Genomic DNA, 138,280 nt, shown 5'->3' with positions numbered 1-138,280 from the left:
AGTTTTCTTGGCAAAGCTTTGCAGAAGTGATTTGCCCTTGTTTGCTTCCTAGGGCTGAGGGAAAGTGACTGGCCCAAAGTCAGTCAGCTGCCTTCAAAGTGGAACTCAAACTCATAGTTTCCTAGTTTCTAGCCTGAAGCCTTAACCATTACACCAAACTGGCTCTGTATGGTAGTCATAGCTAGTCATAAAATATCTATTTCCTATAAGGCAAACAGGTCAGGTTGCTTCCTATTGCTTGTTTTCTGTGACCACAACATCTGTAGTTTGTCCTTTCTGTGGGTAAGCATGCATGTTGCCAATCACTGAGTTGCAGCTGTCCACCATTTTTATTTTCTTGGTATGGCTCTGGAGTCTGAATTTGGAAGCTTTCAAGAAAATAAATCAGTTCTGGGTTGGAGCTTTGCATCATGTCAACTTCTATTTAGTTAAAACAATTTAGAACACATTAAAAGAATCGGGCTTGCTACTCATTGGGATATACAGATACAGATTAACAGAGTTGGAAGGAACATTGTAGGTCATCTAGTCCAACCCCCCTCCCAAGTAGACCTTACACCATTTTTGACAGATGCAGTCCAGTCTCTTCTTAAAAGCTTCCAGGGATGAAGCTCCCACAACTTCTGAAGGCAACTTCTGTTCCACTGGTTGATTGCTCTCACTGTCAGAAAATTTCTCCTTATTTCTAGGTTGAATATCTCTCCTTGATCAGTTTCCATCCATTATCCCTTGTCTGGCCTTTAGCTGCTTTGGAATATAGCTTGATCCTCTCCTCTCTGTGGCAGCCCCTCAAATATTGGAACACTGCTATCCTATCTCCACTGGTCCTCTTCACAGACTAGCCATGCCCAGTTCCTGCAACTGTTCATCGTATGTGGATTATTTTATTTGCTCCAAGAAAGATTTTCCCAAATGTATATTCTTGCTTTGAACTTTTTTTAAAAAAGATTGTCTTATTTTTTTTAAAGAACATCTTCCATATAACTACATTCAGGCTACTCCAAGTCTGAGCATAGATTGTTTTAATTATTTTAACCTCACAGTTTAAAAGTAATTCACAATGAAATAGCCACAGTAGTTTCTTTTATAGTTTTGATTAGTATATATATATATTTATAAATATGTGTGACTTATACTTACTGAAAGCATATTTGATGTACAAGACAACAAGCAACAAAATCTAGCTTTGTTGTAGCGTAATGCCTTAAATATTGTTTATAATAAAAATAGATGGAATATTTATCCTACTAAATATCCTTAACAATTAGGAAGCATGTTCTAAATCAGGAGTCACCAACCTTTGGACCTCAGGGACCACCAAACTCATAATTTTAAATCCCGCAGACCAGAGACCCTGAGAAAATCCCAAAAAAATTCTGCAGGATAATGTCTCCAGCTCTGTTCTCAGGGGAAGAGAGAGAGAGAGACTTTTGGCTTCATGCAAGGAAAGCAGCAGAAGCAGCAGAAGTCTTTCTTTCTCTCTTCCAAACTCCACCAGTAATGAGACTTTGCCAACACAGCCTCTTGGAGCAGGATGCCTTGCAGGGTCCCAAAGACTCATTTCTGGTGGAGTTTGGGGGAGAGAAAGACTTTTGCTGCTTTCCTTGCGCGCAGCCAAAAGCAGAAGAAGAAAGAAGCTGAAAGAAGCAGCTCAGTGGCCAGGCCAGGCACGTGGGGCGAGTGGGGCAAATTCCCCTCCGCCCTTTCCCCCCTCCCCTCACTACTCGTGTTGTTCACAATGCAAGAGACGCAAACCTTGTGTTCCCACGGGCCATGTGGGCGGCGCAGCCTTATGTTCCCGTGCAGCCTGGAATAATTGCTTTGGGGGGGGGACATTTCTCTGTGGACCACCAAAATTTTCTTGTGGACCACCAGTGGTCCCAGCCCACTGGTTGGCGACCACTGTTCTAAATCATGGGTGTCCAACCTTTTGGATAGCTTGGGCTGCACTGAGTGAAGAGGAATTATCTTGGCCACATATAAAACACATCACACCATGTTAAAAGTCTTACAATCTTGTGGGGCCACATTATTAGCTGTCCAGAGCCGCATGCAGCCCATGGGCCCCAGGTTGGACACATCTGTTCTAGATTCACATTCTGTCTCTAAATTCTTTATTTCTCTTATTTCATTAATACCCTCATGAAGCTGTAAAAAATTAAAATGCCTCTAATATAGAAGACCATTGTCTTCTACTAAAACGAATCAATTTAATAATACATTGCACTTACACATTGGTCATGTAGTAACATGAAGCCATTTTTATTGAGTTGTTCGATTGGTTATGGACAACATGGCCTCTGGCACTCCTTAATGTGAACATACAAAGCTATATGAATATACTGTAGTTTATTCCCACAGTAAGACAAGATGATTTGGGCTGCAGTACCTAGGAACATTTTGGCGGTATCACTCCATGCCTGAGCATGACAATATTGCCAGGGTGAAGAAGTGATAACGCTAATTCCTTTCTCATGAAGACTTCTAACATCATTCAGATTTACAGAGAGAAGCCAGACAGAGAAGCGAATCCCTTGTTCTTGACATAATGAGCCTGGACAGATGATCCATACGTGAAAATGTACACTGGATGCAAGATGAGATTTTAGATTGTATATTTGAAACATCCAGTAGGAGGTTAAAGGGGGGTGGAAAAAGCAGCGCTCCATTTGAAATAATAAAATTCAGTATTAAAAGCTAGGAAGAAGATTCTGCTACCTCATTCTCTAAATCAAATCTAAAGTGAAAGTTATTGGGAAGATGAAGCAAGCAATTCTGGAAACAGAACTGGCCAGTGTCTTGCCAGCGCTGGGTTCAAATGAACTGCCTGACTTAGCACAGCAGATGGGTTCATTCAATATACTAAGATAATGCTTAGGTTCGTCTAGCTTGGTGAACCACAAATTAGCAAATACATTTTAGCATGTTGTGTGAACTTCGCCAGAGTTAAACATGTTTCAGTCTTATTAAATTGAATAGTTTTGCTGTGGAGTTTAATAAAATAAACTGTCCTTGCTTCTGGTTGACTGAGTCATTTTTTACTGTTTGTTTTTATATCTTCTTTCATTAGAGCAGTTTGTGTAAGTACAATCGTATAATATACTCATACAATTATAGTTGTGAACAAGAGACTTATTTTGGTTTAGTGGTTAAGACACCAGGTTAGGAACCAGGAGACTTGAGTTCTAGTCCCAGCCAACTGGATGACTTTGAGCCAATCTTCAAGAGACTGAATTCTAGTCCCACCTTACTAATGAAAGCTGGATGGGTGACTTTGGTCCAATCACCACGAGATTTTGAATTCTACTCCCCCTTAGTCATGGAAACTGGCTGGGTGACTTCGGACTGGTCACTGTTAAGGTAATTTCCCGTTAGGAGAATGAGTGCATACAGGGAGACGTAGTGAGAGTGATGTTGAATAACACACGACCAGTACACAGATACACTAAATAGTAAAATGTAGGTTTTTACTTCCAGTAAACGGTTAAGCAAAGTCCAAAACAAGCAGTCCAAGTCATACACGGTTAAAGCAGTCAGTTTTCAGTCCAGGGATAATCCAAAATCAAAGTCCAGTATCATAAACAGTTCAGTAATAGACTCACAGCAATCCAGGAACAACGACGATCTGCAAAAGTCAATAGGGAAAAATGCAGGAACCAAAAACAGCGAACAACAGAACATCTAGCAACTAGCAACTACCAACAACAGAACAGAACTAACAACCCAGGTTTCTGGCTCCGTCTTATGACCGTTTGAGGAACCACACCCAATTACAATTTTAGCATTCCCTTAAAGAGACAGTATTAAATATCTATCCTGGTTTATATATTTCCAACCCAACTGTTAGGTGACTATCAATTCCTAACAGTCACTCTCTGTCCAAGACATCAGGCTTGGATTACAAGCCAGTCGGTCAATTCCTGTAGCCACTAAATCAAGACTCAGTTGATCAAAAAACAACAGACCCTTTATTATTTGATTTTATTAACACAATGAAACAAAAAAAATAAACTTAAGGGGAAAAAGCAGTGTAAATGGTGACCTAAAGGAGTTTAGTTTTGGAAATTCCCTCTGCAAATGTCTGTATTGATAGGTAAGTCTTCAACTGCTATTTAAAATAAGGCTGTAAGACAGGAAGACAAGTTTTCTTTGGGAGAAAGTTTCTCAACCAGAGCACTGCCATGAGGGCTTTATTCCTGGTCTGTGTGATCCAGGGCAGACCAAACTTTGGGACCCTAAAGAAATCCTCTTCAGGATCCAATCTGAGTCAGTCACTGGGACGAAAGGTTTATTCCTCCAACTGTTCTTCCAACTGTTTGGAGGCCATCATCAGGGAACTTCTCTCTCTCCGGATTATGCAGTGGGTTGTTCTATGTGTTGAATATATATGGTTGCTGGTTGTGTGTAGCTTTCAGTTGTAAATTAGGCTGTTAATGGTTGACTATTTAGTTGTTAATTGTTGTTTCCTTCTGCCACTGCGCCCTTGGATCCTAAGTATCTGATAGGCTGGTGGTAAGTCAGCACTCCTATTGACTGACAAGGGGCGCGTTTCCCAGGCTTCAATCATTTCTCTGGCTATTTTTGTCCCTGCTCAACCAACAATCATAGTAGCTGCAAAATTAAATGCATGTCCTTATTCCAGTATCCCGGAACACATATATTTACATTCATGAGGTCCTCTTCAGTTGGTCTTACTGGTTGGCATTGGGAGAGGTAAACCTGGTTATAAGTACCAAGACCCTATATGCTTTAATGCAGTATGTCAGTGTTAGCATCTTAACTTGGGCTCATGAGTAACTATAGTAATGCATAACTTTTAGAACAGGTTCTGCGTGATTCTATTTCACATCCTCAATATTCAAACAGACGTGCACTTTGTTTTTCAGTTTCTGGACCATTTTTCAAAGAATTTCACATAAAGTACATTGCAGTAATCCAGTTATTAAAGTATTAAGGTATGAATTGCTGAAGCTAGCTATGCCAGTTTAAGATATCCAGTCCTCACCTGCTCAAAACCTGGTCAACATTTTCTTGTTACCAAGGCAACCTATATATCAATAATACACCTGCTCCTTAAGTGAAAATGTTATCTACAATGTGCCATCTTCCTAATTCCCAGGCCTGAGAACCACCCATCTATCTATGCCTTCACTGCTTCAGTTCTTTTGAAATTTCTAAGCAACTTTTAAGCATAATTTATCTATCGATTCAATTTTATGCCGTCCAACTCTCAACCACGATAGGTGGCTCTAGGTGGCTCATAATACACCAAAATAATATCAGAACAATAATATCATAATAACAGGGACTAACTACAGGCTTGGACAAAGAAGACAAAAAGAGCAAACTGGCAAACCCCTCCCCCCAAAACATCCCACCAGCAACTGACATCCAATCCAAGGTTCATCAATCCCTCTAACACAAGGGCTAGGAGAACAGCCAGGCCTTTAAGGCTTTCTGGAATGAAAAAAGAAGGGGATTCAGATATCGTGGAGAACTTCATTCCAGAGGACAGGTGCTGCAACAGGGAAGGGTCTTTTGTCATCTTTGACGGATAACCCAAGTGTATTCCTAGAGAATAGTTCCATTATTAAAGCAGTTCTGGTGGCAAATTCTTCTGCAACATAATAAGCCTGCCTAACAGAAAAAATAAATTTGATGCAAAAGTTCTTTAAAACAGCCTGGAAACTGCAAAAAAGGACCAAATGGGATAACTGAATTGGTGAGTAATGTGTTTATAGAGTGCCACATCAGTCCCATGTTGAAACAGCTGCAGATTGCAAGTTACTAACGGACCCAAACCAAGGTGCTCCCTAAACATATTAAAACCTTATACAGGGAGTCCTCGACTTAACGACTATATTTGGGACTAATACTTTCATAGCTCAGCAAGGAGGTTGTTCAGCGAGTCACGCCTGAATTTACATCCTTTTTTGCCATGGTTGCTAAGCAAATTGCTACAGTGGTTCAGCGAATCACAGAGTTGTGAAGCAAATCCAGCTTTCCCCATTGACTTTAGACTAGAAAAACAGAGTTGGAAGGGACCTTGGAGGTCTTCTAGTCCAACCCCCTGCTCAGGCAGGAAATCTTATACCATTTAAGACAAATGGTTGTCCAATCTCTTCTTAAAAACTTCCAGTGTTGGAGCACCCACAACTTCTGGAGGCAAGTTGTTCCACTGATTGTTTTAACTGTCAGGAAATTCCTCCTTAGTTCTAAGTTGCTTCTCTCCTTGATTAGTTTCCATCCATTGCTTCTTGTCCTGTCCTTCAGGTGCTTTGGAGAATAGCTTGACTCCCTCTTCTCTGTGGCAGCCCCTCAGATATTGGTACACTGCTATCATGTCCTTCTTTTCATTAAACAAGACATACCCAATTCCAGCAGCCGTCATGGCACTGGACCGTGACATGTCCTTGTGTCACAAAATCACAAATGATGATTCCATGACCCTGGGACACCGCAGCCATTGTAAAATACATGCCGGTTGACAAGTACCCAAATTTTTTTATCACAATACTAGGGTGGTTAATGATCATAAGTGCAAGGGCTCAGTGCCATTGTAACTTTGGACAGCTGCTAAATGAATGGATGTAAATCGAGGACTACCAAACACTATGGCTTAATGCTGAGTTGCAGGACTTCCTCCCGCCTTCCAAACTATCAGTGCTGTTACATTTTTTCACCTTTTTTCCCCCTTTTTTGGCTATTGGAACTAAACTTGGGGACCCCTCCCAATCTTTTTTCTACAATTTAAGATGACACTAAAAAATAAACCCAGGTCTTTTCCTTTGGAGTTTATTTATGCTGCTGGGTTTCAATACTTTTGATCGTTACTATTTTAAATGCCTTTTTTAAAAATTGAATTTTGGGTGTTACAAGCCATTTAGAGCTAAGCAATAAGAGAAGGAAACATAGATATTTGAAATAAACGTGAAGTGTTAATTAATAAGCACACAACACGCATACACACCCAAGAAATTTGTAGATACTAGCTGCGTGCATAAAAACAAAGCAGCTATTCTCAGATGCCTGACATCTTTCCACAGTATATTTCAAGGTATTAAACGAAATGAAGAGTGTAATCATATGTGAGCATTGAAATATAGCATGAAGGAAGGAGTAAAGTGCAATTTCTTACTAAGTTGGTATAAAGTGCTTAATGATTGGGGGTTGGAGGAATAAGGAACATTAAAATGTTTGATAAATCAATTTATAAGTTCATCATCACACAGTCCTAACTGCAGCACAAACAAGCATGGTGTTCTGACCCAACTCCCCAAACATGACAAACCCTCTGAAGTGAACTCAGAGATTCCTTTATTACAGTGGTCCCCAACCACCGGGCCCCGGACCGGTACCGATCCATGGATCATTTTGTACCGGGCCGCCTATTTTGCTTGGGCGCCGCCATCTTGTTTCGACGGCGCTTGAGAAAGTGCTTCCGGGTGAGCTTGTCGGTCGTCGGTTGAAAAGCAGCGTTTGAGTGCTGAAGGAATCCTCGCACCTTAGTTTCATCAAAGGTGGGGCGGCTTCGAACGAAGAGCTGTCCCGATGGCGGTGGAGTCTCGCATTACTCAGGAGGAGATTAAGAAAGAGCCCGAAAAGCCCATCGACCGCGAGAAGGTACAAAGGAGGAGTTGAAGGTGGCGGGGAGAAGCGGGGGACGGCTGGCTGGCCGGTCGCTCAGCTCGCCTTGCCTTGGTTGTGCGTGCTGATGCCGGTACCAGTCCGTGGATCATTTTGTACATTTTGTACCGGGCCGTGGTACAAAAAAGGTTGGGGGCCACTGCTTTATTAGGAATGCCAGCAGCCCCAGCAAAACGTTTCTCTCTCAAAGGAGGCTAACAAGTCCATCCATTCGAAAGATAGTTGTCTGCCACACCTATTCATCTCCGCCCGCTGCCTTTTATCTCCAGAGCTAGGGTGGGTGTTAGGAATGTGTACACCAATTAGTTGGGCTGACAATACATAAACCAACAATGTATGTTTGTAGCTTTAAGACAAAATCGCTGTATTGCTTTATACTATATTCTGATTGGTTGATTATATTGCAAATTACCATAAGAGGGAGCTAGGGATCATAGCTTGCTCTGACATTCTGTCTCTCTGACATTGTTACTATCTAAGGTTCTCTGTTGTATTTATGCTGTGCTTATATTTTGATATTTTCGTTTACTGTAAATGACAAAGGCAACCGGTAAGAAGACTTTGTAATTGGATATTCTTTGGACTGTTAAATGTATATGACCTGGACTGTTTATTGGACTGTGCTATTTCTTAAAGTAAACTTTAACTCCATTTAGTGTATCTGTGTGTGGCTGGATAATTATTCATAACTATTATCATAAACGTTTCCATGTGCATATCCTTGTTACTCAAGGGTTATTCTGTACATATCATAACAGTGGGGCTTCACTAGCAGTGGTGGCTCTTCCATCCCAAGGATCGACCCATAGATTTCCACTGCTCTCCTCTCCTCTGCCTTCTGCACATCCACACATCAGGCACTGGACCCAGGTGTTCCTCCTCTTCCTCATCAGCCAACTCCAGAACTGGAGGCTGTTGACTCTCCATCTGAGGGCTGATAGACAGCCCAGGCTCCGTCTCTCTCTCTCTCTCTCTCTCTCTCTCTCTCTCTCCCAGCTTCATTCCCTCTTCCCCCTCGGGAGCTCTCAGATTGCCCTGATGCTGACCCTGATTCCCATGCCTTCTCCTCCTCCTCTGATTCGGCTGCTGGAGGGGCCAGTGGCCGAATAAGCCACAACACATTGTCTCAATTCCTGTTGACTACTGCATAGGTAGTCCTCACCTTACAACCATTCACTGAATGAGTGCTTGAAGTTACAATGCACTAAAACAAAAGTGACTTACAACCAGTCTTCATGCTTACAAGTGTCGCAGCTTCCCGGTGGCCACGTGATCAAAATTCAGGTTGTGATTTGCTTAACAACTTTGGCAAAAAAAAAAAAGCGCTAAAATCAGGCGCAACTCACTTAACAAACTGCTTTACTTGGCTATGCAAATTCTGGTCCCAACTAGTGGTGGTATTCTACCAGTTTGGCACGGTTCTGGCGAGCCGGTAGCAACGATGAGCAGCGGAGACCGAACCAGTTCTCCGCCGCTCTGCTATTGGGCCCACCCGCCCTTCTGGGCTCCCATACTCACCTTTATCCTCTGAATTTGAAGCGCAGCTGCTTTGCGCGGCACAGAAGAGTGCCGTGCAGCAGCTGCTGAAGCAACCGGGATCGTGCAGGCTTGCAGGAGGTGAGTTAGAACGCCTCTGCGCCTGCAGAGCTAGATCTGTGTTTAAAAATAGGTCTATCTCTCCCTTAACAGTATCCTAATCATGTCCTTTGCATTTTAAACCATAAGTACAACTGCTAACTATCCATTGCTACTTCTGTGACTATTAAAGGTTTTCCATTGCTTTCACCACTAGGATCTCAAGTCGTTAGCTTTACTTTTTCTATTTATTACTTCGGCATTTAAGGCACACTATTTTATCTATGAGTAGTCCTTGACTTAGGACCCAGGACCATAATTGAACCCAAAATTACAGTCGTATGTCATTCCAGTCATTAAGCAGGTAACCATGTGACTGCATCCAATTTTACCATTCTTTTCGTGGTGGCTGTTAAGCAAATATTAAGCAAATATTAAGCAAATATTAAGCAAATATTAAGCAAATTGTCCCCAATGAGCTTTTTTTTTTTTTTTGCTGAAAACTGGAAGCAAACACTAGTTTCCAGCAAAAAACAAAAACAAAAAAAAACATTGTAAATTGAGGTCATGTGGCCATGCAAATAGCCATATATGTGGACTGGTTGCCAAACGCTCAAAATGCAATCACGTGACCAGGGGTTGAAGAGGGGATCAACCTATTCTCCAAACGCCTGAAGGCAGGACAAGGATGGAAACTCATCAAGGAGAGAAGCAACCTAGAACTAAGGAGAAATTTCCCGACAGTTTGAACAATTAAGCAATCGACCTGCCTCCAGAACTTGTGGGTGCTCCAACACAGGAGGTTTTAAGAAGAGATTGGACAGCCATTTGCCTGAAGTGGTATAGTTTCCTGCCTGAGCAGAGGGTTGGACTAGAACAGGGGTCGCCAACCTTTTGGACCTCAGGGGCCACCAAACTCATAATATTAAATCCCGTGGACCAGAGACCCTGGGAAAATCCCCAAAAAAGTCTGCAGGAAAATTCCCCACCCCGTTTTCCTACTGATCAATTATTCTTTATTTGGGATTGCAGGATACCTTCTCCAGCTCTGTTCTCAGAGCGGTGGGGGAGGGGAGAGAGAGAGAGACAGAGAGACAGAGAGAGACTTTTGGCTTCATGCAAGGAAAGCAGCAGAAGCAGCAGAGGTCTTTCTTTCTCTCCCCCAAATTCCGCCAGAAATGAGTCTTTGTGAGACTTGTCGCACCGGTACAGCCTCTTGGAGCAGGATGCCTTGCAGGGTCCCAAAGACTCATTTCTGGCAGAGTTTGGGGGAGAGAAAGAAAGACTTTTGCTGCTTTCCTTGCGTGCAGCCAAAAGCAGAAGAAGAAATAAGCGGAAAGAGCAGCCCGGTGGCCAGGCGAGGCATGTGGGACGAGTGGGGCAAGTTCCCCCCCTCTGCCCTTTCTCCCCTCACTACCTCATGTTGTTCGCAATACAAGCAATGCAAGCCTTGTGTTCCCGTGAGCCATGTGGGCGGCACTGGCATAGCCTTGTGCTCCCGCGCAGCCTGGATTAATTGCTTTGGGGGTGTTTTGGGGGTGACATTTCTCTGCGGACCACCAAAATTTTCTCACGGACCACCAGTGGTCCCTGGCCCACTGGTTGGCGACCACTGGATTAGAAAACCTCTAAGGTCCTTTCTAACTCCATTATTCAGTTATCCTGCCTGCTTCCCCTTAGTGAAACTTAAGAATAGAGTCAGGTTAGCATTCAAAAAGACATCTCTTGTGATATGGGTTCACCTTTCCCCTCGTTTTTCCCCAGTCCAATTCATACATCTGATCTCTGCCTTTGGGTTTGTCCTACCCCAATTTTTCATCTCCATACAAGTCAAAAATCTTTATAGATGCAAACATATTTCACGTGCTAGGAAGTGCCCACCTGTAAGGTAATAGAATTAAGGACTCTGGATTTAAGTAGGTCTGCTATAGCTTGAAAACGAGTTTGTAACTTCAAATCCAGGATCATAAATAGCCATGAAAGTGGTCTGTCATAATTTCAAATGTAACATGTAAGTCAAGGACTACCTGTATTCCATTTCTTCTCTGTGAGGCCCACAAGCTCATTTCCAGGTGCTACTAGGAGTAAAACGATTAAAAACTCTCTGCTAGTACTGCTATTCCTTGCAACTCTGCCCAAGGAACTCTTTGCTTCCTCTCACTGTTCCTCTTGTATACCTGTCACTGTCAGCATGTCTCTGGACATGGGTCAATGGGCTTTCAAAAGAGCACTAAAGCCACCTTCAGAAACAAAACACCTGATGAGTACTTGATCCATAAAATCTGTTAATCCATTAATTTGACAGGTGGCCAAGTGTGTCATTTCTTGCACAAATACACTCACCCAATTCTGCCCCACCCCTGCTAGGGAGAGTGATCAGGGGTGGTTTTCTGTTTGACAGGCAACGATTGATGGCAAAGGAAGCAAAGGGTGAGAGATCTGTTTAATCGCTTTTTAAAAAATATCTCACATTAAACAGTAAGGACCGCACCAGTTTCCATCTATTTATTGTGCTCAGCAACTGGGGGACAAATTTTCGGTTGACATTCTTTTCTGCCAGTTCAAGGTTTGGTGCAGAGGTGGTATTCAGCAGGTTCTGACCAGTTCTGGAGAACTGGTAGCGGAAATTTTGAGTAGTTCGGAGAACCGGCAAATCCCACCTCTGACTGGAGATTTTACAATATCCTTCCCCTGCCACGCCCACCAAGCCACGCCCACAGAACCGGTAGTAAAAAAAATTGAATCCCGCCACTGGTTTGGTGGATTTTAATGTATCCACCATTATCTGCCAAACTTAATTTACAGGCTAAATCCCTAAAAATATTCTGAAATGTTTTGACCTATTTTTGTAATTCCATTGTATTAAAAAAAATTGTAAAGGTAAAGGTTCCCCTCGCACATACGTGCTAGTCATTTCCGGCTCTAGGGGGCGGTGCTCATCTCCATTACAAAGCCGAAGAGCTGGCACTGTCCGAAGACGTCTTCATGGTCATGTGGCCGGCATGACTAAATGCCGAAGGCGCATGGAACACTATTACCTTCCCACCAAAGTGGCCCCTATTTTTCTACTTGCATTTTTACATGCTTTTGAATTGCTAGGTTGGCAGAAGCTGGGACAAGTAATGGGAGCTCATTCTGTTACGCGGTGCTAGGGATTCAAACTGTCGAACTGCCAACCTTTCTGATCGACAAGCTCAGCGCCTTAGCCACTGAGCCACCGCTTCCCCCTAAAAAAGTTGTATTACTGGTCAAAATCCTTACTGTAGGTTTTCTTAGCACTACAATTCATCTTCCTATTCATCAATGCTCAGCTTTGTCCTTTCTTGACAAGTCTCAGATTTGATCAGGTATTTATTTTCTTACGTTCCCTTCTGATAGAATAAAGAAATTCTCCCTAATTGAGAAGTAAACGGATCCAATGATAGACCTCTGTTTTCATGGGCAAAATCCCAGCTCAAAATCCCAGTGATTCAGAAAGACCTACAACTTAACACCCACAAGAAGATCCTAAAAAACACTTTAACCTTGTGTAGTGAAATTTCGGTTTCAGATATACCACCCATGTTTCAAATTGAAATCCATTGGTTTTTTTAAAAAATACACTTTATTGATTTTACAATTAAAATAGACCAACAACACATACATAAATGCAAGAGAGAAAAAGAAAACAAGAAAAAAAAAAGAATAGAAAGAAAAAGATAGAAAACAATTAAAAACATTTTCATCTTCAACAGTTTGTGAGACCTCCTTTTTATCCTTATTTTATGCCATATACACAATTAATCCTTACATATATCTGTATATCACTACTACAATTCTATCATATCTTCTTTTGCCTTTTAGTGTGAAATCTATCTTTGGTCTATCCATTTGTACCAGCAGTTCCAGCTGTCGTAATATATTGAAGTGTCTTTATCTTTTAATGCCAAGGTTAATTTGTCCATTTCTGCACAACTTGAAATTTTTTGAATAATCATTTCCTCTGATGGAACATGAGGCTGTTTCCAAACATTGTGCAAAATCCAATCTGGCCGCTGTCAAAATATGTATTATTATATATTTCACTTTTTTTGGTAGTCCTTTATCAAAGATCCCTAATAGAAAGGACTCTGGTTTAAATTCGATCTGTTCTCTTGTCATTTCCTCCAGCCAATTTCTAATTTTCTGCCAATATTTTTGAGCTTCTGTACAAGACCATTGTTTGTTTGGTTTTTTATTTTTTTTTGAAATCCATTGGTTTTTAGAGCAAAACTAAACATAGTTTCATTTAATTCTCTAGAAGAGTGTGTTTTATCTAAATCAGGGGTGTCAAATTCAAGGCCCACGGGATGGATACGGCCCGCAGGGTGCTTAGATCTGGCTTGCAGTGCCTCTACCAGCGAAAATGGAACTCAGGAGTGCCACCTGCAGAAGAACTCCATTTTCACTGGCAGAGGGTTGCAGGAAGCCATCGCAGCTGAAAACGGAGCTCGGGAGCCCATTTCCGTTGGCAGAACACTTGGGCCATCATTACAGGCGCCCCAGACAGCAGTGACATCGAGCTGGCCACACCCACCCTGGCCACACCCACTCTGGCCATGCTCCTCCCCTAGGTCAAACACAACCCTGATATGACCTTCAATGAAATCGAGTTTGATACCCCTGATCTAACAGCGGTCCCCAACCTTTCCAGCTTGGTGATCTGGCCTGGTGCGGTGGGGGGCTTGTGAGTAGCAGGTGCGCGGGCACATACACAGCGGGCATGCATGCCTTCCACTTGTGTGGATGGAGCTTTGCATGCACAAGGGTGCTTGTGCTCATGTGTGAAGCTCCACTTACACAAGTGGAAGGTGTTTGAACAGAGGGCAATTGTGGTTGCACACAAAGTTCCATTCGAGCGAGCGCAAGTGCGCTCTGCTCAGGTGAGTCGGAGCTTTGCACATGAACGCAAGCACCCTCCGCATGGGTTTCATATGCACACGCGCTTACCCACCGCTCACACGAGTGGAGCTTCACATGTGTGCATTTGGCTATCTCTCCCGCGGCCTGATTTTGAACAGGCCATGGCCCAGGGATTGGAGACTCCTGATCTAAAGTAATGCTTCTGTATATATTTTATCACTTGGATAAATATATATTGTGATGAGCTGTTTATGCATGTAGATGCACTTTACTGGCCTATAACGTATCATAGAAATGTGTATTAATGCAGGTAGTCCTTGACGTACGACCATTCCTTTAACAACCGACGCAGCTTGACGCAGTGATGGGATTCAAATTTTTTTACTGCTGGTTCTGTGGGCGTGGCTTGGTGGGCATGGCTTGGTGGGCGTGGCAGGGGAAGGATACTGCAAAATCCCCATTCCCTCCCCACCCCACTAACCTGCTTTCCAGCTCCGTTCTCCTGTGCAGGGCAACAAAAGGAGACCCAGCCGATCAGCTGGGACCTGGGAGGCAGAGAATAGATGGGGGCAGGCCAGTCAGAGGTGGTATTTGCCGGTTCTCCGAACTACTCAAAATTTCCACTACCGGTTCTCCAAAACTGGTCAGAACCTGCTGAATACCACCTCTGGCTAGATGTTACAGCTACATTGAGAAACTTATAGCTGGTCTAACTTAAAACCACCACAGCATTCCCACAGTCGAGTGATCATGATTCAGGTGCTTGGCAACCATCACACATTTACGATGATCACAGCATCCTGCAGTCACTTGATAGCCATTTGTGATTTTTCCAGCTAGTTTCTGACCAGCAAAGCGAATGAGGAAGCCAGCAGGGAAGGCTGCAAGTTACATCACACTTAACAACCGTGGCAAAAAAGGTAATAAAATGGGGGATAGTTTTGTGCTGCCTCACTTAATGGTGAATTTTCCAGTCCCTATTATGGTCATATGTCAACAACTACTTGTAGACAATTTTAGTCGACTAAAACGGAGAGAAGAAATATAAGCTTCTTTTTTTATGTGGCATAACAAATTCGGAGAACATTCAAAGTGTCAATATGGCTGTTCATAGTGATGATTACAGCCGGAGGCCTAGTTTTCTAATTAAGCTGTATCAGAGAACATAAAATAAAATTATTTTACTTATTCATTAAGATTTCTTTCACTCCTTTTGTTCAGTGTGTGTGTGTGTGTGTGTGTGTGTGTACATATACATGTATATTTATATAAGTATGTATGTATATGTATATATGTGTGTGTGTGTGTGTGTGTGTATTATGTATATAATTATACACCACAGTACAAGTAGCTCTAAAATCAAGTTGTCAACTTTGAATCAAACCTGGCGGAAGCCATTTTTCTATTCCTCAGGGTGAGGAGGGGGAAAAGGAGAGTGGAATGCTTTACTAGACACAACACAGATCTTTCTTGTTGGAACCAAGGTCATCTCTGCAAGTGATGGATAGAACCGTGGAGGAGTGCCTGGAAAGCCCACCCATTAACCTAATTGGCCAGCGTGACTTGAGACAGTTGGGGAGGGAGTTATTTCTTATTTTCATTATTCTGAAACCATGGGAAACATTTATAATTGGTTTGCATTTGATAGTGCCAATAAAGAAGTTCTTAGAGAAAGTCTGTAGCCTCAGAGTTCGGATTTGCTTGGTTCATTAGTCGGAACTTAGCTACCCTTCAATCAAATCCAGTGTGACTATTGTCCCCCTTCTACAATGTGATCGGGGCCTGGGTGAGACAAAGGAGCTTGTTCGGGGAATGAAATCATGAACTATGTCTTCAGACATGTATATTTGCAATAGCGGCTGCGAATATCTGTAGCTCAGGTGTAGGGTGAGGATAAAAGTTCATTCTCCAAGCTTGTGGGTTGGTTTCCAAACAAGCAATTCCATCAACAGACACATTGATCTACAACCAGCCTACAAACCCATCAGAATCCAAATCCTTTTGTTCAGAGCCAACCCAGAGACAGCATTGACCCACAACCACCCACGCAATTTCCCCACCACCACCAGTTCACCTCCCAAGGTCCCTGACCTTATGTAACCTCCCCACCACAAGGCCCATCACAAGACTCTCATTGATGACTCCCAGCTGACCCATCACAGGACCCTCGGTTGACATATCCACACCTGAAGCTCCTATAAACAGAAGAGCACTGACATTCCCTAAACTCTGCTGAATATGTTACCATACCTGTCATGTTCCCATTGGAGTATGAATCAGAGGAGAAAGACAAACAACTGACAGGGAGTGGGAGAGTGTGTGGCTGTGGAGGAAACTGGGGAAGGGCAAAGTCAAGCTGGGCAGAGCAAGGAAGAGGTAGAACAAGGGAGAGGGAGTTCAGAGGAAAACCAAGGCCCACCCCCTCTTCATCCTAGGGCACGCAGGGAAGAATGGAGAAGAGAACAATGTGGGTTGCATGGCTTAAGAGGGAGGAAAGGGCCCTGATTCCCTTCACAAGGTACACCTGGGGAGGATGTGCAAAGGAGAGGCAGGTAGGTGGGGCAGTTGTCGGGAACAAACATTGAGTTTATTTTGTGTTGGCTGCAGTTATCTGCGTTACTGGCATCCTCTCAACTGGTTTGATTTACTGCCGTGTTACTTCAATTCTGGAACTCCTTATCTTGCCCTGCCGGATTTATTATCTTATCTTGCCTTGTGGGATTTATAGTTTAAAGTTTTCAGTTTACAACGTTTGAATTGGAATATTTGCAGCCAAAGACTGTTTCAGGTTTGGGGGAGAGTTTTTCTCCAGACTGGAAGGTAACCAGAACATTGGGGGCAAAATTGGAACTAATAAAGGGACCCATTCACTGTGTTGCCTTTGTGCCATGCCCTGGGTCATCACAGTATCTAGCCTCGCAGTGAAACATTTGGAAAACCAAACCACAAGCTCAGAGAATGAACCTTTACCCTCAGATATGTCCAGAAGGGTCACCGAGGCCATGATGAATACCCCAGACTAACACCGATCACATCTGCCAACCTACAGCGTGGCAGATTATAGTCTATTCCTTCAACATGTCAAAACAACCTCAAAATTAGCCCTCATTCTGTGATGGCTCAAGTCAATGGCAACTACCCATGGCAGCAGGAACACCAGCTTGAAAGCAGAAGGTTCAAGACTTTAGTGGTTGAAAACATGTGGAAGAGACCTTCATCCTGCAGTGGTCAGACAATAGTTAAAATGGTGACCATTGACATTTTCCTTTCAAAGCATACAATATAGGACCTCTTGTTGTAACAGATTTGCTATCTGCTCAATTCTGAGTATAAAGGTAAAGGTAAAGTTTCCCCTCACACATACGTACTAGTTGTTCCCGATTCTAAGGGGCAGTGCAGTGTTCATCTGTTACAAAGCCGAAGAGAGCCAGCACTGTCCAAAGACGTCTCCGTGGTCATGTGGCCAGCATGACTAAATGCCGAAGGCACACGGAACGCTGTTACCTTCCCACCAAACTGGTCTCTATTTTTCTACTTGCATTTTTACATGCTTTCGAACTGCTAGGCTGGCAGAAGCTGGGACAAGTAACGGGAGCTCACTCCGTTACAGGGCGCTAGGGATCCGAACCGCTGAACTGCCGACCTTTCGATCGACAAGCTCAGCGTCTTAGCCATTGAGCCACCGCGTCCCAATTCTGAGTAGAGTCACTGATTTAAACCCCATGAACAAGATGGTCTGGACAGCTGGTTGACAGGGAAGAACAATTTCAAGACAGTATTTCCTCTTTACGTGTTTTACACTATTTGAGCAATTGATCCATCTTCTATTGCATGGTACATTTAACTTAGATCGGTTGAACAGCATCAGTAGCTTGAGAGGCACCCTAATTTTTTGAATACAGGTAAATCCTCGACTTATGACCAGTCATTTAGCATATGATGTCACAATAGATCCCTCAAAAGCTACTTACAACTTAGTTTCAAAGTTTCGACATCCAGCTCTTCCACTCCTTGTTGTCAGACGACTGGATTTTGGGCACTTGGCAACCAGCCCTCATTTATGGCTGTTTGCAACGCTGTATGGTCACGTGACCATTACAGGTAGTCCTCAGGTTACCACCACAACTGAGTCCAACATTTATGTTGCTAAGTGAGAAGTTTGTTAAGTATGTTTTGCCCCATTTTACAACTTTTCTTGTTTGTTAAGTGAGCCACTGCAATTGTTAAATTAGTCACATGGTTGTTAAGTGAATCGGGCTTCCGCACTGACTTTGCGTGTCAGTAGGGTTGTAAAAAGTGATCACGTGACCCTGGGGCACTGCCAACAGTCACAAATGTGAGTCAGTTGTCAAGCATTCCAATGTAAATCATGTCACCATGGCAATGCTGCAATGGTCTTAACTGTGAAAAACGATCGTAAGTCCCTTTTTCAGTGCTGTTGTAACTTCCAACAGTCACTAAGTGAACTGTTGTAAGTTGAGGACTACCTGTATTTACAATATTTGAACCAAAAACCGGTGTTTACTTCTGGTTTTCAGCAAAAGACACCCTGTAGCGAATGATGGGTTTGCTTAATAACACCGCAAAAGTAAAATAGAGTCTGGTGACATAACGACTTGCTTCACAACCATCATGACTTACAACCATATTGGCAGGGCTCCATGGCAGTTATAATTCAAGGACTAAATGTCTGTGGAGATTCTCAGTCATCCAGGTCAATGTTGTCTTGAAGGTGTTTTTTCAAAAGGCAACTGGATTGTGATAGCCCAGGGTGGGATACAAAATAAACACAGTCACAAACACCTGGGGAACCCCTTTTTATTCCTTCACTTTGCTTCCAAGCTCCAAATATCCTTGACGGAAGACAAAAAAACTCCCACATAAACAGTTACAAGAAGAAGGAAAAAAGCAACATAAACCAGGCAAGATAAGGGCTGGAGGATGTTCACAGATAACAGAACACACACTGGGAAGGACGGCCAAACTCAGAGATAATTCCACACTTTGTTTCCAGCATTCGCCCGTACACATGTCTGACCTCTTATTCAGTTGTCAGGGCTGCAGCCCATAAAGAGGATCAAGATTGAAGTCACCAAGAAAGATAAAAGTGTGTGGGCAGGATGCTGCCCATGTTAGTAGTGTATTTAGCTTGTTTGCATGTTCGATGTCATAATCAGGGGCTCTGTAACATAGTAAGAACCGAAATGTGATATTTAAGGACAGTTCACAGATGATGGTCTCAGGAATAGCAAGCTCCTGGGTAAATTGGATGTTTTTTAGATGTAGGGACTTTTTATAGAAGATAGCAACACCACCTCCTCTACGGATTTCATGATCTGATCAGTAAACATGATAGGGAGTTAGGGAGAGATGCCTTGAGCCATGTTTCACAGACAAATATGATGTCGAATTTAGCCATATTTAGTAAGAGGAGAAATTCAGGTATTTTATTTACAAAGCTTCTTGCATTGAGTAGCTTGCATTTAAGGCCAGCAGTAGTTGGAACAGAGGTAGTTAGGGGCATGCTTGCCTAGTTTTGAGTGATGTTGGATTGGATGGGGTGGGGTTGGATGCGTTTTCTTCTTTCATGACCAAAGTAATATATATGTCTACGGATTTCAATTGTGATTTTTATTTATTATTTATTTGTGGAATTTATATTGCTGCCTATTTGCACATGGCGACTCAGGGCGGCTTACAGAATATATGTGATGACCCAGGGTGGGATACAAAACAAACACAGTCACAGAAAACAGGTGAAACCCCTTTTATTCCTTTACTTTGCTGCCAAGCTCTGAATATTCTTGACGGAAGACAAAAAACTCCCACACAGCTTTTACAATAAGAAGGAAAAAAGCAACACCAAACCAGGCAAGATAAGGGCTGGAGGACGTCCACAGATAACACACACTGGGAAGGACGCCAAACTCAATGAGGAACCATAAACTAGAGATATTTCCATGCTTTGTTTCCAGCGTTCGCCCATACATAAGTCCATCCTCTTATTCAGTTGTCACAGCTGCAGCCCATAAAGAGGATCAAGGCCCTCTCCTCCTGAGTAGACCATGTCTCTCCCTGATCCTCTCCTCCCTGTGTGCCTTAGGATGGATAGGGGATGGGCCTGGGTCCTCCTTTGACTGCTCAACCGGCCTCTGCCCTTCCCCAGCCTCTTCCACAATCTCTGGAACCACACTTCCACTCCCTGTCAGCTGTTCCTCCTCTCCCTCAGAGTCAGTCTCCACCAGGGGCATGACATGGATTTGCTTAAGTTTTCCCTTGAAGACGTTTAGTTTTTCATCCAAGAAGCTTCATCAGGTCTGACCGGATGATGCGGGGAGGGGGGAGAATGGAAGAATTAGTTCTGAGAGGTTCTTCCCTCCATCCCCCTCACCATCTAGTCAGAACTGATGAAGCAAAATGTCTTCAAGGAAAAATGAAGAAAGTACAGTTGCTTTTTGAAAAAGCACCTCTGAGACAACCTAATACAACTACTGTAGCATTTGAAATGGCTATACATTCTTCCTTTCCTAAGCTGGCTGCAAATTGTTATTGTGAGCCACCCAGTCAGAAATTGTTTGGCAGCATATATGTTTAATAAATCTGAAATATCCAGCAGAAATACCTGGAATTAGCAGAAATGCCCCGTTTAAATGGCTGCTTCTAAAACATCAGTATATCTTTATAACATTAACATACCCATAAACCCTAAATACAGTCATTGCACACAAACTCACAATCCCGTCACATAATATGTTTGCAATAGTAATGAATAGCTGTAGTTCAGGTATAGGATGAGGGTGAAGGGTATCCATCTCCACTTAGAAACCTCATATATTTTTAAAAACCTCAACTAAAGCCAACATTGCACAGAAAACTTGTAAAAAAAAAAAACCTAACTGCAATAATCCTTACCACTTTGTTTTAATCAGGAAGAAAGAAAATAATGGACATATGGAATAAATTCAAGAAAATGAGCAGAATTATGTAAACATACAGGTCTCATTATACACGTTTACCATGCAATCCCATGATTAAAACCAGAGCTGTGATTCCACAACTAACCACCCAGGGTAACTAGGGTAAAAGTAGTTTGGCTTAATGGTTAAGGCACCAGACTAGAAGCACGAGACTGTGAGTTCAAATCCCACCTTAGCTATGAAAGTTACTGGATGATCTTGAGACAGTCACATACTCTCTCAGTCCAACTGCCTCACAGGATTGTTATTGTGGGGAAAGTCGGAGAGGAGTGGTGTGTTGGATATGTTAGCCATCTTATTGGTAAAATTATTATTTTTTTTTTAAAACAAGTTTTATTAAAAGTTTCAACAACAAACAAATCATTACATATTGAATCTTTCCCTGTCTTTCTACAATAATTTCCCCAATATTCTCATAAAACACAAACAAACACAAACAAACATAAAAAAATCTTTTAGTAAAGTACCTTGGCCCCAGTTACCTCTCTTTGCATGGGCTAAAATAATAGCACATATCACTCTTCACATTTCTATCTTATTTAATCCATCTTAATTAAATCATTAAATTTGTATCTTTTGCCCATTCAATTATCCCTCTATCTCTTCTTATAATAAAAAAAAATTTCTCCTGAAATCACTAATCAGAGTATGATGCCTTTCTATCCTCCCCTAAGTTAGTAAAATTAACATTCAGCATAACAAATACCCAATTTGGTTCTGCTTGGTACATTCTATCCACCAAAAATATTTAAATACATTGTATCCTCCTTTCCTTCGATATTTTATTACATTTTAAAAATCAATCATTATTAAAAACTTCAACATTTTAATTTCTTATTAAATCTTAAACCATTCTAATTTACTATTTCAAATATAAATGTTACAATACCATCTTCTGTACCTTAGCAGAATCTTTCTTACAGAAAATTATATTTCATCCTTTGTCTCTAAAAAAAATCCCTCTTCTCCCATCCAATTTTAAAGCTTTGAGGCTTTTCTCCGCCTTTCCCCTTCTCTTTTCTTCCCCCACCAAATCTTCCTACCCCCCCTTCTTCTTCTAACCTCTACCTTGCTGGGATCCCTTCTCTGTTGTGTTCCCTTTTTCTCTTGTTTGTTATCATTATATTTACTTTGCATCATATTTTTCTCTTTCTCAAATGTTTTTTTAGATCTTAAGTCCTTCATTTTCCTTGCTCTCTTCCTTCCTTCTTCCTTAGATAAGTTTTGGGATTCAATAAAGATGGCGTCTTCGTCTCTTCCTTGTTGTTCTTCTTCCGTTTCCATCTGTTCCATTGTCTGTTGGTAATTGACCAGCGCCATTTCTAGAAATAGAAAAGCTTTTTCCATGCCATCTTTGCAGGCTGCTTTTGTTTGCTCATATTCATCCCTCAGGTCTTCAAAAAGGAAAGCCATTATAAATAAATCTTTTCTTTTCTTTATTCCTCTTTCTTCTTACACCAACCAAATATTCCGAGAGAAAGGCAAAACAATCCCAAAATCCACAATCCTCAATAAATCCAAGCAAGCCAAAATTCCCCTTCCTCTTCCAGGGGTGGTATCAAACAAATAAAAAAAAGAATCCAAGTCTATATTTTAAAGCCTTATTAAGATTGTATTTCTGTCCTCAAGTCTTCAAGGCATCTCCTCCAACAAGATCCAAATTAATATATTTTCTTTATCCTCTCCCTTCCGGCTTAATTCCGTCGGGAGGGAGAGTAAACTTTCCCTTCAGCACCTCAAAATAGCCGTTTTTTTTTTTCTCTTGTGGAAGAAATCATCAGAAAACCATCTTTTCCAGGAATTAAATTAGATAAATCTCAAAGCCCTGGGTCGACCAAGAAGAACTTTTACTTTCAATAACTTTCTCTTCTTCCTCCTGCGCATACTTGCCCGGCTGTCAACTTGGCTTTGTGGTTAAGGCACCAGACTAGAAGCACGAGACTGGTGAGTTCAAATCCCACCTTAGCTGCAACACCCCAAAGTTACTGGATGATCTTGAGACAGTGCAGGGCACATACCCTCCTCAGTCCAACTGCCTCACAGGATTGTTATTGTGGGGCAAGTCGGAGAGAGTGGTGTGTTGGATATGTTAGCCATCTTATTGGTAAAATTATTATTTTTACAAATAAAGGCGGGAAATAAATAAAAACTAAATGACAGTTTATGAATTAATGCAGTTGTATGGATTTGCAAAGTATACAGGTAGCCCTCAATTTATGCCCACAACTGAGCTCAAAATTTCTGCTGTTAAGCAAAACATTTGTTAAGTGGACTTTGACCCATTTTACGACCTTTCTTGTCACAGTTGTTAAGTGAATCACTGCAATTGTTAAAATTATTAAGTAAATCTGGCTTCCACACTGCCTTTTCTTCTCAGAAGGTCGCAAAATGGGATCACACAACCCCAGGACACTGCAACTGTCATAAATATGAGTCGGTTGCCAAGTCAATTGATCATGTGAACATGGAGACCCTGCAACGGTTGTAAGTCTGAAAAACAGGCATAAGTCACTTTTTTCAGTGCCATTGTAACTTAGAACAGTCACTAAATAAACTATTGTAAGTTGAGGACTTCCTGTACTGATTATGGGCATAGAAACTAGCCAACTAGCCACTAGCATAGTGTGAATTCAGCTTATAAGAAGCTTATGTACCAGCCAATGAAAGTAAGGCAGCCAATAATCAAATTCCTTCAGTAGACAAATTATTTGTCTTGCAAAACTCCAGATGACCACTAGGAGACAGCAAAGGCCACCTTTTTCGTGTCCCCACCCAGGGGTGGGATTCTACCAGTTCACACCTATTCGCTAGAACCGGTTGTTAACATTCTAAGCAGTTCGGAGAACCGGTTGTTAGAAGAAATTACTGGCCTAATCCTGTAAGGAAGGCAGGAAGGAAACATTCTGGTGTTGCTTACAGAAACTGCCTCTCCGTTAACCCTTATTACATTCTTGGCAGGACTAGACTTCCTGTCTCAGGAACTTCTCTGGAGTTTTTTTTCCCCTCCTTTGCTGGTACTTTACTTGTGTGGAGTGACCATTCAAAGTTACAATGGCACTGAAAAAAGTGACTTATGACTGTTTTTCACACTTACGACTGTTGCAGCATCCCCACAGTCATGAGAGGCCAGGTGAGGAGATGCGTGCCTCGATGTGAGTGATATTAAGTTGGCCACGCCCAGCCAATAACATGACCACCAGGCCACACCCACCAACTAAGCCACGCCCACAGAACCGGTTGTTAAAAACATTTGAATCCCACCCCTGGTTTTGCCCCACCCCAATGGTCATCTGCCTCAGGTATTTTGAGCCTACAATAGATTCTGGCAGTACAGTAAGTAAGTCCTTGACTTACAACAGTTCATTTAGTTTTCAATTTAACATTTTTATTGAGTTATGAGGTAAAATAAGATATAAAATACGAAAGTAAATAGGAGAGGAGTGGAGAGGAAGCAAAGTGAGGAAGGGTTAGGAAAAAGGAAAAGAAGCTTTGACTTCCAACTTTCCCTGTTGCAGTAAAATAAGGCATTAACATCAAACCACAACTTTTTTTTTTCCATAATAATATAAACTAGCCATTTCTGTAAGGATCTAATTGGTAAAAACCAAAATCAAAGATTCATTTTTTTCCCCACCTCAAGCACAAAGTTCAGAAGCGGTTTCCATGTGGGAATGAAAGCACTTCTGTTCTTTTCTTGAATCAAAATATAGTCAATTTTGCCATTTCAGCCAACTCCATCAGCTTCGTCCAAGGGTAGGAATTGAAGCGTCCTTCCATTTTTGCATTTATAATCATCTTGCTGCACAATGGTTCATTTAGTGATCATCTGAAGTTATAACAGCACTGAAAAAAGTTTTTCGCCTTTATGAACGTTGCAACATCCCTGTGGTCGTATGATCAAACTTTGGATGCTTGGCGACAGACTCGTATTTATGACGGTTGCAAAGTGTTCTGAGGGGTGTCACTTTTTCACCCCTGACAAGCAAAATCAATGGGAAAGGCAGAGTCCCTTAACAACAGCGTTACCAGCAACTGCAATGATTTGCTTAATGACTGCAGCAAGAAAATGTTGTAAAATGGAGCAAAACTCAGTTAATATGTCACGCTTACCAACAGAAACGTTGGGTTCTGTTGTTGTAAATCGAGGACTACCTATATAGCATTAACAGATCTTCTTCTTTCATGACCAAAGTAATTTATATGTCTATGGATTTCAATTGTGATTTTTATTTATTATTTATCTATGGAATTTATTTTATTTATTTTATTTTTATTTTATTTATTTGTCAATTGCTTACAATATAATAAGTATAAGTAAAAACATCGTTATGAATACATGGATACATATAAGAAAAATAAAAAAAATACATATAAAAGAAACAATAGGACAGGGACGGTAGGCACGTTGGTGCGCTTATGCACGCCCCCTACAGACCTCTTAGGAAAGGGGTGAGGTCAATAGTAGACAGTCTAAGGTTAAAGTTTTTGGGGTTTGGGGAAAAAAAACCACAGAGTCAGGTAGAGTATTCCAGACATTGACTACTCTGTTGCTGAAGTCGTATTTCCTGCAATCAAGTTGGGTGTGATTAACCTTGAGTTTGTATCTATTGTTTGCTCTCGTGTTGTTATGGTTGAAGCTGAAGTATTAATTGACTGGTAGGACATTGCAATGTATGATTTTATATACTATACTTAGATCGGACCGAAAGTGGCGTAGTTCTAGGTTTTCTAGGTCTAGAATTTCGAGTCTGGTGGCATAAGGTATTCTGCAACGAGTAGAGGAGTGGAGAACTCTTCTTGTGAAATATTTCTGGACTTTCTCAACTGTGTTAATATCAGATATGTAATGTAGGTTTGAGACTGATAAGCTGTATTCAAGTATTGGTCCAGCAAATGCTTTGTATGCTTTAGTTATTAGTGTAATATTATCAGAGAAAAAGCTACGTAAGATTAGGTTAACAACTCTTAATGCCTTTTTGGCTCTGTAGTTACAGTGGGCTATAGCACTTAGATCATTTGAGATGAGTACTCCAAGATCCTTGACAAAGTTTGGATCCTCGACAAGGTCTTGACTATTCAGCCTGTATTTTATTTTCTGATTATTTTTGCCAATATGTAGGATAGAGCATTTATTTGTTGAGATTTGAAGTTGCCATTTGTTTGACCATTCTGATACATAGTCAAGGTCTTTTTGAAGGGTAGCAGTATTGTCTGTGGTGTTGAATAGCTTTACATCATCAGCTAAGAGAACGCAGTTGCTCTTGATATGATCACAAAGGTCATTTATGTAGAGTATGAAAAAGAGTTGGTCCTAGAATACTGCCTTGGGGGACACCACTGTTGACAGGTACAGAATTTGATAGGACGCTCCCAATTTTGACCATTTGTTGTCTGTTTGACAGGAATGCTTCTATCCAGTCATGCAGGTGTCCAGAGATACCATAAGATTTTAGTTTTAGGAGTAGTTTGTCGTGTATCAAAGGCTTTACAGAAGTCTATGTAGATTGCGTCTATTGCTTTGCCCTGATCAAGTTGTGTAGTCCATATGTTTTTGCAGTGTAAGAGTTGCAGATTACAGGATAGTTTTTCCTGAAACCAAATTGTTTATTGGAGAGTAGGTTGTTTGTCTCTAAGTGGAGGATAATGGATTGGTTAATAATTGATTCCATGACTTTACAGGTGAGGAAGCATAAGGAGATTGGTCTGTAATTTTCAACTAGGCTGGGGTCTCCCTTTTTGAAGATGGGGATGACCATGGCTTGTGACCATAGTTTTGGCAAGGAGCTGTTCCTGAAAGATTTTTCAAAGATTATGCTTAGAGGTTCGGCTACGGCAGTGAATAGCTTTTTTAAGAAGTAGGCACATATTCCGTCTGGTCCAATAGATAGAGATGGTTTTAGATTGCGTAGTGCTTTTTCAACATTGTCTTCTGTAAAATCAATTAGATCATTGTAGTTGTCTGTGGTTCGACTAGGAAATACTGGGCATGATCCATTGCTGTTTACAAATACTGAGCCGAAGAATGTGTTAAAGAGGTTGGCTTTAATAGTGTCGTAGTTGCAGTCTTTACCATTAGGTCCTTTCAGGGGTGGGATGGACCTTGAGTCTTTTAGTTTGTTGTTTACAAAATTGGAGAAAGCACGGGTGGAATTGGTGCGTAGAAGGTTTTCTTCTTGTTTAATGTGATAATTGGTGCATTCAGTTTTTATCTGGTGGCATAAATTTTTGTATTGGCTTTTGAAGTTGGCAACGTGACCAGATTTATTTTTCTGCCAAAGTGATTTCTTTTCGGATTGATTCCTTATTGTTTTGGGTAATTTGTTTTTTCTGGTTTTGGGAGTTGTTAATGGTACATATAGTTTGATGACTTTTTTAACTTCAAGTAAAAATATGTTGTAATGGTCTTCTACAGTATTGCATGCAGAGAATAGAAATTGCCAATCAAGGGATGAAAGATCGTTGTTTATAAGATCATAGTTGCCTTTTTTGAAGTTATAATTGGGGATTCTGTCGTTGTGATGATTTTTGTGTGGACGTATGTTGAAACAAAAGTCAATCATGTTGTGGTCACTGTTGGAAAAAGGTTCTTTAATTTGTATTGCGTTAATTGAATTCAAATTATTGCAGAAGATGAGATTGAGGCAGTTGTTAAGTCTAGTGTTGTTGGTTACTCGTTGTTCCAGTCCCAGATTTGTTACTGCATTGTAGAAGGTTGCATGTATGTGTTCAGTTTTACATTCGTTTAGGGTCCAGTTAATATGAGGTAGATTGAAGTCACCCCAAAAAAAAAAAAGTGTGTGGGCAGGATGCTGCCCATGTTAGTAGTGTATTTAGCTTGTTTGCATGTTCTGTCATAATCAAGGGCTCTGTAACATAGTAAGAACCGAAATGTGATATTTAAGGATAGTTCACAGACGATGGTCTAAGGAATAGCAAGCTCCTGAGTAACTTGGATGTTTTTTAGATGTAGGGACTTTTTATAGAAGATAGCAACACCACCTCCTCTACGAATTTCATGATCTGATCGGTAAACATGATAGTCTCTTACTGTGGTAATGGAGTCAGGGAGAGATGCCATGAGCCATGTTTCACAGACAAATATGATGTCGAATTTAACCATATTTAGTAAGAGGAGAAATTCAGGTATTTTATTTACAAGGCTTCTTGCATTGAGTAGCTTGCATTTAAGGCCAGCAGTAGTTGGAATAGAGGTAGTTAGGGGCGTGCATGCCTAGTTTTGAGTGATGTTGGATTGGATGGGGTGGGGTTGGATGCGTTTTCTTCTTTCATGACCAAAGTAATATATATGTCTATGGATTTCAATTGTGATTGTTATTTATTATTTATTTATGGAATTTATATTGCCGCCTATTTGCACATGGCGACTCAAGGCGGCTTACAGATTATATGTGATGACCCAGGGTGGGATACAAAACAAACACAGTCACAGAAAACAGGTGAAACCCCTTTTATTCCTTTACTTTGCTGCCAAGCTCTGAATATTCTTGACGGAAGACAAAAAACTCCCACACAAGCTTTTACAAGAAGAAGGAAAAAAGCAACACCAAACCAGGCAAGATAAGGGCTGGAGGACGTCCACAAATAACACACACTGGGAAGGATGCCAAACTCAGCGAGGAACCATAAACTAGAGATATTTCCATGCTTTGTTTCCAGCGTTCGCCCGTACACAAGTCTGTCCTCTTATTCAGTTATCACAGCTGCAGCCCATAAAGAGGATCAAGGCCCTCTCCTCCTGAGTAGACCATGTCTCTCCCTGATCCTCTCCTCCCTGCGTGCCTTAGGATGGATAGGGGATGGGCCTGGGTCCTCCTCTGACTGCTCAACCGGCCTCTGCCCTTCCCCAGCCTCCTCCACAACCTCCGGCACCACACTTCCACTCGCTGTTGGCTGTTCTGGAAGGCACTGAAGACCTGCTTCTTCCAGCGGGCTTGGGGAACCTAGAGCAGGATGGAGCCCATTAAATGGCTCATCTGAGATGCTGTCATTGGGGTGGAGTGGGGGGTGATTTTATTATATTAATTTATTATATGACTCTTCTTTTATTAATTTTATTGTTTTAATATGAGGTTTTATATTGCCATGCCCCTGGTGGAGACTGACTCTGAGGGACAGGAGGAACAGCTGACAGGGAGTGGAAGTGTGGCGCCGGAGGGCACCTTCCAGAAGTGTGTTAGAATGGGGGCTGTTCTAATCTCTGACGGAATGATGTTCCAGAGGGAGGGAGCCACCATGGAGAAGGCCCTTCTTCTGGGTCCCACCAGGTGTATCTCCCTCAGGGATGGGAACCACAACATTCCCAAACAAATCAGCAACCAATACAGCTCCCACAGGGGAGGTGAAACATGTGCACATCAGGGTCTGCACAAAACCATCACAGCCGCTGCATTTTGCATCAACTGGAGCTTCCGGATACTTTTCAAGGGCAGCCCCATGTAGAGTGTGTTGCATGTAGATTGTAAGTCAAGGACTACCTGCACACTAAAACATTGAGGAATAAGTCACAATTGCCTACGTTTTAAATCTGACTTTTCCTATTAAACCATTAAGTCAACCAGTAAAGTCAACAGCAAATATTTGTGCTTTCTAAGCCAGTGATTCTTTTATTTCAAGTTGAAGAACACCAAATTGTACCAAGTCTCTCCCATTTCCTTAGCCACCGATTGTTACAGCTGCAGAACACTGCTTATGCCTATAGCATCCCTTTTATTTGTGCATAATATAAATGTGTACAAAGAATCACCACATGTGTAGAAAAGGCTAATAGGATTGCGTGTTTTCACAATTACAGCAGGCAGGAGAGGAAGAAAACTGATCTTTTTCAGGCTGCTTGCTTCCAAGTTTCGAATTTACACAGCATAAATTGTCTATCAGCACCTACAGGTAGTCAACAACTAAAAAGTCACAGTTGAGACTGGAACGTCCATCACTAAGTACAGGTAGTCCTCAATTTACAATAGTTCATTTTGTGACTGTTCGAAGTTACAATAGCACTGAAAAAAGTGACTTATGACTGTTTTTCACAGGTACGACCTTTGCACTATCCCCATGATCATGTGATCAAAATCTGGGGTCATGTGATCCCCTTTTGCAACCTTCTGACAAGCAAAGTCAATGGGGAAGCCAGGTTCACTTAACAACCGGGTTACTAATTTAACAACCAATTTATCAACCACAGTGATTCACTTACCTGTGGCAAGAAAACTCGTAAAACGGAGCAAAATTCACTTAACAAATTTCTGTGGCAAGAAAACTCGTAAAACGGAGCAAAATTCACTTAACGAATTTCTCACTTAGCAACATAAATTTTGGGCACAATTGTGGTCGTAAGTCAAGGACTACATGTAATGCATTTGATAAACGATTTGTGCCCAATTTTACAACTTTTTTTGTTGAGGTCATTAAGTGAATCTTGCATTAAGCAAATCCAGCTTCCCTCATTGACTTTGCTGGTCAGAAGCTGAATGGGAAAATTGCAACTGTGATCACGTGACACCAGGATGCTGCTTGCCAAATGACCAAATTGCGATCATGTGACTTAACAGATGCTAAGACACTAATAGTTGGACAAATTGTCAAGGACCAATTATAAGTCATTATTTTCACCGCCATCCTAACTTTGAGTGGTCAGTAAAGAAATGGCCATATATTTTCCAGCAGAATAACTGTCAGAAGTCCCTAATTCCACCCTTACAGTATGAGGATTTTGGTGACTTCACTGGTCAGATGATCTGCAGTAAAGCTACTTCTCATAAAGCAAGATGACAAAAAGAAGATAACTTATACTCACATTCAGGGGTGAGATGCTGGGGTTCCCAGGGGTTTGGGAGAGCCCCTTGCTAAGATTCTGTGCACAGAACCCCAAATCCCATTCCTGGCTGGCCCCGCCTACCCCGCCCTGGCCCTCCCAGGAGTCCTCAGGCAGCCCATTTTGGAGCAGGTAAGGGCAGGATGAAAAACGGGCCTCCCAGAAGTTTGGGAAGGCCAGAAATGGGCCTGTTTCTGGCTTCCAGAGAGCCTCCAGAGCCCAGGGAGGCTGTTTTTGCCCTCCCGGAGACCCGAGGAAAGCCTCCGGAGCCCAAGGGCAAAAACGCCCCCCCCTCCCGCTGTGGTGCAGGAGGCTGACTAGGCCACGCCCACCATGGCCTCCACCCACCCAGCAACCGGGCACCCTTCGGTAAAATGTTTGAAGCCCACCCCTGCTTGCATCCCACTAAGTTTTCTGCACGAATTATGGAACAAGTCACAGCCGGTTGTCTTTATTTATTTTTTTTTTTTTATTTATTTATTTGATTTGCCAATTGTTTACAAGATGATAAGTATAAGTGTATACATAGTTGTGAATACATGAAATGGGTACATATAAGAAAAATAAAAGAATAAGAGAAACAATAGGACAGGGACGGTAGGCACGTTGGTGCACTTATGCACGCCCCCTTACAACGTCTTACAACACTTTAGGGTCATAAACCATCATTTACAAAATATAATAGAATCAGCTGACAGCGTCTGCAAAACCAACCGATGAAAGAAATATTGGTTTGGTGCGATGTGTGAACCAGGGGTGAAATTCAACCACCTCGGCCCACCTCTGGAGAATTTGAATTGGTAAAAAATTCGCCCCTGGTTGCTATTACTATTATGCCAAGTATTCCGAGCCATGCCCACAGCCACGCCCACAGAGCCAGTAGGGGAGAAATTTGAATTTCACCCCGGCTGTGAACTTATTCTGGATCCTGACTCTCTATGGAACTTCCCAGACCTTGTTTGGAGATGCTTCAACTCTGGAAAACCTACAACCAATTCTCTCAAGGTGGGGAAAATCCCAGCTTCCTATTTTCTCAAAGCAAGAACACTGAGGATGTATCTGCTCCCAGAGGTAAGCAATTTCAATCTTCCAGCTTTGCCTTTCTCCTTTAATAATCGTTTACACTGGCAATCAGACAGCAGTTTTTCAAGAATCTAGCTGTGGGGTCAAATATGACAAAAATATTCCCAAGCTGTTTTTTTATTAAAGCAAAAGAATGGAGCTTTATTCTTTGTCTCCTGACAAAAGTCGGCGGCTGTAACATCGCTTGTACAACAGGTAAGCCTATGTTTTTTTTTAAGAATGATTGGTATTTAACTTCACCTTTTATACCTTGCCTTTTTTTAAAAAAAAGGCTTGATTAATCCATGTAAATATTTAAAAGCAAGACATTAAGATCTAAATTAAATGATTACTTTCACCAATCAAGCCAACAATGGCAGAGATAGCAATAGCAATAGAAGTTAGATTTATTTATATATCGCTTTACAGTGCTTTTACAGCCCTCTCTAAGCAGTTTACAGAGTCATACAGAGTAATAGAGTCAGCCTCTTGCCCCCAACAATCTGGGTCCTCATTTTACCCACCTCAGAAGGATGGAAGGCTGAGTCAACCTTGAGCCTGGTGAGATTTGAACTGCCAAATTGCAGGCAGCCTGCAGTACGGCATTCTAACCACTGTGCGACCGTGGCTCTAGAGATGAGAAACTGATCGAACTTTTATCTCTTCGCTGACTAAAATAAACTGACATTGAAATACAAATGTATTTAATTCATGGTCCCTTGTTATACGGACTAGCACTAACAGATCTCCCTTCTAACATGGGTGGTTTGAGTTAAATTTCTTTATGTTCTTTTTTAGCGAGACAGTCAGCGTTGATGATGTTACCTGGTTTAGTATGCAAGAAAACCACCAAGCTCAGAGAGCATCATTTCAACCCTGAGCTACAAATATTCTCCTTTATTGTTCTTTTTCAGTTGTTATTTATCACAATACTTCCAATGGTCAGCAATCACAATTGAAGCTCTGCATAAGGAAGATTTTTTTTTATTAAAAAAATCATTTAATAATGGGCAGAAAGGGGGAACAATGTAGTGATATATGCTGCTATGGGTAATCTATAGCATAAATAACACGATCTGTGTTTATTGTAGTATTTGTTAATAACTGCAATATTAATAATATAAGGCCTAAAAGTCAAATGAATATGTGGGAAATTCAGCTGATGCTTAATAAATGAAAACCCTTATGAATTAAGCAGCTTGATTATTTTTAATTACTACAGATAATTTTAAAGAGAACCCTCTAAATATACTTTTTTAAAAAGTCTTAATATTTGAGGGCATGATTAATAATATTCCTAGCATTTTATTAGGAGTAGCAAAATGCATAGAGCTGTCAGTGGATATACCATTCTTTTTACTGGCACGTTCAACTCACACAGTAGTGTGGGGAAGGAAAAATCCCCTGTATGAGAAGCAGCAGGATAGATATTAAGCTGTCTCTTCAGTTCTGCTTTATTAAATTCGAAGGGAAGCTCCCTCTCTTGTTTCCACAGATCCACCAGGAGCGCCTACAAAAAGGTACCCAATAACATCCACTGGGAAATGAAGGGAAATGACCCACAATGATGACACACGGTGACACAGACCTGTGTCTCCATAACAACATTCCTACAGTTCCATCCCTCAAGGCAACCTATGAAAATTGAACGTGCCCTTCAAGAACAAATCATAAGTGGGGGGAAATGGAAGAATATGCAAAGACACACAGGTGTCTTATCCAAATATGGAAGGAGTACGCTGAAATTCATCACCCAAGATAGCTTAGAGTAGTATTTTTCAACCTCAGCAACTTTAAGATGGGTGGACTTCAACTCCCAGAATTCCACAGGCAGCCAGCATCAATATGAACCAGCTGCCATATTTTCCACGCTGGCTGCCTGGGGAATCCTGGGAGCTGAAGTCCACCCATCCTAAAGTTGCTGAGGTAAAGAAACAATGTCTGAAAGGATATTCCCAATTTCTTCCATACAAGAAGATAAAGTTAGACTTCAGTCATTGCAGGTAGACTTTGATCTACAACAATTCATTTATGACTATTGGAAGTTACAACAGCACTCAACAAAATGATTTATGACCATTTTTCACACTTACGACCATTGCAGCATACCTATGGTCACATGATCAAAAATTGGATGTTTGGCTGCTGACTTATATTTAGGAACGTTGCAGTGACCCAGGGTTTAGTGACCTTCTGACAAGCAAAGTCAATGGGGAAGCCAGATTCACTCTACAACCATATTAATAACTTAACACCTGCAGTGATTCATTTAACAGCTGTGACAAGAAAGGTTGTAAAATGGGGCAAATCTCACTTACCGATTGTGCTTAGCAACAGAAATTTTGCACTCAATCATGGTTGTAAGTTGAGGATTATCTATACCAAGTTGGAAGGCTACAAGAATCAATAGGACATTGGCAGAAATAAGCAGGTGACATAAGAACCAGCAAATCTGGAGAATAACACAATGGCCAGATGATTAAGCTACATACCAGTAACAGTCTAAACCAGGGGTCGCCAACCTTTTGGACCTCAGGAACCACCAAACTCATAATTTTAAATCCCGCGGACCACTAATATGAATTTTGACTGACGGTGGCTGGCTGACGGTGGGAAAGTCGGTCCCATATTCCAGAGCTGCAGTAGTCACAGGGCTGGCCCTTTAGTCATCCTGGAGCAGCTGTTCCTCCACCTGGGTGCACCGGCCTGCCATGGACTGGAAGAGCTGCTCCGGGATGACCAAAGGGCCAGCGCTGTGACTACTGCAGCTCTGGAATATGAGACCGACTTTCCCACCAATGTCATCAAGCCACCCCGGGGCGGATTTCCCTCCCCTGCTATGGGTCTTACCTTCCAGTTCCAGCTTGCTTGGCTCTACTCAAGGTAAGGTTTGCACTCAGCTGAAGGGTGGGGACCAGCAGGTGGGTGGGCCATGTAGGCGGTGCAGCCTTGTGTCCCCGCGCAGCCTGGATTAATTGCTTTGGGGGCAGTGTTTTGTGGGGGACCTTTCTCTGCGGACCACATTTTCTCACAGCCCACCAGAGGTCCCCGGCCCACCAGTTGGCGACCACTGGTCTAAACTATGGTAAAATCCTTAGTTTCACATGCTAGCAAAGTAAAAGTTAGACCCATCCAATGCAGATTAGAGTCCTACCTGGAAAGGGAAATGCTAAAAAAAATAATTGAGAGACAAATAAATTATTGCTAATGCACACAGGAAAATTGAGAAAGCCAAAAGATACACCCAAGAAGTCAAAATGTTTTTCATTGGTTGAATGAAAAACATATTGACTACTTTGGGGTGTCCTTTGGCATTCTCAATTATACCAATAGTTAAAAATGTAAACAATCTGGAAGCTGTAATAATAATAGAATAATAGAGTTGGAAGGGACCTTAGAGGTCTTCTACTCCAACCCCTGCTCAAGTAGGAGACGCTCTATCATTCCAGATAAAGGCTGTCTACTCTCTTCTTTAAAACTTTCCAGTGATGGAGCAGCCACAACTTTGGAAGGCAAGCCATCCAATGGTTCATTGTCAGAAATATTCTCCCTATTTCTAAGTTGGTTCTAGCCTTGGTAAGCTACCATCCCTTCTTGTCCTGCCTCCAGGTGCTTTGAAAAGGGCGTGCATAAAGCGCACCAACGTGCCTACCGTCCCTGTCCGAAATATTCTCCCTATTTCTAAGTTGGTTCTAGCCTTGGTAAGCTACCATTCCTTCTTGTCCTGCCTCCAGGTGCTTTGAAAAATAGGTTGATTCCCTCTTCTTTATGGCAACCCCTCAAATATTGGAAGACTGCTATAGGTCACCTCTAATCCTTCTTTTCATTAGACTACATATGACATGAGTGTCAAGGAACAAAAAAAAGTATGAGACTAAGACCAAGCTAATAACAAAAATTGCAACCAGCTTTAGAATTGACAATTAAGATACAGATAGTTTCTGCTATTTATGTTTAACAATCAAGATTAAAGGAACTAGCAGTCCTAAAATATATTGCAGACTAGCACTTGGTAGAACAACCATGAAGGCCTTAGATAAGATATTCAGACATGTGGTATGTTTGAACTTACACATTTATACTGATAATGGCTTTCCCTCTGCTGCCCTATTGACTTTGAGAAAGCAGGATAGAAAAAGAATTGATGTTTGGAATATTTGTATTTTTCTGAGAACACTATAGATAGTTTAGCTTACTTTATTGTCATTGCATCTCGTACAATGAAATCAAACACTATCTTCAGTGCACATCATGACCATGAAAATAAACACAAACACATATCCTTCACCCTCCACACATTGAACTGAAAACCTCCAACACCGCACCAACACTACACCAAACAGCAGAATTCAAAAGTACTACTGCCCTGGGATAGAAGCTGTTTTTCAGCCTATTTGTCCTTGTTTTTATTATTCTGTACCGTCTGCCAGATGGTAATAGTTCAAAAAAGGGTTCCCAGGATGAGATGGATCTTTGAGAATGTTTTGAACTTTCTTAAGGCAGCAGGAGCTATAAAGCTCTTCCGAAGAGGAGAGAGGGCAACCAATGATCTTCTGGGCAATGACGTTAACCCTCGGGAGTGTTGTCCTATCTGCCACTGTGCAATTGGCAAACCATACAGAGGTGCAGGAAGTTAAAATGCTCTCTGTGGTGCAGTGGTAGAAGGTCACCAGCAGTTTTTCATTCAGTTGTTGTTTTCTGAGAAGTCTCAGGTAGTATAATCTCTGCTGGGCCCTTTTGACCAGGGCTGCAATGTGAGGACCCCAGGTCAGGTCCTCTTTTATGGTAACATCCAGAAACTTAAAACTGGCTACTTGCTCCACTCAGTCTCCATTGATAAGCAATAGTCCACTATAAGCTCCTTGGTCTTATTGGTGTTGAGGACCAAGTTATTGTCTCCACACCACGAAAGCAACCAGTCCACTTTATCTCAGTAGGCAGATTCATGAGTCCCACCACTGTTGTATCATCTGCAAATTTAGTAATAGTATTACTAGTGAGAATGCAGTCATGCACATAAAGAGTCTAGTAAGGGACACAACATGCAACCCTGTGGTGTACCAGTGTTAAGAATAAGGGCTGAAGAGGTATGATTACCTAATCTGACCCTCTGTGAGTGGCCAGACAGGAAATCCATAATCCAAAGGCAGATTGAATAAGAAAGTCCAAAGTCCAAGGTCCTGAAGTTAAATGCAGAACTAAAATCTACAAAAAGCATCCTCGCATAGCCTCCCCCGCTGTTCTAGATGAGTCAAAGCAGTGTGAAGAGTGATGGCTATAGCGTCCTCTGTAGATCTATTTCTTCTGTATTGAAACTGGTGCTTATCAAATGTATGCGAAAGACCAGAAATGATGTGCCGGCAAACCAATTTTTCAAAGCACTTCATGATGATAGGAGTGAGTGCCACTGATCTGTAATCATTGAGGTTATTGATAGGGAACTTTTATTTTTTATTTGATTTGTCAATCACTTACAAAATAATAGGTATAAGTATATACATAGTTATGAATACATGAAATGGGTACATATAAGAAAAATAAAAGAAACAATAGGACAGGGACGGTAGGCACGTTGGTGCGCTTATGCATGCCCCCGACAGGCCTCTTAGGAAAGGGGTGAGGTCAATAGTAGACAGTCTAAGGTTAAAGTTTTTGGGGTTTGGGGAAGAAACTACAGAGTCGGGTAGAGTATTCCAGACATTGACCACTCTGTTGCTGAAGTCGTATTTCCTGCAATCAAGTTTGGTGCGGTTAACTTTGAGTTTGTATCTATTCTGTGCTCTTGTGTTGTTATGGTTGAAGCTGAAGTATTCATTGACAGATAGGACATTGCAATGTATGATTTTATATACCATGCTTAAATCAGACCGAAGACGGCGTAATTCAAGGTTTTCTAGTTCTAGAATTTCAAGTCTGGTGGCATAAGGTATTCTACAACGAGTAGAGCAGTGGAGAACTCTTCTTGTGAAATATTTCTGGACTTTCTCAGTTGTGCTAATATCAGATACGTAATGTGGGTTCCAGACTGATGAGCTGTATTCGAGTATTGGTCTAGCAAATGTTTTGTATGCTCTAGTTAGTAATGTGATATTACCAGAGAAAAAGCTATATGCGATTAGGTTAACAACTCTTAATGCCTTTTTGGCTATGTAGTTGCAGTGGGATCTAGCACTTAGATCATTAGAGGTGAGTATTCCAAGGTCCTTTACAGAGCTTGGATCATCAACAAGATCTTGACTATTCAGCTCGTATTTTATTTTCTGATTTTTTTTGCCAATATGTAGACAGAGCATTTATTTGTTGAGATTTGAAGTTGCCATTTGTTTGACCATTCTGATACATAGTCAAGATCTTTTTGAAGGGTAGCAGTATTGTCTGTGGTATTGAACAGCTTTACATCATCAGCGAAAAGAATGCAGTTGCTCTTAATATGATCACAGAGGTCATTTATGTAGAGTATGAAGAGAGTTGGTCCTAGAACACTGCCTTGGGGGACACCACTATTGACAGGTACAGAATTTGATAGGACACTCCCAATTTTGACCATTTGTTGTCTGTTTGACAGGAATGCTTCTATCCAGTTATGCAGTTGTCCAGAGATACCATAGGATTTTATTTTTAGGAGTAGTTTGTTGTGTACCACTGAATCAAAGGCTTTACAGAAGTCTATGTAGATTGCGTCTATTGCTTTGCCCTGATCGAGTTGTGTCGTCCATAAACATAGGTATGAATACATGAAATGGATACATATAAGAAAAATAAAAGAAAAATAAAAGAAACAATAGGACAGGGACGGTAGGCACGTTGGTGCGCTTATGCACGCCCCCTATAGACCTCTTAGGAAAGGGGTGAGGTCAATAGTAGACAGTCTAAGGTTAAAGTTTTTGGGGTTTGGGGAAGAAACCAGAGAGTCAGGTAGAGTATTCCAGACATTGACCACTCTGTTGCTCAAGTTGTATTTCCTGCAATCAAGTTTGGTGCGGTTAACCTTAAGTTTGTATCTATTGTGTGCTCTTGTGTTGTTATGGTTGAAGCTGAAATATTCATTGACAGGTAAGTCATTGCAATGTATGATTTTATATACCATACTTAGATCAGACCGAATGAAGCTCCAGGTTAGAGACAAATCGTGCTGGAGAATTTTCACCCGTTGATAAGACTTGATATCAATTTGATAACACAGAATCAACCTTATGTATCAATTATAGCAATTATAAACATAAAGGGGATAGGAGTTAGGATCTGCTAACACCTTTCTGTTTCTCCCTAGATTTTGAATATATGTTGAGAAGCAACATGTTTCCATTTCCATAAACAGGTTGAACCCAATAAAGCCTTAGATTCTAGAAAGGACTAATCAAATAATCAGATTTTAGTAATCTATTTCCAATTATACATCATCAACTTAAGCCATTGCACTATTGTTACCTGTAATTGTAAAGGATCAGGACATAGCTTATTCTATCAGTCTCCTTATTAAAGTATACTGTATTTGGAAGTGTAATTAAAGAATAAATTTGTTTGCATGGTAATTTGCTACCACATGGGAGCTGTTTTGATTTCTTGCTATCAGGCAGTAAAATCTCTTGGCTGGTCTTTTTTTCAAAATGGGAACTACTCACCCAGATACATTTAAGATAGAATAAATAGAATAGAATAGAATAGAAGAGAATAGAAGAGAAGAGAATTAGAAGAGAATTAGAAGGGACCTTGGAGGTCTTCTAGTCCAACCCCCTGCTTAGGCAGGAAACCCTATACCATTTCAGACAAATGGTTGTCCAATCTCTTCTTAAAAACTTCCAGTGTTGGAGCATTCACAACTTCTGGAGGAAAATTGTTCCACTGATAAATTGTACTGTCGGGAAATTTCTCCTTCTCTTCTTGATTAATTTCCACCCATTGCTTGTCCAACCCTCAGGTATTTTGGAGAATAGCTTGACTGTCTCTTTTTTGTGGCAGCCCGAGATATTGGAACACTGTGACTGGATCATGTCACTCCTAGTCCTTCTTTTCATCAAACTAGACATATCCAGTTCCTGTAACCATTCTTCATGTTTTAGCTTCCAGTCCCCTAATCATCTTTGTTGCTCTTCTCTGCACTCTTTCTAGAGTCTGCACATCTTTTTCACATCGTGGTGACAAAAACTTGATGCAGTATTCCAAGTGTGGCCTTATCAAAGCATTATAAAGTGGTATTAATACTTCATGTGATCTTGAAATGACAAACTTTCTACTACTATTGATAGCAGTCAAGGATTAGCAAACCAATCATCTGGGAGAAAAAGAGGATAACCACTATTCTGAGAATGCCATTGAATCACTCTGCCCTTATTACCCCACATGGCTGTTGATAAGTGGTTTTCCATGGCTGTGTTATCTGAACTTGGTGGCCTTCATTCTACTTTGAATGAAGTAGTACTGGACATCAAGAAAGCCATGGTTTCAAATTACTGTGAGTACTTACCAGCAATTACTGTCATGCTTAATCATACAATAGCTACATTATTACGGTTAAGGAATCAAATGTGTGAAGGGATAACATAGTCAACACGTTTGCATTAAATAACCAAAATAATATGTTTTGAAAATACTCTGGCTTGTGTTTGAATAACACATTAATTCATGGTTAAGAGTTCCATGGTTTATTGAATTAAGGAAATTACCCAGGTTCACACAACCTTCTAAACATAAATTAACAATAAACCGAGGCTTATACAACACACTGAAATACAAACTAGGCAACTATATTTTAACCAAACATGAACTCAAACTGCATTAACAACTTCAGTTACAATAGTTCCAGTTTCTTCCAGTTGCTTTTTTAAAATTATTTTTTTCAACTCAACAGAATTTGGGGGAGAAAATATGTAAAGGGGCTCTGAAATTTGCTTGTTAGTCTGTCCAGCTGTTCATTAGTAAGCTGGTGAACACAATGGAACTAAATTTCATGCAGAAGGATATGCTAACTAATGAAAGCTCATTTTTTTTTAAAAAAATGGGTTGGATTATTCCAAATGTACAAGTAAAATACACTGTATATTATACGTTACCCTATGGGTGGGGAAGTTGGACAAAGGATGTTGATGATTCCTCCATTCTAAGGCCCCTCCCTCTTTTTTGTTCCAGTCACATGATATGGAATACAGCTATTATTAAGGAATTGTAAAAAAAAATTCTAGAAGCCTCATTCTGCATGTTTTCAGGGTAAATTAACTGAAGCCAAATGTTAACCAGTTGTTCTGCTCTCCATAACTGTAGTGTCAAACCCTTGCTAAACCACTTTAGCACAAAGCAATATTCAGAGTTTCTTTTAACAAGGTTTATTGAAAGTGCCTAGGCAAAACCCTACATAAATTCTCAGCACCTTGATTGTTTTACTTTGGAATCCAATTTATCTGCCAGGTTGCTAACCCAGAAATTTTGTCTTAAAGCCCCAGAACTTAAGTGAGAAAGGTAAGTGAGGAATATTCAAGTCAAATCTACAATCAACATGTAGATTGCTCCCAAGGTCTCAACATTGTCATAACAAATAGATATATGAACCAACAGGAAAATACATTCAGCCTTACTTTGATATGATTGAAATCCTGATCAAGTCTTTGATACTGTAATCCATTTCTCATGGGGTTAAGCCTTGAAGATTTCTAAATTACCAGTAGTGAAAAATGCAGTGGCCAGGTTGTTAACCAGTGCAAGGTGTAATGATTTTGGGGAACTAAAAGGTTGAGTGTTGGCTGGTTGCCAGCCTGCCAGGTACAATTTAAGGAATTTGTTACTTAATGTTTATTTAAACAATAAACATTATAGAACCTATCTGGGGAATTACTTCTGCTGTGAACCTTCTTAGACAAGTATAATGGCCCCTTTGAAAATGTCCCCTGGTTGAATGAAGAGGATGGTCCCCAAAACATCAAGGACATTAACCCCCATTCTCTCTGTGTTTAGGAAATTGGCAAGGATGCATCTCTCTGACCAGCTTTTAACCGTTTTTTTACAATACTGATTTCACCATAACGTTCTAGATTTTGCTTCAATTATTGTGAGTGCTTATAGAAGCAGGGAGGGAGGTTATAAATTTATTATTAAACACCACTGCTGTGTTTTTTTCTGGAGACATCAATGGCAATGTATAACTACAGATGGAACTTATTAGGGAGAAAGAGAATCTGCTCTGCATTTAGTCTCTCACCATCTGCTTCACAGATGTTAATTGATGGGAGACAAAATTCTCTTTGCTACTATCTCTGCAACTAAATAGCCTATTTAAGAAGGGTTATGATGTAGTCGGCTACATACAGTCCAGGTGAATTGCCACTCTTGTCAATCTTAGGTTCCATTTAAACCGAATCTACGTCTGCTATGAGATGTGACTTAGTAAGTTTTCTGCTCTGCTATTGAGGGTGAATACAGCTTACTCTTTAAGGTGAAGTTTTTTTTTTTTTTTAACCGATCTCCTACTCTGTGGATTATTGGATTTCAGTTCTCAGAATTTCAAACCTAATACACCTGGAGATGCAACCAAAATAAACTGCTCAAAAAAAGTTGAAAAATGTTTCATGATTGTTCAAAAATAGACCACCAAGCTAGTATGTTCAGCCCTTCATTAAAAGAATTTGAGAAGAAAATAAGGTGGTCACTGCCATTTTGAACAAAAACATTGGTCTTGGCTAGTGGTGAAACCCATACTGTTATTATTAACCACCAAATTTTTTTTTTGGGGGGGGGGGAGAAAACCATTTTGTCTCTCTATTGCAGTTACTAAAATAGTATTGAAATTTTTCTGCAATAAGCTAAGATAGTGAGCTTGTTTGTACCCTAATGGTAAGCACCACCTCAAGATGTTGCTTACTTAAATCCCTTTAGTTTCAATATACCTTTCTAAAATGTATTAAAACTAGATCCAACCCACTTTCTGAATTTACATAGCACATGATAAAGTGAGCCCAATCCAAAGATTTGATTCTAAGAAAATTTGACTTCAAAGCAAATCCTAAAGCTGAATTGATGACAGATCAAATCAGGTGGTTCCAAATTGGTTGACAAATTTTTCTATTCTAAAGACTATTTCCATGTAGAATTCACAATCTTCACCTAAGCTGGATCTTAGGTGATTTGCAACCCCATAAAAGCTTAGTTATCAAATATAGAGATAGCCACGAGTTCCCCACAATATGTAGCTTTTTGCCCTGAGATTTGTGATAAATACTGAAAGCTTCATTTAAAGAGTTGTGAATATAGAGGGAGAAAATATACCGTGGAATCATATATGTTTATTAATCACACTTTAAAGTTAGCATGCTGGTTAAGTAAAGCCAATGTGCCTGGCTGATTATTATGCATCTACAAAAGATGTTCTTACAAATTAGTATTTAAAGTGCCACAAGATGGTTTTCTTGCAAAAGATTAATATAACTACCCTTTAGAAATTGAACATTACAGATATATTTCCAAACAAAATTTTCATTCCGGGAAGGATGGTCATGGAATATTTTTATTCCAATGGAACAGTTTATATTATCTGAGTATCAATGCAAAACAGCTTCAAAATCCAACATTAAGGAAGGGGTACGTGTTATTTGGCCATTGGTTGAAGCAAACAGAATATGGTTTTTGGTCAGTTGGGAGCCAGTTTGATGTAGTGGTGAAGATGCTGCCTTAGAAACTTAGAATCTGCAAGTTCTAGACCTCTTGGTGACTTTGGGCCAATTATTCTCTCTCAACTCACCTCAGAGGATTGTTGCTGTGTGGAAAATAGCTGCTCCTTAACTGCACTCTTTTTAACAGAGAGCTCTGATGTCGGTCCTGGGAACTGTTGCAGACACTTGTTCGGATTATGAATCACAGCCCCAAGTGCTCCTACTCTTCTGGGACCATTTTGGTCTTGATTTTTCACATCCTATCCAGTTTTTCCTTTAGGCCCTGACACTTTTCATATTCCTTCTTCCTGATGCTGCTATCACTTGGCACCATTATATCACCCATGTAATGTACACTACTCACTCACTCTTCCAAAATGCTTGATTCTACTTTTGCAACTCCCAGGACGTATCCTTCATTTCTTACCTCCCTTAAATGTTAATTATAATTTCCTCTTAATATAAATATGTTGATTAGGCAAATTAACTTGTTTAACTTGTGTTAAATAAACCACCTTTGGCTGAATTTGCCCAGAATAAGCCATAAGAATAGCCGACAGCTCCAGTATGCTGAAAGAAGCTGCCTTGTGTTTATCTTGTAAATTCAAATATTACATCACCACCTACCCAGCCCTTTTTTATTATTTTTCCAGCAGAATCTGACAAGCTCCTTTCACCTGAACACCAGTGTAGGGCCCCCACCCAGGTACAAACCGGCTGAGCATTTTAAGTTTAGCGGGTTGTGCAAACCTGACCCGCGTTTCTGCTTCATCACGCAAACCCGGGAATGAAGGGCTGTCCAAGCAACCCGTTTTTTCCCCTTGAAAGGACATTGGGCTAATCCAGTTGCTAGAGATAACCATTTAAGCCCACGGTCTCCTAACTAGCACAAATATAGCTTGTGCGCCATTCGCTGCCCATGCTAAATTTATGGAATCCACGCTTCTTCTTTTTTAGGGGTACGAGCAAAAAAAAAACAAAAAACTGGGTTCGGAGAGACTCGGTAGTTCAACAACCGGGTTCCCGCGCTCCAAACATCGCCGGGGAGATTTTTTTCCCCCTCAGTCAACCCCCCCCCTGCGCACTCCCACGTTGCAACGGCAGCGGCTGGGCCGTCACGTGAGCTCTCCGCTCCCTCCCCTCCCCAACAAGCTCGCCTACCTGCTTCTCCCCGCCCCTTTCTCCTCCCGCGCCGCTCGTCAGCCGCCCGGCGCGCGCGCGCAGAGTCCGTGGCGCCTGCGTGGCCCCGCCCTCCTCCTCCTCCTCCTGGTCCCTCCCGCCTTCTCTCCCCGCCCCCGCCGCCCCCCGCTCCGCCGCCGTCTTCTCTCGGCTCCTTTCTCTGCCTCCCGCCGGCTCTTCCATTTTACCCCCCCTCCCCGCCGCTGTCCTCTCCTCCCCAACTCTGCTCGCGGACTATAAAAGGAACAGCCGGCAGGGGCTTTCTTTCTCAGTCCGCTGCAGAGGCGCGAGCGGTGGTGGGTCGCCTTTCTCTCCCGGCAGGGCGCGCGTGCCGCCGAGACAGCCCGTCAGCTGCGGGGGGAAGGGGGTGCGACGGAGGAGGAGGAGACGACGACGACGACGACGACAGAGCCGAAGACGACGCCTTGGTCCGCAAGGGCCTTCTCTGGGTCGCCTTCTGCGGCACTCCCTCTCTCTCTCCCTCCCACCGCCGCTGCCCCTCAGCGGTCCCAGCTCGTCAGGCCCGGCCGCCGGGCTGCGTCGGGGCCGCCTTTCGAGGCCTTCCCACTCCCACCCCCACTCCCCATCCCACCTCAGCCTGCTCGGCCGACGGCCTCCCTCTCCGCCGACGCCATGAGCTCCGGCACGCCGTATATCGGGAGCAAGATAAGCCTCATCTCCAAGGCGCAGATTCGCTATGAGGGCATCCTCTACACCATCGACACCGACAACTCCACCGTCGCCCTCGCCAAGGGTAGGGCCGGAGTGGGGAACTGGAAAGAGGGAGCGGGGGGGGGTGCCGCGGCGGAGCAGCACCGGCGGGGCTCGCCTGAGGGAAATGAGGACGTTTTTTTGGGAGGGGGCAACGAATCGAGATGCCTTTTCCTCAGCCTTCTGCCGTCGCCCCCCCGGCACAAACCCACAATCCTGCGGGGAGGGCGCCGCCGCCTGGGTCCGGTTGCTCCCGAGAGGCTTGGATTGGGGGTGGGGGAGCCGATGGCGCAGGACGGCGGCGGTGCTGCGGGATTTGGCTTCGCTTCCCTCACGAGGCTCTTTCTTCTCTTCACCCCCCTTGCCCCGGAGGGGTTGGGGGGGAAGAGGGGAGGGAGGGACACGCGAGCGCGGCTTCTTCTTGTTGTTGTTGTTGGGGCTCGGAGGCGGGAGGGCCGCAGCTGGGTTGCAAAAGGTGCGGGGGGGAGAGGAGGAGGAGGAGGAGAGCGTGGAGCGCCAGCGGACTCTGGGCTCCCGCATCCCTTTAAAGGGGACGCGCGCCGCAGACCTGCAAAGGGGGGGCAGAGTTTGCAAAGGAGGTAAAGACCCCGGGGGGCGGAGAAATTAGACCCTGGGCTGGGGAGGGCAGTGTGGGTGAAGGGAGTCCCTTCCCGTGGTCCCAAAGGTGCTTTTTTTTTTTTCAGGAGGCTACTGGACTATTTTGTGTTTCTTTTGGAAGACGTTTCGCTTCTCCAAGAAGCTTCCTTAGCTCTGGCAGGGTACGGTTAGGGTCATTAACATCATTTGCATCCTTTGAAGCCACTTGGAAGGTTTATCTGTGCCCTCAAGTCACCTGAGCAATGCTCCTGGTTGCAGTAGTCTGCAGGTTTTCTCTGGGGCTCCTTCTGTTTTTTTAAGACCTTCCAGAGCTGGAGGAGCGAGTTGAGTCATAAACGAGATGTTGGTGCTGGAAAAGGAGAAGGTAGTTTAAATCTGGGGAGGGGGCATTTGTCAGGCACAAAGAGCAATTTGCATCCTTCTAAAGCTGATTATTGTTGTGAATATGGGAAACTCCATCACTGCCACCCTGCTGCATGCAACCTGCTTCTTGATTCCAGTTTCAAAAGTTTTAGATGGTCAGGAAAGAGGTTGAGGAGGTGCCTCCCCCCTTCTTTTTACTCTACTCTGGGTTCTGAGGAGTAGGGGAGGAATTGCTTCAGTCTGCTGAGTTTCCAGTTTGTGTGGCCTCTTCGTGCCCAAGGGATTCTTTTGGGATCTGTGTAAAAGCTGCTGGTGACTTCCAAGGGCCAGTCATGTTTTTTTTTTTTAGCCTTTGGTAATATATATGGATCTGGTTCTGAATAGTTTAAGGTTCTGTCTGTCATGCAAGTGTAAGCAGGTGTGTTGCTTCATTAGTAATTTTGTGGCAAGCAAGTTGTGTGAGCAGTTCTTTAACTTTGCTATTTCCAAGTCTCATAAGCATATTGGACCCTCACATTGTTTGCCTTCCGTAAAAGCAATTGTAGTGTTGGAAAAATTTCCATTCAATGTGTTTACATAGGTTTCTATTTCCAAAAGAAAAAAGTATGGATGTTCCATACTAAATGACTATAATGCTGTTTATGCATGGCAGTTTCAGAGTTGAAATAAAATTGTCCCTGGAAAGCATATGTGGCAAAATACTCACACTTATGTGGATTGGTGGTTTATAAAAACCAAATATAGTGTATCTGATACTGCCTGTTTTACGCCACTGAAAAATTAAGATATAAAATGTTTTGGGAAAAGATGTATTTTGTATGATTATACTCGAGGGGAAAAAAGTCACTCTGTACAATTCACGTGGAAATTTATTGCATGGTAATATTTTTCTAAAGCATATACTCTGTATATATGAAATGTTGGGATTAAATAGAAATAATTTCCCCCATCCTGACTCTTAAAAACGGGTGGGGGGGCACTCTGAAAGTGAACTGAAACCAAAGAGTCGAGTTGTGCTTTGTGCAAGAGTTTCATCCTTCTAAAATGTTTTAACGTATTCTAGGAAGATATTATATAACATGCATTTTTATTCTGGAAAACAAGGTAGTCTGTGTCTGTTGCCAGCCCCTGTTCCATTGTTATTAGCATAACTGCCTCTCCCAAAAGTAGTAGTTGGCCATTTATCCATTTGCTCTGTTTATGGGTCTCATGAAGTTAGCTAAACAGCAATAACTGTTCTGTTTTATTCAGCTCCCTCCCCTCCCACTTGAAAGAAAATCAGGAGAACTGAAAAAGCTTTGAATGATTTAATAGAAACATATAAATTAAAATTGAAGTTTTCCACAATATTATTGCCCAATGAAGTAAGCAAAACTAGAGTTGAAATGACACTTCTCTTAAGATTGCAGTACAAAGACACAATATAGCACTGAAGTCCCATACAAGGAGATGCAGTATAAGAGATCCAGCACTTTTGGCTTTCCATTTTGAGCCAGTTTTATTATTTTGTGGATTAGAATAAGAAGGTGACTTAAAATTTAAACTCTGCTCCTGAGTATATTTAGTAAAGTTTTGTGGAGAATATATGCAAACTAGTACTGATTAATGAATACTTGTACATGTAAGCAGAGTGGGTAGTCATGTTGAAAACACTGGATCAAACTTGTTCTGTCTTTGCTGTGCTGCTGATACATCTAGTCATTTTGGAAAAAATGGGAATCACTTTGTTAATAGTGTGGATTGCTAGAACTATAATGCTAAATTTGCTAGAATGGTTTTTAGCTCTAAAATCTATGTGAAAAATCCGAACTTTTGAGAGTATTCTTTTGTTAAATCCTCCGGAGAATGGGTGCCTTCTTTCCTGTCCTTTGATTGTTTTCAAATCAGTTTTAAACTTTACTGAGTAGCATTCATCATGGCAAAGATATGGATTATTTGCTTGATTGATGTTGGGTGTGTTTGAGTAATGTGTGGCTTTCCTCAACTTTACTCTCTGTCCCCAATTTGCTGTTCTGCCTCCCTTTGGTGGTTGAGTTTCTTAATGTCATATTCTGGAAGAATTTTTTTTTATGCCTAAGGAACAATGCTCCATTTCTCCCTTTGATTGGTTAAGGCAAAAGCTCTTTCCGAAAACTTCAGATTATACCCAGAAGTAGATTTTCTTCTAACTCTTGAGAATGTATGATTTTTAGCAGCTCTAGCTTTAACAATTAGCTACAGGGTGTAAATTGGGAGAGAGGTGGAGAAACGTTTTTTAACTGTGATGTACAGGGTGGGAATATTTATAGCATTCTAGAATGTTTGTCATTTTGCCACTAGAAAAAAAATAACCAGAGTTGTGAAGCCTTACAGTTGGTAGCTTTGCTGTTTGGGTGGAGTTACCTGGAGCTATGAAGCATTTTTTGAAGTAATACTGGTTTCCTTTTTTTACAGTGAGGAAAGGCTAAGGTGACCTGACTTGGTTCAGAAGGGAACCATAAGGCATTCCCTCATCATTTATGTTAGAGGGGGAAAAATTAAAATGGAAAAAAGGGCCTTTGAAAAAGTGTGTGTCTATAACAAATTCAGAACTAAATCACCAGGGCCTCCAACGAAAGAAAGTATTTTCGAATATTGCATTAAAATAAGGCCACACAAGCAAGAAAATCCTTTTCAAGGTGTATGGTCTTTGGTGTAAATAAATGGATGATGAATGAATAGTATAAAAGTTGGGGGAGATTTGGGGTAGGAGCAGTGTAACAGATTTAAAATGCACTTTTGAAAGATTTCCAAAATAAAGGGAGAGAAATATAGCATGGTTATAGGAAAGGCAGAAACAGATTTAGAGACTACAAAGACTAAGTTGAAGAAAGCATAGACTGAATGCTTAGAGAGCAGCAAGGATTTTGAATTAGCTTTTTCTGCAGAGACAGAGCAAGAATTGTCTGTGGATGCTGTTGTCGGAATATCTTGTTTCTTAATGTAATTCAGGACAGCGACATAATTCTCTTTTTTTCCTCACAACAATCCTGTGAGGTGGGTTGGGCTGAGAGAGTGACTAGCCTAAAGTCACCCAACTGGTTTTAATGTGAAGGCGGGAGAGAAATAGTCTACTGGTTTCTACACCAGCACCTTAACTACTACATCAAAATGCAGCCTGTTGTTCTGGTCATGGACAGGTTGGTAGAACATAATGTTAATAATGTTACATATTCAGGGAGAAAGTTGAGAAACTTAGTTGGTTACCCAATCAAGCACAAGCTATTGCAGAAGAAATGAGTCCCCTAAACCAGCGGTCCCCAACCTTTCTCTCACCAGGGACCAGTTTTGTGAAAGACATTTTTTCCATGGACTGGGAGGGGGGATGGGTTCGCATACAACCTAGAGTTATCATGTGCATGCACAGAGGAAGCTTCACTTGCTCACCTGTCATTTGTGCGGCCTGGTTCCTAACAGGCCATGGTTTGGTACCAGTCCATAGCCTCGGGATGCAGGGCCCTGTCCTAAATTGTGAAAGGCTCTCATTTTCTTAGCTTTCAAAATCGTGGCAAATTTATATAATGGCTGACAGCATTGATTTGACCCAGATTCCTGGAGTTATTAATGTCTGTGAGATGACACCATTTAAAATACCAGCAGAAAAGAATTGATGAAATTGTTGTTTAGGATTTTTAATCCTTAACTGTAATGCACTAGATTATTTATTTACAAAGTTTCATACCTAAATTCCAGAAGTCTTGTAGGAAAGAGTTGCTAGCAGTTTTGCATACTGCCTGTTGGAACTTGTGATTTCAGAATAGTGAAATAATTTAGACTATGATGTGGCCAGAAGCTGCCTGTCCATAGAAGTGAATTGAATGGTCATCTGGAGTGCCAAAGTTTTTAAATAAATCATAAATTTCTTTGGGATTGGAGGTACTAATTGCATGTTTGCCTACATCCACCAATTGCTGGCAGCTGGTTAGTATCCTGGATTGATGAACAAAGAGGGACTTACCCCATATTCGGATGAGATGGCAACTGGATTAAAATAGAGATGGGAATCATGAAGAAGTCAGCCATCCTTTGGAACCAATGTAGACAGTAACTTATGCCAGAACTCAGCCATCTGTATCATAGCAGAATAAATCAGTATTATCAATCCTATATGATCCAGTGTTTCTCAACCTTGGCAAACTTGTAAGACATGTGGATTTCTGGCTGGTGAATTCTGGGTATTGAACTCCACACATCTTAAAGCTGCCAAGGTTGAAAAGCCCTGGTATGATCACTGCTGAGTTTTTACATGGAAGGAATTACCAGCCCCTGAGGACCAAGGTCAGTTTGAAGCAAAGTTCTTTTTAAGTGAAGTTTTGGCAAGGCTAAAGCTAGCAAAGCTTTACAAGTGTTGTTTCTGTCATAGGCATTGGCTTCCAGTAATGCAGAAAGTCAAATCCTTTTAGGAAGTGGCTGAAATTTGCGAATTATTCCCAGCTTCCTGTATATCTTGCAAATGGGGAAAAGGCACTTTTTAAACTACAGAGAATGTTTGGGATCTTCAATGCAGTCTAATAATATTTGAACACTAAATAACTCCAAAATGAAATGTTAAAAAAGCAAGCTAAAAATGAAGAGGGGAAAAAAATCTGTGCCTTAGAATCCATTCCAGGTAGAGAGGCATTTTATATACTGTTAAAGAAGCTTCTCCCAATGAAGCTGATGTTGATTCTGTTACAAAATGGTGAAAATAAAAAAAAATCCTTAACCAAAGAATAAACAATTCTTCTGTTTAATTAAGAAAAGTTCTTGAGAAGTTCTTGAAAAGTTTTTCTTGGAGAAAAAAAGCCAGTTAGTCCCTTTCCATTAATATTTTCTAAAGATTTATAATGTGTGAGAAGCAAAACTTAGATATGTAAAAGAAGAAAGCAAATTCAGATAGAGGTAACCCTCAACTTACAACCACAGTTGGGACCAGAATTTATGTTGCTAAGCAAGGAGGTTGTTAAGTGAGTTACAACTGATTTTACCAAAAAAATTTGACACAGTTGTTAGGTGAATCATGTGGTGGTTAAGCTAACCTGTCTTTCCCCATTGACTTTGCTTGTCTGGGTTTCATATGACCATGACATGACCCCAGGCTGCTGCAGCTATTATAAATGCTACGTACTTGCCAAGTTCCCCAGTTTTGATTACTGTGGGGATGCTGCAATGCTTGTACATTACTTTTTTCAGTGCCTTCGTAACTCTGAACAGTGTCTAAATGAATAGTTGTAGGTCGAGGACTATGTGTACTGAGAAACGCAATGTGGTAACAGAAGAGGGCATAACGTCTTTTGAAATGGCAGGAACAGGCTCCTCAGTTATCTTTAGAAACTGACCCATTATCTCTTCTGCATGTGCTAGACTAGCACCACTTCAAAGATTCCAGAATCACATTAGCTAAACAAGAATTATGTAGGACTGTAAATCTACCTGGTTTTTTTTTTGGAAAATAGACATGGATTTGGTGCTGAATGCTGCAAAGTCCTCTAGTGGCCAAATAGTGCTGGTGCCACTGGGAGCCCCTATTCCTAACAGGACCTAAAAATTGATTTGTAACTCTTCTTCCCTCAAGGAAAGGAGTGTGAAAAAAGAAAATACTGTATAGTTGCTGAAGAATGCTGAAATCTGTTTGTAAATCCTCATTTAACTTTGATTGCTTTAACAATGTACTTTTTGATCCTGAAGGAACTTTAAAAGTAGAACCTGCAGCAGCAGGATTGGTCCATCTAAATGTTGTGTTCTTAAACAAAGTTTAAAATTAATCGTCTATGGAGATTCTCAGTCATCCAGGCTATGGCTGTCCCAAAGGTGCTTTTTGCAAGAGGCAAATGGACTTTCTTGTTTTTATTTGGAACTTTATTTGAAGTTTCTCTTCTCACCCAAGAAGCTTCTTCAGCTCTTGAAATTAATCTTTATTTCTAGAAAGGGGTGGTGGTGGTTCTGATTCTATATTTTCATCAAAACCAAAAAAGTTATGCACTTTTTAATAAAGGATATTGTAATTTAGATCTCCTGCAAAAACAAGACAGAGTGACTTTGGGTTTTGGGGCCCTCTGGACTCTGGGACTTTCCATTTTGGTTCTGAATGGTTGTTGCACTACCCCAGAACCAGTGTGTAACCTGCAGATCCTCTTGAATACTTGGCTCCTAACAAAGGAGCAAGAGACAGCCATGCTTAAGAGATCTTTGCACAGCTTTGGATTGTGTTGTAGGTTGCACCCCTTCCTGGACCAGGAAGCCTGCTCAATCAGTCATGTCCTAATGACCCTCCAATTGGAGGGTTAGAACACATTCTGTATAGGGCTTAATCTGGTGCAGAATGTGCACCAAAATCAAAAGTCCTTTTATTATTTGGCACATGTGACATCACTGCTGTGCAAAACTGCATTGGTTACCGATATGCTTCTGGATGCAATTCAAGATGGCTTGGGCTTTAAGAGCCCTGGTGGCGCAGTGGTTAGAATGCAGTATTACAGGCTAACTCTGCTGGCTGCTAGTTCAGTTCTGACTGACTAAAGGTTGACTGAGCCTTCTATCTTTCTGAGGTCAGTAAAATGAGGATCCAGATTGTTGGGGGCAATATGCTGACTCTGTAAACCACTTAGAGAGGGCTGTAGCATTATGAAGCAGTTTATAAGTCTAAGTACTGTTGCTATTGGGCTGGATTATTTATGAGATCACCTCTCCCTGTTTTTTTCTGTTGTCTGATCCTGTCCAGCAGTTGGGGCGTGCTGTGGGTCCCATCTCCTTAGTAGTGTCAGCTGGGACTCAAGAGGAGTCGTTTTTGCAGGGGTGCCTGCCCTCTAGAATATCATCCCTCAAGATATTATATTGGTCCCAGACCTGCAAGACCTTGAAGTCTTGGTTCTGTGCAGTAGCCTGGGGTTCTGAATGAGCGATGGTGCCCATTTCCTGTTGTGGTACCATATATTTTTGTAATTTTCTTTTGGCTGCTATGAATTTTATGTGGGGGTTGTTTTTTTTTGTATATGAATGTGTTTTTAGTATTAGCTGCATATCACATATTTCAGATGAGCAGCTATATAAATGAATGCTGCAGACCAATTTATTAAAGCAGATTGTCATTTTCAAGCTTCTACAGAATCCTGAAAATGAAGTTATATCTGCTTCAGGATTTCATTAACTTTAATGGCTGAATCCTTTAAAATGAAGGAAAACTACTTTTCATGTGAAATCATTGGACTGATTTAATTACTAATGGTGAAACACTGAGTTGTGCGCAGGGCCGTTAAAAATTGCCAGTTGGTAATATTTTGCCTTTTAATATCTAGATCTAACCAGATCAAAAATGCTGATTGATTATTCGGTAACTGTTTTTGGCATGCCGTGGAGCAGTGCCAATCCAGAGACCCGGGGTGGGGGTTGGGGAACCCTGATCTAGGGTCATTGGTGTGCAAGACTCTTTCTTGCCCTGATAGTCCCAAGAGGCCTGGGCCTTCTCCCTGCCCCACTTCACCTGTACCATCATTTTGATGGCCAACTTCCTATTCCTGGTCAGCCTTGAGAAAGATTTGCCTCTGAGGAAGATTGCCTTTGCTAGCTTTCTATCTGAGCCTCACATCAGCTGGGCACATCTGGCAGCAGCAGCAGGGACCCTGGCATGGTGGGGCAAGGAGAAAACCCACACACCTCTAGGGACTTGGGAATAGGAGGCCCATGTGCCAGTGGGCCTAGCTGGCTGAGGCCTCTCAAGCCATGACAGGTTTCTTTGTGCTGGGCCTTCTAAGGCCTCCCCCACACTGAGGCACCCCTGCGCAGTTGCTTAACAACCACAATAGTGAGAACTGGGGTTGTAGTTGTTAAGTGAGTCTGTCACATGAATGTCTCGCTTAATTATCACAACAATTTGACTAAATTTCTAGGCTTAATTGTCTTAAATTGAGAACTCATATGCTATGATTATGCTTAGGAAAGAAATAAAAGAGGTACCGCTTTTTAAAAAATTGGCTGCATCTGAAGAATTGTACAGTTGTTAGCTGGTACTGAGGCATATCTTGAACATATAACTAGACCTCTAGCTTTAATCTGGCAACAACAAATGTGGATGAATGAGGAAGCTTGTCAGTTGTTACAGTGAAAACAAAGGAATCTCCTGCCAGGAAAATGAAGTTCTGCTAATTTGATTCAGTTCAGCCTAATACACATGTAATTTCTGTCCTCCAAAAAGTGAAACCTATTAATAGGCGGAATGTGTGGAACAATTCCTTGATCTTTCTGTCCAAATGTCATGTTAATCCTTCCTCTCCCATTGAAAACTACACAAGTCTTTGGATTGAGAATTACTGTCTTAAAAAATACCAGCTTTTTTTTTTGCTTCATATTGAATAAACATTTTTTTATTTCTCTCGGTATCAAGCTAATTGCTCCATTCTTCTGGGGTGGATAGGCATGATTTAAAGAAAACTGAGGGATTAATTACATCAATTTTTGGTTTACTTCTTTCTTCAGCCCCAAATTATATGGTTTCATTTCTGCAAATGAGTAATGTTAGTGAAAAACAAACATTCAAGTATAATTTTGAGTAGCCTATTTATTTAAAACATAAGAGAAACTTGATATGTTTTAATTTCTGGACCATTCATACAAAACAGCATTGCTGCTTATATTAAAACAGTGTTGTTGCATCCTTATTTAATACATTTATGTAGTATTTTTAATAAGTATTTCCAGCCAGTTCATTTTTAAAAAGATGACAGTATAAAAAAAATATTTATTGTTCAGGAAGAAAACAGTAATGTAAAGCCTTTGGAAAATGTCATGTCTTTGCCTAATGCTGAAACACATTGGATAGATCCTGCCTTTAGATTGCTTAGTATAAGACCATAATTGTACAGATAGTCCTTGATTAAATGACCATTCAGAGTTACAGTGGCACTGAAAAAAGTGACTTATGACCATTTTTCACACAACCATTGTAGCATCCCTATAGTCACGTAATCAAAACTCAGATGCTTAGCAACTGGTTCATATTTATGATGCTTGCAGTGTTACTTGTTGCGAACTTCTGATAAGCAAAGTCAATGAGGAAGCTAGATTCACTTAACTGTATTGTTAACAACTGCAGTGATTCATGTAATGTGTAACAAGAAAGGTCATAAAAGGGGGCAAAATTCACTTAACAAATGTCTCACTTAGCATCAAAAACACTGGACTCATTGTGACTGTAAGTCAAGGACTATCTTTAGTCATTTAATGAATACTCTCAAAATACGGCTTAACAATAGATCATATTCTATCAGCATAAGTACTGGATAAGCTTCTTGGAGAGAACATTAAACAGGACACCCAGGATGTTCTGTCACTTGGCCACAATTTGCCCAACCTCATGGATGCGGGAGGATCCATGGAAGAGAAAAAAGTTTCTTCCATTACTCTTTGCATTAGAAAAACTTGAGAAATTATCAGTTAATAAATTTTCCTTCACATGAGTTATCTGAGTTCCAAAGCAACAATATAGTGTAATGGAAAGGGAAGTAAGAGGCAGCCTTTAATACTGGTTAACAAGTGCTAACAACTTACCACTCAGTAGCCAGATCAGTATAAGGTTTTAAAAAATACTAACTTACACTGATGACGTTACCTAGTTTGGTAATGAAACATCTGCAAGAAAACCATCAAGCTCAGAGAGCACAGAGGACCACACAGTTCAACCCTGAGCTGCAATTACTTTCTTCAATGAATACTAAGTCGCATTTTGAGAATTGATAGCATAGGTCAAAGCATATGCCAAAAAGGTGATACGCATATAAAGATGGTGTGAAACAGCTATTGAGTTCAAGTACTAACATTGAAGTCTTTCTTCAAAGTGCGCTCATTTGGAACAGAAGATCGTCCCACAGACCGCCCTGCTCCTCCAAGGGAAGAAGTTTATGAATATATCATCTTCCGAGGGAGTGACATTAAAGATATCACTGTATGTGAGCCTCCGAAAGCGCAGCATAATCTGCCCCAAGATCCCGCTATTGTCCAAGTAAGTAATTCCATCTGGAATGGAAAAATGTTTCACTTGTATCTCTTTGGGAATGTCGAACAGTTAAAAACCATCCTTAGTAGGCAATATATAAATTCAACTGGGCCTATTGATAAATTCTAATTCAGTAAAAATGACTATTATTGCTTGTTATGTTTTCTAAGATTAAATTGCTTTCTGTTAAATATAGTGCTCAAGGACAAGAACAATAGAAGTGTAAGTGACGTAGAAAATGAAAACAAACACAAACAGCTTAACCACAGTAGATTAATTATCTTATTAAGACTTGTTTATTCGCTGTAGCACAATGATAACAGAAATAGAAACAAAAATGACAAAACTTGTTATTCCAAAACACTAGAGTGTGATTGGGAAGATTATAGCAATAGCGCTTAGACTTGGATACTACTCCACAGTGCTTTACAGAATCAGCATATTGCCCCCAACAATCTGGGCCCTCATTTTATTGACCTTGGAAGGATGGAAGGTTGATTATCTCACCTATTTCCTAAGGATGTCCCCAGTTGTGAAGGCATGAATGGGGTTCTTTCCCAATGAATTTTCAACTAGGCAGATCCTGATGGGGAAATATTTTAGGTATCTTGACTATAACAGTTAGTCATTTGTTAATGGAAATTGGGTTTCTGTCTGAACTCATTTAAAAAATAGCCCTTGGTAAAGATTTTACTTGAAAAACCTGATGTAACTAGAGCATATTTCAACACAGCCATTTCTGCAAATTGGTTTAGTTAGACCCCTAGTCTTATTTAAGCAAAAACAGTACTAACCATTTAAAAAAATCTGAACATTCAAGTTTGAATACAGATGTACAGTATATTGGAGTTTCCTTTTTTAGAAGCAAATAAATGAAAACGGGAAACAAATATCTCTTGAGTTTTAAGGTTTTTCAAATGTTTTCTCTAATATTTGACTAAGTTGCTATTGTTTCTAATATGTTAATAATTTCAGATACTACTTGGTTTACACACCATGATAAACCAGCCATAGTTAATAAACTGCAGTGGCTGTTTAAATCTAAAATATAATGACTGTTAACAGACAGTGCTTATTGAGGTCAGCTTAATACCTAGTAAAATGCATTTCCATAAGAATGCTACCTTAGTTAGTATTCATCTTGGATTCTTATTTGTAGTTTAATCTGTTGTGATCCCTAATCCATTTGATTAGTTTATGGTTTAATGTATTGAAATAAACCAGAAAATGGGTACAATTGGTGCCAATATTAAGTAAGCTTTATGACCGCGGTCAATGTGAAGTGTTTCACTTTTAGTTTAACTATTGTTAGCCATGTTTTAGGATGTACTCATTTGCAAACATTGATAATTGAAATGGGAGGTAAGGTGAAATCCATGTGATCCTGTTCTAAACACAATGGCAGTACTGATCCTAGACATATTTGATTGAAATGTATTTGTATTCAATCAAGTTTGTTATTTCAAATCTTAAGACCACCTCTCTCCCTCCAACAATGGGGAAATTGTTACATTAATAATTAATAGCATGTGGGCTTTTCCTGATTTGCTGCCTGGCTAGTGTGATGGAACCACATAGTTTTATAAAGAAATTTGACCACTATCTCTGAATGCTTGGCCAGTGCACTCCTGTTCAAAAATTAGAACCTAGAACCCAAAAATGAAACATATTGAGGATTGATGATTTAGCAGACAAATAGTAATGCACACATTAGAAACTAAAATCTTATAAATCTATCAATGGGCAAAAAGTGTCCCTCCCCCCAAAAATAACATTAGCATTACATAGCACTGGAGTTTGAAGGAGATAGTGAGGCAGGAAGATCTATTCTCATGGCTATATTTGTGAAGATTATAGCAGCTGGCTTGTACTAAGACATTGGGGTGCCTTCAAATCAATCTTGACTCCTGATAGCTGCCTGGATGAGTCCCTGTAGTTTTCTTGGTTTGGGGAAGTAGTTTGCTATTGCCATCTTCCTAGAGTTGAGAGTGAAGGTCTGGCCCTAGAACCTTCCAGATGATTTCCTATCTAAAGCAAAACTAGAATTCACAGTCTCCCAGTTTCTAACCCGATGTCTTCACACTACCCCGACTGTGGCTCTTTATTAAAATGATAATAAATAATTTGGAGGAGAGTTGTTTGATTTTCATCTTCAGCTTGATGTGGAAATTTGGTTGTGTTATACAGCTGAACGAATCTTTCCTCACTTGATTTGTAAATTGATGGTTACAAGGATTTTCCTTTTTTGTGTGTGTGTGATACTGTTCCTTTCACAACATCATCAGATTTAAAATTATCGACCAGATGTTAAGCTGCCTGCCAGTGTGATATTAAACTCATTTAACAGCCAGACCACTTTGGCTTCTTCAGAAACCATGATTAAACCAACAGTGGCATAATATGTGTTAATCTTTGCATTTCTTAAAGCATATATTTAATGACAATTTTTCCATTTGTTTTCTTCTGTTTGCTAATTGTCTCACATTCACTTTTTGCAGTCGTCTCTGAGCTCTGCATCTGCATCTTCTTTTCAACCTCATGTGCCTTATAGTCCTTTCAGAGGGATGTCATCCTACGGTCAGCTTGCCGCCAATTCTTTAATTGGACAGCAATATGCAGCATCCCTTGGTTTAGGTGAGTAACAAAGACCTGCCTGTCGTTGAGATGATCAGTCTCTGGGCTGCAACATTTAATGCTGGGCTACATGTCCTCAGAATATTCTTCTGAGGGAGAAATATATATTGATGAAATTTGTATCAAAGTATTGTGGGAAAACATTTCATTATGTAACTCTCTAATCTAAAGACATCCCACCTTGGCACCGACTGATACACAGAGTGAGAATTAGACTAAAGATACGTTGAATTTGGGCTGTTTCTAAGTTGAAAGCATAACTTTGCAAAAACCAGTGTTAAGCTTATTGTTTTATTAAAAACTTAACTGGTTTTAAACAAGGTTATTAAGTGAAGGTTGTTCAACTAATCCACTTTTAGATAGGCTGCTCACTGGGTGGTATATGTGAGTAAAATGTACAAAAGAACGAATATCCGTTGAACGCTTACTAAGATTCCTTCCTCTTTTCAGTGCATCTGAGCAGTTACTCTTTGGGGGTTTTGTAGGGGGTGGATGAATGTTGGACTCGGTTTTCTACATGAGCACTAACATATCCTTTTGGAAACACACAAGGTAAAATTCTGACCAGTGAAAAAAATTAAAGCTTACTCATTCAGGAAAAATAAATTATTCCGTGTTAAATTACATACTAATTTTTTTGGTCCATTTCTTCATTTCTGTCACATATTTAAAGCATTTCCACATAAAGTTATCACATGGTGTGTAATGTATATCTGACGGTGGGCAACTTAACAGGATCTGTCTTGTCCCCTGGTCAAATTCTTTTCAGTTTCAGAACTTTTAAAAATATGTTAGCTGCTTAAACCTTCTCTCCTCAGTCATCTGGATGTCGGTACTGCCGTGTGTCTCACCAGTCTCCTCCTCTGCTTTTTCTTCTCCTCCCTTGTCTGTCTTTCTAGAGAAGCTGGTAAGCCCTCCAGCATCAGCAGCTGCTTCCAGTCCTAGCACTTCTTCATCTCCTCAGCCAGTTTCAGAGCCTGACTTGTCATCAGAGCCACATCTGCTGTCTTCTAAGGGTAACAGCAGCTTGAGGATTCCAAGTATTAGAAGAATTGCATGGTGTTTGCAAAAGCTTTGTTGTTGTTGTTTTTTTAAAAAAACCTTCTTCCTGAACAGAGTAACATGTGCTAGAATTACCGCAGTAGTCTTGTTTCTGAAAACCTTTGGTGCACCTGCTCCAGGTATCAGAATGGGTAGAGATGAACAGGTACTTGCTTCTTGGCCCCACTCATTTAACATTCTGGAGATGAAAACTAGACTGAAGGGATAGTGCAGAATGGAGCCAGGGAAATTTGGGAGCTTAAACACACGGAGAATGAGCTGTTGCAGATTTGGAAGCATTCCGCTTTGTTAAAAAATCCTACCTGCGCAACTAAGAGAAGAGGGGGGAAAATACAAATTAAAGCTGGGAGAAAATTATTCCTATAATACAGTATTTAGTATATTGCTAGAAGATAGGACATTGACAAAGCAATCCATTGTACACGGGCATGTCTTATGAATTCCTGAGTGGCGTTGGAACACAATAGTTTACATTTGGTAAAACGGTTTCCCCAGATGAATTCTGGCCTGGTGAATTCGGCATCCTGACTAGTTGATGGGCCTGCAGTTGTTCTTTGCTTGAATTCTGTCGCAAAACATGTGAGGCCAGGGTTCTGCAATGATAGCCAAAAGTTGGGAAGGAGAGGACAAGGAGCAGTCTCTTGGTTCAGTATTTTGAACGTTTCTAGAGTAAGATTTTCTTCAGGGAGTTGTGCTTCTTTGTTTTCTTCAGGTGATTACATTTTTTCTTCTATGCTTTCTAAATGCATTTTTGTGCATTTTCTTGAATAGCCTTGAACGTGGTTAATGCTTGGTGGGGGTGGCGTTTCCTTCCTCTTGAATTTTGGATTGTCTAAAACAGAGGGGGAGAAAAAAGTTGCAAATCTCCTCAGAATCATATTTGAGGGAAGCTGTGTGAGTGGCTTTTAAGTTGTAATAGAAGTTTTCTGAATTTCTTGCATTGCATATTCAGAAAGGGTAATGCTATTTTGCCAGCTTGGCATCTTAGAAGTTAATTTGCAGCTCTAGAAATTTTTTCACCTTCAGGGCCACTTAGAAAAGATTTCAAGAGGTTTTGATGTAATACAAGCATAAATATATATTTTACTGTTTCAAGCAGTAACAAAATATGTGTGCCTGTAAGCATATACCCACACAAATCGGAATTCATGGTTCAGATCTAATTTTCAATTATTTAGTTACAAAGTGATTGGACTTTATCTTACTGTGGAAATGCGTATCTCTGTTGATTGCCTACTGTGAGTTAATTTCAAATACAATTAGTGTTTTTTTAAGATATATGGGATCCAAACAAGGTTTATGGATGATTCTATTTTATATATAATATATTTTCTCATATTTGATGTTTCAATCAGCATCACAGTAATGGAATATTTGATGGGAAAGAGAAGATGAATATAATCATAAATCAAAAGGAAAGAGTTTTATATTCAGTTAATTGAATTCTGCAGTTGAAAAGCTACAGGAATCCATCTATCTGCATGCTTTATTTTCCTTCCAAAACAGAAGCTTCATGTGTCCTTAGCAGGAACCTTGATCTTGCTGTGCTTCTATTTCCTTCACAACTGCTTCATGCTGTTGTCAGTGTTAAATATCCAGAAAACAATGCTTAGATATAAAGCTTAATACTTGTCAAGAGGACTTGTCAATTCTTTGAGATAGATCAAGTCAAGAAACAATCTCTGAACTATTATAGCTGTTTTTCTAAGTCTTTACTGGTTCATTCCTCCCCCTCAAAGGCTTTTCATATCTTCCCGAGCTCAGCTCCTAATTTTTTTTACAGACATAGGCTGAAAGCTTGTTTCTTTCCTCATGGAGGCTTTGTTGAGTTTTCTTTTATAACAAATTTCTCACAGCTATTCTAAATTTGCATGTTTGAGTGGAATGGCTTCCAAATGACTTGTTATGGTATTTATATTAGAAACTATTTGCTCAAATAAACTGATATCAGGTTAAAAGATTTTCTGAAACACACCAATTCTGGTGAAAGTTTGAATGTGTGCTCTCCTAGGAAAAGCTATGTTTTTCCATTGAACCAAATTATTATGGAATATTTAGATGTGCTGCTTTTAACTTGTAGATATGCTGCTGGATGGATAGGTCCAATCTGCTAGCAAATCCCACAAGTCTGAAATTGGTATGCTTTTATACCTTTGAGCTTTGCCACTAGCTGCCTGTGTCAATATGGTGAGGAATCCATGATCATAATCACCTGACAATCGAGCAGTTAACCTTTGTAAATATGGATACATTCATATGTCATTCTGAGCAATATTACTTGTTTGGTTTTATCAAACTTATAACTTATGTGGCACTCATCAAGTCAGTTGTAACTTAGTCAAAAAAAACACACTTCAACTTCGGTGTGATGTGTGAACCAGATCTTTCAATTATGTCAGTACTCACATTTCTGTGTGAAAGAGCTTAGCTTTCAGACTTTCTTCCCAAAGATTCAGAGGGTGTGATTTTCATCTAAATCTGAGAACTGATCTGGTTTGGTGTGAAATACGTGCAGTGTGAAATTTATTTCAAGTAACCTGTTGAAATTTGCTACTATTCGGGAACTATAGGAAAATTGAATTTCTGCCTTATAGCATCTCCATCCGTGCAGTGTTTTTAATCAATCACTAATGCTTCCTAGAGTAAGCCTCTTTCAGGAGAAGATGGTTTCAAAATCTTTTGACAGGATTGAGCCAAGGTCTCTAAGCACAAATCAAGTTTGGTCCAAATAAATGCAGGGGTTACTGACGTTGCTTGGTTTCTCTCAGGTGCTGCTTTTCCATCTGTTCATTCAGTGCGCAAAAGTCCAATGGTGGAGCAGGCTGTTCAGACTGGCCCGCTGGATAACAGCTTGAATCCCAAAAAGGCAGTCAAAGCTCCTCCAGCAATTCAACGCAACACACGTCAGATTCCACAGAATCACAAGACAAATGGTACTGAAATCTTTTCCTTCAGACATTATGCCAGCATTTTAAATTAATAGTAATTGGAACTACCATCTGCTGTTGCCTTTCAGCATCTTGGCTATATGGAGTGAACAGGTTTTCCTATTTTGTCTTAGATATAGTTGACCCAACACCTGTGCAAACGCAAGGGCAGGTGAATGATGAGAATAGAAGGCCCCAGAGGAGGAGATCAGGTATGTTACCTGATTGTAAATTGTCCAAAGTAATTGAATTTAATTCTTCAAAGCAACTGAATTGCCCTCTTCTGCGTTACTTCTGTAATGCAACCTTTCATAGAAGAATCAAGGTTAATTACTCCTAATTAATTCAGTATACTCCTACTTCAATTGAAAGGCAAAAGAGTTCAACATCTCTATGCATGAAAAACTAAAAGAATTACAGTAAAAGGACATCAGTATAGTCCACAAGGACCTGAAGTCTTATGGAGTAATATGATTTTAGCATCATTAAATGAGGAGCCTGTGCTGGTCTATGAGTAATGTTTCAAATCTAAGTCAAAATGTAAAATGAATTAGAATGCAATAACTTATTTCTGTAAAGTTCAACAGAGTAGAAGTTAAGCAAAATATTTCTAAATTAAATAGAATTATTTTTCACTACATTGCAATACAGGTAGTTCTCAACTTAGGACCAGAATTGAGCCCAAAATTTCCACTGTTAAGCAAGATAGTTTTGAGTTTTGCCTCATTTTATGACCTTTCTTGCCACAATCATTAAGTGCATCACTGCAGTTGTTAAGTTAGTAACACAGTTGTTATGTGAATCTGGCTTCCCCATTGACTTTGCTTGTCTTAAGGGCACAAAAGGTGATCACGTGAGCACGGGGATGTTGCAACAGTCGTAAGCATGAAAAACAGTCATAAGTCACTTTTTTCAGTGCTGTTGTAACTTTGAATGGTCACTAAAAGTATAGTTGTAAGTTGAGGACTATCTGTATAAACAAGATTCAGAAGCAAAATTTCCTGAAGTTTTCAATTTGATGGATATCTTCTGCTGACTGTAAGACGATCTCTGTCAAATTCTAGGTATTCATGCCAGTCAAGCATTAATAGAATGAGAATACCAGATCAGCCAGCTTGCTGGCATCACTTCTGTGGAATTCAAATGATGTTGAACAACACAGCATCATGCATTGCCTTGAGCAAGGAGCATGTGGGGTCAAGCCTTGCTTTGTCTAAAATTAAATGAATTCTCACTAGAAGATTGTAACATCTTCTGTGTAGGAAATAGAAGAACTAGGAATCGTTCCAGAGGACAGAATCGACCAGCTGCCGTGAAAGAGAATACAATCAAGTTTGAAGGTGACTTTGATTTTGAAAGCGCCAATGCACAGTTCAACCGAGAAGAATTGGATAAAGAATTCAGAAAGAAACTGAATTTCAAGGGTTAGCATTTTGACTGTTTCTTGTATTCCAGTCCCCTCTCCTTTGTGTGGATGAAAGAAAACATCCAGTACAGGGGTCTCTAAACTTGGCAACTTTAAGACTTACAGACTTCAACTTCCAGAATTCCTCAGCCCGTATTTGTGGACTTCAATTCCCAGAATTCATTAGCCAGCCATGCAGGCTGAGGGATTCTTGGAGTTAAAGTCCACAAGTCTTAAAATTGCCCAAGTTTGGAGACCCTTAATCTAGTAACAGTGTAGCTTGTTATATATGCACATTTAAAAATAATTATTGCTTCTCTCTCCCACTTCCCCCATCAGATGATAAAGTTGACACCGGAGAAGAAAAGGGAGAGCCTACTGTGGCTGCTGAAAACTGTGATGGCAATCCAGATGAAGATCTACTGGGACCCAACTGCTATTATGACAAAACAAAATCTTTCTTTGATAACATCTCATCAGAACTAAAGTCTAGGTAACAGAACTCTAGCAGCTTTATTATTTTATTTCTTCCTCACTAATTCTGTCAGTTTAATATGGTTTTTGCCCGGTATTCTCTTCTATACCCTGATATTGAGCATAAATTTGTTTTTTAACACATGAATGTCCTTAAATCTGCACTCTTTGATCCTTTTTCAGTTGCAAGTGTGAATGCCTTTCTCCTTAGAGCCGTTCGGATCATCCAGAGAGTGGGAGGTGCTTCAGTCTGCGTCGTTGAAGGCTGAGCTTAATTACTGAGGAACGCTCCGTCCTCCATCACGTGGCTCCCTTGCGTTCCCCAGCTTACGCTCAGCCTTCGTGAGAACAGGCTGTGTATTTCCACTCTCTGGATAACTCCTTGGCCGATTCAAGACTTTCATTAAATTCTCAGGTTTGCCCTTTTAGTATTGTCCTTCCTTAGCCTCTGCGCATTTGGGGGTGGTTTCTTCGGTAGCAAGGGGAGCGTGTTCTTCGCCCCCGGAGGGGATTAAGAGCGGGCGGTTTTTCGCGCTCCGGCTCCAACCCCCCATTTGGTTCCTTTCCTGCTGCTTCTCCGCGCCGCCATCGCAGCGGCTTATCTGATCGCGCTGTTAAAGCGCAGCTGGTGATCCCCCCCACCGAGAACGCCGATCGCCCCAGGAAGGGGCGAATTCTTTCTTGCTGCTTCTCTCGGCCCCTAAACTGCCGGAGAAGCCTACTATCGCTCGAAGCGAGCGTTGAAAAGGAGATCGTGGGCGGCCGCCATTTTGGGCACCGCCACATGCCTGGGCGCCTTTTTTCCTGGCCTTATTGCGACTGCGAAGGGGATAGCTCTCTTCACAGGCCTTCCAGTCAGTGAGAGCATTTTATTATTCAGCAATTGTTGGCTTTCCGCAGCAGCGCTCAGGGCAAAGACTAGCAGCCTATCCCTCCCGGTTGTTGTCTGGGAGCTCCAACTGCTAAAGGCCTCATTTCAGTTTTTTTCAGGCGTTCATTTGGAAAATTTGGAAAAATTGGATTTGTATTAACTCCATTCTCTGGAGTCACTACCCCCTGGGAGCGTTGATCCAATAATAATATAAATAAAATTAAACAATAATATTAATAATAATAAATAATAGATAAATAAATAAATAAATACTATATATATTTATATATATATCTATATATTGGACAATCATACATTCCAATACCATTAGAACTATATATATTTATAATTATACGCTGAGACGTGTATATATATTAATATTCATAACATTACAATATTCTAGATTTTATACATCTAAATTCCAAAAGGGGGCGCGGGCCAGCTGAAAGGACACCCGGCCTTTGGTCGTAGGTCGAACCCTTGGCGAGCCAACCGCCTTAGAACCTTATATTCAGTCCTTACTTCTAAAATGGCAGATGACAATTCCGCTAGAGGCCCTTCCTTGAAGACCAGATCTAAGTCCTACCACTTGCGCAGGCAGGCTAAGGAAACTTCCAAAGCCTCTCAAAGAGATGCCCTAAGACGCCATAAGGCATTGGAGAAAGAATTTGACAGGCGATCTAGAGAGTCACAACCGGTGCCTCCAGCCCTCCCACCCTCCATTCCTCCTACCTCCAGACACCCCCCCCCCCTCCAGATTGCTCTTCCCTCTCCAGGCGCAGCTCATCCCAGGGGCATCAGGCCCCCGGATCAATGACCAGACGACCGCCCGAAGCTACATTCACGCCCACGGCCGCTGGTCTGCGCCAGGAGGAGCCCGCCACAGTCGAAATCCCTGCACAAATGCAGGCATGGATGGAACGGGCTATCCGCCAGGGGATAGCAGAACAGATGTCCAGGTCCGGTCCCCCCTCGATGGCGCCCGAACACGACTCGCCATCAGTCAGGTCCTCGCCTAGATCGGACCCTACTCACGGTCAGGTACCTTTACAGGGGGACAGTCCTCTCCCAGAAAGGGAACTGGAGGAGGCCATAGAGGACCTGGACCGGTTCGGGGAGGAGGAGGATTTTGAATGGGGGTCTACGCACCAAGGGGAGCCCCTATCGGAGATAGACCCTATGGAAGGGGACATGTCCGAGGACGAGGGCCTCACTCCCGATCAACCCACCTTTGTGGGTCTGTTCAAGCCACACATGTTTAAATCGCTTCTATTTAAGGCCAAGAACATTTCTGGCCTGTCTGTTCAGTCCTCCTCGGCTCTCCCTTCCCCGGCGGAGGGACAAGAGGACGCCATTTTTAGGCAGCCCGTGGTGGAGGCGGAGGTTATTCCGGCCCCACCCATATTCCACGACCAGGTCTCAAACCAGTTGGACTCTACAAGGCCCCCCCCGCCCCATCCAGCCAGGACAAGAGGTTCTTTAACCTGGAGTCGAGCTTCTGCAACCTGCTTAACACTCCCGAGGTAGATTAGCCCATCATTGGCTTAGCATCCTCGTCCTCCCCCAGTGATCCCCTGGAGGCTCTGAAACCCGAGGACAAGAGGTCCGAACTAGCTTTACGTAGGGCTCATCAAGCTGACACCTGGGCCATTAGATCGGCCACAGCCGCTTCCTTCTTCACCAGGTCTTCGATCTGGTGGCTCCGCCAACTGAAGCAGCATGTTCCCCCCTCTAACACAAGGGCACATCAGGACATCGCAAAATTGACGGCCGCGGCACCTACCACGCGGTTAAGTTCTCCGCCCGAGCAATAACCTCTCACGTTACAGCTCGCCGCCTGCTCTGGCTCAAACACTGGCAGGCGGACGTAAAAAACAAGGTTAAGTTGGCCACTGCCCCCATTAAGGGGGACAAACTATTTGGCACCGCCCTGGAACCATTGCTATCTGAAACCCGAAGCAAGAAGAAATTTCTTCCTCCCCTTTTTCGGAGGTCAGAGTCAAGAGTCCCTCAGCCATTTCGGAGAGGTTCCTCACGACCTTTCTACCAGTCACCTTTCCCGCCCAGGTATCCGAGACCCCCCTCCTTCCGGCCATTCCAGCCCCAGGATCGAGCTGATCCGGGCGACAGGAACAGGAGGGGCGGCAGCTACAGGCGGCCCTTCAGGGGTTCAGGAGGGAAGCCTTCCGGCGCACCAGATAGATCCCGTCCCTCCCTTCCCATCGGCGGACGCCTCAAGCATTTCGCCGACCGATGGGACTCCTCCACTTCCGATGCCTGGGTCCGAGACACCATCAGACTTGGTCTCGCGCTTGAATTCCAGCGAGCCCCCCCTGACTTTTTTATGGCATCCCCCCCCTCGAGGGATCCCACCAAACGCAACTTAATGGATTCAGCTATCCATCATCTCCTCAACATACAGGCCATACAACCCGTCCCACCATTGCAGCGGGGGCAGGGGTTTTACTCCCACCTCTTCGTGGTCCCCAAATCCTCAGGTGGATGGAGGGCTATTCTAGACCTGAAATGCCTTAACCGTTACCTGATCTACCATAGGTTTAAGATGCACACCCTACAGTCCATTCTACTGGGCATCAGGCAGGGGGACTGGCTATCCTCTATAGACCTTTCAGAGGCGTATCTTCACATCCCAATCCGGCCTTCCCATTCCAAATTCCTCAGGTTCTGCTACAACCATCGCCACTTCCAATATGTGGCCCTTCCCTTTGGGTTGGCCTCTGCCCCGAGAACCTTCACTAAGGTCCTCGCGGCTCTGGCGGCCCATCTCAGGAACCTCCTGGTTCGTCTCCACTGTTACCTGGATGACATCCTAATCCTGTCTCACTCCAGACTCCAAGCAGAGAAGGATATCAGAGCTACTCTCTCTGCCCTTCAAGACCATGGGTTTCCTGGCAAACTGGCAAAAGAGCCAACTGTTACCATCTACACGGATCACCCACTTGGGGTCCGTCATTGACTCAGTTCAAGGAAAGGTTTTCCTTTCCTCCGAGAGATTCCTTAGCATCCAGGAAACTGTCAAACATATCAGACGATCAAGAAAGGTAACACTTTTAGAATTGTCTAAATTACTGGGTAAAATGGTCTCATGTATCTCCATTGTTCCCTGGGCCCGTTTACACACTAGATCCCTACAGTGGTTCCTGCTCCCGTTCCAAAGGACCGGCAGAAGCAACTCAAAGGCCACGGTCAAGGTGCCTTCAAGGGTCCTCACGTCTCTCCTCTGGTGGACCAGTCCCGCCATCAACAAGGGACATTGCTTCAAGGAGCCCCAACGCCTCACCCTCACCACAGACGCCAGCCTGTCCGGATGGGGCGCTCACATCCACTCGCTCTCGGCACAGGGCAGATGGTCGCAGGCAGAACGGGCATGCAGTATAAACTGGTTGGAACTCCACGCCATCCACCTGGCCCTGCGCTACTTCCTCCCTCAGATACGCGGGCGGCATGTCCTTATACTCGCGGACAACGTCACCGCCAAGGCTCACATCAATCGACAAGGGGGCACCCAGTCCATACGCTTGATGAGAGAGGCCAAGCGCCTCTGCCATTGGGCGGAGCGCAATCTCCTCTCCCTCAAAGCCGAACACATCTCAGGGGACTCAAACACTCAGGCAGACTGGCTGAGCAGGACCTCGGTGGACCAGTCCGAGTGGCGCATCCACCCGTCACTGTTCAGGGAGGCGACCATGATGTTCGGTCTTCCGTCAGTAGACCTCTTCGCATCCCCCCTCAACACACAACTCCCAAGGTTTTTCTCAAGGTACCCCTCCCATGGGGCCGAGAATTACAACGCCCTCCGTTGCCCCTGGCCCACAGGGCTTCTATAGGCATTCCCTCCATTAGCTCTAGTCCCCAGAGTCATCCAGAAGCTCATCTCCGAGAAAGCAGATCTGCTTCTGGTGGCCCCCTACTGGCCCAGACGCCCATGGTTTGCGGACCTCCGCAACTTATCTGTGGCCCCTCCCTGGAGAATCCCCCCGAACAAGATCTCCCTTTCTCAGGGGCCCCTCCAACACCCGGATCCTCAGTGGCTCCAGTTAGCCGTTTGGAGGTTGAGCGGGAACGTCTAAGAAAGGAACAGTTTTCGGACCAGGTTATTGATACTATTTTAGCCGCCAGGCGGCCTTCAACAACCCGAATATACAATGCCACTTGGAATAGTTTCTGCAAGTGGTGCCATAGTTTCGAGGTCAACCCTCTTTCACCCTCCATCGCTCAGGTTTTGGAATTCCTCCAAGAAGGTTTGAGGAAAGGACTTTCCCCGAACACCCTAAGGCGTCAGGTAGCAGCCCTCTCAACCGTCATTGCTGGTGACAACATGGGGTCCCTTTCCCTCCACCCTCGCATTAGGGCTTTCCTCAGAGGAGCCACTAACCTGTGTCCCCCAACAGTTCATCGATACCCTACCTGGGACCTCAATAAGGTCCTTGTGTCCCTTACTAAACATCCCTTTGAGCCTCTCAGGGAATCCGCACTCCAGTTCTTAACATTCAAAGTCGTGTTCCTGGTAGCCATTACTTCGGCTCGCCGAATATTGGAGATAGCAGCCCTGTCGGTGAGGAAGGACCTTTGCATCTTCCATGCTGACCGGGTGGTTCTCCGGCCGGACCCCTCCTTTTTGCCCAAGATCAATTCAGCCTTCCACAGGGCACAGGAACTCACTCTTCCGAACTTCTGCCCCAATCCCTCGCGGGAAAGGGAGAAGCTTTGGCACACCCTGGACGTGAGACGGGCCCTCCGCATTTATATTAAGCGTACCCGGCCCTTCAGGAGGTCCGAATCCCTGTTCCTTTCCTTTCAGCCCAAATCATTAGGCCACAAAGTGTCCCCTTCAACCATCGGCCACTGGATTAGAGCTACTATTTCCAAAGCTTATTTGTCTCAGGCTCTGCCGGTACCCAGCGGCATAACAGCGCACTCCACCAGAAGTGCAGCCACCTCGGCAGCGTGGGTCACCCAAGCTCCAATTGCTGATATTTGTCGGGCGGCCACCTTGGCCTCCCCATCTCCCTTCATTAGGCATTATAAGATCGACATATTTGCCTCGGCGGAGGCTTCGTTTGGTAGACGAGTCCTCCAGCGAGTTCTCAAAGAACCGCAGAGACTCCCGAACCAGACGGAATCCCTCCCGTAGGACAGCCAAGCTTTGGTATGTCCCACTCTCTGGATGATCCGAACGGCTCTAAGGAGAATGGGCGTTGGTCCTTAGCTGACACGCCATTTCTCTTCGAGCCGTGAGGATCATCCAGCCCCACCCTTATTATTTCACCATCTGGCGGGGTTTTTTTTAGGCCAATGAACCTTCTTAGTATAGTAAGATGAGAGCACGATCTTCTCTTCGCGTAAACTGGGGAACGCAAGGGAGCCACGTGATGGAGGGCGGAGCGTTCCTCAGTAATTAAGCTCAGCCTTCAACGACGCAGACTGAAGCACCTCCCACTCTCTGGATGATCCTCACGGCTCGAAGAGAAATGGCGTGTCAGGTAAGGACCAATGCCCATTTTCAATTTTGTACTATATTGTAGATTTTACCTACAGCTCCTCCCAGATTATTGAAGCCATGCTTGAAAAGTCCTAAAAGCATTTTTTTTAGTCTCTAAAGTACCTTGCAGTTTGGTAAGCAGCCATAGATGGGGATGAGGAAGAAATTTGAGACCAAAAGAACTTGATCAACCAAAAACTTAGTAGAAATCCTTGGATTTGAGCCTTACTCTCATTTTTGTATGATGGGAGTCTAAAATGTTTGGAAACTTTATTCTTTGGGGCTCTTGATATCCTTGTTTCTTAACTTTTACCAAGTTCTATCTTCAGTTAAGATTTTGAGGGAAGAGAAAAAAGTCAAATGTATATAACATATTCTTGGCAGAAACTTAACTCATAAATACTGCTGCTTGGTTACTGAACCCGTTTACCCCTAATTCATCCTTCTGAATTGCTTAATTTATGTGTTTTGGAAATCTCAGCAACAGCAATATGATTTGGAAAATTTACAATCATAAAGCATATTTTATAGGATATTTTGTGAGTCTTTATGTGGGAAATGATGTGATGACTTTAGTCTTTGCTTGAGAGAAGAGTTTTACAGCAGGAAGTTAAAGAGAACTTGACTGTAACTGGTTACTTTTGTTCTTTAGTTCACGGCGTACAACGTGGGCTGAAGAACGGAAGCTGAACACGGAGACCTTTGGTGTTTCTGGGCGATTTCTCCGTGGCCGCAATTTTCGTGGGGGATTTCGTGGTGGAAGGGGGGGGTCTGGAGCTGTGCGGCGAAGTCAGGCTACTCCCAGAGTTGGGACTGGAAGAGTTTGAATTCAGCAGGCAAGTTACAAAACTTAAGTATTTTAGGTTCAGCTTTGTTACAGCAGCTGGGATGAATAAAGAAAATGAATAAAGAAAATTAAACAGTATGCCTATGTCCCTCAAAATTAACTAATTAGACACTTTGGGGGTATTTAAAGTAGTGAAATACTTGCTTTTATGGTGGTGTGAGCTTTTCTCAAAGGCAGAATTTTTCAAGGGTTTTATAATCCTCAATTTATGACCGTAATGGAACCACTTTAACATTTTTGGATGGTCATTAAGTGGATTATCCATGTGACTTACCCCAATTTTATGACTTGTTTTGTGATGATCATTAAGCGAATACATGGTTGTTAAGCAAATGTCACTGTCATTAAGTGAACCATTGTTTACTATGGGACGTTTTATGCCAAAAGTAAATGCCAGGTTTGAGTGGAAATGTCATAAATCACTGTTGCACTGTTGACCATAGGATGCTGCTGCAAAGGCACCCAAAATGCAATCACGGGACCAGGAGTGAGGGTAGCCATTAGATCTTTAAAACCAGATCTTACTTGCAAACACCCCCCCACCCCGCTGAAGCAAGAGACCAGACCCTATACCAAACTTAAGGCCTGCGGATCAGGCCTGCAGGGCCTGGAAAAATCAAGTCACTGGCCCACAGTGCCTCTGGCAGCTAAAATGGACCACGAGCAGCCCTCCCGCACCTTGTTTTCCCTCTCCATGGCCTCCTGCAGCATTCTGCCAGCTGAAAAATGGGCCAGGCAGCCTGTTTTTGGTCGGCAGGAGTGCTGTAGCAGCCATGGAGGGAGAAAACAAGGTGCAAGGGGGCCACACCAGACCCCCCCCCCCATGCCCCATTTTGGCTGGCAGGGTACTGCAGGAGGCATCCGTTCCGTCCCCCCCAACCCCCACCGCCAGCCCACAGGGGAGAACTACAGTGCTGGTCTGGCCCTTGAAGAAATCCAGTTTGACACCCCTGCCCTATATATACCCTTTCAGACAAGTCTGGGAATCATAAACACTCAATGCCCTCAAATTCTCCTGTTTTTACTTGTGAAAAGGTTTGCCATGTCCCTTATGCCTCCACCCCTTTTTTATTCTTTTGAAGAAAACGAGCATCTAGCAAAGCAAGGTAAATAGATAAAAAGAGTCAACTATTGTGTACTTGGGGGGGGAAAAAAACCATGTCTCTGTTTTATTTTATAGCTTTCGGCCACATCGCTATGAAGTCTTGTACATAGGAAGGAGGGAACAATACAAACTGCTGCACTTAAAAATGGGTGAATGAAACGTTTACTTTCACAAGCCTGAATTACGATGGGATTATTGCTAGTCTGTCACAGCAGATGGGAGCACTGGGATTGCTTCAACAGGAGTGCACTCTGGTTCAAGGTTTTTTTTTTCTCCCCAATTTTTCTCTTTTTGGGGGTGAGTGTCTTTTGCAAGTAGTGCTGCTGCTTAAGTTCTAGCCGCAAGGAACCTGTGCTGCTGCTTAAGTTCTAGCCGCTGTTGTAGTTGAACATAAGGGAGGAGTACTTGTTCTATTCCTAAAGAAAGCGATGCAATTCTGAACTCTTTAAGAAAAAATGAAACCAGCAATTTAAATTTGGAGAACGGACAGGTCTGCTGGTGTCCTTTTTCTTCTGACTTCTATGCTTTTCTCTTCACCTTCCTTCCTTTCCCCACCCTGCCACCCCCTTTGGAGCAGATTGTTTTGATGTCTAGAAACCAATTCTAGTGCAAACATGTTGTGCATGTGATGTAGTGATGGGATTTGTTGCTGACCATGTTATCTGTAATTCCGACTTGCCGCTTGAGAAATCTTTTCTCTGGAGAGTTTTACACACTGCAGAGTTTGCTTGGAGTGCTGGTCACCCCTCAGAAGAATTAGTATCTCAAAACTGATCTGGGATGAATGCCGTTGTCCATTTTCTAATGACGAGCCATTCTATGCCACTGCAAATTTTCTGTAGGCGGAGGCGGATTAAAACTTACACATCATGCCCTTTCAGCAAATCTTGAGAGATCTTTTTTTATCTCTTCTGATTTAAAAGGGGGGAAAAGTTCTGAGCTTCATGTTGTCTCAAAATGCGAGATGCGACTTCTAAAGGAAGCTTGGGTGCATTCGATAAAATTCAATTGCTCTTAATGTCCCCCAACTTTATAAATAGTTTGGGTTTTTTTGTGTTTTTAAAATAGTTGTGGAGGATATGAGCACACAGGGATTATACACTTGCATGGAAATGGGTAAAAGCCTTAGTAATAGGTTTGTGCCACTTTTGTTATCTTGTAGAAATATTCCGTTGAAAAGGCTTCCATAGTGGAGGCCACATCTCCCCCCCATTTCCATGGCTTCCCCTAGGTCTTGCATTAAGTTGGTGTAAAGCTTTAGTTTCTTTTGTAGACCTTCATCGCAGAGTGACACATTGTGGTGAGGTCGCATTATGGAGTCATGTAAATTGTAATTATAAATAAACATGTAAATGTTTAACTGTTTTCAGCTTTTGGTTTTTTGTTTTTTTAAAAAAAAACATTTTCAATCAAAAGGGTTAAACAACTTGCAAATCAGGAAGATGCTGATTTTAGGATGCCCTGAATAAGATACATGGTTTCTAGAGTAAAAAAACATGCATACTTGTTATTACTTCAAAATCACTCATAACAAGTAATGTTAACTTCATGTCATTTAGCTTGTTTATTGTTGAAGTTTCAACATTTTCTCCTGGGAACCTAACAACTTGCTCCTTAATCTCTTTCTGACGGGGGGCGGGCGGCCGGGGCCCCCCCGGGGGGGGGGGGCCCCCCCCCGGCCCCCCCCAAGGGGGGTTCGGGGGCGGGGGGGGGGGGGCCGGGGTTTTTTTTTTTTTTTTTGGGGGTTTTCTTTTTTTTTTTTGGGGCCACTTGTCCATTTTGAAATACAAATATTTCTGTCTGGATAAGAGATGCTGAAAGGCTTGGAAAATAAAATGTTAGCAACCATGAAAAACGGATTGGGTGTCCTTTTAGGGAAACCAATATGAAGCCTCCAGTTTGGCGTTTTTAAATATTTGTCTTGTGAAACAACCTTATGCTACACATTGCAGTTTGTAGGGACTATCTGAAAAAAAGAGTAAAATGGTTGCTTAACAGGGAAAAATATTCTTGCAAACCATACCCTGTACATGTAATTGAACCAAATAAACAAGATCCACTGAGTGTCTTTGAACAGTTTTGAAATTTTGATGGATTTGTGCCATACACTTAACTAAATATTGAAAACGGCTAAATCTGATTATGCAACTCAGTTTTTTGACCAAATTGAAATTGGGGGTTGGATGATTTACACATTCCTAGATGTTTTCTGAAGATAGTAATTCATCTTGCAAAAAAGCCAAGATTTGCTCCACGTAGACTATTCTTATTGGCACTGGTTCTGCAACATACTAGCTTTCCAGTCCTGGCTATACATGTGATACTTCCAAGGGGGATCTGTGTAGTTTGTAACAGCAATCTCTTGCTGGCACAATACTGCTAACACATGCCATTTGATCTTGTAAGCTGCCCAAATAAAGCAATACTGGGATGTTCATAATGTTAGAGGACATTTCCTTGAATTTGGTAATTGGCAGTTAAGTATTAATACTGACAAACGAAAATCCATTAGAAACATACCCTTTAAAACTACCTGCTCTGAAAGCACCACTGGTGTTAATAGAAGCATCCCGCCATCACTTCAGAAGCCAGGTTTCTTGAGTTTTTAAATCATGTGGAACACCTATACTGAACTTGAAAATTACTTGAAAATTTCTATTCATTACTATTACTATATCGGTCTTTGAACCTTTGTGAATTTTGCACTAAGTGCACTACCTGTCAACTTCGAATCGAGCCTGGCAGAAGCCATTTTGCTATTCCTCAGCTCCACATTGAAGTGGGGGAATGAAATACGTTAGACAAAATACAACTTTCTCATGGGAACCAAGGTCCTACAGGTGGTGGATAGAGACAGGAAGGAGTGCCTGGAGAGCCCACCAATAAACCTAATTGGCCAATGTGACCTGTGACTCTTGGGGAGGGAGTTGATTCCTATTTTAATTATACTGAAACTGCAGGAAACATTTAGAGTTGGTTTTCCATTTGATTGTGCCAATATGATGTACCCAATAAAGTTCTTAGAGGAAGACCTCATCCTCCGAGTTCTGATTTGCTTAGGTTCATTGGTCAGGATCTTGACATCACCTTTTAAAGGCTCACAAGTATTCTCCAGCACGTGTACACTGCCACATTTAGATCTGTGAGTCTTAACTTAGTCCTAGTTTTCTACCTTACATTATTCTATCTGGGCTGCAAAATTACAAGGGATCATTATTCAAGGAACAGATTAAATTTTTTTTTGCTGAAATGCTTACTTGTTCTAAGTAAGCTACAGAAAACTCCCTTTTTCCAATGATTCCACTTAATAGTCCCTATTTTCCTATTCTACATGCAAATACTTTTCACCATACTGCATCCTTTCCCCACAAAATACACCATTTGATATGTATGTCAACTCTCAAGTTTTGGATTGTAACTACCAAGACTTTGATGATTGTCTGGAATTGACAAAGGAACACAACCAGATTAGCTTGTAAGAAAAGGACTCAACACCAATATATTTTTCGGAGAAGCAAGACATTTTCATAATTTCAGGGTGACATTACAACCATGGTCCCATCCTGATTCTGTATGAGAATTTCTATGACTACCTGCCAAAATTATTTTATTGAAATTTACTGCCATTCAGTTAGAAATCAATTCACACAGATCTACTGTCAAACATTCAACAGAGATCAGAAGTTTACATTTTATCTTTTGTATTTAAGTACAAAACTTAAGTATGAACCATTTCCACATTATGCTGGAGTAAGGTTTCAGCAATTTTAGGCTTTGTCAATCATTACCCCAATGAATTTTAACAAACTGGAACATAAACATTAGCAATGTAGCAGTGGTCATAAACAGTAATAGAACAATTAGTAATAAAAGATATCTTCTATGTCAAATTGTGGATTCCTGAACAAGTTACGAAAGCATTTTCTATTTTTGTTTAGAAAAACTCTGGTATTATTATTGCAGCCTGGCTTTTATATATACACATATAAGAATGGAGCCTCTTTTAATAACAAGCTTAAAAAAACAGGTGGTTTATTGTAGACCTCTTAAAAGGGGCAGAGAACAAGGAAATAGAATGCTTACATATCTATACAGACTCATGATTGATTTAAAAACCCAAAACTAAAATTCTTTCATCATGTTGTAGTTTTCTTCTGTTTCTTCTTCTCATTCTCTTCTTTCTCTTTTTCAATTTCAGCAACATATTTTTCAATTTCATCAGGGCTCAGTATCTAAATGGAAGGGATGAAAATACAATCAATTGGTCAAGTTTCAAATATTATGTAACCAGAGGTTTCAGTGTGGCTTGTTCCCTGACAAATTATCTCATTCTCTGAAGGATTCTAATTGATCCAATGGTAATAAACAGAATAACAGTGCAGTTAAGCAAAATGGGTAAGGGAAAAACAGATAAATCCATTACCTATTTTATTTACCCGCATCTTTTCTAGTCCTGTTAGGTCAAGGATGCTGCTGTCAACTAAATGTGAAATCTGTGTGCAATAATTGTTTTTCATTTGAGGCAAAATTTCAAATTGCATTTATAATGTCCTATAACACGGGTCCCCAACCTCTGGGCTGCGGACCAGCACCAGTCCAAGGCCAGCCAGGAAGTGGGTCACACAACGCCCCATTTGTGCATGCACAGGATCCAGGCAGCACATGAAACCACATCCTCCATGGGATGCGGAAAAACTGCCCTCCATGGAACCAATCCCTGGCACCCAAAAGGTTGGGAATAGCTGTTCTATAGCACATTTTTCTAACTGCGGGATTTTAAGCAGGGTGAACCTGAATTCCTAGAATTCTGGGGATTTGTCTGAGGAATTCTGGGAGTTGAAATCCATACATATTTAAGTGTGAAAAACCTCTGCTTTAGTGTATATATGCATTTAGGAATAAAATGGAATGAGTGAAACAAGAGTTTGTAAGGAATTATTCCTTTAATTAGGCTTCAGAAGTACCATGTATAGATGCCATATTATTTATATTACTTATTAGGAAGCCCATCACATTTCAAGCGCAGAGCTCTTTTCCAAGCAACTAAAGACCATGATATAGCAACCCATCCTCAAAACAAAAAGTTAGTATTACTTAAGTCAGTTTACCTTGAGAGGTTGGTTTCTTCTCATTACAGCCAGCTCGATATTTTTTCCACCAGACTGTACAACCTTAAATTGTGGAAATGTACAAGTGTATTACAATTGAGGATTTTTTGCAATGAAAGATGATGACATCCTATTTGAACTGCATGACAAATCTAAGAATGCTTCAATCTAATAAATTTAGAACACCCAGAAACAAATTTATTTCTTCCAAATTAATCTTAGAACCAGGCAAAGAATTATGGCTTTTAATTTTACTGAATGAAATGAAAGTATATTAAATTATTAGGACACTATTTAGCTTGTTATTTATCAAAATAATCAAGTTAGGAACTATTCAAATGTTGACACTTACTTCAAGAAGGGCTTTGATAACAAGTTTAATTGTCAGATCATCGGTTTCAATGGCTTCATCAGTATAGTTTTTCTCCAGAAATTCCCGCACAGATTTTGCTCCTCTGCCAATTGCATTAGCCTAGGATAAGATATATATTTGGCAAAGCTTGGCAAACTGATGAAAAATGTCAATGAAATATTTACATATTTAAATGTTTCATCTGATAGCCTAAAATGCCTCCAGCTAATATTTAACAATAATCAGACACTATGAAACAAAATTGCAAGTTTATAAACAGTCCCCCAACATGCAATATTCTTAGTGAAAGATATAAGTTCTTTTTCCACAGAGCAACAAAGCCTATTGATGGTTAAATTCCAGGTCCAATTACTGCATACCTCACATTAAAATTAATCTATTCCATACTTTTAGGGGTCTAAGGAAATCAGTCAAGACAAAAGTATTGTGCACCAAATTATGGTGCCTGTCCTATGTAACAGCCTCCCTTGAAGACCTCATCTCTTCTGGCCTTCTCAAAGAGCTGGTTTTAAGGGAAAACCACTGCAAGTGTGGTTTGTGTGGTTCAGTTTGTTATATTGTGCCTTTGCTATTGTACTACAATTCTCTTAATTATTTGGAGAGGGATGGGGAGCCATGTGAATTTTCTATATCTAAACAAATATTTTTAACAAAAATGAGGTATTTCCAGTTGTTGACTGGGAAGTTCTACAGCACTATCAAATATCAAAAAGACACTCCCACAAATAAGAGGACGCAAATGGCAATAGAATTTTAACCAAATAGTTGCCATAAATTATTTTGAGAGATTTTGACTGTTGTTTCCACTATTGTTCAAACACTAATTAGCTTTTATTTTAAAATGTATTTATTTATTAATTAAATTTATTTGCCACCTATCTTGCCTTGGGACTATTTTTCTAGTAGCCTATTAAATCCTAAGAAAAGAACTAATTTGCTGAATTATGTTTCATTTTGTGGTTAGTATGATGCACGAACCTAGTCTAACTGGTTTCTCCATATAAATAAACGCAGAAAAATATGTGGATTGTGAATAATAGAGGACGTACTATTTTGAATTACAGTACGGTTAAGCAATTTTTTAAAAAAGGGAATGATATCTAACCCAGAAATGGAGACAGAGGAATAAGAAATAAAAAGTCAGGCTATACTTTAATACTTTCTGATCTATAGATTATGAGAGTGTGAACTAATCTGATGGAAGGGTTTACTTATAGGATTTAAGTGCTCTTTCATTTTCATCTTCACAAAATCTAATGGGTTAAACTTACCTTCCAAGCATGGTATGTGCCAGAAGGGTCAGTCTGATATAGCCTGGGAGTTCCATCAAAGTCAAACCCTACAATAAGGGCAGAAATACCAAAAGGTCTGCGGCCATTACTCTGGGTGTATCGCTAAAGAAAGAAAAAAAGGGGGGGAAGGTATTATGAAAATAGAACTACCATAACTCTATGCCAAACGATGTAAAAATTCATGAACAAGTACTTGTCAACTAAGAAATCAGATTATGTTCTGAAGAAAAGCTCAAAAGATTTTAAATGCAAAAGTCCCTGTTTCAGACAGCAGTTCAGAGTTCAAAATAGACTGAATTTGAAACTTGGCTCCATATTAAAGAAGCAAAACTTCTGAATGATCAAACAGCACTGAAATACTTCCAGCAAGTACAGAACAGCTGTTTCAAACTCAGAGTAACATTTTCAAATCTATGCTTTTTGAAAATTGCAAAACAGTACTCTACAGTTTTTCAAAAACAAAATTTACTTGTAACCAAAAAGATATTGAAGAATTAATATTTTAAATATCTGCTTGTTCATTAATCTATTAAAAACAGTCTGGAATTTGGATTTTTTTCAAATGCGTATTTAGGAACCGAGACATCCTCATGGGTCTTATCATACACTTTAATTAAAAGAACATCACTAAGTTGGCAAAAACACAGATAGTCCTTGATTTACGAACACAATGGAGCCCAAAATTTATGTTGCTAAGTGAGTCATTAGTTAAGTGAGCTTTGCCCCATTTTACAATCTTTCTTGCAGCAGTTGTTAAGTGAATCACTGCAGCTGTTTAGTTACTAGCAAGGTTAAGTTACTGTGAAGTGAATCTGGATTCCCCATTGACTTTGCTTGTTGGAAGGTCGCCAAAGAGGATCACATGATTCCAGGACACTGCAACGGTCATAAATATGAGTCAGTTGCCACGTGTCTGAATTTTGATCACATGACCATGGGGACACTAAGTCATGCCACAAGTGTGAAAAATGGTCATATATCTTTTTCAGTGATATTGTAATTTTGAATTGCCACTAAAGGAACTATTATAAATAGACTGACTGTATGTAATCATGGGAAAAAAATCAAACATAGTATCTAATAACTGGAATAGGAAACATTATTTCCTATTATATTTCATTACGTTTGGGGGGAAAACTAGATTTTATTTTTGGCCAGTAAAAGCAGCTATATTATATTCCATTTTTGCCCAAAGTTTGCAACAAAACCAAGCAATGAATATGGCCTGTAAAAAAATGTACATACCTGCTTCAGGCTAGCAATGTAACGTGTAATATATTCCACAGTGACAGGATCTTCCACTGTGAGTCTATGGCTTTGACATTCCACTCGGGCTCTATTTATAACTATCCGGGCATCTGCGGTAAGACCTGTAAATAATAGTTCAAAATATTAAAATTTGCCTTTAGCAGAATAGGCAGATAAAATATTTCTACTTTAGTAAGCTGGCTAAATGAATATTTATTTCATGCCCATGTTCTTCCTACGTTCCAGAAAAAGAAATTCTTTTGATGTATTATGGTATCTTATGAGCTTCCTTGTGATGATTTTGAATGAAAAAGGACAGAGGAAAGATTAACCTGACATTTTGTGACTGCCATTCCTCTGCTCAGGTTGTTAAAACATTTTTTAGTTTAGAAAAAGAAATAAAACAAGGAGTGTTGTACCCCTAAATCTGATTGTTTAAGTAAAAAGATGAATCAGAGCTGTAGAATTCTGCTTTTCAGGCTTGGCTAACCTGATTGGTAAAATCAGGAAAACTTAATTTGAATAATTTCCCAGTCTTCTAGAGCACATAGCATTCTGACAGAAGAGTTTTAATCCTATTAAATCCACCCCCACCAGGTGGGCGGAGTGGTGGGCGGAGTAAAATAGGGAATTAAACACTGCTACTGAAATATCTGATGGAAGAATGACACTGTCATATTCAAGTCAAAATAATTAAACTTCCATTAATAGAAAAATGACATTTCTGAACCATTTTTAACCCTTTTCCTCAATATTCAAAGTAGAATACCATTTTTTATGAATATTTGGATTTCAAAAACTAATTATAACAATTAATTTTAAAGTACTTTTTTTAAAAAATAAGACATTTAAAATTGACCTAAAGGATAAAGAAAACAATCCTTCATTAGGATGTTTTCAAAATACTCAGAGAAGGAATCCCCAGATTTTTTTTCCTAGCCCCAATATTTTTAATTTGTTGAGATTCTTTGCAAATTAATCCTGCTCCTCCTCTGGAAGGGTAATTCCTAGCCTTTGTAGCAAGGAATGCACCAGCTAAGAATTCTCAGATTTATAGTCTCAACACACATCTAAAAAAAGTGAAATTAGGAAAAGGCTGTACAGCATTAAGAAAAAAATCCATCCTCAGAGCACCTGCAAAAGCCATGCAGACGTTGTCATCAAGGGCACAGATCTTTCGGACAGTTCTCTCATCTTGCAGTTTCGCCACAGATTTTTTCTCCACGCCAAGAACTACAATATCTTTTCCTCGAACTCCAACCTGTAATATGAAATGGAGTAAGCACCATATCAATCACTTTTCCCCATAGTTTAGAGATTTTTAAAAAATGTTAATACAAAAAAAAACACGTGTTTCCATAATTTCAGACTAGAATCATTTCCTATTCTACAGGGGGAGAGGGATGCCTACTTAAATTGAACCTGTAACTTTATCCTAAACAAAAGTTGAATCAAATTATAGTTTTGTTGCTAAATATTATCTGATATGAAAATTTGCACTTTTAACATGTATGACAATGTTTCACAGTGGTTTTAACAGGTAACATATTCCAACAAAACCACTCCTACAATCACTGCACTATCTGCAATAACCAACCTTATGCGTGCCCCCTGATGGTGCCCCCCCTCATGGACTTCAATTCTGATCAATCCCAGCCAGCACAACCAATCAAAAAGAATTGTAGCAGCCATCTATACCAACTTTATTTATTTGTTGTATATCATACCTTTCTACTCTGGTGAATATTCAAGACAATTTTTTAAAAAAATACAAAAACAGGAAAAAACCAAAAAATGTAAGATGAAGACACCTCTCTTCAAAAGACAGATGCCTTTATAGTTTTTTTAGATGATGAAAAAATAGGGTCCTAAGGCATCTCTTACATTCTAATGTCTGGGAACAATTTCAAAAATGCCATCATACTACAGGCAAGAAATCTGATAATGGGAATATTTTCAAAGAGCCCTCTCCTTTCATTCTAACCTCACAGGAGAGGTTGCATCTTGAGATATCTTTAGCAATTAGATACTAAACTGTTTAGGACTTCAAAGATTTACACCAAATATTTAAATTGTGTCTGGTAAGCAATAAGTAACAACTTTCTGTATGATCATTCTATGACTCTTGTATCATCACTGGTTAGCAGCTTACTTGCCCCATTTTTCACCATTTTAGACATCTTTCAAAGACAATCTCTCATCAAACCTATTGCAACAACTAGAAAAATAACCAAAGCACAGTTTGCCAAATCTGATTGATTCAGGAAGGGTTGCAGCTACCAGTAATATACTACCTTTAATGAAAGACATACTCCATATTCAGATCTCCCAAGCAAATACAGTTGAGAGCTGAGGACTGGGCTTCTCCCACCCAGAGATGCTGAATGTTAATCCTAGTTTATTTTCTCAAGGAGCAGCATCTCCTTTTTCCTGAACTTCAATTTAACCTTGTTTCTCACTTCAAACCTTTAGTGATTTTTCCCTATCAGTTTTATTACTTGAGCTTGATATATATCTTCTAGCATTTCCCTCAAGAGAGACTGAGAAAAACAATGAGCATTGCATAGTTCTCTTTAATTTTAAAACTAAGTCCAGTACAACTTTTCAAGTAAAGAAAGCAACTTCGCAAGGAAAACAAACGTACTGATTTAATCTAAAATATCTTTCATTCAAAATTCCATCTTCCTATAAGGACATCCAGGCCCAACATATTGCTTTGAGGCAACTTGCCTCAATTATTTTTTTAATCCTAAAAAACCCAGGTTACAATAAAGCAATGTAGGATTTGCATATACACACTTGCTATGCCTGTTTGCTCACATCCAGCAATGCAATTGCTTACTCTAGAAACAAATATTTTATTTCACTCAGCCACGTTTACACCTTTTTATATAGCTTTATTTATTAAACAAGGTTAATACTACTAGTTAAAGCCCCTCTTTCTAGAAGTATTTAATTCTCCCAACTTTTTACCAGAACTGTTGTACATTATTCACATTCAGTCCAGTGATTGATAGGATGTCTCTAATACCTTTAACTCCTTTTTTTTTTTGGGGGGGGGGGAGGAAGCCTCCTCAATCTGAAATTCCTGTTCTTTAATTTTGTAACTGTAGCTCTTTTCTGATTTCCTTCAGTCAAGAAATTCTTTTCTATCAAACCTTCCCATGGATTATTCAGGCTTGTCCCACTACAAATGAACTATTTGCTCATTTCTGGACCTCACATCACTTCCATTATTTGATTAGGAACCTACTCCCTTCCATTTCAGGAATGCTTATAATTAAATAAAAGTAAAATGTTATACTTAAAGCCTAAAACATGAGCAAGCAGCATTTTTTAAAAAGTACAGTACCGGAAAAATAAAGTTCTTGCCAGACAGCTAAGCTTCACCAGGGTCTGTTTCACTTTCTGTTTCCCTTTAAGTTATTTAACTTTGGAGAACAATCCTAAATTCTCTGCAGGATAGAAAATGTGAGAACAACCAACCTTAACTTTATCTAACCCCTTCAATATAAAACAACCTCCTCCTTTTAGAGAATGAACCTAAAAAAACAAAAAAACAAAAGAGCTTCTCTAATATAGCCTCCCCCACTGCTTTTCTCTGAGCTGATAACATCACACCAACCCACAATGTTGGTATCACAGTTAAGTCACCCAATTAACTAAGCTTCCTACAACATTAAACCAACATTCAGACAGTTCATTAGATGCACACAACAAAGCTTACCAACCAAAACTCATATCATGGCATTGTATATACTGTGGGAGGGAACACATGTATACTTGTGCTTATTATACACGTACCCACATATATTATTAAAATCAGGGGTCTCCAACCGTGGCCACTTTAAGACTTGTGGACTTCAACTCCCAGAATTCCTCAGCCAGCAAAGCTGGCTGAGGAATTCTGGGAGTTGAAGTCCACAAGTCTTAAAGTGGCCAAGGTTGGAGACCCCTGATCAAAATCACCTCGCTCCCCCTCCCACCCATCGCCAGATGTGTACAGCCAAAACTCGAGGTCCTTCTTGCTGAGAATTCTGGGAAATCCAATCCCCAAAAGCCTGAAAAAAAAGGTCCATCTTGCCCAGCCCCAAAAGAGGCCTTTATTGGAAACAGGGCCCTCTCGTTGTTACAGTTCAAGAACGGGCTCGAAGCGCCTCTTTTCACCAAAAAAGCTTTTGGCGTTTTATTTACTAGCCATTCTATATTATTTTATTAATAATAATAAATATTTGCAGTCCAAGGAAATAAAACATGCTCTGCCCATTTCAAGGACCCTCCAGAATTGAGCTTCAAAGAAGCAATCGGACAAGCCATTTGTCCAGAATGGTCTAGGCCGGGTCTCTCTCCTGTTAAAGAGCAGGGGGTTGGACTAGAAGACCTCCAAGGTCCCTTCCAACTCGCTTATTCTTGTATCTTGTCAAGAGCCGGGCCTTCTATATCAGCGCCTTTCCTCAACAAATCGCGCTCGGACGAGACGGGCCTGGTCCACGCGGGACAAGATCGAGGGCTCCGGGGCTGGAGCCGGAGAACATTGGGCCGGTTCTGCCAGTGGGGGAAGCCTTGCCAGTGGGAGTGATGGGAGTTGGGAGTTCAACGCGTCCCTGCTCCGCGCGACCGAGCCCCCCCCCCCCCCCCCATTCCCTCAGGCGCGCCTTTTCTTTACCGCGGTGGAGCCTTTCTTCACGGCCTCCTGGGCATATTCAACCTGAAACAGATGGCCGTCCGGGGAGAAAACGGTGATGGCCCGGTCGTAACTCATGACAGCGGCGAGACGACAAAAAAAAGAGCCGACCCGGAGCCGAGAATGAAAGGAAGCAGCAGCCGCGCGAGATCTCCCCCTCAAAACAGCACCGTCACCTTCCCTCAGCGCGCATGCGTTGGAGCTTCCCCCGATGCCGCGCACAGCACGCTATTCACGCAGCACTCCTACGCTGGCGCCTCCACTTTTATCCCAGGCGCTTAACCCGTGGTGGTGGGGGCTAGGGATGGAGAGGAGGAGGAAAAACAGGAGCCTTACGTCAAGCACGTACTGGCAGCCGTAAGCGGCTCGACCTATCCCCGTCGCCGACGCTCTTGGCCCGGACGGAACGGCTGAACGGGATTGGCTAGCTGTCTGAGGCTTAACCAGCCTTGTCAGCCTAATACATAAGGAAGCGTATATTGGGCTTCCTGGTACTCTAATAGCTTAGGCGAGGTAACGGGTAACGGGTGAAGGCAGCCAGCCAGCCGGAAAGTTGACTGACGCTACGCAGATGACGTACGCGCGCGTCTTCTTCTTCTCCTCCCCCCGGTTTTCCACCTGCCGCTCCTACGCACTTGGCGTAGCGTTGCCCTTCTTTCCCCCCCTTACTACGCACTTGGCGCAGCGAGATGCTCTTATTGGCAAAAATCAGGGAAGAGATGCGATTCGCTCGCGACAGGAAAGCCGACAACAGGGATGCACCATGTGCGGGGAGGAGGGGAAGGTGGATTTCGAGAACAGAGAAGGGGTGGGTGGGGAGGAAAGAACAGGAGGAGGAGGAGGAGGAGGTGGAGGCAAAGCCGCTCAGGTGCCTCGGCCGACCTCTCTCTCTCTCCCTTCGCCTCAGCTCAGTCGCTGCCTCTCCGCCTTTTGCCTTGGCGGGTGTGCAGGAGAGTCCAGGTAAAAAAAAGGGGGGGTTGCTCGGAAGGCTCTTGGTGCAATGCCGCAGGCTGGTGGCGGCAGATTGTACCATTTCCTCCGGCTCCCCTCCTCCTCGTGCACACTGCGGCGGAGGCTGCCCCCTCCTCTCTTTTTTTTTTTTTTGCACGGCACGGCAATAGCGGCCAAATCATAACAAGATTAGGAGGACAGGCCGGCAAACCCCTGCTGCATGCCTGAGGAGGACCCGCCTGGCCGGGAAAGGCAAGCGGACGCCGCCGCCACCGCCCCCGCCCCCCATCCTTCCACCACCATGTCGGTCGCCTTTGCTTCCGCACGCCCGAGAGGCAAAGGAGAGGTCACCCAGCAGACTATCCAGAAGGTAACGAAAAATAAAGACGACCCCCTTCCCCCCCCCAAAAAAAAATAAACGTGGGGGAGGAAGGGAGGGGGGGGTCTTCAATAGAGACCGCCAGATGTGGGTATCCCAGGGAGGGAGGGCGGGCGAGGGGCGTGCATCCAGCTTCCCCGAACCCTCTTCAGCAGCCGGAGATGCATCGCTTCTTCTTCCTCCTCCTCCTCTTCCTCCGAGGCTCCGGCTCCCAACGGGCGTTTTGCAAAAGGGAAAGCTGCTGTTGCTGCAAGGACCGGGGCAAAAAGGCAGAAGAGAACAAAGCCGAAGCCTCCCGAACCTCTCGGGGACACTCGCTCCCCCTCTTTTTTGGGGGGAGCCAGCCCGGTTCTGCGTGGTTTGGCTTGGCGGGCGCATTGCAGATCCGCCGGGCGGGGGCGGTGGGCTCGGCCGGCCGAGGAGCCGGACCCGGGGCGTCGCTTTTGACAGCGCTCCAGCCTTGCGCGGCGGGGAAGGATAAAAGGGCGAGGGAGGGTTGAGAAGCAGCCCCTGCCCGACGCATCTTCTTTCTTGGAGTGGTGGGGGAGAGAGAAGGTTCGGGGGTGGGGGTGGATTTCACGCGAAGAGCGGCGGTGCGCGCCCGGTTGTCGGAATGGGAACTGGAATGGAGGGGAGGGGGCTTTATTATTGTTTGCAGGTGGGAACGCGTGCAGCGGTGGCCAGCTCCCCGCGGGGGGGGGGGGAGTGGGCGGTATTCCCTTTCGGGTTCCCTTTTTAGGGGAGAGGGTCGCCTGTCTTCTCTGTAAGGCTGCTATCTATCTATCTATCTATCTATCTATCTATCTATCTATCTATCTATCTATCTATCTATCTATCTATCTATCTATCTATCTATCTATCTATCATCTATCTATTGTTACATTCATTCATTCCTTCATTCAGTTGGAAATCAACCACTAAAGGCTGGTCGACTGGGATGGGGGTGTGTGAATTGAATCCCCTCCTCATCGGAGTGAGGAAAGAAGGAGGCAGGTGCTCCCCCCTCCCTGAGTTTGGGAGAGCAAAGCGAGGTCCCTCCAGGTGTTATCCAGCTGCGTTTCCCAGGGAAGGACCTCCTAGTCCTTATACTGGGAGCTACCAGCCAGCCTGGAACTGCTGAAGCTTAAACAATACCCGGGATTTTCAGGGCCCGCCCTCCAGCAGGCCACCCACCTTCCCAGGAGCAAGGATGATCCACTGGGCTTTCCCCCCATGTGCCGAGACTACATCTCCCAGCATCCTCAGCCACCACGACCCAAGAAGGTGTTTTTGGAATCTTGAAAGAAAAGCTTTGATGTTTTTTGTCCTTGTGTTTGACCACGAGGAAGATGAGAGGATGGAGCATCAGGTGGAGGGACATGAGGATGGAGCATCAGGTTGGAAGGGACCTTGAAAGTCTTCTAGTCCAAACCTCCTGTCATGATGGACAAATTCCTGTTTTGAAAATGTTCACGGATGGAGCACAAATGGAGCATCTAGGAAGTGGGATGTTCACTGCTGAATAGCTGGGACAATCAGGGACCAATCCTTTTTCCTGTGTTGCAAAATGTTTTAACAGTTTTATCAGAGTACCATTTCATTTACCAGAGTACCATTTACCAGAGTACCATTTCATTCCAATCCCTTCTTGAAAGCCTCCAGGGATGAAGCTCCCGCAACTTCCGAAGGCAAGGTGTTCCGCGGGTTGATTGTTCTCGCTGTCAGAAAATTTCTCCTTATTTCCAGCTTGAACCTCCCCTTGTTCAGTTTCCATCCATTCCTTATCTAGCCTACAGGTGCTTTAGAAAATAGATTGACCCCCTCCTCTCGGTGGTAGCCCCTCAGATATTGGAAGACTGCTATCCTGTCTCCTCTGGTCCTTCTCTTCCCTAGACTAGCCAGGCCCATTCCTGCAATCGTTCATCATATGTTTTAGCCTCCAGACCCCTAATCATCTTGGTTGCTCTTCTCTGCACTCTTTCTAGAGTCTCATGTACTTGTCAAACCTATCACAGCTTGTACTCCTAAATAGAAATTATGATCCTTGGCTCCATTTGTTGAGAGAGGTACAGGTTTATTAGAAGTCAAGTGTATTGCATGCATAGCCAGAACTGAGAATCGCGCACCAAAATCCCTGAGTTCAACTTTTCCCTCCCTTAACTATATCCCATTCCTGTCACCTCCCCCCCCGTCCAATCAGGTTGAAGCAAGATGTTTTCAGGTGGTCATTTCAAGTATAGGTTGGTGTGCATTCTTTTTTTCTCCCAGCCGGATGACCTTGAAGCAGAGTCTCAGGAAGATACAGCAGTTAAAACTTTCGCTTTCCCCTCTAAAGCATTCCCCCTCTCATCCACCCTACCCCATGGCAGACTGTCACTGCATGGTTATGAAGCCTAACAAGCGTGAGGTGACAGCTGACAGTACTTAAAAGAAAAATCATCCTAGACATAAATCATCCTATTATTATCGGCTGGAATCAGTCTTGTGCACAAATGAAGCCATCTTTACTGAAGATTACTGACTGTAATCTACTATGCTGGTCTAATCTAGTTGGTTTATAGATTTTGTTTTTAATTTCCTAGTTCACAGGAAAAGGAGTGACTGGCCAAAGTCATCCATCCAGTCTCTGTGCCTCTGGTTGGACTAGGAGTGTCCTAATTCACCGTTCAAATGGTATACCTCAGTGGCATTCTTATTTCCAGGTAGTCCTCAACTTACGACCACAACTGAGCCCAAATTTCTGTTGCCAAGTGAGACAATTGTTAACTGAGTTTTGACCCACGTGTCCCCAGGATAATGTTGCAGGATCCAATCTGGGTCGGTCACTATGACCTGGACGACGGGAGATCTCCACAGATGGTCCATGGAGTTATTTGTTGCAGGATCCAATCTGGGTCGGTCACCGGGACCGGAGGTTTAGTCTTCCGAGCCTTTGGACTTATGCTGGAGCCCATCGTCAGGGAATTTCTCTCTACCGGAATGTGTGCTTTGGGAAATTCCTGGGGATGGGCTCCAGCATGAGTCTAAAAGCTCAGGAGACTAAACCTCTGGCCCCGGTGACCGACCCAGATTGGATCCTGCAACAAAAAACTCCATGGACCATCTGTGGAGATCTCCCGTCGTCCAGGTCATAGTTGCCCCAAAGGTGCTTTTTTCAAAAGGCAACTGGACTTTGCTTTTCCTTGAAGATGTTTCGCTTCTCATCCAAGAAGCTTCTTCAGTTCAGCTAGTTTTGACAGAACTGAAGAAGCTTCTTGGATGAGAAGCGAAATGTCTTCAAGAAAAGAAAAAACAAAAATCTTTTTGAAAAAAGTACTTTCGGGACAACTCCATTGACTGCTAAAGAGAAGGAAATGTGGCTCTTAAGGATGACATCAAAGTGGCAGATTGCCCAATTAATACCATGCCTTGTTTGGGTTTATACACAAAAAGCCATGTTTGCACACCCTTTAGTCTGTTTGATTAATTCAGCTGTGATTTATGGAACTAACACATTTTTTTTCTTGCTCTCTGTGATTCTTACAGCCACAGCTGGAGCTTTACATGCTAGGCTAAAATGCTGGAATCTAATCCTTTAGCTTGTTATTCAGGTTGTTCTGTGAATATAGCCATTTATTAAGCTAGCATAATGGCCTTGAATGTTTACAAGAATCATGCTTGCTTTCTTCAGCAGGTTCCCCCTTGTATTTTATTCATATTTATCTCTCTCACAATTTATGGGTGTGTTTTATATGTATTTTGCTTTGAGACTGGGTTCACACATCATTATGTTGAACCTCGGCTTGCTTTAACATGCTTAACACACAATAGTCTGACTTCTTGAAATATATATCTCCCAAATCAAAGAAAGAATGTTAAGGCCCCAAGTGAATCTAATGGCTGGTTTTGATTCTGGTTTACTCCAGTGTGTGAACTCATCCATTACGAATTGTGAACTGTGGTTTGATGCAATCTGAGATGTGACCATGTTTTTAACCCTATTTTCATAAACAAGTTACAGATAGTCCTCAACTTATGACTGCTCGCTTAGCAAAGTTCAAAGTTACGGCAGATTTATCTGGGGGTACTTACAACCCATAGACCAGAGGTGACATTCAGCAGGTTCTGACCAGTTCTGGAGAACCGGTAGCGGAAATTTTGAGTAGTTCAGAGAACCGGTAGCGGAAATTTTGAGTAGTTCAGAATACCATTTCTGACTGGCCTCACCGCCATCTATTCTCTGCTTCCCAAGTCCCAGCTGATTGGCCGGGCCTTCTTTTGTTAGTGGGGTGGGGAGGGAATGGAGATTTTACAGTATCCTTCCCCTGTTACGCCCACCAAGCCACGCCACCAAGCCACACCATGTCCATCAAGCCACACCTACAGAATCCCACCACTGCCATAGACAAAGTTCCAATGGCTGGAGCCCCTCCCCCTGCGGTCATGTGACCACATTTCATGTGCTTGTCAACCAAGCCACATTTGCAGATGTTTGCAGTCTTGTGGTAATATGATTGTGTTTTATGACCATTTGGCCAGAAATTGGCATTTACTTTGAGGTTTTTTTTAGGAAAAACTGCAGCCACAGCAAACAGAATAACAGCATTGGAAAGGACCTTGGAGGTCTTCTAGCCCAACCCCTTGCTCAGGCAGGAAACCCTATGTACCATTTCAGATAGATGGCTGTCCAGTCTCTTCTTAAAAACTTCCAGTGTTCTGGAGGCAATTTGTTCCATTTGTTCGCTGACAAGGAAATTTCTCCTTAGTTCTAGGTTGCTTTTCTCCTTCATTACTTTTTTGGTTTGTTTAACGACCACAGATTTGCTTAACAACCACTGCAAAAAAAAAAAAGTCATAAAATTAGGTCTTTAATGTTGCTGACCTGATTTTCAACTGTCATGATTTAAAACTGTGATGGGCATGCTCCATTATGGTCATAACTCAAAAGACTTACCTGTACAGGATGCATCAAACCATAATCCAGAAGGTGATCTACCATGGATACATTCAAGCAAAAGCAGCAAACTATGACATGGCTGCTTTCATGGGTGAACCTATTCAATACTGTCAACCGTGTTCAAAGCAAGGGGTTCCAAAAAGCAACGTGGCAGCCGCTACCATCTGACTGAAACTCTACCTTTTTATATATATATACATCATGGTGCAAATAAAAAGAAGTGGGATTTTGATTGCATGCTGCCTTTGGCACCTACCCTGCAGACCAGTTTTACATTTTGCAAACAAATTACAGGAGCCATTTGCAAGGTGGGAAAGACATATAAAATACGATTTGCCTATACATTTGAAGCATAACGTTTTAAAATGAAGAACTCCTAAGTTCAATATTAGCATCTTCTGCTGAAACGATCTCATCCTGCAGAACCTGGAGAAGATTTTGACCTTACAGAACCTTATTGATCAATAGAAATGATAATTGCTATCCTGTCAGAGCTGGAGAAGCTTCTTGGATGAGAAGTGAAACGTCTTCCCACCCCCCAAAAAAGTCCAGTTGCCTCCAGAAAAAGCATCTTTGGGACAACCATGACCTGGATGATCTCTACAGACTTTTAGCTATACAATTTGGGATGAACACTCTTTGAATGGTGTGGGAGTATGATTGGCATTTCCAGAGGGAAAAAAATTGCAGATTTCAGGAACCAGGAATATCACCCAGGTGACCCTGAAGGCACAGATAAACCTCCAAGTGCTTCAACAAGGATCTTCAAACTTGGCAGGTTTAAGACTTGTGGACTTCAATTCCCAGAATTCCTGAGCTAACATGAAGAGGAATTCTGGGAGTTGAAGTCCACAAGTCTGAAGGCTGTCAAGTTTGAAGACCCCTGCTTTAAAAGGATGCAAATGACCAGCTGTCTGCAAGGAATATAAATCCTTCCATTCCCCACTATCCTGTCAGAGCTGAAGAAGCTTCTTGGATGAGAAGCAAAACATCTTCAAAGAAAAAACAAGAAAGTCCAGTTGCCTCCTGTAAAAGCACCCTTGGGACAACTCTGACCTGGAAGACTACAGAGCTTTAGCAATGATAATGTTTAAAGATTTTGGTCCAGCTCCTTCTTTTAGCTCAATCCAACTCACGGGGGTGGTTGTTGTAGTGAAAACAGGTGGGAATGTTTGCTACGTACGCTGTCTCCAGCCCACAAAAAAAATTAAGGCAAGATAAATTTAAAAATTAAATGTAGATGATGGTGAAACATTTCATTCCATTAATGCAAATATTATTCCACTGCTTTTGCTAAATGCTGGTTTAGATTTCATAGTACTTAATGCATAAACATGGTTTGCAAGGAGTATCAAACATTTTAGCAGGATCAAATGAGGTTTCTCAGCTACCTTTCAATCAGTAATGGCTGGATCTCTTTTGTTGCTTTTAAATCCAGATGTTGGATGAAAATCACCATCTGATACAATGCATCATGGACTATCAGAGCAAGGGCAAAACAGCAGAATGTACTCAGTGAGTATGAATTTATAGGTTGATGCTAAAATATGATGAGCTTTATCATTTCCTGATCAACTGTCAGCAGATGAAAAGAACAATTGTATTATTGCTAATGTGGAGAATATCTGCAATTACATTGTCATGAGCCAGAATCTTCTCATTGTTCTTTATAGAGGGAGTGAAGGAGTCAAAAAAAAGTCAAGATGGCTGCAATCACATTTCCCATGCCCTGTTTCTTGTATATACTATGGCAGTTATCATGATTCTACTCCATAGACTCCCCTGCCTCTAACAGAGAGGTCTCCAAGCTTGACAAATTTACGACTTGTGGACTTCAACTCCCAGAATTCCTCAGACCGCTATGGGGATTCTTGGGAATTCCTGAGCTAGCCTGCTGGCTGAGGAATTCTGGGAGTTGAAGTCCACAAGTCTTAAATTGGCCACGCCTGGAGACCCTCCTACTTTCTAAAACATTCATCTCTAGAGGTGACTGTTTTCAACCATACCTCATTTACGTTATTTGGTCTGACATTTGTTTTAGATTTGTGCTACACCTCTAAATGAAATTCTAGCTTTATCATCAAAGTTGGTAGGGGGGCTCACCAACAGGTTAAAGCAACAGTTGGTCTCTCAACTGAAGCTGAACCTCAGATTGCCAAACCCAGTTGAGCTTAGTTGTTGTGTAACCAGGGGTGCAGGGGTGGGATGCTACCAGTTCTGCCCGGCTCTATAGAACTGGTAGCTCTGAAGAGCAGCAGACACGGAACCGGTTCCGTGTCTGCTGCTGTTTTGGCCCACCTGCCCACCTGGGCTCCTACCTTTCCTTTATTTCCTGCTTTTTCAACCTCAGGTGCTTTGCGTGGCACAGCTGAGGTTGAAAAAGCAGGAAAAAAAAGACTTTCCAAATGCTGTGCAGCTGCACGCAGTGCGTTTCAGCTGACTGGACGGCACAGCTAATGGGTTTTTTTTTTTTGCTGCTCCTCAGCTGTGTTACTCCCCAAAATAACATAGTAGGTAAGGACCTTTGCATTATGTTGACGCACCTGATCACTGAACCGGTTGTTATACCGGCAGCATCCCACCCCTGTGTGTAACTTCCACTTGGGTTCAGCAGACAACCAAGTGCAGTGTAATCAAATGCACACTAATTGTTTCACCCCCATTCGAACAGGCTACCTCCCTCAAACTGCAGAATTTTCTGGTGCTTTTCCCTTCCCCGCTTTCACCCCCCTTCCCATTTCAAGCGATTTCATTCCAGGGACTGGAATCCTCCAGGAATATTTAGCATCCATTTTAAGCTCCTCCCCCCCACCAACCCCCTCTTAAAATCCAGTGTTTGGGGAAAGTACCTCTGCACTGCATGTATTAATGCTGTGTCTCTGCCCCTCTGTCTTTATTAACTGATAGATGGAGGGGAATATTAGTAGCTCAGGGTTGACATGAGGGGTCCTTGATGCTCTCTGAGCTTGGTGGTTTCCTTGCAGACATTTCATTACCCAAACTAGGTAGCCTCGTCAGTGCAGCAATGATACACTGATGATGTTACCTAGTTGGGTAATGAAATGTCTGCAAGAAAACAACAAAGCTCAAAGACTAAGGAACTCTTAGTAACTGACTCTTTACCTTTCATGTCATGTAATATAGGACAAAGATGAATGTGTCAGTTTTGATGCACAAAAATGAAGGAGTTGGCTACAAGGATCAAAAATACAATGCATCGAACATTTTTGATTCTTAGGGTGACATTTTAGCAGTTTCAGGATAAATTATTGCTACTTATTAAAGTTAAGCAGGTGAGGGTTTTTTGGCGGGGATTTGATGGTAGCAAACATGCTTGGGATTTTAAAGAAAAAGGGCCAAATTCAGATGCAGGTTTAAAAGGATAAATGTTTCCAACACAGTTTTCTTTTTCTCAGATATGCTGTTTTCTTTTGTCTATAGATACCAACAAATCTTACACAGAAATCTGGTTTACCTGGCCACCATAGCAGACTCTAATCAGAATATGCAGTCCTTGCTGCCTGCTGTAAGTATCTGCATGTGAGTCAAACCAAGTTTATTGCTGAATGAGTCAATTCAAAAGAAGTCTCATCAGTTTGAGCAGAATCCTTTGGTTGTGCTTTATGGGAGGTAGGGGAACAACCAGAAAGACACCTGATGTGTGGATTGCAGTAGAATTAAAGTTTTTGTGTTATGGACTAAAAGATGTTGGGTATGGTTTATACCTGTACATGAGGACACACAAAGGATCTGATGAAGGAAAATATTTGTAGCTCAGGGTGAAATGAGGGGTCCTTTATTTTCTCTCTGAGCTTGATTGTTTTCTTGCAGATGTTTCATTCCTTAAACTAGGTAACATCAGCAGCGCACCAATGACACACTGATGATATTACCTTGTTAGGTAATGAAACGTTTGCAAGACAACAACCAAGCTCAGAGAGTTCCAAGAATCCACGCTTCACAATGTGACCATGTAACACCTCTGTGAGTCACCCTGCCTGCCAGGAAAGAGCAATTAAAAGTGCTGGTGACCACCTATAAAGCCCTGCATAGCCCAGAACCAGGTTATCTGCAGGGCCATCTCTCTCTGTCCCTATTTGCCATACCAGAACTGTCAAAATCAATGTCCTCTGGCTTCCATCTATTAGACAGTGCCATCTAGTGGCACCTAGGAGTTATGTCTCCACTATTGTTGCCCCTGAAATAGCATCCCCAACCTTATTGGCCTTCTGTAAATCATTAAACCTAGATGTGATCACATTTTTTTTTCTTTCGACCCTAACCTAAAAAATAGAGGAGGAGGATGATAGCAATAGCACTTAGACTTATATACCGCTTCACAGTGCTTTACAGCCCTCTCTAAGCCAGGGGTCTCCAACCTTGGCCACTTGAAGACTTGTGGACTTCAACTCCCAGAATTCCTCAGCCAGCAAACCAGCAAAAAGCTGGCTAAAGGATTCTGGGAGTTGAAGTCCACAAGTCTTCAAGTGGCCAAGGTTGGAGACCCCCTGCTCTAAGCGGTCTACAGAATCAGCCCATTGCCCCGAACAATCTGGGTCCTCATTTTACCAACCTTGGAAGAATGGAAGGCTGAGTCAACCTTGAGCCTGTCAGGATTGAACTGTTGGCAGTCGGCAGATTTAGCCTGCAGTACTGCATTCTAACCACAGCGCCACCATGGCTGTTACGTTGATTATGATGATTATTTGTCTTGTTTACATTGTGTTTCATTCTTTTGAGTTTAAGTTTTTCGGTGATCTATCTAGAGTCATGATGGCGAGATGGGCACCTAACTAGAGGTAATCCTCAACTTACAACAGTTCATTTAGTGATCATTCAGAGTTACAAAGGCACTGAAAGAAATGACTTATGGCCATTCTTGTACAGTTACAACCTTTGTAACATCCCTGTGATCAAGTAATCAGAAATTAGATGCTTTGCAACTGGCATGTATTTATGATGTTTGCAGTGTCCTGGGGTGATGTGATCCCCTTTTGTGACCGTTTGACAAAGATAGTCAATGGGGAAGCCAGATTCATTTAACAACTGTTTTGCTAGCTTATCAACTGCAATGATTCACTTAACAACGGAGGCAAGAAAGGTACTAAAATGTGGCAAAACTCATTTAACAAATGCCTCGCTTAACAGCAGAAATTTTGGGCTCAGTTGTGGTTGTAAGTCAAGGATTACCTGTATATCAGTTGTATCCATCCATCCATCCATGAAGAAAGAAAGAAAAACCCAGCTCCTTTATGAAACACTTCGTCTTTTTGTTCCTCTCTCACAGCCACCAACACAAAACATGAACCTCGGCCCAGCTGGAATGAGTCAGAGTGCCTCCAATCAGTCTCTCCATTCACAGAGCAACCTCAGTGATGCAATCAGCACGGGGCTTCCAACATCATCTCTCATGCAGAGCCAAATTAGCAATGGTAAGTGGTCCATGGTTGCCTGGCAACTGCATCATGGCTGCTTGGAGCTGGTTTTAAAACTAATCAAGGTTGAGTGTTTAGAGCTGGCTGGGGTATTCTGGGAGTTGAAATCCAGGTACCTTAAAGTGACCAAGATTGAGCAAAACACATTTTTAAAACCATGGGGGAAAATGTTTGCATCAGTTTATATAGCAGCGGCTAGGATTCTGCAACCACCATTGTTGCAGGAGGCCCAGATTGTGGGAAGCTAAGCGTGAAAATGTTTGATCCTGTCTCAGATCAGTGTTGAGCCATTTCACCTTCCATTTGCATTGCAAGAATATTCCAGAAAACGTTTGTGTGCAGAAGAAAAGGGGTGGGAAATCAAAGAAATTAAGAAGACTTAACAATTTGTTATTGCATAACCTTTCAGGGTTCACAGTCATAGGATGTTATTGTCCCTGTTTTGTTATTTCTGTATCTGCTTGCCTGCTTGCCTATCCATCCATCTATCATCTGTCTGTCTCTCTCATCTATCTCTATCTCTAATATATATAAATAAATATATATATAATATATATAAAATCTGCCTTTATTATATCTATCTACTTATGTTTGTCTGTGTGTTTTATCTTTGTATTTATCTATCTACCAATCTATCTATCCATCTATCATCTGTCTGTCTCTCTCATCTATCTCTATCTCTAATATATATAAATAAATAAATATATATAATATATATAAAATCTGCCTTTATTATATCTATCTACTTATGTTTATCTGTGTGTTTTATCTTTGTATTTATCTATCTACCAATCTATCTATCCATCTATCATCTGTCTGTCTGTCTTTCTATCCATCCATCCAATCTAATCTAATCTAATCTAATCTAATCTAATCTATCTAATCTAGAGACCTCTTGAATTCCCAAATAATTCTGGGCATCTAACATCCCAAAGCAAGAAACAATAAAATGAAGGCAGTGCCAGAAGACATTTCATTCATGTCTACCCTAGTTACTTGCTATTTACCATAAAAAGATGAAAATCATACAACTAAAACATTAAGAATCAGTGGCTCAGTGGCTAAGGCGCTGAGGTTGTCGATCAGAAAGGTCAGCAGTTCGGCGGTTTGAATCCCTAGCGCTGCGTAACAGAGTGAGCTCCCATTACTTGTCCCAGCTTCTGCCAACCTAGCAGTTCGAAAGCATGTAAAAATGCAAGTAGAAAAATAGGGTGGGAAGGTAACAGCGCTCCGTGCACCTTCCGCGTTTAGTCATGCTGGCCACATGACCACGGAGACGTCTTCGGAGAGTGCTGGCTCTTCAGCTTTGAAACTGAGATGAACACCGCCCCCTAGAGTCGGGAACAACTAGCACGTATGTGTGAGGGGAACCTTTACTTAATTGAAAGTCTGTCTAAGAGAAGCGCCTTTCAAGACTTTTAAAAAGCGAGCCAAGAGGTCAGGCCCCTCAACTCAACAAGCATTATGTTGCAAGGAATTGCAAGGACCCAGAGAAAGCAACATGAGATTTTTGGTTTGGTTTGGTTTGGTTTTCTTTGCCCCTTCTTTGCAGACACGGTGATTGATCAAAAAGTATTGCATCCTGAACGTCTTTTTTTCTTCTTCTTTCTGCTTGCTTTCTACCTAGGTCCCAACCACGTGTCTATGCAGCAGTCAGGTCAGAGTACCATGCCCACGACTTCCCTGAGCATGACTCTCAGTAGCCATGGAACTGGGCCCAGTTATAGCCACACGGTGCCTGCATCTCAGAGCGTTGCCATGCAAGGCCAGGGATCGATTGGCAACTACGTCTCGCGAGCAAATCTCAGCATGCAATCCAACCCAGGTACGGTGGACTTAACCTTTGCCCTGCTTAGATCAATGCAGCCTCTTTGGTCTACAAGTGCCCACTTTGGCTTTCAATAATGGCAATCAATTTGTGACATCAATTCATTGATTAAACCACCCAACGAGATGCAGTGGAGTGGTGAGAAAAGTAAAAGTCCTGCAATTAGAGAGGAAAAAAGCAAATGCAGAGGTCAAGAATAGGAATATTTAGGGGATCAACCTATTTTCCAAAGCACCTGAAGGCCAGACAAGGAATAATGGATGGGAACTGATCAAGGAGAGATTCAATTAGAAATAAGGAGAAATTTTCTGGCAGTGAGAACAAACAACCAGTGGAACAGCTTGCCTTCAGAAGTTGTGGGAGCTTCATTACTGGAGGCTTTCAAGAAGAGACTGGACTGCCATCTGTTAGAAATGGATAGGGTCTCCTGTTTGGGTAGGGGATTGGACTAGATGACCTACAAAGTCCCTTTCAACTCTTATTCTGTTGAGTACCTAGCTCAGCAGTAGTAACTGTGAGAGGAATCTAGGTGTTAATGTTAATACTATTGGTTTCTTTCTCTGGAACTTAGCATGCCTAGTTTGTTCTGACCAAGGCTTCCTGAGACATTAACAATCATGCTGTACTCAAAAACCTTTTTTTTTTTATTTCAACGGCTGTGAATTATATGCATTCACAACCCATAATGAGTCCCAAACAGTTTATGAATAGTCCAACAGAAGTCTGCCACAGTCTTTCAGGATAAGGATGATAAGCACCCACCTTTATCACCCTTGAAATGCTGCCAATGACTAAATTGCCAATTAGCTGTACAAGGCCAAACAGAGCACAAAATCAATACGGAGCTTCAGAGTTTAAACTGACCAGAACGAACAAAGTTGCTTCCTGCAAAGGCTCATGTCTCTTTGCTCCTCCTTTATGGCTTATGGGAGGGGCCAATCATCTCTAAGCCTTACTCCCGTGTCGCCCCTTTTGTCTTAACTGTTCTTGCCTTCTGACAGCTCTGTGCAAGTGCACACTGGGAACAGGCTCCCCCTGTTCCTCTGCCTTGCTGCTGTCAGATTCTGGAGGCTCCAGAGTCAGCACATAACTCTCAGATGGTCCTGGTCCCATCTCTGTGTTGGACACAGATCCCTCGTCTGAATCCTCCCCAGACTCCAGGACTGGCCCATGTTCCTCCCCACTGTCCAACTCTGCTGCCAGCTTCTCAGGCCGCCGGCGGATCACAACACAGTCAACCCAAGCAGTCTTGGTTAATTAATGGGGTTAATGGTTTAGGAGTTTGTGCAAACTCAGAAACTGGGTTAGTTCAGCAGCCAAGTTGAGCATGTCGTGGGAACCCAGCTTGCAATTCTTTGTGTTGCAGTTTCCATGATTCACCAGCAAGCAGCAACATCCCATTACAACTCTCCGCAAGCGGGAACCCAACATTACCAAGGGCAGTCTTCCATTGCCATGATGAGCCAGAGTAATCAAGGAAACAGCCTCATGGGGCAGCGGCCAATGGGCTCTTACCGAGCTTCACAGCAAGGTGAGTGTAAAAAGGGGAGGGGGGTGCTTCCAGATGGATAAAGATTCCCAGAGACCCTTGTGCAAATTGCAAGCAGCAACCTTCTCAATACTTGTGAGGATCCCTGTCTATGGCACCCCAAGGAAAGCCGTTGGAAACAAAACAACAGACAGTCTAGCACTGATGATGTTACCTAGTTAGGGTAATGAAATGTCTGCAAGAAAACAAGCTAGCTCAGAGAGCACCTAGGAATCCACAAAATAACAGACACTCTAATCTATTAATTGGTTCAGTTGGCAGAATTCATGAAACCTTACCCCTTTAATCTTAATAAATCAGGGGTGTCAACCTCAGGGCCTGCGGGCCAGATCTGGCCCGCGGGGTGCTTAAATCTGGCCCATGGGGCCAGCCTGGAAATAGCAAAGGCCAGCCCTTGGTGCCTCTGGCAGCCAAAACAGGGTATGGAGGGGCCACACGTAGTGGTGGGATTCTACCAGTTCGCACCTATTCATTAGAACCGGATGTTAATATTCTAAGCAGTTCAGAGAACCGGTTAGAAGAAATTACTGGCCTAATCCTGTAAGGAAGGCAGGAAGGAAACATTCTGGTGTTGCTTACAGAAACTGCCTCTCCGTTAACCCTTATTACATTCTCGGCAGGACTAGACTTCCTGTCTCTGGAACTTCTCTGGAGGTTTTTTCCCCTCCTTTGCTGGTACTTTGCTTGTGTGGAGTGACCATTCAAAGTTACACTGGCACTGAAAAAAGTGACTTATGACAATTTTTCACACTTACAACTGTTGCAGCATCCCCACAGTCATGAGAGGCCAGGCGAGGAGAGGCGTGCCTCGATGTGAGTGATATTGAATTGGCCATGCCCAGCCAATAACATGACCACCAAGCCATGCCCACCAACTAAGCCACGCCCACAGAACCGGTTGTTAAAAAAATTGAATCTCACCCCTGGCCACACGGGGCCCCTCTGTGCCCCGTTTTTGGCCTGGATGGCTTCCTGTAGCACTCTACCGGCCAAAACGTGGCGCAGGAGGGCACATGAGGCCTCCCCGCGCCCCATTTTGTCCAGCAAGGTGCTGCAGGAGGCCGTCCTAGATGAAAACAAGGTGGGGAACGTTGCACACCCCGCTGCACCCCGTTTTGGCCAGCGGTGCCGCAGGACGCTGTCCAGGCTGAAAACAGCACGTGGGGAGGCCTCGTGTGGCCCGCTGTGTCCTGTTTTCATTGGCAAGATGCTGCAGGAGGCCATGTCCCCCCACTCCCCTCCCGGCCCACAGAGGAGAATTACAATGCTGATCCGGCCCTTGAAGAAATCCAGTTTGACGCCCCTGCAATAAATCTTGCTAAAAAGGAGTCTGAAAATCGTAGTTGGAAAAGCATTACTTTTAATTCAAGTCTCCCGAAAGGCTTTGATGGTAGCAATAGCAATTAGACTTACATGCTGCCCCGAAGTGCTTTTACAGCACTCTCTCTGGGTGGTTTACAATGTAGAAGCATTATTTGCTTACTACCTCCAACAACCTGGGTCCTCATTTTACAGACTTCAGAAGGACAGAAAGCTGAGTCAATCTTGAGCTGGTTAGGATCGAACTCCAGGCTGTGGGCAGAGTTTGCCTGCAATACTGCATTCCAACCACTGCGCCAGTCCTTACGACAGGGGTCTCCAACCTTGGCAACGTTCACCAGGCTTCAAGTTGCCAAGGTTGGAGACCCCTGCCTTACGAAGCCTCCTCCTTTGAACAGTTGGGTGTAATGGTTAAGGCATCAGGATAGCAACTGGGAGACGGTGAGTTCTAGTCCTGCCTTGAGCATGAAACCACCTATCACTTTCTCTCAGCCTAGGAAGGAGGCGATAGCAAAGGGGGCTCCAACCCCCAGTCCATGGACCAGCACCAGGCCACGGCACTGCCAGAAACTGGGCTGTGCAAACAAGCGAAGCCCCATCCGTGGGATGCAGGCAGCGTGCAAAACCACGCCTCTTCCAGTCCCTGGGGCCCAAAAATTTGGGGGCCACTGCAATAGCAGACCAAACCACTTCTGAAGAATCTTGCCAACAAAACTGCAGAGACTTGCCCAGGAAATCTCTGAAAATTAGACATAGTTGAATGGAAGGAAGAAAACAAGCCACCCTTCTGGATGTCCAATAAACCGGAAAGATAATACTTTGTAAACATAATCTCATCTAAAGATCCTAAGACACATATTTAACATTTTTAAAAACATTAACCCACTTTCAACGGTTCATTCCAAATTTCTCACCGAGTTCCATGGTCTGACTTACTGATGATATTCTTCAGTTGCCTATAAAAACAGGCTAAGGTTAGAGTCATAAGAACATCTTTTCAACTCTAATCCCAATGTAGGAATTTTCAGTGCCGCTGACACTCTTAATATTCTTCTGTGTCTTTCAGGTTCTTCTCAGCAGTACATGGGTCAGGAGGAATATTATAGTGAGCAATACAGTCATGGACAAGGATCTTCAGAACCCATGAACCAGCAATATTATCCTGACGGTAATGGTGCTGAACAGGGAGAGATGTATGCCCACATGGCACTGAATTGCAAGAGGCTTAGGACATAAAATAAAACGATAAACTAGATGACCTGAAAATAGGAATAGAATAGAATAGAATAGAATAGAATAGAATAGAATAGAATAGAATAGAATAGAATAGAGAATGGACTGGACTTGACTGGACTGGAATAGAATAGAATAGAGAATGGACTGGACTGGACTGGACTGGACTGGACTGGACTGGACTGGACTGGACTGGACTAGACTAGAATAGAATAGAATAGAATAGAATAGAATAGAATAGAATAGAATAGAATAGAATAGAATAGAATAGAATAGAACAGAACAGAACAGAACAGAATAGAATAGAATAGAGGATGGGATGGAATGGAATGGAATGGAATAGAATAGAATAGAATAGAATAGAATAGAATAGAATAGAATAGAATAGAATAGAATAGAATAGAATATGGAGTAGAATGGAATGGAATGGAATGGAATAGAATAGAATAGAATAGAATAGAATAGAATAGAATAGAATAGAATAGAATAGAATATGGAGTGGAATAGAATGGAATGGAATGGAATGGAATGAAAGGAACGGAACGGAACAGAACAGAACAGAACAGAACAGAACAGAACAGAATATGGAATGGAATGGAATGGAATGGAATGGAATAGAATAGAATAGAATAGAATAGAATAGAATAGAATAGAATAGAATAGAATAGAATAGGACCTTGGAGGTCTTCTACTCCAATCCCCTGCTCAGGCACGTAACCCTATACCATTTCAGACTGAGGTGGCCCAGAGGTGAAGTTTTCGCCTCACAATTGGAGGCTGTGAGTTCAATCCTAGGTAGAAGCTAATATTTGGAATAGACTGTCCTGCTCGATCAGGGGGTTGGACTAGATGACCTCCAAGGTCCCTTCCAACTCTGTTATTCTATGATCAAATAAATGGTTGTCCAATCTCTTCTTAAAAACTTCCAGTGTGGGAACACCCACAACTTCTGGAGGCAAGCAGGAAGTTTCCCCTTAATTCCAGGTTGCTTCTCTCCTTGATTAGTTTCCACCCGTTGCTTCTTGTCAGCTGCTTTGGAGAATAGCTTGACTCCCTCTTCTTTGTGGCAGCCCCTGAGATATTGGAACACTGCTATCGTGTCACCCCTAGTCCTTCTTTTCATCAATCTAGACATACCCAATTCCAGCAACCGTTCTTTACCAGGGGTCTCCAAACACCAGTCTCTGGACCGACACTGCGCCTGACATGCCAGAAACTGGTCCAAACGAAGCTCCATCCATGGGATGCAGGCAGTACACAAAACCCACGCCCCCTCCGGTCCATGGAAAAACCTCTCTCCATGGAGCCGGTCCCTGGTGCCCCAAAGGTTGGGGGGGGGAGCGTGCTGATTTAAACTACAGATAGTCCTCGACTTACGACCACAATGGATCCCAAAATTTCTCTGCTGTTAAATGAGACATTTGGCAAGTGAGTTTTGCCCCATTTTACGACCTTTCTTGCCACAGTTCTTAAGTGAATCACTGCGGTTGATAAGTTAGTAACCCCTTGGTTAAGAAAATCTGTCTTCCCCATTGGCTTTGCTTGTCAGAAGGTCGCAAAAGGGGATTACATGACCCCAGGGATACAGCAATGGTCATAAATATGAACCAATTGCCGAGCATCTGTATTTTGATCACGTAACCATGGGGATGCCGCAAAGGTCGTAAGTGTGAAAAATGGTCATGTCACATTTTCCAGTGCTGTCGTAGGTTTGAAGGTCACTAAATGAACTGTTGTGTAAGTCGAAGCCTACCTGTATATGCATCTATAGAGGTCAGCATTGTGGAGGACAGATTAATCTGTGCCACCATGCACACTCTTCCGTTGTTTAATCTCAGCCGTGTGCATTTAACACATTTAGAGGTGACCAGTACGAAGGGTAGAATAATCTAATAATCTCCATGCTGTAATTGTTTAATTTAAACTACCTGCATCAACTCATTTAGAGCAGGGGTCCCCAACCACCGGTCCGCGGACCGGTACCGTCCGTGGAACAAGTCCTACCGGGCCGCTGGCTTGCTGGCGCCGCTGTTTGATGAAAAGTGCTTCCGTGAGCTTTTCCGGAGAAAGCTCACCGGAAGCACTTTTCATCAAAACAAGATGCGGGCAGCCGTGAGCTTTCCGGTGAAAGCCATTTCTACCCAGAAAGTCAGAAAGCCGCTCTTTTGATGAAAAGTGCTTCCGTGAGCTCACCAGAAGCACTTTTTCATCAAACAAGATGGCGGCGCCCAGCTGATGTCGGTACCGGGCGCGCCATAAAAAGGTTGGGGATACCGGCCGCGGCGTAAAAAAGGTTGGGGACCCCTGATTTAGAGGACACCAGCGTTGAGAATAGGTTAAAGTTGTTGCAGCTTTACTCAGCAATTTCAGGAGAATAGATCCGTGATGGCGAACCTATGGCACAGGTGCCACAAATGGCACGCAGAGCCATTTGTGCTGGCACGCAAGCCGCGGGCAAACTTACCTCACTGTGCATGCCCGTGCCTCATAGCTGATTTTTTTTTCAGTTGGTTTGAGGTCTTTTGGCCTCCCAGAGGCTTGGGAAAAGCCTCTGCAAGGCTTTTCGGGTCAAATTATAGGCCCTTTTCATCACTTCCTGTAATACCGGAAGTGACGAAACGGGCCTATAATTCGGCCTGAGAAGACTTGCAGAGGCTTTTTCCAAGCCTCTGGGAGGCCGAAAAAGGCCTCAAAGCAGCCGAAAAATCAGCTGTGAGGCGCAGTGCAGGTAAGGGGGAGGGGGGGTGGGGATTGCATGTGCATGCACAGGGGGTGTGGGGATGCACAGGGGGTGTGGGCATTGCATTCTGGGTACTGGCACGGGAGTACGGGCGTGCTGGCGCGCTTGCAGTTTTTGGCACAGGAGCCCAAAAAGGTTAGACACTACTGGAATATAGATGGTCTGGTAGCTAGGGAGTGAATACCCATCAAACCAAGATTTTAAATCTGGTGGAACCAATTAAAATTTCCACCGGATGAAAATGATCTTTTCAGCTGTGTTCAAACTGTGAACTGGAATATCATTGATTTTAATGGCACATTTAATTCCCTTGGTAACTTCTTGTGTTTTTAAAATCATCCACTCCTATAATTTCCCAAATTGCCATTGTACAGGCTAGCTGGAGGATTTTAAGTATAGGACCCCACAGGGAAGGTGTGCGGTCAAGCAACAAAATGTGAGTTGCCATTAAAGAGGCCACTTCAATCCTTTTTAATTGGGCCATGACATCACCTGCAAGCATGTCAACATGGCAGCCAGTAACATGTGATTGAAGCCACACTCTTTTTACATGTGTCACAGCTCCAAGTTGGCAAAAGCAAATGTGGAAAAAATAGCCCCGGAGGCAGCAGGACGTGGCTTGTCTAGATGACTAAAAAGGGACAGAAACCTACATGAAACATGACTGTATTCTTCGCTCCTCGGAAATGTCATAAGATATATTTCTCACTGGATGTGAATTTGACTGTTCTAAAATTCAGGCAGTTAAAATCGCTTCTTCTTTTAGAAGTCTGCTTCTAACGTCTGCTATCTTTTTCCTCACCAATCGAAGTGGTTTTATCCAATGGTCCGTCGGTCGTTTGATCCTGCAAAACTGGAGAAATGTATTAGGTTATCCTTTTTCTGTGGAAAATTGCAGTTTGTAAAAAAGAGTGCAAATAGTCTCTTAAGTGTTTGCGGCAGAAAACTCCAATGCCTAGGATGCTTTCAGGCAAGCTGTAAATAGTTCCGATGCAAAAAAAATCCAGATAAAAATGTAGCATAACGGGTCCCTTCTCCCTTTTACCCCATGTTGGATGCCTCTTCCTTTTCTAAGGCATATAAATCTTTTTCTTTAAACTCTGTTTTCTGACATCTTTTTAATGGTTTTTTGTTATCTGAAAATAGGCCACGGTGATTACGCGTATCAGCAGTCATCTTATTCTGAGCAAAGCTACGATCGATCATTTGAGGAGTCCACACAGCACTACTACGAAGGAGGTAGGGGGAATCGGCGATCTTGCAAATCAAATCAATTTTCCAAAATGCAATCACGCCTTTAAATTGCAGTAATGAAGTATGGATTCTCCATGTTGCAGGGGTGGGCAATCCACAGCCATTTGCCACTCTACCGTTCTGTGTAAATGTTACAGTGTAAACAAATAAGTAGGTAAAGAGTAAAAGTTCACACACAAACCTCCCTAAATACATCTGTATTTTAAATGAACAACAGATGTTCCTGTGTGAGGGGTCCTTGGTGCTCTCTGAGCTTGCTTGTTTTCTTGCAGACGTTTCCTTACCCAAACTAGGTAACATCATCAGTGCTAGTAAGGAGTGGGGTTTGCTGTCAGTTTTATATTTTGGTGGCTTGCCTGTGAGTGTTGGTGGGGGTAGTCTTAGATCAGGGGTGTCAAACTTGATTTCATTGAGGGCTGCATCTGGGTTGTGTTTGACCTTGGAGGGCTGGGGGTGGGCATGGCAATGGTGAGCTTGGCCAGCTCGACATCACTCATGCCAGGGGCACCTGTCATGCCAAGTGTTAAGGCAGGACTTCCCTGAGACCCTCACTCACTCTCATTATAATCTTCCTTCCTTCCTTCCTTCCTTCCTTCCTTCCTTCCTTCCTTCCTTCCTTCCCTTCCCTTCCCTTCCCTTCCCTTCCCTTCCCTTCCCTTCCCTTCCCTTCTCTTCTCTTCTCTTCTCTTTCCTTCCCTCTCCATTCTCCTTTCTTCTTCCTTCCCCTCTTCCCTTATATTTCCTCCCTTGCTCTCTTCCCATCTTCTCATCTTTTTCTTTGTCTTTCTTCTTTCCCTTTCTCCTTTCCTGTCCCTTCTTGCATGCTCAAATGCAAAAGGGGAAACATTTCTCTTTTTGCTTTGTTTTTAATGTGTTTGGCTATCCCACTGTCAGCAAAAAATGGAGGCATTGTGGGCCGGTCCTTCACTGTTTCCAGGCCGGCCCCACGGGCCAGATCTAAGCACCCTGCGGGCCGGATCTGACTTGCGGGCCTTGAGACTGACACCCCTGTGTTAAAGATTCTTTGATTGGGCTACTTGCTGTCAGTTCTTTGGCAGTTTCTTAATTGGGGTATTGTTTGATTATTGGTCTGATTTTAACCTTGTAGTTAATCAGTGTTGATCTGGGGTCTGATTGCTGATGCAGAGTTGCTTGGGTCTTCTTGTTCCCTTTTTGGCTGGTTTATTGTCTCTTTTGCATAATCTACAGATGTTAATGTCTATTGATAGCTAATTTGTCAGAGTGCCAGGCTTCTAGAAATTCCCTGGCATTTTGGGACTTGGCCTGGTCTAGAATTGTCACATTTCCCCAGCTGAAACTGTGGTTAAATATGTTCTAGATGTTGCGAAATTAAAGAATTTTAATCATGCCTTTGGACTGCCAGCTGGTGTTCATGAATGCGTTCTGCTTGTCTTCTGCCTGTTTGTCCTACATGTTGGGTGCTGCAGTCCTTACACTGCATGTTATATAGATGACTCCTGTTTTTAATTCTGGCGTTGCTGAGTCTTTTGGTTCATTTAGGATGTTTTGGGGGGCTTTAGTTGGCTTGTGTGCTACGCTGTGATTCCATGTGGATGCTGTTATGTTCCTGTGTTAGAATAGAGAAACGGAATGTACATGCTAACCTTCCTTGTGTATATTATAATCTTGCCAATCCATTGTGCTGTTCTGTTCTCTTTAGGGAATTCCCAATATAGCCAGCAACAAGCCGGATACCAGCAAGGAGCTGCCCAGCAGCAAACATATTCCCAACAGCAATATTCAAATCAACAAAGTTATCCAGGACAGCAACAAGGATATGGTGAGAACATCCCCAATTGTGCATTTTGTTGGACAGAAAATGTCAATTCTGACTTCAGGAAGACTGAGAGAAATTCTTAAGAGAGTCTATCTCTATCCCCAGAACCTTTGTGTCTTCACACCAGATTGTGCTGAAGAAAACTGAGCAGATTCAGATGTGGGTTTGTTTCTTGGTGGTTTGGTGTATAGGTGTCCAATGATGTATTCAATACAAGTAGTATTCAATTTACAAGCATTCGTTGAGTGACCATTCAAAGTTACAATGGCACTGAAAAAAGTGACTTATGACTGGTTCTCACACTTACATCCGTTGCATCCACATCGTCACATGATGAAAATACGGGTGCTTCTGGCAACTGGCAACTGGCAACTGGCATGTATTTATGGTGGTTGCACTGTCTGGGGTCATGTGATCACCATTTGTGACCTTCACAGCTGGCAAAGTCAGTGGGGAAGCCAGATTCACTTAACAACCACATGGCTCATTTAACAACTGCAGGGATTATCTTAACAACCATGGCAAAAAAAAAGACTGCAACATGGGGCTGTCTTGCTTAGGAGTGGAAATCTTGGACTCAATTGTGGATTTAATTCGAGGACTACCTCCCATCGGATCAATGACTGTTCGCCACAGCCAACTTGCCATGGCCAACTCACTGCTGGACAAGAGTTACACTAATATCAAAGAAATGGTGGGACAGAATCATTGAAGAAAGGATGCCAAAGGAAGGACACAATGAAATGTGAATGACAAAAATCAAAACTTTTAAAATTTATTTAAAATAATTCAACTGAATTGATACATCGTCCCGCAGCGAGTTGTCCTGTGGCAAGCTGGCCATGGTGAATTGGCCGCAGCAAGTTGACTGTGGCAAGCTGTCCCATTCCCCAATCCATCACAACTGGAAGGCAGGCTCCCCAGTAAGATTAGTACCTGAGGGGAAACTTCCACACCAGCCCGGACTAAACTGAACGCTCCAGTTTTTAGTTCAAGGCTGAACAATAACCTCAGGGGAATTAGCACATCGATTCTAACTGCTGCAATTAGCTTGGCTATAAAGGGGTTCATAAAGAGGAGTTTACACACAAGTTAATGGTTGCAACTCATCTCAAGGCCTTCGCACAAAACGAAACCTTCAGGGGGTTCTTGCCTCATAATTGGAACAAAAAACATGTCAACTCCGTGGAAAGAGCCTCAAAGATAGACAGCTTGAAGAGCTTAGAAGGAAGTCCTTTATTCCAGAGCCGAATTCCAGGCCAGCAATCAAAAAAGCCTTCACAAGAGGAACTAGAACAGGGATGTCCAACCTTGGCAACTTTAAGACTTGTGGACTTCAACTCCCAGAGTTCCTCAGCCAGCAAAGCTGGCTGAGGAACTCTGGGAGTTGAAGTCCACAAGTCTTAAAATTGCCAAGGTTGGACACCCCTGAACTAGAAGCTGAAGAAAGGCAGGATAAAGGCGCAGAAGAGCTGTTTCCAACAGAGATGGAGCAGTGGTGGTATTCTACCGGTTCGGCCTGGTTCTGCCAAGCCGGTACCAGTGATGAGCAGCGGAGATCAAACACGTTCTCTCCCCCGCTGTACTGTTGGGCCCGCCCACCCACCAGAGCTCCCACACTCACCTTTATCCTCTGCTTTTGAAGCGCAGCTGCTTCGCACGGCACAGCAGACTGCCGCGCTGCTGAAGCAACCAGGAGAGTACAGGCTTGCAGGAGGTGAGTTGGAATGCCTCTGCGCCTGCGCAAACACCTCTGCGCCTGTGCAAAGTGAGTGTTTAGCGCACGCACGCAAGCAAAGTGTGTGCACGCACGCAAAGCGCGCCCACCAAGCTACGCCCACTGAACCGGTGGTAAAGCTTTTTTGAATCCCACCACTGAGATGGAGGTCCAGGAGATGTTCCTAAGGAGCAAGAGTTCTGGCTGTCAGGGTTCCACATAATACATCCATAGCAAACAAACCTCCAAGGCAAGGAGATTCCTCAAAGAATAGCTTTATTGGATATATCATATTGGCACAGTTTGGGTGAAAACCGACTCTGAAGATTTCCGCGTTTTTCACCTATTTAAAAGTAAACTCTTTCCCCAGTCAGTCACATGGTCCAATCAAGGTGCTGTCCGGCCGCCTGGTAACATCGCTCCTCCTCTCTCTCTCTCTGGCCAGGTCTTAGAATGTCCTTGGTTCTCAAGAGAAAGTATTTTGCTTTGGCTACAAAACCCCAGATATCTCTTAATTCCCCCACTCCCTATCCCTCAGCTCCAGTATGGCAACACGGAAGCCTCAAAATGGCTGAAGTCAGGTCAGCTTCAGGGTTGACAACTGGCTTCCAGAACAAGTAGCCCTTGACTTACAACAGTTTGTTTAGTGATGGTTTGAAGTTACAACAAAGGTTGGAGAGAAATTGAAAAAGTGACTTACGACCGTTTTTTGTACTTACTCAGCATCTCCATGGTCACGTGATCAAAATTCAGATGCTTGGCAATTAACTCAGATTTATGATGGTTGCAGTGTCCCGGGGTCATGTAATCACCTTTGGTGACCTTCTGACAGGCAAAGCCAATGGGGAAGCCGGATTCACTTAACAACCGTGTTACTAACTTAACTGCATTGATTCATTTAACTTTGGCAAGGAAGGTCATAAAATGGGGCAAAACTCATGTACCAAATGTCTCACTTAGCAACAGATCTTGGTTATGATCGTAAATCAAGGACCACCTGTATGTAACGGAGCCTGCCCATTATGGTTGCAAATCATGACAGATAAACTAGGCACCTATGTGTTTGCTCTGCTTAAAATGACCCTCATTACTGCTGTTCCCAGCTGATCCTTAAAAGACCATAGTTAAGTGGCCCTAAGTGATCATTAAGCAGAGGATGGGGTGCCTCATAGAATAGAACAACGGAATTGGAAGGGACCTTGGAGGTCTTCTAGTCCAACCCGTGGGCGAATAGGCGGCAAAATAAATTTAATAAATAAGGAATAAAATAAATAAATAACTCCCTGCTCAGGCAGGAATCCCTATACCAACTTTCAAAGTTGGAGCATTTACAACTTCTGGAGGCAAGCTGTTCCACTGCCCCCATAAGTTGGAAATGTTCCAACACTGGAAGTTTTTAAGAAGAGATTGGATAACCATTTGTCTGAAATGGTATAGGGTTTCCTGCCTAAGGGGTAGAGGGGGCCCTGGATGTGGGAGGAAGTCCCAGCCCCCTTCCCTCCACCCACCTCCCATCACCAAGTCACATTTTTCAGTGCCATTGTAACTTTAAACAGTTACAAAACTACCTGTTTGTATGTCGAGGACACACAACAGCACTGGAAGCTTTCAAGAAGAGACTGGACAGCCACCTGTCAGAAATGGTATGAGATCTCCTTCCAACTCTGTATTCTGTAACATAAGGACTACCTGTAAACCAATTTGGACTCTGCTTTGTGAAGCAAAGAGTGCTTCACTTTTTACAAGTGTATTACTTTTCCTCAACTTTCCTCTCTCTGGCCGTGCACTCGGTCTATTTCAAAGGTTGGAGAGGAATTGAAGGCCATCAAAGACTGTCCTTTTCTTTCTGCTAAACCTCCTGATTGCTAAATACAAAAAGTACACCAGCCACCGCAAACCAGCAAACCAAAGAACTTGCAAGTTGGGATTTGACACCTGTCTTTTGAACTCTTGTCAAGACTTTTGCTGTTTTGTGTGTGTGTGTGTGTGTGTTTTCCAGGACCTGCCCAAGGAACATCAACGCAGTATTCCAGCTACCAACAAGGACAGGGCCAACAGTATGGAAGCTATAGAGCTTCACAAACCGGCCCATCTGCGCAGCAACAGAGGTCTTATGGCTATGAACAGGTAAGCTGGGAAGGGATTGAACTGACATGAGAAACGTTAAGGTGGGCAAAAAGAGAATTGTAGACCAAAAGAGTGTTGGGAAGCTCCAGGTATGGGAGCTTTACAGAAATAGTTGGGAAATAGAATAGAATAGAACAGAACAGAACAGAACAGAACAGAATAGAATAGAATAGAATAGCAGAGTTGGCAGAGTTGGAAGGGACCTTGGAGGTCTTCTAGCCTAACCCCCTGCCTAGCAGGCAACCCTACACCAGTTCAGACAAATGGTTATCCAACATCTTTTTAAAAACTTCCAGTGTTGGAGCATTTACAATTTTCTGGAGGAAAATTGTTCCACTGATTAACTGTTCCAACTGTCAGGAAATTTCCCCTTAGTTCGAGGTTGCTTCTTTCTTTGATTAGTTTCCATCCATTGCTTCTTGTCCTGCCTTCAGGTGCTTTGGAGAATAGATGGACCCTCTCTTCTTCGTGGCAGCCCCTGAGATATTGGAACACTGCTATCATGTCTCCCCTAGCTAGACAATCAAATAAGACAGATTTGCTTGAACTACTTGTTTTCTGGGCAGAGAATCTAGTCTACTGTGTGTTTTAAGATAATGTTATGTTTTCTCTGAAATATTTAGTGAAATTTACTTTCATTTCACTCAAGGGGGTCAACAGCATTGCACCCACAATATTCCAGTAAGGTGTCTATGAGCTTGCAAAACTAAACCAGAAGGATTACCTCTTAAAAAAGATGAAAATGGATGAAAATAAGGTTTCTCGAAAGAGAAATCACCAAGAACTAATCAAATTTGAAGGTTTTTTTTTTAAAAAAAGAGAGAGGTCTTTTTGGTACCTGTGGCCTCAAAAGATGGACCTGGTATTTGAGAAACGATCAGTACAGGCAGTCCTCGACTTATGACAATTGAGCCCAAAATTTCTGTTGGTAAACTAGACAGTTGTTAAGTGGGGTTTGCCGCGTTTTATGACAGCTGTTAAGTGAACCGCTGCAGTTGTTAGGTTAGGAATATGGTTGTTAAGTGAATTTGGCTTTCCCCATTGACTTTGCTTGTCAGAAGGTCACAAAAGGGGATACCATGACCCCGGGACTCTGCAGCCGTCATAAACATGAGTCAGCTGCTAAGCCTCTGGATTTTGTGACCGTGGGGATACTGTAATAAGTGTAAAAAAGTGTTTCATTTTTCCCCAGTAACTTCAAACAGCCATTAAACAAGTTGTAAGTCAAAGGCTTACCTCTTATTTGCTGGAATTTTTCTTCTGTTCTCCCTTCAAATATTTTTCTTAATTCTATCAAGATTGGAGAAGGTTGTCTCTTCGCCCTGCTTGATTGCTTTTGAGAAGATCTGACAGATAATTTGGAAAGCTTTTCTTCGCCGTCCTTAAATTCTATAATGGAAAAGGAAGGCGTACTTTACACTGTGTGTAGAAATGGACTATTTACAATTCATTTTCTCTCTCTTGTTCACTTTCCCGTTGTTTAACAGGGCCAGTATGGAAACTATCAGCAATAAAAATGACAAGCTCCTGTGTCAAATTTGTTTCAATATTTATGTCCATTTTTTTGGAACTTGGATGTATGGGCAAGTCTTTTTTTCTTCTTCTTCCCTCTTCTTCTTTTTAAAATGATTGATGATTGATGGATCGTAAGATGTTGGATACCGCTGTAGCACAAAGAAGCATTTGTATGTGAAATAGTATTCATTTCATGCTGGATATGAAACAGTGCACTACAGTACTGGCAATGAGGTGATGTTTGAATGGTCTGGTACACTTTTGTGCTGTTGTTAATAATCCTTGCAGAGGTTCTTTCGTCACTTGTTCCCACTTCCTCTTTCGACGTACGAAACCCATTCGAGAAACCAAGAGGTCCCACAGCTTCTGTTGACCTGATGATTATTATTATTTTCACAAGATCATCGACAACCTTAACATCCTTCAGATCGGATGGACCACCACGCAGCTGGAAGATGTTTGTGGGTTGTGTGACAAGCACGTCACTGAATATATCTCGTGTTTTCTGTTCACCCAACTGGTTCGGCATCGGAATATCCCAACCCGGAAGTGTTTCAGCTATTCCGGGTGCACTTCCTTTGAATTGCATTGGTCTTTTGTTAGATTTTATTCGGGCTCAAGGTATTCTGAAAAGTATTTAATTGAGCTATGATTAAAACCACAGCTACTGGTGGCACAATGGTTAGAGTGCAGCACAGCAAGCTACTTCTGCTGATTGCCGGCTGCCTGCAATTTGGCAGTTCAAATCTCACCAGCCTCAAGGTTGACTCAGCCTTCCGAGGTGGGTAAAATGAGGACCCAAATTGTTGGTGGCAAGAGGTTGACTCTGTAAACCGCTTAGAGAGGGCTGTAAAAGCTCTGTAAAGCGGTATATAAGTCTAAGTACTACTACTGGGATGCAGGGAGATATATTTGAAATTTGCTCAGTGTTCTGTTTGTGCGACAGTAATCTTGTCTATGACTACTAACTCATCCTCAGTTTGTGAGAACATAGAATAATAGGGTTGGAAGGGACTCTGAGGGTCTTCTAATATAACCACCTGCCCAAGCAGGAGACTGTTTACCATTCTGGATAAATTACAGGTAGTCCTCGATTTACGACCACAGTTGAGCCCAAAATACCTGTTGCTAAGCAAGACACTTGTTAAGGGAATTTTGCATCAATTTACAAACTTTCTTGCCAAAGTTGCAAAGTGAACCACTGCCGTTAGTGATATGGTTGTTGAGTGAATCTGGCTCCCCACTGACTTTGCTTGACAGAAGGTCGCAAAAGGGGGAATGCATTTGTCATAAATATGAGTCGGTTGCCAAGCATCCAAATTTTGATCATGTGACCGTGAGGCTGCTTTAATGGTCGCAAGTGTGAAGAAACTGTCTTAACTCAGTTTTTTCACTCCTGTTGTAATTTTGAATGCTCACTAAATGAACTCTCGTAAGTCAAGGATTCCCTGTTTTTGATTATTTGATCGCTGGAATTTATTCTTAAATTTACATTGGAATAGACATGGAGGTGGGATGTGTGATGGCTTTATAGCTCCTAACCAATCAATACCAAGGAAATATTTATCTGCAGAAACATTGGCAAATGTTACAAAGAAATGTATATTGACCCAAAGGGGCTTTCTTTCAAAAAGCAACTGGACTTTCTTGTTTTGCTTGAAGAGGTTTCGCTTCTTATCCAAGAAGATTCCTCAGTTCTGAGGAATTCTAGTGGAGAAGGGAAGGATTTTTATTCCTTTCATTCCAAGAGCACTTTTAAACTGGGTAACTGAGAATCTCCATAGACAAATGTATATTGAGCTTTTAGGGAAAAAAATCATACTGTGATTTTATTTTGCTTTTTAAGCATATTAAAATTATTAATGTATATTAAAATACACATTTACCCTGTGTATTTTCACCTTAGTTACCCCCAAAAAAAAAAAACCCACCCACTGATCTTTTCTGGCAGTCAACAATATTACCAGGACATGTATTTCCACTCTGGAAGGCCAAAATGCAGGGTTTGTTTGTTTTTTAAAATGCTGCTCAAGTCAAGATTCTTTGTGTAGCAGTGGATGAACTGAGTCATAAATTCATATGCATAGATTTGGCATAATGTAGTTTGTACATTGCATCCTCAGAATACAAAGCAGATTTAACAAACTATGGTTGCAGAATTCCAGAGTCACCATGTAGGGGGACAGAGGCGGCATAAAAATTTAATAAATAAAAAATTCTGGCGTAGCATTATAAGCGAACAAAGGATGTGTTCAAGTGAATAGGGACTGTTACTCTAGAGCAGGGGTATCAAACTCAAGGCTGCTGGCCCAACCTGGAAACAGTGAAGGACCAGCCTACGGTGCATCTGCCAGTGAAAACGGAGCTTGGCAGATCCACATACAGCCTCCCAAAAGCTCCCTGAGCTCCATTTTTGCTGGCAGAAGGTTGCAGGAAACTTTCGCGGCCTAAAACGGAGCCCAGGTAGGTTGCACACAACTTCCCTGAGCTCCGTTTTCACCGGCAGAGAGCTGCAGAAGGTCATCGCGCAGAGGTGGGATTCAATTTTTTTTTTTTACTACCGTGGTTTGGTGGGCGTGGCAGGGGAAAGATACTGTAAAATCTCCAGTCAGGTGGTATTTGCAGTTCTCCAAACTACTCAAAATTTCCACTACCGGTTCTCCAGAACTGGTCAGAACCTGCTGAATGCCACCTCTGCTGTTGTGGCCGAAAACGGACCCTCGGTGAGTGACGTGTAGCTGGCCACAGCCACCCTGGCTACATCATGCCAGTCCCCCCAAGTCAACCCTGATGTGGCCCTCAGTGAAATCAAGTTTGACACCCCTGGTCTAGAGGGACCCAAAACCAATTTTCTGCCATCTTAGTCTCTTGAATTAACTAGCACAGTTTACAACATTCCCAAAAACCGGCCAAATTTACTCAATTGGCATGGAAGAATCTAGCCTGTAAAATTCTTTAAAGCCTTGTTTTCAATATGCTTTCGCTTACATTTTTTAATGTTTTAGACTGTGCCCCAGAGATTAACAGGGACAAAAATTAATTGATTAAAAAAGTGAATCTATGAAAAGTACAGATGAGACATTCCTACCGCACAAAATCTCATCACTTATAGCAACTACGGAATGCTATGGATTCTCATCTATGGATAAGAATATCAATAGCAAAACTATATAGGTACTAAGTTAGTGGTTATTTTAAAAAAAGTAAAGGGAACATGCAAAATAAACACGCAAACGTGCAAAATAAACATCTTGCCAAATGTTATATTCTTTTTCTCTCCATCCAAAGGGACTTGGATAACAACCAATTAGTTATCAGTTAAAGAAAAACCCTGATATATCTAGTGCTACAAATAGGAGAAAGCAAATATTTAAAAAACTATAGCATCCTCCCACATTTTAAGAGCTGGAATAATGTGTTCCTAATTTTTTTTTCTTCCTTTAAAAAAGGGTTTCCACTAGGACCAACTGAAACTCTCTAATATATTCTGCTTTATGGTACTGTTCCTCCTACCACAATCTCTGTGTTGGCCTAGTTGCAGACAATGCTGCTAAAAGTTGTTGAAAAGAGCAATTTGAATGTACTAACCTGCAGTTACTTCTGGCATTTGTCCTGGCTCTTTGTGCTGAGGGAGGGAGTGAAAATTGCACCATTATTTAATTGAAACAAAGCATCCCTCCTCCGACTAAGCTAAATCCCACAATGACTTCATGGACAGCTCCTTGCTGTTTTCTTAGCAATTGTATGGGATAGTTTGCATTGTCATATTTTAAGACTTCCCAGTCTTGACTGCCATCCTGGGATTACCTGGTTGTCTCCCAGCCACGTTCTACCCAAGCCCACGTCTGCTTAGCTTTTTCAAGATCAGCCAAGATTTGAGTGGTGTGAGAAGTTTGGATCAAAATATATTTTATTCTTTACACTGTTTCCATCTTCCCTTAAAATATTAACAGAATCCACAATGGACTGAGAATCAGTGTCTCCACTAGGAAAGTGACAGTCAAGCTGAAGTTAAGTTAATCAATTAAAAATAGCAAACGGGAGGAAAAAATATAACTTCCTCAAACTCCCCCCCTCCCCCAATAAGTTACCCAGACCTAATCCACATAGGATAAGGTCTGTAAACACAAAGAGTTAATTAAATTAGGTATCCCAGTGGAACTGCATATTCACAAGAATAAACTTCATAGATGACATACGTACATATAGATGCCCTTCAAGGGTCATCCTAGAATCAGCACGTAGACACTTCCACACCTAGGACAAGCTCCCCAATAAAACTCTACCCCATTTCTCTTCAGCTGCCCCTAAAGGCAAACTCTTTGCTTTTAGGAATAAATATTTCTTCTTTCCTCACATCTATCTGGACCTCATTTTTATTTATTTATTGTGCAATCCCGGCTTAAGTTGGAACCCCAAATTATTCTTCTGACAGTAGGTGTCACCACTTCAGGGGAGATGGCCCAGTAACTGTGGACCAATGTTTTTCAAATGTGACAACTTTAAAAATGTATGGACTTCAACTCCCAAAATTCCCCAGCCAGCCATGCTGGCTGGGGAATTCTGGGAGTTGAAGTCCATACATCTTGAAGTTGTCGAATTTGAGAAACAATGCTTCTTAAATACCATCAGAGGATTAGTAGGAAGATAACTGCTTTTATGTTGGAATTGTGGATATCCAAAAAGGTACGACCTACGTTGCTTTTTTTTTTTTTTTAACAGCTTTGATATTTGTTCCTTCTATGGATATATTTTTTTCTAGCATTGCTGGAAACCACTTTGGAAAAAGCCACAACAGCATTTAAACACCTACAAACAGTAACATAGCATCTGTTGGAAATGTCTTACATTAAGAATTTCTTGAATGTTGTATATAAATTGTATTTGAAAAACACGCTTTGGAAATAGTTTGTACATTATTTCCTGATTTATACTTGATATTTAGTGTTAATATTTCTAACTGTTAATAAGATATCTTAACGTGTGGTGATTTTTATGTATTGATGTGAAAACGAGGCAATGCCAGCATTTTAACAGTTTCATTACTTGTACCATATTTTCTGTTTTGTAATACAGAATGTTAAAATACACTTTAGGTTTAAAAGACTGGATTGTGAAGCCAAGCCATGGCACTTTTTCATATGACGGAAAGACTTTTAAAAGGACTGGTGTGATCATATTTGAAGTCTGTCTTTGTTTTTTTTTTAAATTGCAGATTTAATGAAAATGATACATAAACTACATTCTATTTATAATCGGAAATATTTCAAGTAAAGATTGCATGAGAAAAAAAAGCATCAATGTCACTTTTCAAGATGTAAAATTGTAATTATCAAGGTCAGGCTTCAACATTTCTCTTAAGCAGAATACCTTTCAGAAGTGTCAACTGGAGCAGAAAAAAATCCATTCCTAGAATTTTCAACATCTTTGCAGGGCAACAGAATTACTAGTCAATTTGGGGGGGGAAAGTGTTCTTTGAAATGGAGGTTAGACAGCTATTTGGGATGTTTTTGTCTGATTTCTGCCCTGAGCCTGGGGTTGTACCTAAAGTAGTTTAAAAAAAAAAAAAACACTTGGCAATTTAAGATGTGTAGACTTCAACTTCCAAAATCCTCCTGACTGCATTTTGGCTGGGAGATTCTAAGAGTTGAAGTCTGCAAATCTTAAAGTTGCAAATTTGAAAAACACTAAATTTGAAGGGTACTTATCTGGGTTATTTAAGTGATCGATTTGTGTATCTTGCCATTTAGTATAAAAACTTTGCAACAGACTCACTGAAGAATGAACAAAATGAACCAAAAAAATGTGCCAGCAGAAAAAGTCTCAAGGCAGCATCAAAAAAAAAAAAAAAAAAGATTTGGAGAACATAAATGATTTGCAAGAGTAGCATCAAATGCTTTTCAGCTTTACCAACTTTAAGATGTCAACTCCCAGAACGTCCTAGCCAGCATGGAGAATTCTGGGAGTTTAAGTCCACACATTTTTAAAGTTGCCAAGGTTGAAAAGACTGGTTTAAGCAGGTTGAGAGAGAGAATCCTAGGTCATAGCTATAATGGATTAATTGGGTCTTAATTAATTACAGGGCCAAGTGCATGATTGTCCTCAATTTAAATTTAGATATAGGCCTCTTTTCCTATAGACCCCCGGTCATTGTATCTATTTATATTAGGTGAACTGGATGTAGATTAATAATGAATATTGTGGTAGGCTTGAGAAACTGCCCATCTTTTTCAAACTAGGCAACATATACCATTGTTCTTTTAAAGATTATTAACTTAATCCAGTGAGTGGGAGTGATTGATCTTTTTCAGATATCACAGCAGTTGGGAACCTAAGTGCATTCCTGGCCACCCACACGTAAAAAATAAATCACACAATTTTTCCTCCATTAGTTCCTCGTGACAGGCTGGTGGGAGTGAGATATGGGAAAACAATACTTCTGATTTGCAACAACCACAAAAATGAAGGCTACCTTTGCAGTCAGCTGGGAGTGATTTGAGGACAGCTTGTTCTAGTGGTTAAGGCACCAGGCTAGAAAGCAGGAGAGGCCATTAAGTTCTATCTTAAGATGTGGAAAACTGGCTAGGTAACTTTGGGCCAATCACCAGGAGACAGTGAGTTCTAATCCCGCATTAGGCATGACTGCCAGATGGTTGTCTTTGGGCCAATCACTAGGAGACTGTGAGTTCTAATCTGCCCTAGGCATGAAAACTGGGTGAGGCCAGTCACTATCTCAGCCCAACCCACTTCACAGGGTTGTTATTGTGGGGAAAATAGGAGGAGGAAGGAGTATTAGATATGTTTGCCACCTTGAATTGTTTATAAAAATAATGAAGGCAGAATATAAATTAAATAATTATGCATTTTTCCTGTGGATAAATGGTAGTTGCCTGTCCTTGCATAGGGAATCAGATGAGTAAAGTGGAAGGATGAGGATTTCTCTCTCTGGTTCTTTACTGAACTTAGTTTTCTTTATTTGGAGATGTGCCACAGCCAAATTGCAAAATATCCTATCCTGCTTTCAGCTGCCTTTTCTTGCCTTCACCAATATCCTTTGTGAGAAAATACTAGTGGGCATATTTGTGTAACATTCCAAATCATAGTTTTATCATGGTTTCCCAAACGGCAGTCAGATAAATTAAGCCATAATTTATTTGTGGTTGATCAAACAGCACTGTATGTACAATTTCTTAATCCCAAATAAGCGAAATGGATGTTTGCTAGGTAGTGTGAATCACTGGCCAACTAACTTTGGCTACACATTGCTCTGTATCTTTGTACAAACCCAGTTAAGTATAATTTTTGTGCAAAAAAAAAAAAAAAAAAGAGTTGAATTAACACAGTGTGCCTCATTTAACCACAGGTTAGCACAGGGGTCCCCAAACTTGGCAACGTTAAGACTTGTGGACATCAACTGGCTGGAAATTGTGGGAGTTGAAGTCCACAAGTTGAAGTCTTAAAAGTTGTCAAGTTTGGAGACCTCTGGGTTAGCATGTTGTATAAATACAGCCCCTATAAAGGTAGTTGGTGAAGTTCACCTAACAGGTTAGTTTGTGGGTGAATCGGGGATTTTGGGGAGTTGGTCCAAACTATCTACAGGCATTCCATTCTGAAGAAGTCAGGGGTGGTTTGCCACCACTTTCTTCCAGGAGGGGAGATCAATCCTGGAGAGATTTGGATGGAAGACCATTAGGATTTCTAGCTGCTATTTATATTCCAACTCCTATTGGAGGGGAGACCAGTAGGATTTCCTAGTGGTCTCCCATCCAAATAACTGCTAGTTTTCTCACAATTGGGTCATAGTGGCCTAGCTGGAGTGGCAAAGGCTAGTCCTCCCCCAAAATAATTAAATGTACATAATGCGGTGTTTCTCAACCCTGGTATCTTTAAACCATGTGGATTTTAATTCCCAGAATTCAATATTGACTAGGGAATTCTGGGAATTGAAGTCCACATATCTTACAGGCTGAGAAACTCCAGCAGAACTCATAGGGAACACTTAGTGTTTCCTTTGCTATCAAGTTCTGCCAATCTGCGCAGCTTCCTTTCCTGAAACAAAGTACCTGGCCTCCGCCTTGACAAAGCTCCTCCTCACTTCTGCTAACCCCACCCCGGGTGCTTTTCTTATCCAATCACAACGTCGCGCCTGCTTCTTTCCCTCCAATCCCGTTTCCCCAGAGAAGCGGTGGGGGGGGGAGAGGAAAGGTAGCCTCGCGCGACCCTTGCAACCTCTCTAGCGCTAAACGGCGCCTGCGCACGCGTGTCATACGGACTCCACAGCTTTCCTGTCTCCTGTGTTTCCTGCGCGTTGGATCTGCGCCTGCGCAGAAATCTCCGCCCCCTGCTCCCGCTAAAGGCGGTCGCTCAGATTCTCTTTCTCGGCCGCCCTTTCCTCGACGCGCAACTTTTTGACGTCACGGCACGCGACGCCGAACCCTGGAGCGGGGCAAGAAGGCTCCTCTGAAAACGGCTGCGCGTGAATGAAGCGGGAAAGTTTCCCCACCTCGGCCGTCTCGTGCCTACTCCGTCCCTTGTTCTATGGAGCGGGAGCGAGCGGGGACGAAACTGAGGCGCTGTAAAAGCAGAGGAGCTCCAGTAAGCCAAAGGGGGAAGGCAGGCTCCCAGTTTTCATTTTGGGTGACTAGGGGAGGTATCGAGGGGGGAGATGGGAGACGTGTGGAGGTGAGAAGCTGTCAGACGTGTTCCTTCTCCCTCTGTCTCCCTTTATTCCCATCTTTGAGGGGACTTGAGGCTTCCCAGGTAACCTTTTGTATTGTAATGCTAATTAGAGCTTATAAAACTTAGGGTAGACCAATTTTAGAGTATTGTTCAATTATTGGGAATCCCCACCATATCTGACATCGGTACAATTGAGCGGGTTCAGAAGTATTTCATGAGAAAAGTCTTGCGCTCTTCTTTAAATATTTTTATGACGCATTTTCCTTTATAATACATATTTTCAATTTTACATCAACCATCTGTCTCTTTCCTTCTCCTTCCCTCCCTTCCCTTCTCCCCTCCGCTTCCCTCTCCTTCCCTCTTTCCTTTTCCTCACCTACCTTCTCCTTCCTTCTCCTTCCCTCTTTCCTCTCTCTTCATATTTTCAAGTTTGCATTGACTATCTCTTTCCTTCTCCTTCCCTCCCTTCCTTTCTCCCCTCTGCTTCCCTCTTCCTCCCTCTTCCTTTTTCCTTGCACTCTTCTGTACACAATAGAATTCCCTAAACTACCAGGCTTGAAATTCTCAATTTCAATTTTGGATAACTTAGAACCGCGTTGCTTGCGGTCAGACCTAAGTATTGCATACAAAATTATACGTATTAATGTTTTACCTGTAAATGGCTTTTTCTGTTTTAATCGCAATAATACACATGCGAACAACTGCTTTAAACTCAATTGATACCGAAGGAGAGTGCAGATACCACCCACATAAAAAATTACAGACCAATTTCTTTATTGAATACCGATTACAAAATATTTATGAGTATAATGGCTGAGAGAGTGAAAAAAATGTTAAGTAAACATATACATACAGATCAAAATGGTTTTCTTCCAACAAGACAACTAAAAAACAACACAAGGACAGTATTAGATGTCTTGGAATATTATGACGTACATCCAGAAAAACAGGTCGCACTAGTTTTTCTGGATGCTCAAAAAGCCTTTGACAAAGTAAATTGGCAATTTATGAGTCAACAAGTAAAGGAGATGAAATTTGGGAATAAATCTGAGAAAAATGTTAGATTCAATATATTCAAGCCAAAAAGCACGGGTAATAAACTCAATTGAAATCGTTCTAAACTTGACTGTAAAAAATATGATTTCTCTAATAGAATTGTCAAAGTCTGGAATGCCCTACTTGATTCAGTTGTGTCAGATGCAAATTTTCACAGTTTCAATCACAAATTGACTTCCGTGGACCTTACTTCGTACTTAAGTGGTCAGTAGAGGGGGCGTGCAAAAGAGCACTAACGTGCCTTTCGTCCCTGTCATTGTATTTTTATTCTCTTATTCTTGGTCTCATTTTTGTTTGTCAAATTCGAATAAATAAATAAAAAACCTTGGCCCTTTCTGAACCTCAGTCTTGCAATTCTTGGGAGTTGGAAGTCCACTCATTTTCAAAAGTTGCTGAGGTTGAGAAACACTGGTCTACCTTGCAGGGGTGTAAACATGGTTGAAATAATTTCTGTCCAAGGAACCTGGACAGCCAGAAATTGAATACGCGTGAATGAGAAAAAAGAAAAGATTTACTTAACCACACCACAAAGTGAGGGATAATCCTGCTACTTTTGAACCAACAAAAACTTTAAATTTATCTTCTTTTCTCAGTTTCAGCTTGTGTCGCTTGCCAATGTAGGTAACAATATTGGAGCAAGTCTTTTGCTACTTCTACTAGACTTAAGTATGCATGGTATAAAGTTGATACTAAACGTTGCAGCTGGAAGAAAAAGATTTTTTTATGTATTTTACATATAACTGGTCTGTTTTGCCTTTCTGTGTAAAGTTCCACAACAATAACAATATTTTTGAGAAAGTGTTTTGAAAGTTTTTTCTCATGCTTTTACAACCGCTGAAAATAAAAAATAGAAGCAACTGGTCTTTCTAAGAAGTAGCAGTTCATTTTTGTTCCAGAAGTGGTACAAATTATGTATATGCTCTTTGGCATATCTTAGTTATCTGTCTGTCCCTTATTGTTTTCTTTTCCTTCTAGGCAATATGCTACTAATAATGGTCAGAGCTTGTTTGGAAAGTCAGTGGAGGCCAGTTTATTCCCAAATACATAGTTGCTTACTACAAAAGCAGATTAAAAACTGGCACAGGAGTCTTAGCATAACAAACACACAATGTTCAAAATCGCAGAAAACCTGTAAAGGAAATAAATCTGAGAAGAAGCTGGTAAAGTAAACAAATTTTTGGATTAATTACATATGTAATCTGTATGTCTTTCTAAGTTTTTCTTAACTACTTTTAAAATCTCATTTCCAGAAAGCACAAATTTATGAAAAAATAGAAATAATTAAATTAAGATTTAAGCATTTAGATGAGAATCCTGACACAAGTTTTCAATATCCCTTGCAAGCAAATGTTCTCCTGTGTTTAAGGTGTAGAATTGTATAGATAGATAGACTAAGGTTTCAATTCTCTACATACATAATCTACTGAATTTGGGATTTTCCTTTGAATAAAAATAGTTATTGTATATATTATTTGTATTTGCATCCTATTCTCTTTTTTTTGGAACACAATGTACATTGTTCTCACTTTTAATCTTGCTTCAATATTATGAGATAATAAATTACGAGAAAATAAATAAGGTAATAGTGACTGACCGAAATTCATCCATCTGGAATTCGCTTAACACCTTCTGATAGAGTTCTATAATATCCAAGCTTTTGAATTCCAATATAAAAAAAATGAAATGTAAGAAATCAGTGTCAAATTTTCACTAGGTTTTATTAGTGCTGATTTCCTTGTAGCTAAATTGTATCGTTGGTTTGTTTCATTTGGAATATCATAGGACAGCTGTGTTAATCTGTAGTAGCCAAAAACCAGAAGAACTGCAGTAGCCCTTTTTCCAACTTACACATCTTATTAAAAGGCATGCTTTTGTGAGCTGCAGCGTGCTACTAGGCTCTGTTTGACTATAAATGTAGACATCTCTTCTGAGTCCCAAGGTTATGTTAATTGTTATTGAATAAATCCCTTTCTCAGGAGAGAGGTCTCTTAGTGAACTTTGGCTTATGTGAGAGATTCCAAATTGTTGATTTTATAAATCCTTTTGGCAACAGCAAGCACGCAAAAGAGGCATGTTGTGTGAGTCTAAATAATATGGTACTGAATACTGCAGCAATGTTCAGTTTCACCACTTGGTGATGCTATGCAAACTTGAGAAAGGATGTACAAGCAATCCTCGACTTACGATCAGAATTGAGCTGAAAATTCATGTTGGTAAGCAAGACATTTTTAAAATGAATTTTACCCCATTTTACAACCTTTTTTGCCACAGTTGTTAAGTGAATCACTCAGCTGTTAGTGGCACAGTTGTTAAGTGAATCTAGCTTCCCCATTGCTTGTCAGCAGGTCGCAAAAGAGGATCATGTGACCCCGGAAAACTCATAAATATGAGTCAGTTGCCAAGCATCTGAATTTTGATCACGTGACCATGGGGATGCTGCAACAGTCATAAGTGTGAAAAAACAATCATAATTCACTTTTTTGAAGGTCGTTGTAACTTTGAACAGTCATTAAATGAACTGTTGTAAGTCGTCGACTGCCTATATTTAAGGTAGGAGCTATCACAGTTGAACGTATAGCTGGCCATCTGTATTTTGTTCATGAAAGAAGCCAGCATTCTTTTAAAAATCCAAAATACTTTTTCCAGGTTGTTATTTGTTTGTTTTTTTGCTAATTGTCGTGTAACAAATACTCGGCTCTTTTTTTGTGAAAAGGAATAAAGAATATCAGAAGTGATATGTTATAGCAAGATAGAAGTGCTGAAAATGAAACCAGGAACAAAGTTTTTTTTCCAATGAAGTTGTAAGGAGATTGCTAAATGTTTTTCTTGTAAGAAAGATAATATATATTTTTTTTATTATGCTATGGTCAGGGTTAGTTTTAGGCAGTTCTCATCTTGGGATGTCAGGAATTAATGCCAAAATTTCAGCTTCACTAAATTTCTTCTCAACATTTGGTGGAAAATGTGTGTGTATGTGCACATGAGTAATCCTTGTTTGAGATCACCATGTCTTTTAGAAAATTTGTGTTCCTTTAAAAACATGTCAAGGCTTGGATTTGTACACAGCCCAGTTTCTCCCCCAACTTTAAATGTTTTTACCAATCGCAGTATTCATCAGATCAATCCTCAATAGAAGCCCTACATGTTTCCTCAAGAATTGAACATAAATGAGTATGTTTAGAACTGAAGGACTTTAAACTTCACAAATGATTAGCATCTCTGAATAATGTGTCTCCCATTCCAGAGTCGATATTTTGTCGATCACCGAAAGGTTCGTGTGATAGGAGGGAAAGGAGGAGACGGTATTGCTTGTTTTCTCAGTGAACCTAGAAAAGAATTTGGAGGTCCCAATGGAGGAGATGGGGGAGATGGGGGACATGTTATATTTAAAGGTAAGAAGGTTACTATCTCTTGTACAGAGCTTTTCGGTTTTAAGACAGTCTTATGAAAAGGGGAAGGGGAGTGACTGAAACTCCGCTAACCTATCCCTTAGCAAGTTGAGTTTGAATGACAGAATTGATAAAAAATTTTGTCCCAAGAGAGACTCCTGGGGTGGAGGGTGATGGTGGAGATAAGGACTTCTAAAGTGTTGCAGAACTGCAATAGTCCATCTGATAACTGTCTAACTGTTGGTTCTTAGTTACCTTGTTGTCAATGACCACACTGAGTGAATATTCAGTGCTTTCAAGTAATGAATCCCTGAATTTTTTTCTTCCTTAAATGTGATTAATTCAAACACATTTAATAAATAATTTTAATCCATTTAATAAATGTAAACTAATAATAACAATTTACAGTTCTTCCTATTGAAGGATATTTTGTTTCTCAGCGAGCATTCAACCTGTTTCTTTTAGATGTCTATGGAGATTCTCAATCATCCAGGTCATGGTTGTCCCAAAGGTGCTTTTTCAAGAGGCAGCTAGACTTACTTTGTTTTTCTTTGAAAACATTTTGCTTCTCATCCAAGAAGCTTCTTCAGCTCTGACAGTCAGAGCTAAAGAAGCTTCCTGGATGAGAAATGAAACATCTTCAAAGAAAATCCAGAAAGTCCAGCTGCCTCTTGAAAAAGCACCTTTGGGACTGTTTATTTTAGATTGCAGTCTCATTCTATCAGTCTAAGGTCGGCGTGATGGCTCAGTGGTTAAAGATGCTGTGCTTGTCAGCTGGAAAGCTTGAGCGCCGCACAACAGGGTGAGCTCCCATTACTCGCCCCAGTTCCTGACAACCTAGCAGTTTGAAAGCATGCAAATGTGAGTAGATTAATAGGTACCACTTCAGCAGGAAAGATTATTGCGTTCTATGCTTTCATGCTGGCCACATGATGATGGAAGCGTCTCTTAGACAATGAGGCTCTCTTAGCTAAGAATCAGATAAGCACTGCCCCCTTGGGTCAGTCATGACTGGGTAGGGAAATCTTTAAACTTTTTTTATCTGCCTGCATCACATCTTTTTTGCCATGAGCAAATTTGACAACCCATCAGTCCCATTATCCTCCCATGTTTCTAGTCTAGTCCAAGGTTCTGGACTTTAAAGGGTCAAAAGATTTTCTCTCTGTAATAAGAAAAAAGGCTGGCAAGGGGTGGCAGGAAGATCTCAAGATTGGCTGACTCACTCTGCTATTCTCTTGTATGATTTCAGCTGTTGATAGAAAGGACTTCAAGTAAGGCTTATCTTCACCCTTTAAAATATTTCTAACCTGAGCCAAAAGTAGTCTAGATAAGTTTGAGAAAAACGGGAGGCAAAAGAGATGGACAATTTTGACAAACAAAGCCAAGAAGAGAAAAAAAAAAGAAAGCACATAACTGGGTGGAGTAAATAACTTTTCTCCTAGGCTGGAGATACAGATTACTGAAAGGTTACTGCCCTAAACTCCTTTTGATTATTTGGAGACAGAGCTGGATGAGTGTGTACACACACACACACACACACACATGCATGCCTATAAATCTATATATGCCTATTGCTCTGACTAACTGAAGAGAAGAGTTTATTATTCTGGCAACATTTCCTTATGCAGATAGGCTTTTGCTAACCCCACCTCCCCTTTTGCTAAGAAAATCAGCAATGAAAATAGCAACAGAAGTGGGTTGCTTCCCAAAATCTTAGAATGTAGTTATTTGATGGCCTTATCAGTTTTACTAATTAGAGGAAATGTTTTTGGCAACCGATGTTTTTTGAATTAGTGGTTTAACCACCCCGAAACTAGGTTCAGGATAAAATTTAACAGAAGGAATAAACCAAGGAACATTAAGCAATATGTATGTCAATGGACTCAGGACCCTCATTCTCAAGTACATTGTCAGCATCAGCCATTCAGTCGTGTCCGACTCTCAGCATTGGACCAGCATTTTCCATGCCCTCTACCTCCCACAGCCTCCTTCAAATCCTCCATCCTCATCTTAAGTGCAGGCAGACATCTTATAGACTTTATAGATTTTGAATGTACTGAATCAAAGATACTTCACTAAGTCAAAGATATTTCCTTATAGTAATAAAACATTGAGCTGTCCCAAAGGCACTATAATGTGCAAAAGAAATGCTTTAATAGATGGAACAGAAGTGCTTTGATCTATTTTGTTCCCATTTTGTGAGAACATCTAATCTAAGAGCTTCTTTCAGAATAGTTTGCTTGCTAAATTCAGCTCTTAAAACCAACATTCAGTTCCCGGAATTTTTTAAAGTTTGTTTGGTATAGATTAGAATCTTACGAAGATTTTGCTTTATTTAGGTTCTTATGTCATCCGGCTGGGTGAATTTGGGCCAGTTATTTTCTCTCAGTTCACCTCACCTCACAGGGTGGTTGTTGTGGGTAAAGTAGGAGGAGAAAAAAGTATTAGGTATGATCACTGCCTTGGGTTACTTATAAAAATAAAAAAGGCAAGGTAAAAATGATTTTATTTATTTATTCATTTGTTCATTCATTTCTCTTGATGTAGCCTTACGATAAAGTAGATTTAGTTCATCTCATTCGCTTTTATATATATAAAAGCAAATAATTAAAAGCATGATCACTACAATTACAAAATGCAAGATAAAATATAAAGGGGAGCAGATTTTAAAAATCCAGTAATTCAAATAATAAATCTGCTTACAGTCAGTTCTGATTAAAATGGCCTATAAGCCCACTACATATTTATAAATATGTAAATAAATGAGGTAAAATAAAAGAACACATCAATGTCTTAACATGTGTACTTTGGTTTAATTCCCACATAAACAAGAATGAATGTTGAGAATTTAACTGCTAAAACAATGGGATCATGAATTGTAATTATAACTGTTGTTGACATTGAGAATTGTTAGTGAATACAATAAAATATGAATTGCAGTTTGTCTGCTTAAATACAGTAATTTATTATTTTGAAGTTGGTGATCATAGGGTTATCTTTGCAAAAGTTTATATGAACACTTTTGTCATTTAGGGAAAAGAACAGCTGGTATATCAGAAGGTAAAGAACAGATGAAATACTCAGCATTTGGTGTAAAATAAAAACATAAGATTTGGCATGTGCTCCTATCCAGGAAACAGTTTATTGATTCATAATTAATCAACACGGGGTTTTTCTTTAAAAAAAGAATTGATCGTTAGCGTGTTGAATTGTAACATATTTTATTTTTACAGTGGATCAGCAAATCAAATCCTTGTCCTCCCTCCACCCATTTTATAGAGGCTTCAGTGGTGAAAAAGGAGGAAGCAAAAACTGTTATGGAGCATCTGGCAGGCCCCTTTATGTTAAGGTAAATTGTTGATACTTGTTAGATGGTCAAAATTTTGAATTTGTAAAAGCTGAATGGCTAATGTCCCACATTTGGAAGACTGCTAAGCAGCTATTTGCTCATCAATAGAAGCAAACAGCCATGGGTGGTAAATTCTTAGCTGTATTTTACTTAAATTTATCTTTGTTTTGTAGATACCTATTGGTACCATGATTAAGGAAGGCACTAAGGTTGTAGCTGATCTCAACCAACCTGGGGAAGAATACATTGCAGTCTATGGTGGAGCTGGTGGCAAAGGCAACCGTTTCTTTCTGGCTAATGACAATCGAGCACCGACAACTGTGACTTTAGGAGAACTGGGTCAGGAACGGTTCCTTCACTTGGAGCTCAAAACTGTGGGACATGCAGGGATGGTAAGTGTGTTTGGTTTGTTTTTCAGTATGATAGTTAACTTTGAAGAAACAAATATTTATGTCAGGAATGTTGGAACATGGGAGATACGTATGCAGGTTTAAAAAATGTACTCCTTGAAAAAAAGCCAATGCAATCCTGAACTCCGTTAACAGAGGGATACAATCAAGATCAAGTGAGTTACTAATACCACTCTATAAAGCCTTAGTAAAACCACACCTAGAGTACTGCATCCAGTTTTAGTCACCACACTATAAAAAGATGTTGAGATTCTAGAAAAAGTGCAGAGAAGAGCAACCAGGACGATTAGGAGGCTGGAGATTAAAACATATGAAGAACAATTGCAGGAACTTGGCATGGCTAGTCTAGTGAAGAAAAGGACCAGGGGAGACAGGATAACAGTCTTCCAATATTTGAGGGGCTACCACAGAGAGGAAGGAGTCAAGCTATTTTCCAAGGCACCCGAAGGCCAAACAAGGAATAATAGATGGAAACTGAACAAGGAGAGATTTAACCTGGAAATAAGGAGAAATTTTCTGACAGAACAATCCACTTATGGAACAGAAGTTGCCTTTGGAAGTTGTGGGAGCTTCATCACTGGAAGCTTTCAAGAAGGGATTGGACTGCCATTTGTCAGAACTGGTGTAGGTCTCCTGCTTGGGTGAGGGGTTGGGCTAGATGACCTACAAGGTCCCTTCCAACTCTGTTAATCTGTTAAACATAAACCCAGAATAATTAGGTGCCTCCTTCTCCAAATTGAAAAACTAAGCGAGGGACAAATGAGGAAAATTTATGTGGTCGCTAAGAATTGAAAACCTGATGACACATAATTCATAACATCTGCTTCTTGAGTTTTGCTTGAAATTCTTGGTTTAGAGATAATTGACAATCAGACTAACAACAGCTGCGTAACTTGGGAATGGGAGGGTAGGTGGTGGTGGTTTGTTTTGCCATTACACCTAGTCCTTGACTTAAGGATCACCACTGAGACCAAAATTTCTGATGCTAAGCAAGGTAGATGTTAAGTGCTTTGAGCCCTGTTTTATGACATATTTTGCCCCAATTGTTAAGTGAATCACAACAGTTGTTAGGTGAATCTGGCCTCCCCCATTTGACTTCACTGAGCTTTCTCTGAAAGTTGCAAATGGTCATCATGTGACCCCAGGATACTGCAACCTTCATCAATACATGACAGTTGCCAAATTTTGATCATATCACCGTGAGGATGTGGAAAAAAAATGGTCACAAGTCGCTTTTTCCAGTGCCGTTGTAATTTTGAACGCTTACTGAATGAATGATGGTAAATCAAGGGCTACCTGTATTATGTTTTTCAGCCTGTAAAACAAATGGCTGAAGGGATGAAGGTCCAAAAGTTGGTGACCCCTGAACTAGATCATTAAATCAAACCTATTTAAAACAAGGAAAAAATAATGAAAGCTGCTAAATTCGTGTTCTATTTTGCCAGTAGAATTAAATGTAATGTTGAAGGCAAATGCTACCTCCCTTTCCAATTGGGCTCTTAATTCCAGATTGGATTCCCCAATGCTGGGAAATCGTCCCTCTTGCGAGCGATCTCCAGAGCAAAACCCGCCGTGGCTCCTTACCCATTCACAACCCTGAATCCTCACGTAGGCATTGTTCCCTATGAAGATTACGAGCAAATTGCAGGTACGCCTTTATATTTCCTTCTGTTTTTTTTTTATGACCTTCATGGTATTATTTCCTTCTGGAAAAAAAAAATAAAGCATTTTGTGACAGCGATTTCACTTTGCAAGAGCTAAAGTTTGTGCTAAGTGAGGGGGGGGCAGGTTGGATGGAGTGAGGGGGAAGAAAGCTTAACTGCATATCATCCTTTTTCATGACCCAAGATTGGAAAAGAATAAAAAGAAATGTAAAAGAAAAGAATGAAGCACCTGTAAAAAAAAAAAATCGAGTCACAAATAACGGCAAATATATGTATCCCAGGATAATGTTCCATGATTCAGTCTGGCTTGGTCACTGGGACCAGAGGTTTAGTCTTTTCAGCTTTCAGACCCATGCTGGAGCCCATTCTCAGGGAACTTCTCTCTAACAGAGTGTGCTTTGGGCTGTTCTGTGTGTGGTATTTATATGGTGCCTTGTTGTATGTGGCTTTTTAGATGGTGATTGGGGTTTTGATGGCTGGCTATGAAGTCTTTGGCTGTTGTTTGCTTGTGCTGCCACCAGCTTATCAAGTACTTAAGAGGTGAGGGCTTGGCAGCACCTCTGGTCCCCGTGGCTGACCCAGATTGGATCTTGCAAAATGGAAAGTGTTTTGATTATCTCAACTGCAAACTAATCAAGGGGTCCTGAACATGAGGCTACCCAGCTGCCCCACAGTCCTCTAGGATTTCAAACAGTGTTCCATGGAATCCTAGAGTTCTGGAAAACTTGGATGGCTTCTCTGGGGAAAAAAAATCATGCCAACACAGCCAATTTCTATCATTACAATTTTGCCTCTTGATCAAAGATTCTGAATTTCTGTTTGTTTTTCTTTTTAATAAATTCCATGGCCTGAAAAACTTGGGAAACTCCTGCTCCAGTTATCCAGATGCTGATTTTTTTTTCCAGGCAGTTTTCCTCTTTGTATCATTCTCCAAAAGCAGAATTTTATTCTTGTTATCTTATTTTGCAGTTGTAGATATCCCTGGAATAATCAAAGGAGCTCATGAAGACCGGGGACTTGGTTTGGCCTTTCTGAGACATATAGAACGCTGCTGCTTTCTCCTCTTTGTGCTGGATCTCTCTGTGGCTGAGCCCTGGGCACATTTGGAAGCCTTGAAGCATGAACTGGAACAGTATAAAGTTGGCCTATCAAAAACTCCTCATGTCATTGTTGCAAATAAGTTTGATCTTCCGGAATCTAAGAACAACCTGCCTCTCCTTAAGGAGCAAGTGAAGCAGAGAGTCATCCCACTCTCTGCTCTGACAGGAGAAAATCTGGAGGAATTGTTGGTGCACCTGAGGGAACTCTATGATGATTATATGAAAACAGAAAAAGAACAGGTTCGCAAGCCAATGAAGTGGTAGTAACAGAACTCTTCCATTATTACATTGAAATAGGGAGGATATTTGGAGTTTGGGCATGGATAGGAGGGACAGTTTCTAAAAGCAAAATAAAATTGCTTTTTATTCTTTAATGTTATAAGGAGATACACAGAGCTCTACCAGCAGAGTGCTATAGAAGCAGATAAGAAAGAATGGTCAATCTGCACAAACAATAAGTTAAGCAAAAGGCGAGTCCACCCTGCAACAGAAAATGAAATGTTCCTAAACCTATTGAGACCTACAGGGCATAATTTAATCTAAGGAACATTCAATAATTTAATAAAGGTATGTTTGTTTTTGTTATGGCATTTCTGTACTACCAATTCCACATGGACTCTAGGCAATTTACAAATTCTTATAAATATCAAATATAGCACCACATGACAACCACATGACTGCAAGGAATATAAATCCTTCCATCCTCCATGATTCAGTCAGAACTGAAGAAGCTTCTTGGACAAGAAGTGAAACATCTTCAAGTAAAAACAGTCTAGTTGCCTTTTGAAAAAGCACCTTTGGGATTTGTAGGGCTTGTAAGTGATCAAGAGTATGGTGGCTCACACGGTTAGAACACTGCATGACCAGCCAGTGTTCAAGACCCAACTGCTGCTATGTAACAGGGTGAGCTCCCGTAATTCACTCCAGCTCCTAGCAATTTGAACATGAATAATCACGAGTGGATAATAGATACCACTTTGGTGTACACATTAACAGGCATATAAATGAGTTCCCGGGCAATGGTGATGTCACCAGCTCATCCTTTCAAGCTGGAAGTGCCTCAGGGCTTCCAACACAAACATGAGCAAGTGATGACCAGTACTTTGGATTATATTCATTGTATATGGTATTGCGTGGTTCCAGTGGTTTGTACCTGCCAATGGGCTGCTACCTGCATTATGCACCAATTGCATTTTTCATATATCCAATAGCCATAGCTCTTAAGACATATATACCACTTCACAGTGCTTTACAGACCTCTAAGCGGTTTACAAAATCAGCCTATTGCCCCCAACAATCTGGGTTCTCATTTTACCAACTTTGGAAGGATGGAAGGCTGAGTCAACCTTGAGCTGGTCAGGATCAAACTTCTGGTGGTTGGCAGTGAGTTAGCTAGTGCAAATGAAGCTACTGGTGATACGGACATAGATACCAATGCTATGGTTTCCTACTACAGGTAGGTCCACAACTGGCGCTTGGTATTGGGGGAGGTCCCTCCAGTCTTGGCTTCCATCTGCCTATATCTGGCAGTAGCTGCAAGTGTAGACATCAAAATCATGAATTGGTTCCTTAGGGGTCATCCTGTTTTGTCAGGAGTAATTCCTAAGGCAACTAGAGAGAGATGGTTTCTGGACAAAGTACGTTCGTCCAATGATAACATTTAAGAGGCTATCCTCTCATACAGGAAGGCATCTGGTATCCCAAAAAACCACCCAGATTCTTCCTATAGCCCAATCTATAAGGCACTCATAATAATATGCCTTGATCGGCATCAAAATTTCTCAGGAAATTTTGCCACTCCTCCAATGGCTATGGACCATATCTACAAAAAGATATTCACCCAGCGAAAAGCAAAGGCAGGTCACTTCCTTGGTCAATAGTTGGGGGCAGAATTGGAAGGCCTGATCGATTGCATTTTAGTAGTTACCTTTTGAAAGACAAAAAAGCCTTCATACTGTCAGTTAAATTGCTTAGTTGTCTGTTAGAAGATGACAAAATGCTGTGCAGTATGGAAAGAATAAAAGGTGCTTTTTGCTATTCACTGGAGTGTTCCTTTATTTTTGTTGATTCTGCTTCCTTGATGGAAAATGTCAGAGCGGAAAGTTTGATTAATCATTGTTAATTAAAATAGCAGGTGGAGAAAGATGGCTGGCTCCCATACAATAATTCAATGCCATGGTTCCAATACTTATTAGTTTTTCTTGCGCCTGCTGTGAGCAACACTGACAGACCTGCTATTACATTATCTATAAATTACTATTTTAATAGGACAACAGACTTATTTCTAAGGTGGTGTCACTCAACAAGGTAAAACAGACTACAGTTAGTCTTCAACATATAGCCTGTGCATTACAGTTGTAAGTAACGACAGTTATAAAGCAGGTCTTTGACATGCCCAACTCAATTTTACAACCTTGTGTGTGTGTGTGTGTGTGTGTGTTTCAGTGAACACAGTGGTCCTAAAGCAACTACTACAGTTGTTAAGGGAACCAACAGTTCACTATGGACTTGTTTTGCAGAAAACCAGAAATAAATGTGGGCTTTTGTCAAAAATGTTGTAAAATGTTATGTGGCTGTGGGACGCTGCAAGCAGCTATAAATATGGGCCAGTTGCCAAGCACCCAAAATTCAGTCAAGTGATTGCAGGTAGATTGCTATTAGAACTTCAGAACCTTGTAAGTACTTCTGAGGAGGTCAGATTCATAACTCTGAATGGTCATAAGTCAAGCACTATCTGTAAGAAACTCGGTATGGCTAATCTAGGGAAAAGGGCTAGAGGTGACATGAAAACAGTATTCCAGTATCTGAGGGGCTACCACAAAGAAGAGGGGGGTCAACTTATTTTCCAAAGCACCTGAAGGCAGGACAAGAAACAATGGATGGGAAAAAAGTCAAGGAGCGAAGCAGCCTAGAACTAAGGAGAAATTTCTTGACAGCGAGAACATTTAACCAGTGGAACAGCTTGCTTTCAGACGCTGTGGGTGCTTCATCAGTGGAGGTTTTCAAGAAGAGACTGGACAGCCGCCTATTTTAAATGATATACCATTCCAAACAAGTGGCTGGCCAGTAGTGGTGGGATTCAAATTGTTTTAATATCGGTTCTGTGGGTGCGGCTTGGTGGGTGTGGCTTGGTGGGGTGGCTTGGGCGTGGCAGGGGAAGGATAGTGCAAAACCCCCATTCCCTCCCCACCCCACTAACCTGCTTTCCAGCTCCGTTCTCCTGTGCAGGGCAACCAAAGAAGACCCAGCCAATCAGCTGGGACTCAATGGGAGGCAGAGAAGAGATGGGGGTGGGGCCAGTCAGAGGTGGGATTTGCCGGTTCTCCAAACTACTCAACATTTCTGCTACCGGTTCTCCAGAACTAGTCAGAACCTGCTGAATACCACCTCTGCTGTCCAGTCTCTTCTTGAAAGCCTCCGGTGATGACTGGACCCACGACTTCTGAAGGCAAACTGTTCCACGGCTTAATTGTCCTCACTGTTAGGAAATTTCTCCTTACAAGAAGAAGAAGAGCAGAGTTGTAGAATGATTAACACATCACTATATAAAAATTATGCTCTTGTCTATTCATTGCATGTATGTAATACTTTGCGTGTGTAATTTTTAGCCTATTTTTTTTTCCTGTTGAGATTTTATTTCCTGTTGAGATTTTATTCAGAGTTGAATATATTTAATGTTCTACAAATGTACCTCTATACACATGGAGCAAAACACGAAGGCATATTTGTCAGAAAAATAGACTTGGCGATTCTGCCTACATTCTGAAAGCAAAGGTTCAGGATCATTATTTATTACATCCCCAGATTCTGTGCAGCTTAAAAATCTCATTACCACATTTTGTGCCACTTTGTAATTTCTGGGCAGTCATGAAAGGT

General features: G+C 41.7%; 4 protein-coding genes and 1 long non-coding RNA gene across 13 annotated transcripts; 3 read left to right on the top strand and 2 right to left on the bottom strand.

Moving 5' to 3' along the window:
- Window positions 1-44,885: 44,885 nt before the first annotated feature.
- Window positions 44,886-74,651, top strand: LSM14B (LSM family member 14B). Of its 4 annotated transcripts, XM_087959207.1 has the most exons (10): window positions 44,886-45,540; window positions 56,306-56,469; window positions 58,962-59,097; window positions 59,997-60,113; window positions 62,928-63,092; window positions 63,221-63,298; window positions 64,349-64,510; window positions 64,831-64,984; window positions 71,992-72,175; window positions 73,367-74,651. In XM_087959207.1, the coding sequence occupies exons 1-9, from the start codon at window positions 45,420-45,422 to the stop codon at window positions 72,164-72,166; spliced, it is 1,272 nt and encodes a 423-aa protein (XP_087815333.1). In that variant the 5' UTR covers window positions 44,886-45,419; the 3' UTR covers window positions 72,167-72,175; window positions 73,367-74,651. The 4 variants fall into 4 exon arrangements, with proteins under 4 accessions (XP_087815333.1, XP_087815335.1, XP_087815336.1 ...); XM_087959209.1 differs by lacking the exon at window positions 63,221-63,298 and having other exon boundaries at window positions 44,904-45,540; XM_087959210.1 differs by lacking the exon at window positions 59,997-60,113 and having other exon boundaries at window positions 44,910-45,540.
- A 2,113-nt stretch (window positions 74,652-76,764) lies between these two features.
- Window positions 76,765-86,164, bottom strand: PSMA7 (proteasome 20S subunit alpha 7). The gene is made up of 7 exons (XM_087959217.1): window positions 85,979-86,164; window positions 82,447-82,573; window positions 81,310-81,434; window positions 80,044-80,166; window positions 78,752-78,871; window positions 78,400-78,462; window positions 76,765-77,523 (listed from the first exon to the last, which is right to left on the bottom strand). Exons 1-7 carry the CDS (start codon window positions 86,072-86,074, stop codon window positions 77,428-77,430), a joined length of 750 nt encoding a protein of 249 aa, XP_087815343.1. The 5' UTR covers window positions 86,075-86,164; the 3' UTR covers window positions 76,765-77,427.
- Window positions 86,165-86,724: 560 nt separating this feature from the next.
- Window positions 86,725-114,779, top strand: SS18L1 (SS18L1 subunit of BAF chromatin remodeling complex). Of its 3 annotated transcripts, none has more exons than XM_087959205.1 (11): window positions 86,725-87,317; window positions 93,680-93,756; window positions 95,683-95,767; window positions 97,529-97,673; window positions 99,304-99,501; window positions 100,871-101,035; window positions 103,440-103,541; window positions 107,493-107,585; window positions 109,282-109,401; window positions 113,115-113,242; window positions 113,677-114,779. In XM_087959205.1, exons 1-11 carry the CDS (start codon window positions 87,168-87,170, stop codon window positions 113,722-113,724), a joined length of 1,311 nt encoding a protein of 436 aa, XP_087815331.1. In that variant the 5' UTR covers window positions 86,725-87,167; the 3' UTR covers window positions 113,725-114,779. The 3 variants fall into 3 exon arrangements, with proteins under 3 accessions (XP_087815331.1, XP_087815330.1, XP_087815332.1); XM_087959204.1 differs by having other exon boundaries at window positions 86,824-86,956; XM_087959206.1 differs by having other exon boundaries at window positions 86,824-87,317; window positions 114,730-114,779.
- On the bottom strand, window positions 90,209-123,132 carry LOC148131082 (uncharacterized). Of its 2 annotated transcripts, none has more exons than XR_015748424.1 (3): window positions 123,031-123,132; window positions 118,346-118,382; window positions 90,209-92,119 (listed from the first exon to the last, which is right to left on the bottom strand). It is a non-coding gene; the product is annotated as an uncharacterized LOC148131082 (long non-coding RNA). The 2 variants fall into 2 exon arrangements; XR_015748423.1 differs by lacking the exon at window positions 123,031-123,132 and adding an exon at window positions 122,821-122,902.
- Window positions 123,133-123,167: 35 nt separating this feature from the next.
- Window positions 123,168-134,994, top strand: MTG2 (mitochondrial ribosome associated GTPase 2). 3 transcript variants are annotated; one of them, XM_026664897.2, is made up of 7 exons: window positions 123,168-123,352; window positions 125,468-125,652; window positions 127,737-127,884; window positions 131,115-131,230; window positions 131,404-131,622; window positions 133,150-133,288; window positions 134,274-134,994. In XM_026664897.2, exons 2-7 carry the CDS (start codon window positions 125,473-125,475, stop codon window positions 134,666-134,668), a joined length of 1,197 nt encoding a protein of 398 aa, XP_026520682.2. In that variant the 5' UTR covers window positions 123,168-123,352; window positions 125,468-125,472; the 3' UTR covers window positions 134,669-134,994. The 3 variants fall into 3 exon arrangements, with proteins under 3 accessions (XP_026520682.2, XP_087815342.1, XP_026520680.2); XM_087959216.1 differs by having other exon boundaries at window positions 123,168-123,370; XM_026664895.2 differs by having other exon boundaries at window positions 123,168-123,517.
- The last annotated feature ends 3,286 nt before the right edge of the window (window positions 134,995-138,280 follow it).

Source organism: Notechis scutatus, chromosome 3 (genome assembly GCF_049901735.1).
Source record: "Notechis scutatus isolate UNSWTSFEM ecotype Mainland chromosome 3, rNotScu1.2, whole genome shotgun sequence".
Taxonomy (NCBI): domain Eukaryota; kingdom Metazoa; phylum Chordata; class Lepidosauria; order Squamata; family Elapidae; genus Notechis; species Notechis scutatus.
This window is presented reverse-complemented; position numbering and strand designations above follow the sequence as displayed.

Excerpts from the sequence above, each read along its gene's own strand:
- LSM14B (XM_087959207.1), top strand. The coding sequence starts at position 45,420 with ATGAGCTCCGGCACGCCGTATATCGGGAGCAAGATAAGCCTCATCTCC. Across the intron at positions 64,511-64,830 it reads AAAGAAACTGAATTTCAAGG|ATGATAAAGTTGACACCGGA; the intron begins GTTAGCATTTTG and ends TTCCCCCATCAG. Across the intron at positions 64,985-71,991 it reads TCATCAGAACTAAAGTCTAG|TTCACGGCGTACAACGTGGG; the intron begins GTAACAGAACTC and ends TTTGTTCTTTAG.
- PSMA7 (XM_087959217.1), bottom strand. The coding sequence starts at position 86,074 with ATGAGTTACGACCGGGCCATCACCGTTTTCTCCCCGGACGGCCATCTG. Across the intron at positions 82,574-85,978 it reads TGAAGAAAGGCTCCACCGCG|GTTGGAGTTCGAGGAAAAGA; the intron begins GTAAAGAAAAGG and ends TTCATATTACAG. Across the intron at positions 81,435-82,446 it reads CGTCTGCATGGCTTTTGCAG|GTCTTACCGCAGATGCCCGG; the intron begins GTGCTCTGAGGA and ends TATTATTTACAG.
- SS18L1 (XM_087959205.1), top strand. The coding sequence starts at position 87,168 with ATGCCTGAGGAGGACCCGCCTGGCCGGGAAAGGCAAGCGGACGCCGCC. Across the intron at positions 107,586-109,281 it reads ACAGCACTACTACGAAGGAG|GGAATTCCCAATATAGCCAG; the intron begins GTAGGGGGAATC and ends TGTTCTCTTTAG. Across the intron at positions 113,243-113,676 it reads GGTCTTATGGCTATGAACAG|GTGCTTTGGAGAATAGATGG; the intron begins GTAAGCTGGGAA and ends TCCTGCCTTCAG.
- MTG2 (XM_026664897.2), top strand. The coding sequence starts at position 125,473 with ATGCTACTAATAATGGTCAGAGCTTGTTTGGAAAGTCAGTGGAGGCCA. Across the intron at positions 125,653-127,736 it reads ATAAATCTGAGAAGAAGCTG|AGTCGATATTTTGTCGATCA; the intron begins GTAAAGTAAACA and ends CTCCCATTCCAG. Across the intron at positions 133,289-134,273 it reads AGATTACGAGCAAATTGCAG|TTGTAGATATCCCTGGAATA; the intron begins GTACGCCTTTAT and ends CTTATTTTGCAG.